This window comes from Crocuta crocuta, unplaced genomic scaffold (assembly GCF_008692635.1).
Source record: "Crocuta crocuta isolate KB4526 unplaced genomic scaffold, BGI_CrCroc_1.0 scaffold247, whole genome shotgun sequence".
Classification (NCBI taxonomy): Eukaryota; Metazoa; Chordata; class Mammalia; order Carnivora; family Hyaenidae; genus Crocuta; species Crocuta crocuta.
This window is the reverse complement of record NW_027531910.1, coordinates 2,996,346-3,140,524: the sequence shown is the minus strand read 5'-3', so window position 1 is coordinate 3,140,524 and position 144,179 is coordinate 2,996,346. Positions and strand designations below refer to the sequence as shown.

Genomic DNA, 144,179 nt, shown 5'->3' with positions numbered 1-144,179 from the left:
TAGTGAGCTTACCAGCTCTACCCAAGTCATTTTACTGAAATTTGATGCAATAGAGATTCTGCATTAAGCAATTCTCTCTGGCACTCTTATGGCCACTGCTTCAGGGAAATTTCTGAAGGGCTTCATCTACAATAAGTAGTCTTTTACAATTTCACTTTGATTATATTGTATAAGAGATATGGGAAAGAAACTTTAAAAACATATTTGAGTACAAATTTACATGAAGCCTTCCTAGATAAATTGCTCGCAAAAAGGAAGGGCAGAGAGAACAAGTAGGTATGCAAGAATCAGAGATAAGATACATTTTTCAACAAGAATAATCACTTGGAATATGATTCAGAACAGTTTGATGAAAACAGTCCAGTGGCTGGAGCTTCAAACCCAAAACAACGTTCACAGGTGTGCCATGCAGCAAAACTGTGGGTGTGCTTTGACAACCTCATGCACGTAGTGTGTATTACTGATTTATAATGGATTGCACGTGATAATGACAATTACCATATATATGAGCTGGCCAAGCCTCAGCTCTTGTCTAGAAGACAATTAATACAAGATTTTGAAAGCATTTAAGTTTATATGACCAAACTAAAGAACAGAGGATGCTACTTTCTAATGTTTGATAATAATTATCTGTCAAAATAGTAAGACTGTTCTCCTGATTTCCTCTCCACCATAAATTCTGAAATCTGTAATAATGAATTTCCTTAAGAGTGGATAATAAATCAATGACCAGATTTTTGTGCTCTTTAGAATTAAGTAATTTTGGATATTCTGAAATATACAAAGATGTATTGGATAAATTTGTATCTAGTTGATCAATTTTTAAAGTTGCCATAAACTTCAGTTTTCTCAGCTGTGAATTGGGCAAAATAATATTGCTTATCTAGTAGGATATCAAACTATCAGGAATCTCATAAAATTTCTGGAAACTGGGTCAAATTCCTGGAGCAAATGTTACTATGTATATGAGGGGGAGGGGTGTTGCTGATAAGCCAAGAACATAAACCTAAGTATCATGAATAGGGAATTTTTAAATTTGTACCCTTATATATGATGGGTGCATCTTTGTTACTTAGATTGCTATGAACATTTTTAAAAGACAAAATTGAGGAGCTATAGTCTGTCATACATTTAGATTTATATTAAGGCAAAATTATTAAGATAGTGTTACATTGGTACTAGAGTAGAGAAAATCACCAATAGGACAGTAAGGAGTTTCCAGATGCAAGCTCATACATATATTGGAACCTGACTTATAACCAAGATGGCCATGTGCATCAAAGATGAGGGGGAAGGCAAATCATAAGTATTAAGAAAAAAATACCTAAGAGAATATCTTTTGAAACATTAAGGTAGCAAAGGAATTTTAAAGAAGACATAGAAATCACAAAATAGAGCTAATGATACCATAAAGATACTCTATTAAAAGTCACAAAGTGTAAGAAGATATTTGCAAAACATATACTTTACAAATGATTAGTGCCTAGAATATATAAAAAGTTTCCATGAATGGATTTTTTAAAAATTTAATAAAATATGGGCAAGTGATATGAAGAGGTATCTCACAGGACAGGAAACAAATGGTTGATGAAAATATGAAAGCATATATATTATAATTAAGAAAATGAAAATTATACATTACTTTCTTTAACAAAAATGTAAAAAAATCTAAGAATCACTATTGTGACTGAAAATGAACAAGAGGAACTCATAAGAACTTATGAAATCTACGAAAGAAAATCAATTAAGTATTATGTAACATTAAGCTATTATGGCATGAGCCAAAGGAAAATTTGTATACGTACAGTAGAAGATGTGTATCTGAATATGAAAGGTATACTGCTTATAATAGACATAAAATAGAAAGAATCTTAATGTCATTAACAACAGAATGGGTTAATATATTAGAGTCAAGTTTAGGAAATTTCAAAACAAAAAGAGATTCTAATGTTTTCTAGAGAGAACAGGTTACCAAGAGAAGAACAAACATTGATGTGACTTCATACATCACCACACAAGAAATTTATGACCGGGGCACGTGGGTGGCTAAGTCCGTTAAGTGTCTGACTTCAGCTCATGTCATGATCTCACTGCTTGTGGGCTCGAGCCCTGCGTTGGTCTCTGTGCTGACGGCTCAGAGCCTGGAGCCTACTATGTGTTCTGTGTCTCCCTCTCTCTCTGACCCTCCCCTGCTCACACTCTGTCTCTTTCTCTCTCAAAAATAAAGATTAAAAATTTTTTAATAAAAAAATATATGACCAAAAAAAGCAATGAAACTGTATTTTCTTTTTTTTAATGTTTATTTATTTTATTTTAGAGAGAGAGAAAGCATGAGTACAGGAGGGGCAAAGAGAGAGAATCCCACACAGGCTCCACACTGTCAACACAGAGCCTAATGTAGGGCTCAAACTCAAGAACCATGAGGTCATGACCTGAACCAAAATCAAGAGTCGGACCCCTCCCAACTAAACCACCAAGGCACCCCTGAAACTGTATTTTCTAATTGTAAACAATATGAAATCAGAGCCTAGAATTTTAACTAAATAGTTATTTATATGTGAGAGTAAATGAAGATATTTTTGGACACATGATTTGTAAAATACAGAGAGACCTATTAAAAACACAATTTTGGAAAAAATTCCTAGCAGGAAGACAAAAATGTAGGACAGAATTATAACATGAGTCAAAGGGGGAGAATCCCAGAGTGAGAGGGAAATGGAAGCTTGTTCATTTACATTATCTTGTTTAGATGGGAGCTACAGTTACTGATGTGCTTATGAAACTGATAGAAAAGTTAAACAGAAGTATTAGTCTTGTTCAGCTAAGGAGTACAACTAGAAAAATAATCATAGAGCCTGTGTATTTCATAACAAGAGGAAAAAGGTAAATTTACTCAGTGAACATATGGTAGGTAATATGGTAAAAATAAAACACTAAATATTGGAAACGAATAAGCAAAATAAATACACCCCCCGAAACAAAAACTAGGGAAGAAATTTGAGGATTAGACAAAAATGTGCGGTAAAGTGGGACAACATATATTTAGTTATAGCAATCAGTTGAAACCATATAACATTCATGAATATTTATACTCTTAAGTTATAGTTGCAAACTGTATAAAGTACCAAATGATAGGACAATGGGGGAAATTAGTTAAATCAACAAGTGTACTTGGAGTTTTTATTTTATTTTTTATTTTTTTTACAAACAGTTTATTGTCAAATTGGTTTCCCTATAACACCCAGTGTGTACTTGGAGATTTTAGTGCATCCTTCTCTGACATGACAGACAAAGCAGAACAAAACAGAGCCAAGATATAGATTTAGAAAACATAATTAATATACTTGATTTAAGTTGTGACTGATGTTTGGCTTTAGCGTTGGTATTCCCCCAAATTTTCTTAGTAAGATCAGACATCCAATGTGGAATTATTAGCACGATTCATGGCATCATTTGTGTGTAATCAGTGTATGATAATAACAGTAGTATGAATAAGTCAATTGTTTCAGATTTATTGTTAATTTCTGAATATTAACATTCAAACATGGTTAAGCATTTTACATGCAGCCTGAAGTGTAAATTTCTTTATGTGCTATGTGTTGAAATTCTATCACTCCTTTTAATTCACGTTAGTGTATGATTACAAAAGTAAAATGCTGTATTAGTTAATTAGACACTTGGAAGTTTCTTATTATATACACAAAAGGATTTATCAAAATCTTTCAAATATTTACAAGAACAAGAAAATAGATTGATGATTAAAAATGAATGTTAAGAGTGTCTTAGCTAGATAACTAGAGAGAGATCTTCTTTTAGCAAAAAAAATGCTAATGCAAATTTAAATGATACAAAGCAGAATGGAGGTTATATTAAATCATAATTCTAATTTTTGTGGAATGTTTGTTGTACTAGTATCCATAATATTCAATAAAATATCATTTAATAACTGTATTTCATTTGCAGTTATTCATCAAGGGTACAAATTTTGCAAGAAAAGCTGTTTGAAAATTTCTCATCGTGTGAGGATGAATTGAAATTGAAGCATAACTTTCTAATTCAAATTGTATAAGGAAGACAAGTTTTAAAAATTATGGCCAATATTATTTGTGACAAATTATCTTTGATGCATACACAGCTAGGTTTATAAAGAATATAAAGAGAGTAAGTCCCAAAGTCAATTTCCCCATCGTTTCTTGCTCACCAAGGACAGCAGTAGACCTAATTTTCCTCCTTTAGCTCATCACTATGTGTTCTCTACTAAATCATTGCCTTAAGTCTAAAAACTGTTGCTATGTCTTCTTGCTCAAAAATTAAACAACAACAATAACATTTTACTTACTATCCAGCTTACTTTGAAGCAAACAAAACAAACAGAAAAGATTTACTTATCACCCGGCTGATGTTTTCCCTTTAATTATTAAAATTCTGCTAGTTGTGCTAATTCTTCAATACTCATTCTCTCTTGGGCCACCTACATTAGAATTTTACCCCCAACTTTCCACTGAAATTGCTTTTTGGAAAGTCATCACCGAACTTTAGGTAGCTAAAGCAGAAGGACATTTCTTACTGCAGTACTTGACCAGCTGATTATTACTCTCTCTCTGTAAGGTGTCTTCATTGGGCTCTGAGACAACTTATTGTACTGGCTTTAATGGTGTCCCCATATAGTTCACATCCATCTGAAACCTATGAATGTGACCTTATTTGGAAATGAGTCTTTTACGAATGTAAGCAAGTTAAGATGAAGTAATACTGGATCCGGGTACATACAAAATCCAATATGACTGAGGTCCGTATAAAAAGAGGGAAATTTGGACACAAAGACAGGGACAGAGGGAAAATGTGAAGACACAGACACACAGGAGAGGAGGCTATGTGAAGCTGGAGGCATAGATTGGACTGATGTATCTACCAGTCAAATAATGCCGAGAATGGCTGGACCCCACGAGAAGGTAGAAGCAGCAAGGAAGGAGTCTTCTCTAAAGCCTTGAGAGACTTTCTGACATCTTGATTTTCAACTTCTAACTTTCAGAAACGTGAGAACAGAAAGTTCTGTTGTGTTAACGAACCCAGTTTATGGTCCTTTGTTGTAACAGCCCTAGGAAGCTAATACGCTTACTCTTTTGGTTTTACCTCTTCCTCACTGGTCACTCTTTTTCAGTCATCTTTATTAGTTCTCTGCTTTCATCTGACGTCTTAACGTTGGATTAATGTTTAGTGTTGGTCTTTGATTATCTCCCTCCATGTACATTTTCTACAGGATTGTCAGTGCTCTGGTGAGATCCTCTTAGCTTCTTTGTTATTATATTAATGTATTTGGAGGCATGTGGTGGGGGGAAGCTTTAGCATAATTTCACTTTCAACAGCCAGCATCTGCAGCTTAAAAAAATTGCCCTTGAGTTTTGGAGCTTGCTTCGGTCTCTACTAATCATTGAAGGGCAGAGAGAGAAGTATATTGACATAAACACATTTTGTATTTTTAAAATGTTTAGTTTTTTATTCTTGAGAGAGAGAGAGAGAGAGAGAGAGAGAGAGAGAGAGGAGGGAGGGCAGAGAGAGAAGGGGACAGAGAATCCAAAGCGGGCTCCTTGCTGACAGCACAGAGCCCTATGCGGGGCTCAGGCTCACAAACTGTGAGATCAGGACCTGAGCCTAAGTCAGGCACTCAACTGACTGAGTCACCCAGGTGCCCCAACATGTTTATATTTTAAATGGATTCTATGGCTGGTTTATTGATAATAAATGGTGGAGGGAAGAGGATAGATTCACAAAGATCTATTAGTAATTTAGGACAATATTCATCCATGCCCAGGGTGCACATACATGTCTGACCTCCCAGACCACAGGAAAAAATGAGTAAAAATATTCTTTTACCTAACCAGTTTTTCTGAGTAGTACTTAGAATCCCTAATAACTACTGGATGTCCCACAAATGCATTTTAAATGTATTTTCACCTCTATTTTTTTTCCTCTGCTTTGAAGTGAACATGTCCCAGAATGCTGAAACTCTTATCTGTTCTTCAACTATGTTTCCAATGTTTTGTTGTTCTCCTCATTGTTTTTGCTTCAAGCATGTTTAGAGCCCACCTACCTCACCCCTTTAATGTTTCCAAAACACATAAGAGAAGGCTATAATAAAATGTTGACTTCAAGAAAAGTTCAGCAAATAGGAGGTGATTAGGAATACCATCATATGTAAATTGATAGGGACCATGTTAAATAAATTGTGGTATATGCATACACATTGTACATCAGATCATGCAGCCAAATAAAAGAAATGCAGAAAGCTCTTTGCATTTTGATGTGAAAAGATCTCTAGAATATAGAGCTGAGTAAAACAAGCAAGGTGTAGAAGAATGTAGGGAATAACCTACCATTGTGTTAATAAGACAAGAAAAATACATTCATTTTTGCTGGTAGATGCACAAATGGAAACAGTAGCCCAGCCCACTTCGTATTTCAGCCAAATTTCAGCCTTTGCTTCAGCACTCAGTGGAATCCTATATATCTATGCAAGTATTTGAAAAGAATGACACACTTGCTTCCCCCAAAGAAATAATTTTCTTGAGTAGTGCATACATATTTAGGAAAACAAATACAAGTCATTCATTTCTTTAATCTGGAAGTGCAGCATTCTACTAAAGATAGACCTAATTTGTGTAAAAATTAAAAACAAACTTTTTTAATGTTTATTTCTTACAGAGAGAGAGAGAATGAGGGAGAGAGCAAACACGACGGGGGAGGAGCAAAGAGAGAGGGAGATGTTTTGCCTGAATCGGGAGTCCCCAGAGACCTCCAAGGAGCCGGCACCGATGCAAGTACAAAAGGGTCTTTATTACAAGCTTGAGCAGGGGCTCACCCGTCTCCCGGCACAGCAGCAGCAAAGTGAAGCCCTGAACAGTGGTGAGCAGGGTTTTTATGGGGGAAGGGCGGGGGTGTTACCGTGCACACGTTGTACGTTTTGCATCATTACATAAGCACCAATCATAATTCTACAATGCCCATAGTAACAGCATAGTAACAGTTTTGACCATTCAGTGTCTGCATGGCGACCCGTTACTTTTGGCGGGACCCAAGCATGACCTTTGAGAGTCTTTTAAAATGACCAATTATGAGGTGGGCTCAAAGAGTCTACGTGGGGCTCAGGCAAGCCGTGATTGATTGGCAAGTTTATCCAAAGTAACTACCTGGAGTTCCCAGCCCTGACTCCTCTCAAAGATTACAGGAATGTTACACATTTCTTTTGATTGGCAGATCCGAGGCTGGTCTGAGGGCAGCTTCAGCAGAAGCTTCTCCTGGAACTGGGACTACGTGCAGCCTGAGGTTGCTTTTAATGAAGGACTTAATTTCAGGCTCCTCAGGAGACACCGAATCTGAAGCAGGCTCCAGGCTCTGAGCTGTCGGCACAGAGCCAGACAAGAGGCTCTAACTCGTGGACTGCAAGATCATGACCTGAGCCTGAGTCACCCAGGTGCCCCTATTTTGGGTAAAAATTTTAAACGCAACTCTGACCAATGCAGTCTAAATCATTGGAATTCAGGTTTATAGTGAGTTTAAAATTAGTATTTTCTAATGAAAATAGGGTGAAGACTAATAATTTTATAAGAACTAATTTTATCATTTACTTTAAAACTAAAATCTAGTTTGGTAGATTTGGTACCAATCTCATCTGTAGGGGGAAATGTATGAGGAAATTTTACTGAACTCTGTATTATAAAAATTTAAAACTTGGAACACCTGGGTGACTCAGTCGGTTAAGCCTCTGACTTAGGTTCAGGTCATGATGTCTGCAGTTCTGTGATTTTGAGCCCCACATCAGGCTCTCTGTTGTCAGCGTGGAGCCCATATCAGATCCCTATCTCCCTCTCTTTGCCCTTCCCCTGCTCTCTGTCTTTCTCAAATATAAATAAACATTAAAAAAACTTTTTTCTAATTTAGAACTCAAAGAAAATTAGAGACTGATACAAGGAACACTCATATAGTCATGATTGAGATTTAACAATTGTGTGATTTTGTCATCTTCGCATTATGTTATTTTTATTAATTCTTTTATTTATTTATTTTTGGTGAATTCTTTTAAACAAATTACAGAAATTATTATATTTTCATCTTAAATACTTCACAATGCAGTTCTAAATAGTAAGGACATTTTCAAATTAAATAGTAAGGACAATGCAGTACTAAATAGTAAGGACAATTTCAAAGTAAAGACACTATTGAAGCTATAAATAGTTAACAATAAATCTGTAATATAATGTAAAAACCATCTTTTACTTCTAATTTGTTCATATTTGTGTGTAATCAAAGACCATGATTTGCGTTTGGGTTTGAGGTTTCTTAAGTTTTACTTAGTATAGAACTCTTCTTCCCTATTCTCTACTTTTTTCTTTTAAATGTGGAGAATTTGGGGACTTGCTGTATGAATTAAGCAATATGCTCTATCTATGTCTTGTAGTGTAGGTGAGCAAATGTTAGGTGGTCATTGTTAATGTTAAAATAATGGTATGCTCAAAAAGTGTACTATATATATATACATATATATACACACATATGTATACACACATATCTTTTAATATAGATATATAGTGTATTTATACATATGTGTGTATATATATATACACATATACTTATATATCTTTTAATCATGATGTTTCTTAACAACTTAAAGCAAGCATTTTATATTTTAATTTTAGAAAAAATAATTTTATTAGTATTTCTTAGGAACAAGCCATCTTTATTCTTTTAACTAGGGTCCTTCTAATTTCTCTTATTATATCTTACAGTGTAACAAATGACTGTGCACATAAATATTCTTTCCCAAATCTATTTTTTTTCTTATAACAGATTCCCCCAAACAGAATTACTCAACAGTAGGATAATGTATGTTGCCAGATAGTTTTTCTATAAATAGGAACTGTTTTAATCAGCACTGGATGTGTGTGCCTGTCATGACACCGTCCCCAACACTGACTACTATGATTCTTACATGTTCATATTTATGCAAAAATTAACACCGCCTCATTAAAGTCTGAATTAACTTCATTATTAAAAGACGTGAATTTTTCCATATCCCTATTATCTATTTTTATTTATCCTTTGAAAAATATGTGTTTCTCTTTTGGCCCATTTTTCTATTGAAAATATAAAGCTATTCGTTTCCATTTTTCCTACTGTTTCTTCTTTCAATGTTGAACACTTTTTTTTAATGTTTTTTTTTTTTCNTGTTGCAAAAAAAAAGTTTTTTTCAGTTTACATTTTCCTTTTAATTTTGCATTTGCTTTTGCCTTGAAAATTCACCTCCTTTTTTGTTCTTCTCTTATTAATTTCCATTAATAACTACAACCCCATTTCCCTCTCTGGCTAATTGATCACTTTAATGTTTCATGTATAGTTTTTATTTGAATGCATTGCAAAGTATGCAATATTTCACATATGCATAAATAGCATTATATTATGTGGGTAAATAGTATTATAGTATAAATCACATTCTGTTTTTTTATTTTAAAAAATGAATCACTATTATATATAAAGAATTTATACAACTCAACACCATAAAAACAAACAAATAATCCAATTACAAAATGGGCAGAGGATCTGAATAGACATTCTAAAGAAAGCATACAAATGACTAACAGATACATGAAAATATATTCAGCATCACCAAACATCAGGGTAATACAAATCAGAACTACAATGAAGTATCACCTTATACCCGTCAGAATGGCTAAAATAGAAAAGACAAGAAATAACAAGTGTTGGTGAAGATGAGGAGAAAAGGAACATTTATGCACTGTTGGTAGGAATACAAATTGGTACAGCCACTGTGAGAACACTACAAAGGTTCCTCAGAAAATTAAAAGTAGAATAGCCATATGATTCAGCAATTTCACTACAGGGTAGGTACCCAAAGAAAATGGAAACACTAATTTAAAAAGATATATGAACCCCTAAATTTATTGTAGCATTATTTACAACAGCAAAGATTTGGAAGCAACCCAAGTGTCCTTCAGTGGATGAATGGATAAAGAAGATGTGACATATATTTATGATGAAATATAACTCAGCCATTAAAAATGATGAGATCCTGCCATTTGCAACACCATGGATGGGCATAGAGGGTATTATGCTAAGTGTAATATGTCAGACAGAGAAACACAAATACCATATGATTTATCTCATATATGGAATTTTATATATGAAACAAAACAAAGAAAAGAGATAAACAAAAAAAGCGTGGGGGTGTGGGTAAAACAGATGAAGAGGTTAAGAATACAGTAGTCTTGATGTGCACTGACTAATGTACAGAATTGTTGAATCATTACATTGTACACTGAAACTAATATAACACTCTATGTTAATCATACTTCAATTTTTAAAAAAATGAAGCCCTGTTAATAAGATCCATCTTTATTGATAAGTATACCTTTTGCACTTAGTTAATGCTGTTAAATGTTGCATAATGCTTCATGGTGGACATTTTCCATGTTTTACCAGACCACTTTTTCAGCAATGAACACAAAAGTTGTTTTCACCCTCTTTCCACCACACACTTGGAGAACCATCTTCATACCTATATATCCCTGTAAGAACCAAAGTGAGGTTTTCCTGGGTATACATATTCATAAGTGGATCTGCTGACTCATAGGGTGTGTATACACATAATTTAACTATGGATTACTTGAAGGCTTCCCAGGATGATGGTATCACTCACCACACTCACCAGCAGGGTATGAAGGTTCCTGTGCCTTGACTTCTCTGCCAAATTTGCATTATAAAACCTTTTATATTTTCCCCACTGCAACTTAAATTTACATTTTTGTTATTTTTTTCANAACATATGGTATCTGTCCTTCTCTGCCTGACTTATTTTGCTCAGCATAAAACCCTCAAGTTCCATCCATGTCGCTACACTGACAAATGGATCAAGATGTGGTTTATCTGTACAATGGAATACTACATGGCAATGAGAAACAATGAAATCTGGCCACGTGTACATTTTTATTGTTAATGACTTTCTGTGTCTCATCAATTACTTATTAACCTGAAGCACACAAAATTGCTGATATCCAAACATTTTTGATTTACAAACTATGGCAGTTCAATATGGTTCAACCTAATAGCTTTTGGGGTTTTTCTTCTGTTGATAACCTGTTTTATTCTATTGCTCATTTTTCTATCAAGTTGCTCTCTTTTTATTTTTTTCCAGAAATTTCTTTTATGCTAAATGTTAATATCTTGGGATTTTTATTTTTAGACACTGGCAAATATTCTCTTGTCTTCTCTCTCTCTTTTCTCTGTTACCTTGTTTATGGTATTTACTCTTTGACCAGAAATTCTTGATCTGGGCACAGTGGTAGGGATAGTAAAAGTAGGCACTTATTTAGCATTTACAGTGTACTAGGTATTGTTTAAAACTTTTTGCATATATTGCTCATTTAGTACCCATTTTATTTATTTATTTATTTATTTATGTATTTATACATTTATTTACTTTGGAGAGATAGAGACAGAGCACAAGTGGGGGAGGGACAGAGGGTGAGGGAGACACAGAATCCAAAGCAGGCTCCAGGCTCTGAGCTGTCAGCACAGCTCCTGAAGCGGGGCTCGAACTCACAAACCATGAGATCATGACCTGAGCCGAAGTTGGACACTTAACTGACTGAGCCACCCAGGTGCCTCTTTTTAGTACCCATTTTAAACATGTGGAAAAGAGGTACATAGAAGTTAGGGATTATCCAAGCTCACTCAGCCAATATGTGTTGAAGCTCTTATCCATCAATCTATAAATTTCTTGTGGTTTGAGCTTTAGAAGTTTCTTTTAATGATACTTTATTTGTGGCTACTACTCTATCCTTTCATCTACACTTCACTTTACGTGTGGACTAGATGAGGATTCTGTCTTATTTTCCATCTATCAGAGAGTCTGTCCTTTCCCATTTGATTGTAGTACTACTTTAATTTTATGTCAAATTCTCTTATATATGGAATAATCGCTACTCTATTTCACTGCCTTATTTGTCCATCCCTATATTTTTACTACCATGGTTGTGAGGTATACCTTGATATATGATAGAGCAAGTCCTCTACTTTCCTCATCTCTTATGACTTTGCTATTCATGTATCTTTACTCATCCATACACATTTTAAAGTAGTTTTATAAATATATTTAGAAAAACAACAGAGAAGGCACACCTATGACATTAATATAATAGTAAAATACAAAGCTGAAAGTGAGAGCACAATTTTGGAAGACAGGTCCTTAGAAATCTGATCAACTTAGAGAAATGTCTAGGTCAAAGATATCCTGAATCAGGGCACCTGGGTGGCGCAGTCAGTTGAGCATCTGATCATCTGACTCTTCATTTCAGTTCAGGTCATGGCTGGTGAGGTCCCAAGTCAGGCTCTGCATTGACAGAACAGAGCCTATGTGGGATTCTCCCTCTCCTCTCCTTGCTCTCTCTCTTTCTCAAAATAAATAAATAAATAAGCATAAAAAAAGAGTCAAAGTTTTCCTGAATCAGACAAATGGCAGTGCAAAGTGGATGTATGAGTGCTTCCTATTATCCAAGTGGAAAGAGTACTTGAGCTCTGACTCTTGGAAATCCATGATGACCTATATCTGTAGCCACACAGGAAACAATTTTCAGAAAGCACTGAAAAGAATTTGATCAAATCTCTCACACACAAATATTGTAATAAAAAGGTAAAAATGAATCAAATGTTATCTGAACAGTAGAGGAAAATGCTATTAAGTTATTGCCACACACAAGATGAACACAGAATCCTAATATTTAAAAATAACTTAGAAGACATCAGACAAATTCTCAAAGTCTGGAAAGGATAACATAAATCAGAACAGCTCAGTGCGAAAGTGGCTTAACAACAGAAATAAAAGAAGAATTGGCAGAATTCAGGAATAAGAGTCAAAAACTAGAAAAAAATAATTCTAAAAATAGACAAATTGAGAAGAAAGATAAGAACACACAGATATCATGAAAAGCAGAGTAAAAGGATTGACAAGAAATGGGCGTAAATCACTAGAGATTAAGCAGAAAAAATGGTATCAGAAAAAGTGGTAAATATAGAAGACACACAAAGAATATGAATGATATGTGTGGTTATATTATGCTGACCAGACAAGGAAAGCCCTGAGGTGAAATAATTATTTTAAATTATAATTCAAGTAAAACTTTCCTGAAATAATTGTGATTATAAATTGAAAAGGTAAAATGTATACCTGGGTGCTTGAACCTGAATGTCAAACTCTGACAAAATGACCTAAATTAAAATATTTAAATAGCATGTTTTGTGTTTCCAGAAAAGTGACTTTGATCAGCCATTAATTAAAAAAGAAATTCATTATTTTTTTTAAAAAATTTAATGTGTATTTATTTTTGAGATAGAGAGAGAGCATGAGTGGGGTAGGAGCAAAGAGAGAGGGAGACACAGAATCCAAAGCAGGCTCCAGGTTCTGAGCTGTCAGTACAGAGCCCAATGTGGGGCTCACGAACCACAAACCGTGAGATTGTAACCTGAGCTGAAGTCAGACGCTCAACTGACTGAGCCACCCAGGTGCCCCCAAAAGTTCATTATATAAGGGAAGGAACATCAAATTGTATCAGATGTTTGGCTGTAACATTTTATGCCAGAAAAACTTGGACCTCTGCAACATTATTTATACCCACTTAGAAAATGTGAGTCAGGTGTTTTAAATGTTTCAATGCTATTCTTAGATCATAGGCAAACATTTATAGGCATGGAAGAACTTTGAGAGTATTGTTCCATGTGGCTGGCCTGAAGAACCAACTAGAAAATAAGATTCAGCTATCTAACATACGGTTGATGAAGCTTTGTCATAGATACTATTGATGTTATATCTAGACTATGAATGTTATATCTAGACTATCTCATGGGTATAACAATGACAGAAGTATATGTTAATGTAGAATTAATGGCACCAGCAAATATAAGAAAATGGGGGAGAGCCCATGGAAATTGGAAAAGCTCACTTTTTATCTCACAGGTATAAACTGTGAGTAAAAGGCAACCAGTTTAGATTTGATACAGGAAGAAAATTACAGTAGCTTATTGTGACTCAGTAGTGTTTAAAAAAAGAGAGAACAGAAGATTCTATAATAGGAAATTAGTATAAAAATACCCAAGAAAACAACATTACACATTTTCCTGAAGATTAGACCACACGTGGTAAAAGGTGTGAGAGGTATGTCTATGTGGGTATGTGTGTGCATGTATATGAAAGTATTGAAGAACCAACAACACTTTACCTTTCTCCCTTAAAGGGATTAGGATTCATGGAAAATTGATTGATTCTAGTTTTAAGACAAGAAATGTACAAGATGGGTCTAGCACATGTTTTTGTGCCTGAAGACAGATATGCTCAAAATCTAATATGGCCAGTTAAAATGACATAGAAGACAACTAGAAACTACCAGTTGCCAAAGTTGAGACAATGTAAGCATCGAAACAAATAATAAGTACAGCTGCATACAACACATTCAACATTTAAGAATTATGAATGGCCAGAATGTACAGAATAATTTTGAATAATAGTAATAGTGATTGCCATACTTCTTTTGCTCCTAATTATAATGAGACTGCTTTCAGTGGTTCACCATTAAAATATTCTTTTTCAACTTCTAATCTGCTATAAGGATTTAATTTTAAAAACTAGGAACAGTTTTTGGGATTTCTTATAAGATTTAACATTTACAAGTTAATTAATATGCATATAATTTTGTTTATTTTGACAAAGATAAAAAATGTATTTCACCAATAAATTTATTAAATTAAATCACCTATTTACTCTCAAAATAAATTCTGTTCTTTACTGATTTTGGCAGTAGGGTACAACTCACATATCTAGAATAAACTGTCTAGTTTAGAAGTTTCTTCAGTATTGTTTTCTTGATTTGGTCTGTCCCTATTATTTCTTCTTGTATATTTTCCCCTTTAAAAACTTGTGTGATTTTTTAATCAATAGTGAGTCAACTCTACTTTTGGTAAAAGTAGGAACTATTTTACTTCTAAATTTATTTTCATTTATTTATTGGCTCTATAGACATTTCACCTTTATTTTACCTGAAGCTATGATTTATTCAATGTTGTTTCACTGTAGTCCTAAGATACCAAAACACTGATAATTAGTATTAACATGATTTGCTTTGCACTCAATTACAGGTTTTACAATAGGAAGGTGAAGAGCTTGAGTTTGAGAAATACTATAAATACATGATTATTAATGATTGGTTTAGGGAGCTATAATTAAATAAGGGCTATTTTAAAGAAAAAAATATACATGAATTCTCTGTAAGATGTGATAGTTGAGTCACATTTTTGAAGTTCTTTTTAAGATTTCTGTTTCTTTCAACAGTTTAAAGGAAAGCAGTTAGATGAAGTGAAAAGGCATCTTTTCCTTATTCCTTTAATAAAGCAAACTACTTGGTGATCTAAGGATGTCAGAATGTACACACACACACACACACACACACACACATATACTCTTGATAAAATAGCTATTTACAAATCATTTTTTTTCACAGGGAACTGAAATTTGAAATAAACTCCCTTCAAAAAAATTTTGTAATGGTCTGAGAATGCTAAATAGAATTGGGGCACCTGGGTAGCTCAGTGGGGTAAATGCCCAATTCTTGATTTCAGCTTAGGTCATGATCTCGAGGTTCATGGAATCGTGCCCAGGGTCAAGCTCTGTGCTGACAATGTGGAACCTGCTTGAGATTCTCTATCTCCGCCTCTCTCTGCCCCTCCTCCACTTACCCACACACACTCTCTGTCAAAATAAATAAATAAACTATAAAAATAAAATAAAAGAATGCAAAATTGAATTGTTATACCCAGTGAATGTTGATGTGATGAGAGTTCATATTTGTAAGAAAGTTTGATACCATAGATCATTGGACATATGTGGATTAGAATGTCTTCATTATTGCTTTTCATATTTACCATAACTCTTTTTAAATTACTACCTATGATTAGCTACTCACCAATAGTTGAAGTGAATCCTCTTAAGTAGAGATAAGTCATATATGTATTAGAGATTCACTGGAATCCACAACCTGTCCTAGGAATATAGTAGACATTCAACTAACATTGCTAACAGACTGATTTTACAATCATCAATTATAAAAGGTTTTTACTAGAATATTTTTGTCTTTTGATCACTCAAAGAGAAATGACTTTTTTCTATTTGTTTGGTCATCCTATATTTGGTAACCTCAGCATAAGATGTATCTCCTTTGGTACATTTCAGGATACCATTAATATGAATACATTCACAATAATGTTTAGTCACCTCCATCTATTACTTTCTGACATTGCCTTTTGATCTCTTCAACCTTGGTAACTATTATCACATTAAGCAACCTTTTACAATTATTAGTATTTAGAAAAGAATAACCCAAGGAGCAATTAAGTGTGTTGCCCTTCTTGTACTCTGTAATTTTCCCTTTTCCTATTAAGTAGTGGACTTACACTCTTCAGTGACATTTTTTTGATTCTCAGGCACTTACAATAAGTGTTTCCTTATTTCTTTTCATAACCTCTACTAATCGGGTTTCATTCTGTGACTCTGTCTCATGACTTTGCCCTAACACAGACCAAGTAATTACTACTCTTACATTTTTACCTTGTAACTACATTTTCCCTGCCTTTTTAATGTAATTTCAGTAGTGCCCTATACTCAAGTTAGGGCATTCTAGGTTTCTGAAGGTGATTTTCTGAGATGAGACATATAATCAAAGACCTAACTACTTCTATTCACAGCACTTATTGAAATACATTGTACACGAATATTTCTGCACTTAAGTATATCAGAAATTTGAAGTATTTATTTTCAACAACAAACAATATTATTATGAATACTTGGCTCATTTTTTCCAGGAGTAAACTTCTATTAAACACTACATTTGAGTCTATAAATGTAAGACCAAAAAAGCATAAAAAAACCCTCTAAATTATGCAATGATAATTGACGTTGTATATTTGTTGTTGATTTTGCACCAGCTGATCAATTCTGTAAAACAAAATTCTAATGTAAAATAAAATATTTCTTATTGTCCACTAAGATAAATGTTTCACATTATTCTAGGGATAGTAAGCTGTTCAAGTTTAGTAAGAAATGTGCACATGAAGAACTCTGCTAATGAAACTGAAGGTCAAGCAGTTCATATATTTCAAAGGGACAACCTGTACCCAAACATGGCCAGACACAGAGCTGGGGCTGGCTAGCTGGCCTTGGCCGTGGGATGGAAACTTCATGAAACAACCTATTATCTATACCTTAAGTAGTTACTTCTAAAATGCCAAGATTATGGATTTTCTTTTCTTTTTTTTTTTAATATTTTTTATTTATTTCTAGGAGAGAGAGAGAGACAGCGTGAGCAGGGGAGGTCAGAGAGAGAGGGAGACACAGATTCTGAAACAGGCTCCAGGCTCTGAGCTGGCAGGCAGCAGAGAGCCTGACGCGGGGCTCGAACCCACGAACTGCGAGATCATGACCTAAGCGAAAGTCGGACGCTTAACCGACTAAGCCACCCAGGCGCCCCCAAGATTATGGATTTTCAAAGGTGATGTCTTGGGTGATAAACATTTGCTAGGTCGTTTTGGTTCATGAAGGGAAAACACACAAACACACACAAGCACACACTTACCCTGCTTTTAGAATTCAATTTTAAGTTCACTTAAAGCCTATCCATTGTAATGCTAATCTAGTGCTTGTTTAGCTTTTCTTCAGCTTTAAGATTCTCTGAAAATTAAATTTGAAATACTGAAAAAACAAACAAACAAACAAAAAAAGAAAACCACACACCTATTTTCTTTTGGAAAGTGGTAAGTGGGACTGATCACTCAGCCTAAAATAGAATGTGCAAAGCAAAGAGATATGTTTGCTTTGATTTATGGCAATGTGTGTATTTCAGCTTAATGAAGATTTTAATCTTAGGAACATTTAGAGAATGGATTGTAGTGTTTTGATGTAGCAGAGCAAAGGAGATCTTGTTTTGTTCTGATTGGGTTTTCCATTTAATCTCAGACAGTCTTAGGAAGTTGTGTAGCAATCGTTGAATATTCTACAAAAATGAGCCCAGTTTTTGACACGCATTATGTAGAAACTAAAACAAGGACACTTGCCTTGATTAAATTGTGGAACATTTGGTGTATTAGACATTTGCAGAGTAACTCACATGGGAAAGAAATGCAATTGTCCAGCAAAAACTTTGTCCCACCAGGCATCTTTTTATATTATGAATTTTTATCATTTTGCAGGAATATAAAAGAATCATGATTGACAACTTAAAACCTAAATATGCTGCCGAGGCAGCACCAGGGCAGCAATGGCACAGAAGAGAAGGAAAGAGATTGAGTGACTGTCAATGATCATAATTGTGTGCGTAGCACCAGTAGCTCCGTGCACAGCACAGAGTCTAAATGAAATGTCTCTCTCCATGGGTCTTAGAGTCTGACGTGATCATACTGACAACCAAAAAGGGGCTGCTTTTTTTTTCTTTGAAAAAGGGAGTTTCTTTTTATTTTCCATTGTCAGTCACTTGATAGTGGCATCTTCCTGACTGAAGAAAATTCATGAGCCATATCTGAATGATTAGCATCCAAAATAGAACTAAGTAAACTTTGACTTTTGATGTAAGCTTTATTGTCTTTTTTGTCACAAAAAATTAACATATATCCATTTTAGAAAATTCAAACTAGCACAAAATGAAATTTAAAATTATGCATACCATAATATCCAAAGGTAATTAGCCTCTGTTAATCCCTTGTTTATACCTTTCCAAAAAATATCAGTTTGACTCTCAGATGTCTAAATTTAACAATTTTGGACACAGTTGCAGCCACAGTCTGTGTTTTCAGTACGTCATTTATAACTCATATATCACTAACAGTTCTCCATTGTTTTAAAACTTCTCTATGTTCATATTCATGGTTTTGGCAACTCAAACTTACGGATGTCCCAGAGTTTATTTGTACATCATATTCATTAAAATTACCTTATTTCTTAAGGCCTAGAATAAAAATGTCTGAAAACGATAAGCATTTTGGTGGTAAGTGGAAACTTATTCCTTTTTTTTTCTGTCTTATTTGCTCAACTCACTCAGATTTCTGCCTTTTGTATTCCATAACATTACACTTTATTGTGTAGTTTGGTAACTCTCATTTCAAAAAGGATCAGATGTATATTATTTTCTTTCAGCCTAAGTTCAATCTGTACTATAGCCTTTTGTAATATCTTGCTGCTAATTTTTTAGGGTATCATTTGAAAAAAAAGAGAAAATTTATTTTTAATAGAGATACTTACAAATTATATGCTTCAGTATTTGATGCCTGGTGACAGCTCAAGAAAACTTTTTACTAGGGCACCTGGGTGGCTCAGTGGGTTAAGCATTGGACTTTTAATTTTGGTTCAAGTCATGATCTCATTGTTTGTCAGATGGAGCCTTATACAGGACTCTGCGCTGAGGGTAGGAAATTGGCTTGGAATTCTCTCTCTCTTCTCTCTGCTCTCTCTGCCCCTCTCCCCCCTCCCCACCATGTGCGCTCTCTCAAAATAAATAAACTTAAAAAAAAGTCCTTAGTGTTCCTGCTAATTATTAAGGGGATACATTATTTATTTCTGTGGAAACACTATCTGGTTCTGTGTGAAAACATTCATTTTATGTCAATATCGAGGAAGCTTCAAATCATTGCAATGCCAATAAAGAGCATGATCTTAGGCAAATTACCTAACATTATTGAGATTGATTGTTTCCTTATCTGAAATAATGAACCTTATTTTATACAGATTTTAGAAAAAGAGATAATAAAATCTATGTTGCAGAAATTTTTAGGAAGTTTAGTGATATACTGTTTATTAATATATCTATATATAAACTTGCTCCAGTAAATGACAGATACTTAAAGTATTATAGATAGCAATATAATTGGCAATTCATTTCTATTCATGCCATCCATGATGAGCATGATCCTTATCTTTCTTATTTTTTTCTTTCCTTCCTGCCTTTTTCTCATCTTCCCTTTCTTTCCTTCCTTCCTTCCTTCCTTCCTTCCTTCCTTCCTTCCTTCCTTCCTCTTCCCTCCCTCTCTCTTTCTTTAATAATACTTACTACAGCCTTATATCCAAGTTTGCTACTGTTAAATGTTAATTGTAAAAATAGTTATACTTCTTCTACCACATACACTTAGTGTATTTTATCTGCAGTTAATGATCATGTAATACCTGAATTGGTATGTTTTTTGAAAACATAATATTCTGCCATTTATCCAAAAAGTTATTTCATGTTATTAATAAACATCCTTCTTTTCTTTTGGTTTTACTCAAATACCATGGCCTGAAATATTTTTTCCTCAGTTAAAAGTCTGTTTTAACCTACGACTGATTAAAGATTCCTATTTTAACAGAAATAGGCAAAGTTTTCTTTAGGTTTCTAGAGGAGAACAGAAAGAAGATGTTAAGGCAAAATATACTACAATTTAGTATGGAAATTGTAGAAGTATATTAAAGGGTAGGGTGGAAACTGTGGTCCATCTCTGCCAGAATGCAAGAGGGGAAAGGCCACTAGCTTGAGATTGGAAAACCTGGGTTCGATTCCCAGAATTGCTACTTACTCATGTTTTGGTTTTAGAGAAACCACTTAACCTTGCTCCGCATTTGTGGCATTATAAAAGTCACTTAGCCTTTTTAACCTTAGTTTCCTCATTTATAGATTAAAGATAAATAAAATGTATTTAGAATAATTCTTAGGAGAATTAACTGAGATATGGCAGGTTTAAGTGGTTTGTATGCTGGCAGTATGTTTTTTTTTTTTTTGGTTTTTATTTATTATATTGTTTTCAGATAAGCATTTCTTTTTTAAATGGTGAAACACAATGGAGTGCTTTAAAAATAGACACAGCATGGAGATGGTTACAGAAACTAGAGGTGGGATAAAATTGAAAATTGGGTCTGCACTTATAATCTCTCTGTAAGGCAAAAAAGTGCTAGAATTAACTCTAAAATGGGGGTGGGGAAAGCAGAAGAAAAAGGGGGATTTACTATTTAATGGGCGTATTAGACGCTTTTAGTCATGTCATGTTATTAAATCCATAGGACAACTTGAAGGTAAGTTTTATTATCCTCATTTCACAGATGATTAAATAGATGCAGAATAAATGTTCTAAGTAACTTGTTCAATATCATATAGCAAATGAAGAGGAGAGGGTGGGAATCAATCAAATCCAGACCATCATGCCAAGAACATGTTCTGCTGTCATATCACAATTCTAGTATGACCGGAAAACAGCAGGCAGACGTATATGAGCAATTTGCTTACTCTTTTATTAGGTCTTCTGTTAGCTAATAATATAAACAAAGGGGCTAGGATAATGGCCTCTGTCTGATCTAGAGTACAATTCCTAAGGAAAATAGATTGTCATTAACAAGAAGCCCAAATATTGACACCTTTGATGTGTTTTCGTGACAACATGTGGGAACCAATAACTAAAGCACTCTACAAACTACAAAAAAAGTATGCATTTTCCAACACTGGCGGACACGGTCTCAAGAAAATTACCAAGAATGTATATATCTGTATGTGATGATAATAAAGTCATTCCTTGAGATGTGAACAAATCAAAATATCTCTTCCCCATACTGTAGCCTGCATCCCCCTGCTTATGATGGGACAATTGAGGGGTAATGAGGACTTAAGGGGACAAAAGAGAAAGAATGTCACGTATTAGGAACTTGAAATTTTGCATTAAAACCACCATAGGAAGGTAAATAACCTTCTTTTCCCCACATTAGATCATATAGAATTTCTTTGACTTACAATAGTTGAAACATTTTTTTAATTATGTAAGAAAAATTAATTTAGGTCTAGATTCCACTTATGAGCAAAATACTCTCTATTTGTCTCAAGCTATGTAAGCCAAGAACTCTAAAGAAAGGATTGAACTCTATGGGTAGACCATTGCTGCTTCATAATTTTCCCAGCTGCCGGAAGCTGAACTATGTGGTGCCCTGTCTGAAATGAACATATGATATGAAAGCATTATGATGTGTGATTACTTTGCATGTGGTGTGTGATAAAGGTTAACAGACTCCTCTCTCCATTTGGTTTCAGCTTTGCCCACACTTTCAGGAAAGGTGCCAAAAAGCTTTCCTCTTCTTTCTCTATTTCTAAATTTATTCCTGCTAGGAGGTGAATCTTTATGTGCTCTCCTCTAATGAAAAGATCATGGGTCTACTACCTTTCCTAGGATTTGCAGGAAACATATGGAGAGCAGATTACTCAGGTTGTAAAAATTACCACTTCAGATTTGGTTCACTTGACTTGTCATCCTTCCTGTCATCCAGTACTCTCTTCTCACCCACCATGTAAACATCACTCTGGCACAAGATTTCACTTCTTAAGTTGATGAGATCTCATGGGCGCTGCACGTGTGTAGGTGCGCACAAACAGGCTGCAAAATGTGAACATCTCTTTTGATGTGAAAGGAAAGGAAGAATTGATTCTCTCGTCTTTATTCTGTAGATATGTGCAAAGTCAACATGCATTTACTTTTAATTGAACCCCGAGTATTTTCAAAGCCAAAGAATTTGATGAGAACTGAGGCAGAGACAAAATTGACATGATGACTGGTATTGATGAGTGTGCTTACCCGCCAAGAAAAGAATACAAGATGAGATAGAAGGTAAAAGTCACGAGAAACACATGAAGTCTTCTGAAAAATTTTTAAATGGGGGAAAGTTCTGGCTGAGGAACCCACAACACTTACTGGAAGAGGAAGACTTTAAAAGGAGTCTTTAAAAATGCATCAAAGAGACCCTAGGGTTGAGATGTTTAACAGGGTGATCTTTGGTATCAAAAATTATGATCATAGATACAGAGGCAGGAAAGCACAGGGAAATTTTACTGAATTGCAACTGTAACCGTAAAGTGAGGATGTGTGGAGTTCAGTCGTAAGGATAATTGGAAGGCTCATTTAGGGTATACTGTAGGATCACTCAGATGTCTTGCTTAGTGGATAATGTATTTCTTGGGCAACGCATATCACTGAGATTTTAAAAACAAAAATCAGATGTGAAGTTGATTTGGGAAATGTATAATGATATAAAATATAGGTCGGAGACAGGAACGTTAAGTATGGGAAGACCAATTAGTAAGCCATGACAATTCAGAAAAGAAGCAGTCAAAATATACATTTGTATGATTGTAGAAGGAACCAACAGAAAGATAACAAATCAAAAATGTTGCAGAGCAAATCTGCCCAGTGATATAATGTGCTAGATTCAAACATGGCTGGAAGGGAAGAAACATAAAAAATCAGACACAAGCTCAATATTTGGGGTGAGGTGGAGAATCTACATAGCTAATAGGTAACTGCTATTTGAGGTTAATTCAGTTGACCTCCTAGGTTGTATTCTCTGTACTTTAGGGTGAGAGAAAATCAAGAAATGTAGTTTTTAAGGTAAGAAAGACCAAGGGACACCTGGGTTGTTCAGTAGGTTGGGCGTTCAACTGCAGCTCAGGTCACGATCTCGTGCTTCATGAGTTGGAGCCCCACATCAGGCTCTGTGCTCACAGCCTGGAGCTTGCTTCAGATGCTGTGTCTCCCTCTCTCTCTGTCTTTCAAAAATGAACAAATTGTTTAAAAAAATTTTTTTTAAATAAGAAAGATAAATATTTTGCTGAGTAGAGAGGAAGGGACAAGTTGAAAGAGAGAGTTTGAAATACAATGAAGAGAGAGGACATTGATCGAAGACAGATCACAGGAGGATGGTTGGCCTCAAAAAACAAGAGAGGTTTTATGTTTCTCTAACTCAGTAAAGAGGAAAGAACAGATGAAACATACAGATATCTTCAGGTGGGATAGGGTGAATTTGAGGGACATAGACTTAAATACCCTAGATCAGAATAAAGTCCAGTGTGAGTTTTTTCATTGTTAGGACTCTGTGATTGAGACTGAAACAGAAGAATGTAAGTAAAGTGGAGAAGACTCACTGGGGAGTGTATAAGACCTCACAACATCACGTACAAGAGCTTACAGCTGCATACCCTTCATGAAGTTCACAACAGCTGTAGGACTTTGGTCTCACTCAATCTATCCTTATCGATCTTTTTTGCTACAGCTCAGGTGACATTCGAATGCCAACTACACTAAATGAGTCATAACAGGTTCTGAAAATAGTACTGTTTCCCTGCTCCTTCGGAGTGATTGTTCTTCCCTTTTCACTTTTAATTGTCCCTTTTTCAAATTGTATTTAGTTGTGTAAAATCCTTCAAATCTTTTCCAGGAATATGTAACATAAGTATATATACTCGTATAGGTTTGATGGTAGATGTTTACCCCTATATTCTTGTTCAACCCTATATTCTCTTGAGAACAATACAAAACTCCCATTTTCTTTCTAAATTAGAGGTAATAATCATCATTGCTTACCTTGATTTATACTGAAGAGTATATAGGTGAAAGCTGATTTGCACTTTACTTTTTTTGGTAAATAATATATGTTTTTATTTGTATAGTGCTTTTCAGTTGACAGAAAACTTTGACAGTCTCACATCAACCCTGTACTAGGTTTACCAACATTTTACTTTCAACAAAACTGAATTGTAGAGAGGTTAGGTAACTTCCCCAGGGTCCAAAGTTTTGCTTCACTTGATAAGTTGGAAGAATCAACCTAAATATCAATCATACTTCCTCTCCTAAGTTATGTCCATTCATTAATTAAGTTGAAGTTTGGGGGTCTGTACGTATTAGATTTTATTAGACTTTATTTTAACTTTAATTAGGTTGGCAGATCAATACGTTATTCTTAGACATAATTTTTTATCATTTCTGTCCAAAACCAACTTAGAAGGATTATCTTGGTGTTCTTAGGGGATTGGTATTCTATTTAGGAAATGACAGCACATGCATGCCGATCTTGGTAAGGAGATAGATGTGGAGGAAGGTATTTATACTACAGAGTCCTCATTCTCTACTATTTTTTATTCTCTCTACATTGTGCATTTTGTGTATCCAGAAAAACAAAACAAAAACAAAAACCCAAAACTTGCTTAGTTGAAGGAGATTGTGGCTTCAGAGTAATTAAATTACAAAAAAAAACCCCATATTCATCAAAAATCAAAATTTTTGAACAAATCACGCACATTTTTGAACCTATAGGAGAAAGACAGCAAATATCTAAGACATGTCTGTCATGTGAAAAACATATTTACAAATCAAAATAATTTTCATATGTGCCTGTACATATACATATTATATGAGTTCAAAATATGGTTTTCTTTCTTTAAACAGCAATGTTGTAACTGTATTGGCAAGGAAGAGATGATATCTAGCACAAAATATTATTTATAAAAGTTATATCTTTGGTACATAAGAGATTTTCTTTTGGATTCTTTTAAAATAAAAACTGTCAGTTTCTCCCATAATAGTTACTTCTCTTTCTCTCTCTCTCTCTCCCTCTCTCTCTCTTCCATATTCTCAGGAAGTCCTATTACTGCTCTATGTCCCTTTAGGAACATCACAAGAATAACTAAGTTACTGTCTTGAAACACGTTGAAGTTAACCACTTAGAAGCCACTGAAATAAGCTTCTGGCGTCTGTAAAATTTCACTACAGTGTGTTCAATTTTTCTCCTTTACCATTGTTTAACTTTCAGTACTCTTAGTTTAGAGTAATGAAGACAAAAAAGGACATCCAAAATGATATTGATTGGTTAGTGTTCCCAAATTTGAAGGGAAAGGCACATTCTCTCTTAAGCCAAAAATTGATTTGCTTTTCAGGGCTTCTCCTTTGAAGGCACTAGACAGGAGGTAAATTTGCATATTTTCTATGTGGCATAAATTCAGCATTCTTTTTATAATTAGGATTGGATTCTATATACCCATGTCAACAATATCCAGATTATACAAAAAAATACAATTTAGAAATAACTTAACTTTAATTTCTAATATTTACATAATCTTTATATCATCTGACATTTAGGCCTTGTTTTATATTTCCTTCAGCATTATTCAAGATGTTCTACATCAATTGATCTTGACCAGAAAATATTTATAGCAAATGGCCCTGGGCCAATAATATGCCTTTTGCTTAATAAAATCGCACTCTGAATAGTTTAAAAGGTGCCTGTATTTAATGGCAAATATAACACTGGCTGCTCCTTTTCGGTGCCAAGTTGCTGTCTAGTTCAAGGTGTTAAATAGCATAATGAGTTTGGTCTCTTCTAATAGTGAAAATAAAGACCCAAGAGAACTTCCACGGAGAGGGAGTTTTACAATAGGAGATGACAAGTCGCTGTGAATATGACTTTCCAAAAGAAAGTCTAACTTTTCAAGGCCACATTCATTCTCCTAATTCATGAGGTGGTCAGAAAGCTCTGCCAGACAGAATTGTCAATAGTCTAAGATATATTTCAAACACTGACATTCAAAGATGTTAATNCTTTGATGGTGGTGCCTGTGTGAACAGTGTCTGCTTAGAGCAAGTGGTTTGGTAAAATACTCTTTTAGTCTCACCAGATAAATTCTGTGTATGAAATATGAATTAAATTCTTCAGAAATCCTAAATTGTAGTTTAGTTGGGATGGAATGGGTGTTTATAGTTGTTTTGGATTTTTTTGGGCCAGGGGTGGGGGCGTAGTGGTGATTACAGGGATTGACTTAAGATTTGAAAATAATTCTGATGGATTCTCATGCATAGTAACAGTAAAATAAATTCTTTTTGAGTTTTGATTTTACAATTTGATTTTTAATTCCTTTAAGGGAATTTATAAACTATAATAAATCTTATAAGGAAAAAACTATTTACTATTTTAAAATAATAATTCTTACACTTTTTAAGATATTTCTTGACATTTACATTTTTACATATTTAATAACCAGGCTTGTTAATTTTTTACATGAAAAGACAAGCTTAAGAGCAGGAAGTGAGAGGTAATGTAGGAAATTTTTAAAAATGAATACTGCCCAGTATATCATAAGAACAATGAGTAATATAAAGACTTCTATTGTTATGTCACACTCTTCATTGTAGAATACATTGATATCATTATAAGGCAGCTGTTTTCAGGGATAATTTAGAAGATTAGCTATAATCCAAACTAATTTTTGATGAAATATATTTAGCCAGAACTGAGTCAGCAAATTTGAACAGATTTTACATTTTTCCCCCGAGGTTACATTTTATCACAGGACTTCTCAGAGCCTTTCCTATGATAAAACTCACTGTGATTATTCAAATGGATGCCTGTACTTAGCATGCATTTCCTAAATTTTAAAATTAAGAAAGTTTCATTGACAGAGAATCTCTGTGGGATATTCTGTCCACAGCAAGGCCCAATCTTGTTTCTTGTTATACCTCCCTCAAAAAACCCACATTATTTCCCTTTGGTCTATAAAATAGATTTAAATTCTAGTAGAGTTTATAATTGCTTCTTGAAATAGGCCCCCATTTATTTTAATTCTTCATTTACAGATACCCTCTTCTATTCTCCTTCCCCTTTCCACTAGAAGAAAATGGAATATCTTTATTTTCAAATAATTCAGGTACTCATGCTTCCTGTTTACTGAATAACTAACTTTTGTTTTCTTTTTGTGAAGAACTTGTTGTACACAGTGAGCGTAGAATACAATTTCCCTCAAGGTACATGGTCTGAGACTATCATCTAAGGCTGTTTGGTTGAAGTTTATAACTTCAACAGATATGCCTGTATAATATTCTTTACTGCAATAAATTTCACAGCAAACCTGTAGTTTTTTTATGTGTGTGTGTATAACTGATATGTTCTACTGATTTATTTATGATACACTGAAATCTAATTTGAAAAACCCTATTGCTTTTTTTGCTTGATAAAGTCCTCAGAATAGGTCCTGAAATAAAATTAACAGTATCATAATGCTAAATTACCATGAAAATAAAATCACATAAATGTATTTAATTTTAAAGTTTATAAACATATGTGTTAACTGTGACTGGAGAAATTCTGTGTCTGCAATTAAGCCTAAAATAGGTAACTAAAACTTTCTATGGGGCCAACGAAACTTCATTAATTAAATCTCTACTAATTTTTGATCATGTGTTCAGAGAGCACTCATTTTCTATTTGTGAATAAGGGATTTGTTATATGAATGATGAATTAGTTGTATCTAGTCACTCAGCAGTAAGTCTCATAAAGTCCTTGAAAATAATTTGCAGCTTCGTTTAAGTGATATAATTTAAGCTAAGCAGAGTTCCTAGATAATTTATATTTGGCTTTATGAAATAAAAATAACTTTATTTTCTTTAAGTTTAGTTTATCAACCATAAATAATATATAGTCTGTCTGGTTATAATATAAAAGGACACATTTAAAAATCTGAAACATAGAAATATCAACATGATAAATATTAACCATAAACAAACCACTCAGAATAGTAGTATTTTACAATTGTTTCTAAGTTTGTATACACATTCATACAGATAATCTTTCATTCTATATAATGATTACATTATGTAAATGAATTGCTTAAATATGTATGAGTAATAGAAATACATTAACATTGAGATTGTAAGCAGCGTTTCTCAATCTTACATGGTATGTGCTTTTCTTTTCTTTTTTTTGTAAATTTGTACAAATCTTTATTTATTTTTGATAGAGAGAGAGAGAGAGAAAGACAGAGTGAGAGCACCTAAGCAAGCAGGGGAGGGATGGAGTGGAAGGGGGACAGAAAGCCTAATACGGTGTTCAAACTCACAAACCATAAGACTGTGACCTGAGCCAGAAGGACACTTTATCAACTGAGCTACCCAGGCACTCCTGTATGTGGTTTTCTTTTTCACTTTTGATATGATCTAAGAAAACATTCATTACGCCTTCATCTATTTTTATTTATTTAGCTGGTCAAAATTTTTAAATATTAACTATTATAAATAATATTTATATGGATATGCTCATTTATGAATTTTAAATGGTGGCACTATACCTTTAAGATGAATTTCTAAAACTAAATTTATTGGGTCAAGCTGCCAGATAAAATTATTCTTTTTTGACCGATAAACATTCACCATTTAACACTTCCTACTGCAAAGTGTAGAAATACATACTGCCCCTACTGTTACATTGGTATTATAATATTTTTAAATATTTTGAAAACTTAATTACTTAAAAAGTACCTTATTTTTGCTTAATTGTATTGATTTATTTGGTGGATAAAATATGAAAGTACGTTTTTGCTTTTTTATTTTATTTTTTAATTTTTTTAAATTTATTTATTTATTTATTTATTTNGACTAAGCCACCCAGGCGCCCCAGTTTTTGCTTTTTTAAATTGCCAGTTTGGGCTCATTTCTTTTGAAAATTGATATATTTATTTTTTTTATTTCAAAGATATTTGTATTTTTAACCCAGAAAATATCCTTTTTGTGTTTCAAATATTTCCAGTATGCTTTTTGCATTTTATTTATAAAACTATCATAATACAGAAATTTACATTTTTTAACCTGAGTAGCAACAGTTTCATTTTCATTTCTCCTATCTCAAGGGCACTTTCCTGAGTTAACTCCATTTTGCATTCCTATTTTTATTTCTTCAGGCATTCCCAGATAGAAGTCCAAATAATTCACTCATAATAAAAAATCTCATCAATTGAATCCTTGATAAATGAGGAGGTTACTAATTCATATCTTCCCCTGCTTCTATCTCTACATCCAATTAGTTTTGTAAGCCCATCTTTAATTCTTCTATTGCTTTTTATTAGATCTTTAAGTCATTTCCTTAAACCTGTGGGCAATAAATACTTCTTGCTTCCACTTTAACGTGTAAATGAACTTACCAAGGACTCTGTCATTGCATGTCGTTCTCTTTCTCTACTTTCTTGTGTATTTTGCACACGTCGTTAAATGTTTCTTGCTTTATCTATAGGTTGGTTCTAAAAATGAAACAAACATTGATGCAATCATGACTAGGTAAATAAAATTCACTAGAAAATCATGCAGTTTTTTATAATTATACCTCGCTTTCTACACTTTCAGTGTTGCACCTCCAGTGCCACTCAAAGTATTCTTCTTTGTTAAAGCCTAGTAGGTGTCTAAAATCATACTATTTTTCTTCTCTTTCATATTTGTATCGGGCTTTTTCTGAATTGTAGTTTTCTCTTGGAGTTGCTAATTGCTTTTCTTTCATTTTGTTGGGAAAAAATGAATCCATGGTTTTTATTCGGTAACTCTCATAATACTCATGTTTGAAATGTAATTCTATTTTTATTTTTCCTATGCCATTTTATTCTATTTTTCTTCCTGAACACTAAAGTCTTCTTGCTTTGTCTTGGACTGGTTTCTTTACAATTGATCTGTGGCTTTCAATTTCAGTTGTTTGTTTTTCCTGAAGTTTCTGATTACTCTTTTTTTCTTCATGGTGTTTTGTGCTGTTTTCATATCTTATTTCTTCTAAAGTCTCCATCATAGTGCTTATTCTGTGGAGCATCTTTCTCTCAAGCTTTACCTTTTGGCCTACTGTAGAGCTAAAGAGTTAGATCAACTTGATCTTGGATCTCTTTACTGCTTCGTCTGTTGTACTCATGCATTTTTTTTTCTAAGTCTATCCTCCGTGGGTATCTTCCTACATAAGACACCTGGGAAGTGAGTTTTCTCATGAATGAGATGCTTTGTTCTGCCTTCACATTTGACTGTGAAAATAAATCAAGAAATTTATGTCTAAAGGTATGTTTTTTCTGCACTCATTGCTTTAATATTTGATTTACTTAGATAAACTATTATTTTCCTCTATGATAATTTCCATTGCTTTCATATTAATAAAAATATTTTTAATATAATTTATTGTCAAGTTAACTAACATACAGTGTATACAGTGTGCTCTTGGTTTCAGAATAGATTCCCATGATTCATCATTAAGTAAATAATTCTTAATTTTCCAAAGAGATCAAAAGTCACTCAATTTCCTATTACTTTATTTTCAGAATTAATTTGTTTTTCCAAAATGTGGTATATACTGTATGATTTTAAAAAAAGGATCAAAGTTCACACATTTCTCTATACCATTTGGTGAATAATCCATCCTTTTCCATATGTCCTTTGGCATAACTATCATATACATAAACATCAGCTATCTATATTTAAATATCGACAATCTTAATTCTACTTGACCTGTCTGTTGATTCTTATACCGGTATTAATTACATAAATTATTGAAAATTTGTACTATGACTTAATATCTTGAAGACAAGTCTTCTTTTCTTACCCATTTTATTACTACACATTTTTTTCTGATTACATACATTTTATATATCTTTCTATATATAAAGATTGTCATTATAAATTATAAGCAGTTATAACAATTGTTAAAAATTCTGTATATAAGAAGTGGAAAATGGAGATCAATGTAATGCTTTAATATGCAAATGTTAATATTTCATGTGTAGTTTCCATTTTTTGTGTATATAGAGGCACCAGAGAAACTATACACATTCATTACTCTGTGTATCATGACTGCATAGAATTCCCTTGCAATTATGTCCAACATCTGTGTCCAATTCTATTAAAAAACAGTGCTATGTATATCCTTACACACATATCTATGCACTTACCAGATTATTTAATTAATACAGAATTCCGTATGTATTATTTCAATGTATGCTTATTTCATAATAGTGATAAACAGGTAGTTTCAAATGACAGTTTATGAATTTATGTCAAATACTCTACAAACAGTCTATTACAAGGCCTGATTTTCTCCATCACCATTATTATTATCATTATGTCATTGTTATTATGGTTGGAAAAAGGAAAAGTTTCTTCTGATTGGCAAAAATGATATCTCATCTTTATTACAATTTGTACCTATTTGATCTCTAATAACGGTTATGAATGATATATTTATTTTAAAATTACATGTTCACACTATTTTTCTTTTTCTATTAGACAGTAACTTTTTCTTAATGATGTGTAGAAGCAGCTTATAGCTGACTGTCAAATCTTGAACATTTTCTCTCAGTTTGTCATTTGTCTGTTAAACTTGTTGTCATGTTTTTACCGCAAGTAGTGTTTATATTTTTAAAATTAATTTTGTGGGGCCTTTTTTCTGGTTTTAGATCAGTATGAGAAAGGGTTTGACATGCATAAGATTTGTTTTATTTCCATTTTCATTTTCTTCTAGAACTTTTAATAATTCCATTTTCATATTTTATTTAGAAATGAATATGGAAGTTTTTCAGGTATAAGGAATAACGTAAGAATTTAACATTTTTCACAAATGACTAGTCATTTATCCTAATGCCATATTTCCCCAACAGATTTGAAATATTATTTTAAAATTTGGTTCTGTTTCTGGATTCAATTCTGTTTTAGCAAGCTTTATTTCTATTTTTGTTCTAGTTTTCAAATTATACCAGGTTCTTAAAAATATTTCAATATTGTTACCAATTATGTTCCCATTAATAATTTATTTTTTAACTTGGAAACTTAAAACTTAAGTCCTCTCTCTCAGAAGGCCTGGATAATTTGCTTGTTTGTTTGTTTTTCTTCCATTTGCATAGAAAGATTCTTAGCCTTGCCTGAGTCTTCTGGACCTTGTACTTTTTCAGAGTTTGAGGACTTCACACTCCTATAAGACAAGCCACATGTTCTAGCCCAACTTCCCTAAAGCCTAAGTAGGGATTTCTAGAGAAAGTAATAATAACTTTTCCCATTGATTCTATTTGTTAATATTTACAGAGTGCAGAGCTATTTCAGGGCCATCAAATTGGAGGGATACCTGAGCCAAATTAGAATTCAGGCTTCCTGCTCAGGAGTAGTGGTCGCCAAGACCATACCAATATCCATAATCTATTAGTATGTTCCAAGGGACTATACCGAAGTACACACAAAACCTCACTTTTCCTTAGTTTTCTGCATCATGATATGCTATTTTATTAAATGCTTCAGTTAGGAATATTTGCTGAGTTTTAGAAAATGCTTACATGTATGTAAGCAATTACATTATAGATTTGCTAATGTTGAACCAACCATCCCTGCTTTTGTAGGATAAATTATAATCAGTTCATCATCTATTATCCTTTTAGTGCACTGCTCTACTTCATGGTAGGTGATATAAAAATATGTTTAATTATGATACTTAAAATATAATTGCTTCATAGTATCTAACTGAAATCTATCAGCTGTTTACATGTCTAATCCTAAGTGAGAATTAACATTTACAAATATCTATTGAGTGTGTACTATCTGGTTAGTAGTGCTCAAAACACTTAGGTTTCAGCTGTGTCTTCATGGAGTTTACCCTCCAGTGGCCAGAGATAAACAATAAGTGTGTTAAAAAAAAGAAAAAGAGGGGGAAAAAGGTAAAATAAATTCACATTGTGATTCAACACATAGAATAAAATTGGTTGAATTGGATAGCGAGTGCCTGGGGCAGCGCAATCTTCAGGGGAGTATTCAGGGAAGGACCGGGAAAAGTTGTCACGGATACCTTGGTAATGGGAGGGTTTCACATCTTAAGGAAGAATGGTTCAAGGAGAAGGCAAGACACAAGAAGTCCCAGGAAAATTTCAGTTTTTTATGAACTTTTTTTATATTTGGTAATGCTGGTATTATAAAATTATTGGAAGAAATTTTAGGGATATGTTCTGGGAAATTTCAGTGAAATGAAGATTATTTACTTGCTGAAGGTATTGTAACATTAGCCAGAAAAATCATAAGAGCCTGCTGCATCTGGTTCAGAGCTTCTTTGATGCCTCTTTATTTGTGCTTCTGGTTACTGGCTAGCTCCTTAGTTTTCTACCGTTTTAATACTTATTTAAAACAAGTAGTTGTTTTCAAATTTATTTCCATTGTGTGTGGAATATTTATCTCATAATTTCTAAGTAACTTCTATGACTACTGTTCTTTTTAATTTCTCTTCTCAAGTAATTTTCTATATTTCCCCTGAAACTGTTTCTAAGGTTTGTTTGTTGTTGTTGTTTGTTGTTGTTGTTATTGTTTCTAGTTGTCATCTTTTTACAAAGTATCAGTCAGACCTTGAGTCATCAGCTACTCTCTCTCTCATTTCTTAACTCCTTAAGTTATGTCTTTGGGTATTATCTTCTTGTCCTTTCTTCAGCATCTTAGATCAAAAATTTTAACTAGTAAATTGTTCTCTCCATCAAAAACACTCTTTGGCAACATCCCATACGTTTGAATACATAACACTGTAGTAATCAAATCTCCTCTTTGACCCAATATTACATAATAAGATAAAATATTTTTTTAAGTTTTCATGCTCTTATTTTTGCATAACACATTGGAGCCACCAATTAACTTATCTTCTACTCATTTCTAGTCAGACTGGCCTTGTTGTTTGTAGAAATTTCTTCTGTGTATTAATAATAAGTAGATTTTTCTTTAGCTAAATTTTTCAAAGTTTAAATAAATCTGTGCACATTTATTTATTTAGTTAGTTAGTTAGTTAATTTTAGAGAGTGAGAGAGCATGGGAGAGGGGCAGAAGGAGAGAGAGAACCCCAAGCAGAGCCCATGCTCAGTGCAGAGCCCAATGTGGGGCTCCATCTCATGATCCTGAGATCATGACCTGAGCCAAAATAAAACATTGGGTGCTCATCTGACTGAGCCACTTAGGAGTGCCTGTGTACTTTTATTTAGATCTATAATTATACCCCATGGGAATTTAAGAGTAAGTCCCTTGTGAGATCATACCCTGATATTACTTTAATTAATCCATTGATTCCTTCCCTTAACAGATATTTATTGAGGCCCTACTTTGCACTAGTTGTTGGCCCAAGAAATGAGGATAAAAATATAGGTAAGAGAAAGAAGATTCTGGCTTTATGTGTCATTATAATCTTATAATGTAAAAGTGGTGGGGAAAAGTACATATTTATAGAAAGATATAAAACCACGTACAATACTGTTTCACAAAGATGACCACTTACCATGTTGGCATACTTATTTTCTGTTTTTCTTAATGAGGTTTAACATGAAAGATTTGGAGAAGAGATTTCGTTTCTTTTTTAAAAATAACAAGCCAAACTCTGAAGACCATCACATTAGATTTTAAGGGTCTTAGGTGGGTCGAGTAAGAAACCTAAACCACGTGAACCAATGTCCCCAGCCTTTTTGAAAACTAAAAATAAGTCAGGCTTTCTTTGTTGCCTGCTTTCCACTAGCTGTTGCTTAACAGCTGAACATTTCAGAAGCTTCTCTTTGCATTGCTGTCTTGATTTTCTTTTTTTCAATTTCAGCAGAGTGGCTCATAAATAAACATGTTCACGGCTCAGGTTGGGAGTGACAGTTTATTCCTACTATTTTGATGGATTGTACAAGATATCTACAGTTCTCTTCTCTAACTAAACATCCATGCATGGACTGTAAAATTAATCATAACATGGCAGGATGCCTAAGAATTTGGAACTGTTTCTCTCTTGGTGACTCTCAGTGTCAAAGTGAAACTTTCATTTCAGTAATGATAATTAACAAAACCTACAAAACTTATTTTGGTGATTTCCCCTCCAAATGTTGTGGATATTGCCCTTTCTCTCATGTACAATACCGCATGTGTTCAATTGTCTATAGATGCTCTTTGATTAGAAAGTAAATCTTTTCCTTTGGTCGTTGCATCCTTACTGATGCTTTTAATAGAAACTTGTTGTGATATTTTTCACATATTTGCTGATGACCTTGATGTCTGTGTACATAGGCAGTGTTGCATCATTAAAGATTGGCATCCAACTGTGGTAATGCCCTCCTGTGAACCCCAGCTGCTGTGCACCTTGAGAACAAGCTTCACCCTAATTGTAGGGGAAATGGGAGGTAAAGGGAAGGCTGTGTATATATCACTTACCCCCGATACAAGGGAATGTCACACTTGTTCAAATGTTTACTCTCCTTTTTATTCTTCTTCCAGCTGAGTTCTTTCAACTCACTGGGAAGAGGCTGGTGCTTGAGATCTGAAGGTCATGAATTCTATTGCACTGGCAGGTTTCATGGATGTGGTTAGCAGATGACTATGATGCCTCTATTCTTTGTATATAGGGTCACAGATCATTAAACATCACTTCCATTAACATCTGCTTCTGTCTTTCAACAATAATGTATGTGAGCCAGTGGAATGTCTTAACAGGAGAAAGGTAACGAGTTTATTGGCCCTGCTTTACAGGCGTCTTTGCACACACGGACGCAGAAAATGTTAACGGCTATACATTATATAATCATCACAAGAAATATTTTCCCTTGTATGCTATGTAAAAACTAACATGACTGAACAAATCATTCAAAACAGTAGAACCCCTTTTCCTGAGAATCTACTCATGCAGCCTTTATGATGTCCCTCTTCCCTTTCACTTCTCTCATGTCCTATTGCATACCCTTTGTTCACAGTGCTTGACTACTGCATCGGTTTTTATCTTATCTCTACATCTCTAATGGTTTCATGTGTCTGTGTCATACTGGTGTGTTAATAGCACTTCTTTGTTCTCATCAACCTCCTGCTCAAAATCCATCAATGGCGCCTTATTGACACAAAGTATTCAAATTCTTTAGCCCCATATTCAAAGTTTTTTATAACATGAACGAAGCCTGCCTTTTAATGATCAGTTCTTCCTGCTATGCTACTATACTCTTCTTTAGCCAAGTAAGTCACACCATGAGGGAGTGTTACATGATCAATGCCTAGGAGATAGAGCTGAATGGGTCTGTAAATTTAACACTAGTCTTACGTCTCATGATGCATTTCTAAAGATTAATAAATTTTGAGTCTCTCCTTCCCTGAGGGCAGCCACCAGTTTTGCTGGATAATGAATTAATGAAGGTGCAGTGCCTGCGTGGAGTTTGAGGCATAGCAGATACTCTATAAAGGAAGCTAGTGGTGATACTAATAGTGGTGGCAGATTCTTCCAGCTAGTACTTTCCAACCATTTTTGTTGCTCAAGTCCAATCTTTCAATTAAGCGACAACAATTTTCCTTCTTGTCTTATGAGGTTTTTTTTATGATTATTATCCAGCTACTAGATTTTTGCCCTCCTTCATTCTAACAATCTAATTATCTGCATCATTAATTTGTGTTTTAAATTCTCTTGTTTTATTTTCCATATCAAGATTGGAAGCTGCTAGAAGGGAAATCCCTTATGTTATATCTGTTGTCAGTTCTTTGCTACAATGGCAATCTCACAATTTTGCAGAGCACTTAATGCAGATTTGTTGGTTAATTTATCTGATGTATTACAGAGTCAATGCCATACATCTCGGGAATATGGCTTTGTGGCTATATTAAATGGAACTTCATATTTTTGTGTGAACTTTCACTAATAGCCTGAGTTCAACTCTGAGAGAAATAAATGCAATTTACTAGTTGGTGACAGCAATTTCAAAATAGCCAAGATTTCACTTCTGTCAATTTCAGTCTACTTTGTTACATCACCCAGATCCTTGCTGAACTGAATAACACTACCAACTTATTTTCATCTGATCTACTTTGTGCCAGGAACATGCTAATCCTTACATATCCCTGAACATGTTATAGTATTATTCCAATTTTATAGATAACACTAGGACTCAGAAACAATAAGGAAAGTGCTCAAATATGAGGAGCTACTTTGATAATAGATAGTAGATTAAAGCTACTTTGATAGCCTTAATACTCAGCAAATATTCATTCATATCCCTGATCCTTTCTTGGGAAGCAATACATTCTATACCTCATTTTGATGTGGCCACATAACTTCGGCAATGCATATTGCCAAATAATTGAATATTACATCAACCGAGAGTCTAAAAGTGTTGTGGAGTTTAGCTTGACTTTTGCCTTTCTGTTATTTACTATGATAAGAATATGCCCTGGATGGCCACTGATCCATGGAACATGTACATAAACCTGACCTGTAGTGCAAAATCAAGCCCACTGCTTGAAGCAAAGCTGTCCACCCAAGCATTGTCTATAGAGCCAAACTGCTTTGACCTATAGACCCATTAGCTAGAAATTCAAATGCTTGTCATTATAGAGTTTGGGGTGGTTTGTTAGGTAGCATGTCAATAACTAGATGACATATCCACTAATAATTGGAAGAGCTAAGATTTGAACTTAGATCTTTCTAAATCCAGGTACTTTCCACTATACCACACTCCATTAGCCAACATGCACACGAAGGACTGCATTTGGAACATTATCCAAAATCTCAGCTTATATGACTTCATATTGATCAAAATAACATTCTGCTTTCCTTACACTGCTACAAGAATACTTCTATGAAAAGCACTCTGATTGTCAAAATGAATGTCATTAAAAATCCTTTCTTAATGTCTGTGAATCCATTTTTGGCATTCTATTTGTACAGTGAGGATATCCAAACCACAAAACTGTTTCAAATGTCTGCTCTCACATATGAGAGAGACAAACAAATCCTGCTTGAGGTGAATTCATTACCACAAGATAGTTGTAAATCAAACATAAAGTTTAGGAACTGATTATATATTCACCAATGGTAAACACTAATTTTTCAGAGGTAGAGGATAAGCTACTTACTTTAGAAAGTCACATCAAATTGGAGAGTGGATGATTAACAAAATGTTAATTGCCAAATGTGGTAGGTAATTGAAAGTGTGATAATTGACATATAATTTTGGCTATTAGCACATCGTTCACTGCTTACAATATTTGTATGTCCTTCTGATGAGAATACTGAGTGCCTAGAATAGATTACTAACACAAATGCACTGGCTTGAATCCATGGTATTGGATTAACTAGTGCTAACTAATAGTTTCTAGCTGGCATCTCACTTTGCCAATATCTCAGCATGTTCACTATTATTTTAAAATTTTATTTTCAAGTCCCAAAATTCTTCATTAGCAGCAACCTTGTCGAAAAATGTTGGTTTTTCATTTGACATCTGAAATGTCACCCACTGAAATTCCTGTTAGCTACCAGTTCTCTTTCCTTAAGTGCTAGCTTGATAGTGATTGTGAAGATGGCTGTAAAGATGGCTGCCAACTATTCATCACATTCACCTACATGCGTATCCTACCCTCCACCAGTGAGTGGAACCCATATCCCTCTCCTTGAATCCTAGTCGACTTTCTGACTTGCTTTGAAAAACTGACTGTGGCAGAAGTGACACTATACCAGTTGAAGATCAGGACCCTAAGAAAGTTAGTTGCTTTAGTTTTTGCTCTCTTGGCATCCAGCTTCCCTGTAAGGAAGCATGGTCAAGACTTCTGAGTGATGAAAGACTATGAGTGCAGGAAAAGTCCCAGCCAGCCCCACAGCTCTTCTACTTTATCTGAGGTGTCAGACATGTGAGCAAACCCATCTCTGATCCTTAAGCCCTAGTCAAACTACTCCAGACAAGGCCCCAGAGAGCAGAGAGGCTCCCAAGTTGCAGAAAGATGAAAAATAAAAAATGGTAATTGTTGTCTTAAGTCACTAAGTTTTGGGTGGTTTGTTCTGCAACACTTATTAATAACTGAAACAGTGACATAAGATAAACACAAGACAGAGACTTTCAAAATATATTTTAACCTTTTTCATGTATGATCTCAGTTCTAATAAAAGAATTTCAGCAATATCTCTTTTTCCATTTTAATTAAACTTCTTAAAAAGTTGTGATTTATCACGTTCTTTTCTCATTTTTATTCAATTTGCACAATTGGATAGCTTAACTATATTTCAATCATCATTTTTTGTAAATGCATGCATATATTTCACAGAAAAAATGAGAGTCCATATATGAAATATATATGACAAAACATTTAGCTTAATGATTTTTAGTTTGGTCTTGTAATAATATACATATTGCAAATGAGTCATTTCATAGAGTTTTCAGTAGAGGGTAATAATTACCCAAACTTTAGAAAATATTTACTTCCATAGAATACTTCAACTCTTTGAATATGTTTTTTACATCCAGATCTGCCATAATATGGAATAATTAACTACTCTTTCATAATAACTATGATTAAAAGTGAATTATAATTAAGTACAATTAATTACCAAGTAGCAACAGAAAGAATAATGGTTTAAACTTTGCTTTAAACTTATGATAATTTCTTTCCTTCAAAGTGTGGGCATATACAGAATTGAGAAAATATTTTTTCAAACTCTGTACAGATAATTATGACAATGGAAATATTAGTATATTCATTTTAAATTCATATACTCCTGACCACTGTGTCTGACAAGTGAATTGAAACTGCCCAAAATAAACAGACTGTGCGTGTATATATTCTTGTATATACCAATTCAACTGAGAATCATTTTACCTACATTTTCAGGATTAAATAAATCCCTATTAAGTAGAAAAGTACAATGACAAAAAGGCAGTAGATCAATATTAAGGCTAATTTATTCACTGTTTGGATTTCATTTTGGATCAAAAGCCAGGATCACTCATATAAAGATAATAGAGGTGAACTGGAAACAAATGATGGCCTAATTCTCCTGATTTGATATGTCTGTTGAGTAGAAATTATGGTGTTGGAATTCTTGACTCAGAATGGCCGGATGAACACTGACTATTTGGAACTACAAGAGGCATAAGCAGACTAAAGGGAGTAATCAACTTCAAGTTCAGAATCTGAAATGTTTAACTTTGACTCTAACAGACACAATCTCAAAAATTAAATGGCTGAGAATGTCTCAAGATTTCGAGTAATCCACCTTTTTTAAAATCATGAGAGAAGGAAAGGGCTTGGGAAATGTACCTTCATATTGCAAGATGAGAAGACAAGAGGTAGAATCAAAATAGGTTTATCATCATTATTTTAGGCATTAAAATTTTCAGAAGAGTTATAAGAGTGCAGGGCTGCTTTTAAGCAATCTGCTCTTTGGTCACAATTTATATAGAGTAGTTTGAGAATTTACGTAAACAGCTGGCTGTAGAATTCTTTTTTTTTTATTTTTTTAATGTTTTATTTATTTCTGAGAGAGAGAGAGAGAGAGCAGGGGAGGGTCAGAGAGAGAAGGAGACGCAGAATCTGAAGCAGGCCCCAGGCTCTGAGCTGTCAGTAGAGAGCCCAATACTGGGCTCAAACCCACAAACCGTGAGATCATGACCTGAGCTGAAGTCAGATGCTTAACCGACTGAACCACCCAGGCACCCCTAGCATTCTTACATTAAGAGGAGAACTGTCTTTGGGAAAAATACTTTTTGAAGAAGTCACTTGGACATAGTAGGTGAGACTCTGTAGAAGCCATAGTGGTAAAAGCAATTGTAATGCTTCCAGACCCTGGATGTAAGTAGAAATGTTCGTTCAGGTGTATCAGAGAGTCAAGAGAATAGGGAGAAAACAAATGGCTGGCTGGCCAGCATGGTAGGAGTATAAAAGATGAACGAAGGAAATGGTTATGAAGCTTTAGGAGCAGTAGTATTTCCAATGTGAAATATATATATATATTTAACTGATTTTACTTTTTAGAGCAGCTTTAGGTCACAGTAAAAGTACAAAGAGTTTGCACCTGCTGGGACTTCCCACCCCAACGGCTATTGCTTTCAACATTCCGTGCCAGACTGGAATGTTTGTTACAACTGAAGAACCTACACTGACACATTGTTGTCACCCAGACTTTACTTCACATTAGAGTTCACTCTTGGTTTTGTACAGTGTATGCATTTTGACAAATGTGTAAAAACATGTAGCTGCCATTATAGTATCAAACAGAGTAGTTTCAGTGCCCTAGGTATCCTTTGTGCTCTGTCTATTGATCCCTCCCTTCCTTCCCCTAACCACCTGCTGTGAGATTTTAAATTGTGGGCCTTGCTACACACTCTATCCCTCTAACCCTTAATAAAGCTTTATAGACGAAGTATGCAGAGTTCCTCTTTAGTGTTAGTATTGGAAAATGGGCTAAGACAATCTAGACACTTAGTCAATCTCTAAATATAAATAAGAGAGCACTTGAAAAGCAAAAAGGGCATCAGAAATCCATAGAAATCTTGAGAAAGTTATTTGCTTCTTCAAAAACTGTAGCAGAAAGCTTTGAAACAATTTTATTAAGATCCAAAGAAGCAGGTTCTGCATTAAATAGTTACATAATATTTTTAATGCCATTAATGATATAAGCAAAAACAATAGCCTTCAGTTTGATAGGAACATCCATTTATAAGATTAAGTAAATTGTTCAGTCTCTTTATAAGCTTCACCAGAAGACATTCGGATCACCATTTCCTTAGGCTCTAGCTGAGTTATACACATACAATAAACTGGCCAATCAAATCTTAAGTGGGTTAGCCTTCAAGTAATACTTTTTCTATTCATAAAGAGCTGACAATTGTTGACATATAGATATATATATTTTTTTTTAGGTAGGAAGGACTCTTTCAAGTAAATGGAAAGGAATTTCAGAGTATGGCTCTCCCTGGGAACATTGTTAAAAAATAAAACAAAACAACATCAAGAACAACAAAAACCTCAAAGGATGTTTTCATTGAAGGAATGGATTTGTCTAAAGGAAAGATACTCAATTAAACCACATCTAATCAAAATAAATCAGGAAATGAGTTGTTTTGGGTGGAGGAAGAAATCTGTGAGCCAACCCCCTTGAGAGCATAGATAGAGTATAAATGCCAGCAGAGAGCCCATAGGAAGTGGTCTTGTGTTAAAGCTGGAAGAGTGGTATGGGAAGGGAGGAAATAGAGACAGCACTGACAGCAATCAGAAAGAAGCAAGAACTCTGTCGAATTTGAATAGATCATTGCAGGGAGTCTGTCCTGTAGAGAACATAAAACAGTTAAAAATAGAAGAGAGAAAAGCAGAGAAACAGTAAAACATATTCATATGTGCAGAAAAGGGAGCAAAGTATTGCAATAATAGTAATATCTGGACTAAGATGGTGTCGAAATTATTAAAGCAAGAGTTTAATTAAATAATTAACCTCCAGAGCCAGCGCATTGGGTTCAAATTCTGACGCTTATCGCACCCCGTTATTTCCACTGTATGATGAGGATACTGGTTGCATTCCTTCCTCCTTGGGCTACAAGGACTCCAGGAGTTAATCTACAAAAAGCATTTAGACTATTATTAACAATACCTAATTCTAATAATGATAATAATGAAACATATTAACTAGTTATATAAGTAAACTACTGCAATATAAAATAACTGGAAAAGAAATAAGGCAACATAACAGTGACTTGAAACAAGTTGATTCATGAGGACAACTTGTGACATATAAGAAATTAGCTTGAGAGAGAGAGAGAGAGAGAGAGAGAGAGAGAAATGAGCTCAAGAGAAAGCTCAGCTCTGGAACTGAGTCTCCTCCTCCACTCCTTAGCAAGGGGCGACACACCAGCAGCCTCAGTTGAACTTGTGTGTGTCTTTCATATAAAGATGTCTGAATGAGTTGCATATAACTAATAAAATAGTTTAATAAGTCAGATTATTGCTTTTTAGCCATATTGTTCTCATTAAATAAGTCTCAGTTCTGTGTTTGTTTTTGTACGGTTTCAAGTTTTAAAACCTAACTAGGGAATTTCATAGAAATGATGCCAGATCAGTCTGAAGTCCATTGACCTTGCACAAGGATGTATCTTCCAGGGTAAAGGAGCTATGTGGGCTTGGTGTATCTCCAAACAGATATCAAAGAGCATCCTGCCAAAGGTGAATTGGCACTGCCTTCCTGGGTTTATCTACTCCTTGCTCGGGAAGGGTTATCCAGTCTCACACGCATTAGCTATTCACTGATGGACTTTCTCTGTGAATGAAATTTTCAGTATTATGATCAGTATGTGATCCTGAATGTGAAGTATGACTAATTGCGTTTTCATAGAATTACAGAAATTTTTAGGTGTGAGAAATCACAAATAACATATAGTTGTCTCACTTTATACAATAGGAAAGTACATGAGTACAAAGAGATTAGATGGATTTTCTATGATCCTACAGCCAAGAAATAAAACCAGGGCAAGAAACCAAATAGCTTTATTCCTATTCCTGCACATATTTAACAAACCTCCCTTGCTCCTTAGTAAAGAAAAGGATCCTTTCTTTACTCACAGAATGATAATGGTTTTCAAACGCCAGAATAAAAATGACAGTACAAAGTCATCAAAAAGAGTAGCAACAAGACAATGGCTGCTTAAGGTATAGAAATCCTTCTATCATGCTTATCGTGAAAATTCACGTTGGGCACTTATAAGCAGTATTCCCCTGAATTGCATAGATTGCTGCCCTGGCTAGAATCCTGTTTATTTAGTAATCATTTTGATATTTTAATCCCCATTTATTTAGAACCATTATATTTTATGTGTCTAGGACATTTCATTTTTTATCTCTAAATTACAGTGAACTCTTTCATAAATTATACTTAAAAGGTTCATTCAAATAAAAGAGTGGTAACCAAAATAAAAACACTCTTTTCTACTCTCACCTTGTTCCTCATATGTTGAGTGTGTGTGTATGTGAGTGTGTATTATGTCTTTACTATATATATATATAATGTATATATATCATGTATGTGCCTGTATATCTCTGTATCTTATTATTTGTTATGTCTGTATATGCATCTTTCTGTATCGCTCAATCCTGATTTCTTTGTGTATGTTAATATATCTGTGCAACTAATTATTTAGGTTTCAGGGAAATCCTTTAATGGCTCTGTAGTCCCGTGAACTAGGACTTAACAAAATGATAACTTTATATGCAAAGCACATTAATTAACAGGGATCTGGGGGTTGGGGGAAAAATTCTTGGGAAGAGTGAGGAAGAGGTCAAGGGCAAAAGGAAAGGTCAGCAATCTGGGAGTGATGCTGGATCCTGAGGGTAAGAGACAATAAGTGTGAAGATTCCATGGCAGAAATGTCAAAGAATATTTATGAAAAGGGACTTCTTACCAATTACTTAAACATTTTCCTGAGCTCTAATTCTGTGAAAATTACCTCCTCCATTGTCCTCTGTCCACACATAATGTTTGTCACACATATTCATGAATTGGCGGTGCCTTCGAGAATGAAGTGTTCAGGGTTATGACCTGGAGGTACAATAATGTAGAAATGAACATCATGCCTGGAAGGCAGTGGGGGTGCACAGGCAGCTGGCCAATGCATGGCTGGGAAGTGGAGACAAGACACTCTTACTTTGTCCAAAATTTATTAGAAGATGTTACCCTTGAAGAAAGATGAGAAACTGACATATGGATCGCATATAGCATGTGACTACCAAGGTCCTCTGCAGAGCAAAAAGCTGTAGCTAAAATTATGTATATCTCTGTTCATCGTTTTATTTTGTAAATGTACACACAGGCTGAAAAGATATATAATCATTCTCTCACTATTCTTCTATGAGGCATAATTTCATAACTCCATTGTGAGAGAAACTTTGTTTATATTTTATGATATTTTATATAATAATTATGTGGTTCCTGTGAAACTGTACCACTAAAAATAGTACCATATCTCTGTAATTGCTAGTACAATTGATAGTCTTTGTACACTAAGCAGGAATGTGTCTCATTCCAGAAATCTTTTACAACTGCTGCACTCATCTAATAGTTCATAATCTTAAGCAAATAAAAATGAACATATGTCTGTTCCCCAGACAACTGCAGGCCTACACTGACCCTCAGTTCTACCCCAGTTTTATTTTTTGGGTTACAACCAGAAAAACAACACTTCAATTTTGGCAATTTTTAGTTTCCTTTTAGTGTTCCTTTAGAAATTTGCCCCTAACAAAGTTTAAGAGAACTCCAAACGTGGGTCATGTGACTGCCCTAAAACATGTTCTAGAAAGGTTCACTCTATTCTATGAACTAATATTCCTGATAAAGCTGGATTTAGAAATGTATAAGATTTAGAAGCTCCTGGGTGGCTCAGTCAGTTAAGCATCCGACTTCTGCTCAGGTCATGATCTCACGGTTCATGAGTTCAAGTCCTGTCAGAGGCTCTGTGCTGACAGCTCAGAGCCTGGAGCCTACTTTGGATTCTGTGTCTCCCTCTTTCTCTGTCTTTCCCCTGCTCTCTCGCTCTCTCTCTCTCTCTCTCTCAAAAATAAATAAACATTAAAAAATAAAAATAAATTTTAAAAAATGTATAAGATTTACCTGAGGACTTTATTCCTGAGTAAAAATAATCACCATAATGTCTGATCATTGTCAGCCCATCCTGGTCTCAGTAGGGTCCTGTGGAAGAAGCTCCAGGCTCTCAAAGACAGAACAACACAAGTCAAGATAGGTGTGACTCTGGTGACAGTGGTGGGGCAGTCGCTGTGCTCTTGCCATTACTCAATGGCAAAGAGGCAAAAGATGGGAAAAGGATTTATGATGCCAATTGTGTAGGATTCTAATTTTTACCTTAAGACATTGCTTCAAAAATATTTTATCTGTATTATAAGCCAGTTATATTAATATAAGTGATTGTTTAAAACCATACATAGTTATAGAAATTTCTATGAAGCAAAATAGTCACTTCAAGTGAGTTGTCCCCCTCTGAACTACGGGTGCACTGTTACCATTTCACCAGCTCTCTTGTGTCTTTCATTCGTGAATTGAAGAAAATTATACAAATTGGTAGTAGCATTGCACCTAAGGTCAATGTCATGCCTGGCACGGTATAGGCATTGAATAAATATTTACTGTAGACAAATATTTATAGTAGACATATGCTAGTTGTAACTGGACCAGCACCCATTCCAACTTCTAGTAACTTTTTTTTTTTTAGTGATTCAGTCCTTCTTCACATTCAGGACATGTTATTTGAGTAAGACCGACCCTACTTCCTAACCTAAAGTATAGACATGCTCTGCAGGCGCTTCACATATGTTACATATATATGCCCTTTCCTGGGAGACTGTAACCTCAACCAGGATGATAGACACTCAATTCTAAGATGTCAGCTGGAATTTCAAGGAAAAAACTTGCCTTCTAAAACAAATTCTGGCTGTAAAAAATGACATGAGTCTGGAAATGTCAGGTTTCTCTGCATCAACAATGTCTGTTTGGGAGAGAGTTCAAAACAAGAAAAATCAGAGAGAGAGAGAGAGAGAGAGCAGGAGAGAGAGACCTGATAAAATTGGCTGAATTCCTGTATTCTGCCATAACTAAAGCCAAATACATTTCTATGTTTCTCAGGCATGCAATCAAATTTTTTATTTATATTATATGAATTGGGTTACAGTTACTTGCAAATGAAAGAATTCTGATTAATATATTTTTAATGGTTTCATATTCCTCCCAAGGTAAAGTGTGTTTCATTCATGAAACAAAAGTGGGCCAAATGAAGTATGTCATATTTCTAGGATGGAATGGGGTCGTTTCATATCAATTTCTTTAGGCTGATCAAATAAAAATACCTTAGAGAATGTCAGAAGGCTCTTATTTCCTCTTAAATGGGATGGTGTAATAGGTGAGTGCCTCCAATGACCCCCAGTGATTCCACTCATGGTATCCATGCTTTTGTATAATCTCGTCCCTGAGTGTGGGCTTGGGTTAGTGTCTCACGTTTAAGCAAAGAAACTTGCAAAAGAGATAAGATGTCATTTCTGCAGTTAGATTTTAATGATATAGTGTCTTTCTCTTGAAGATCTTCTTTTACTCTCTCTTGGATTTCTCATCATGTCACGAAGTTGTCCTGTGTGAGGAGCGGGGTTCCATGGGAATGAGATTAGACTACAGATCATAGGTTAGTTGCAACCTCAGGAGATAATTGGCTGCATAGGCACACAGAGCCACAGGAAATGTGAGAAAGCAAATGAGTATTGTTTTAAGTTGCTAATCTTACAATGGTGCACTTCACAGATCGATAACAACATACAGCAGTAGAAACAAGATCAGTGACAATGCAATGGAATCAAAGTTTCTATCATAAAACTGGAATCATCTCTGTATGCCACCGATTAGCAAAAGGAACCAGCCAAGGAAAGTTTGGCTTCTTTCAGTTTCACCTGAAATCTACCAGCCTCTACCATCACCGTGAAAGACTTGAATAAAGTTCTCTCTTCTGGGCAGACTCTACCTACCATGTCAAGCTTTTTCTCTTATATTTTCAGGCTGCCACTATGTGATTTTATTTAGCATTTTGGGATTTGAGTAGAACTCACTATTGTGCAACCCACAATATTACCTTTAAAGCACAAACAGGTTCTGAAAAATAATTGCAAAGAAAGTTGACTTCTGTGAAAAAGAACAAATGAAATGAAGGCTGAAAAATTTCTGGGCTATAACAGGTAAAGAAATTGCTAAAAGTTCTTGCTCGAGGACTTTGGAGCACAAATATGCTGTTACATACACTCACTTTTGGAGTTGAAATTTTATAAAGGTCTTGTGAATTTTCTTAAAGTCCATCTTTATTCAGCTTCTAAACTTTGATTATGTATCTGAGAATTCAGAGACCTAAGATCTAATCCTGGTAAAATAAACTATTTTGGGTGCAAGGAAGCAAGTAGTAGCAGAAAGAAAATGTCACCATATACTCTGAATAAAATCATGTTTCCTTTTTGACATCTTTGAAACAACTACTTATTTAATAGAATTTCCTCTCCTAAATTGATGAATTTAGATCCTCTAATATAGTTTTAATATGGTTAGATTGATTGTTTTCTATTACATTTCTTATTTGTTTATTTACCTTTTTCTTTAAAGCCCACGTCACAGAGCTGTCATCATGAAAGAGTGATCTATGTGATTGCACAAATCTACTTCTGACCTTTCCAAGGAAGTATATCCCAGGATCTCCTGAAATAGAAACTTGGGATTTCCAGAGAATTTCCAAAATATTCCATCTTCCCACACAACTGCTATGTTGGCTGCTCTGAAATAGTCTTACTGTGGAAAATTCAGCATTATTATAGTAAACATGACACTTTGTGAGTTTCGGTGAAATCTTAGTCACATCAGTCCATAAGTTTGTTTTGTTTAATTAATTAATTTATATGTTTAATGTATTTAAATAGATTTAATCCATTTATTTAATATTATGAGTCCTGGGCAAATCAGAGTACTAGAAAGCACAGAAAAAAAGAGCCCAATGAGAGAGAGAGAGAGAGAGAGAGATTGGAATATCCAGACCAGTGCCTCCACACCTATTTTAAGAGCTACTGAGCTCCACTTCCAGGAGCTACAAGGCTCTTCCATCTATCACCAATGAGAAAAGCTATCCCCTTTCTCAAAAAGAAAACTTGGGAGGATTGAAAAGGATAGGAACTGTTAACCCAATACTTCCCTCTTGCTGAGAAAAGCAGAAATCTCGTTTCTGTCAGAGTATGAAGGAATAAGTAATACCCTTCACAGATAATGCTCCCCACCTTAGGGAAGAATAGCCTTCTGTTGCAGAGAGCTACTGTTTTACTCATTCAACAGTGCTTCTCAAACTTGAATATGCATATGGATTAGATGGAGATCTTGTAAAATGTGGATTGATTCTGTTGGTCTGGGTGGGGGTCTGAGATTCTGCATTTCTAACAAGCTCCCAGGTGATGTCAGTCCATGAACTGCATTTTAGTAGCAAGAATTAGAAAAATCTGATCCGTTGTAAGTCTCTTTCTGCGTTCGTTACTGTGGAAATATATGCAGACACGGCTCTCAAGGAGTATATTCAAAAAGAAAAGTCAATCTGTGTGTAAAAATAGCTCATGCATTAACAAAATTGATAGCAATTAGTGCACTGGGGAGGTACAGACAGGGCTGGCTTCATGGGCGTGTGACCCGTGCAGTCTCACAGGGCCCTGCGCTTAGAAGGGCCCACGCCTGGTTTAATGCTGTGCTGTCACTCTCTAGAAGTTCTTATTAAGTTTTGAACAAGGGGCATTTCATTTTCGTTTTGTACTGGACCCCGCAAGCTATGTAACTGGGTATAGATAAAGTCCTATGGGGCATAAAATTTTCTCCCGCTGAAAGGAATAAGAAGTAGTTTCAAAAGGAAGCGGCAGTTGAGTCCTGCCTTAAAGAACAGGCAAGATGTAAACAGACATCTGTGTGGTGAAATGATGGGGCAGAACAATCTGGGCAGATGGGTTGGTGCCGTCAGAGGAATGGAGACTAGAAAGGGTGACCTGTGGAAGGAATGGCAAGTAGTTTAGTCTGACTGGAACATAAAATGTTGAGCACATAGGAGTCACTCAACAGATTTTGGTTGAATGAAGTTACACTGAATGAGTGTCCCAGAGATCAAGGTACAGTCTGTAGAGCCAAAGTACCAGAGAGAAACAGTGATACCACTGTATTAAACCGTAGCAAGTACTGTGGTCTGTACTTCGGGAGGCTCAAAAGTAGAGACGGTTAGGAGTGAAGATTCAAATAAGATTTGCTAATGGATAAATTTCTGAGCCCCACAGAACAGTGGATTCTTTAATGTGTCATCAAATATGCCCTAATTGGAAATAGGGTGCTGATTTCCTTTGCACTAAAACATTATATTTTAATTTTCATCTATCTGGAGAAATTCTGTTGTATGTTTTGGATGTTTTAAAGAAAGCACACATGGAAGCAAAAAAAAAAAAAAAGATGTTGCCTTGAACAGAATTAGAAACTGAAGGGAAACCATTACTATAAAACATGATTTAAAATAATAAGTGCCAATGATTGCTATATGAACAAATATTTGTATGACACTTGGAGAAACTCATGCATGAATGTATGAAAGGACTGAAATAACCACAAAATGGTATAAGAGTAGTGCATGATTTTGCTAGTTTTTCTCTTTGTTAGATGTAAATAACAAGCATAAGCTTTCATTTGTCCGTTTTTGTGAGCATGAGGCTATCATTCTAAAATAAATTCACTTGGGGAAGGCATACAACTTGTTAAGGCTTCTCTTTCTCCTTTAAAGCCAGCATTTGGTGTCCAAGTTGACAGCTGTGGAAATTGTCATGCCTGACCACAATGCTGCTGTGCCCTTTGCTCTTTCAGTCACCTCTTACTTCCCCGGAAACTCCTCCTCTGTGTCCTCACCGTCTGTCCCTGAGGGGAAAGATTAAGTGGACAGGCACGGCCATTCAGCTAGTTCCCACCGGAGACAGTGAACATGCAGGCCAGAGTATTCAGTACGTTGTCTCACCACAAAATCGTCTCCAGGGCCAACTCTGTGCCAAGGTTCCCTTTGAAACCAAGAACAAAAGCAGCATTGCAACAGGCATAAGCCATGGTGGACCTCACAGCAATGGAATATGCCCTTGAACCCTAAATCCCCTCTGTTGGCTACTCTATAGCTACTACTGCATAGTGTGATTGGTAATGCAGGCATATTTCATGAAAATCTTACATAAACCAGGCCCTGTGCTTTATATATATTAACACAGTTTCTTTTTCCCTTCCATTTTGTAATTGCTGTAATTGTAATTAATTTTCCTATCCCTAAAATAACTTCTCAAAATAAAACCTTGAAAGGAAATGGATGCATCAAAAGCTTTTAAGAAACATGAATGTTTAACCTTATAGTTACTTGCTTTCTTTCTGAGGAAAACAGAAAAAGACAAAATTTCAGTTGAAATGAAGTAAGCTTTCCTTTTACTATTATTCTAGAAACAAATCTCTCTAGCAATTATTTTATAAATGGATATTGATAATTCACAATTAGGAGATGATGTATGCCAGAATTGCAATAAAGATTTTTTTTAAAGGCCACATTTAAAATGTGAATTTCCTTATCATTCAGGTCTTCAATCAAAAAGCAAATATTGTTTTTGTCTTCTGTCTATGAGTCAGTGTATTATCTATCTAGTCTGCCGGATTTTGCTCATCGAGTGTAAATGCAGACATAGTGAGTTACAGAGTAAACTCTAAGCTTGGTCCCTTGGGTCAGCTTTTTCATATATGGTCTATATCGGAGGTCTTCACTGCTCCCATTAATCAGGCATTTTCTAAATACTATGTTCCTTTAGTGTCATAGAGATTAAGTGAAATTTCCCAGTTGAGGAAACAGGTTGGCTTCTTTGTGCTGCGTCTCCTGGCTTTTAAACAGAAATAAAACAGACCTGCTTTGCAAGGCTGTTGTTTGGATTGTGTCACTTAAGTTCTAAGGTACCTGAGATAGTTACTCCTTAGAAATCACTTTTTTTTTTTTTTTTTTTTTTTTTTTTTTTTCTTTTTTTTTCTNATTTTTTTTTTTTTTTTTTTTTTTTTTTTTTTTTGTATGTGGACCTTTGCATGCATAGAGGACGGACTAATGTCACTGAATTGGCAAGTCTCCACAGTCAGACTGAAGTGTGAAGGGCTGTAATTAATTGGGATGTTTCAGACAGAAACCTATTAGCCAAATAGTGAAAGGGATTATGGGATAGGGGTTTCTTGCTTGAGTTATTCAATAATTACTTTCAGTTTCACTTTGGCTATGAAAATGTGCCAGTGGATACCAGCTTTGTGTCATTTGGGTCTAAGTGAACCCACTGGCACTGTTGCCATAGTGAAAGATTTAGGAAATGTGCACTCAACTGCTTGGTAAAAAAAGAAGGGGGATTTTTAATTTATCCTTAAACCTGAACACGTGTTGGCACTCTTCTCTCACAATTAAATCTCTTATATTTTAGGGACCATTACCAGAAGAAATATGTCTAAATGAAATAATTGCTGAGTTCTAAAACTGTATATACAACACATTAGCAAGACAAAGCATAATGACATCATAACATTAAGCATTAGTGGTGGCTGATATATTTATCTAGTTCAACATTAACCTCATAATTTTTAGGAACATGTCTACAGATATACAAAGATTAGCTCATTTGTTAAGTAATGAGATACTACACACGCACCTTAAAAGAGGGACTAGATTCATCACTGGAAGTCTGAGTTTCTCACTCATGAACTATTATACTAACATGGTGGGATTTAAACAAACAAACAAAAAAAGCAAAAACAAACAAAAAGCTTGTGTACACTTTCTATCTAATTACCTCCCATACTTCTCCTCTAAAGTAAGAGTGTTCCCATAACTCTACATGCTTAAATAGCCAAGATGCCTCGTGTTTACCTCACTCTCAACTTCCGGGTAGGACTGGTAAAGGTAGGTGGGAGAAATGGGGGTGGTTCTTTCTCCACAGGGTTCTGATTTTAGCCCAAACAGTTCTATAGACATCAAAGAACACCCTCGGACAACCAGCACAGAACAGCTGCGGACTTCCTTTGAACTCTGCTCGATGACCTCTTCCTCACATTTAGGGTCCTTCTTAGTCTGGGGCATTTTTCGAATCCCTATTTCTTCCAAGAAAACTACCACCTATAAACTAATGCTAGTGACCAAAATATTTTCCGCAGGGGCAAGAACCGTGTTAATAAGAACTTTCCCTGTGGACTGTTGGTTCTCTATGTCTGGTTAGTTCTGAGATCTTTGGTTTTTTACCCTCCTCTTTCTGACACAGCAACATCCCAATCTATTGTAATTGGGCTGCAATTAGCAAGAGAACCTTGATAATTCAGGGCTTGTCACCCCTGGGCTGCCTACGTCCTTTGTTTCTCCAGTATTTAATCATTCCACGGATGTTGTTCTCTTTATAACAGAAATTAGTGAGAGAAAAGAAATTCTCAAACCAGACAATTAGTTACCAACTCTAATAAAAAGATTGGTTGCAGAAAAGCAACTGAAATAAATAATTTAGTGATTTCAATTTTTCACGTCTCCATGTTCTGTAGAAAAATAATTATAATCATGGTTACGATGTTTATACAATTGTGGACCTTCTGTTCAGTATTCAGACATCGTTTCTTTTTGAGATCAGTTACTTCAAAACTATTCATATGACTTATTTTATAGATATTTCACTTACTTCCATTGTGCCGCATTTAACCTACCCCAAATTTGTTAAATATTGACTATAGAACAGACACTATATTAGGGCTCCCGTGGGAAATTTAAAGGGGAAATAAGTAAAAACTCAGTAGACCAGGACTCCTCTAATGGTATAGAGTGATCCACACCCAAGGAAAAACTCTGATACAGAGAATGTGATATATAATAAATTATGAAAATAATTGAAGATTGATTTATTCAAATTGACAGGCAGAGTGTTGTTTTAATGGAAAAGAAGGGACTTGACTAACTCAATACTTTGTTGTAAAATACATTATGTATACAACATCTTGGGCACCTGAATGAGCATGGGGGTGGGGAGAGGGAAGCAAACCTTTTAATTACGGAGAACAAACTGAAGGTTGCTAGAGGGGAGCTAGCACATGGGATGGGCTAAATGGGTCAATGGGGATTAAGGAGGGCATTTGTGATGAGCACTGGGTGTTAGAGGTAAGTGATGAATCACTAAATTCTACTCCCCAAACCAATATTACACTATCTGTTAACTGACTGGAATTTAAATAAAAATTTGGGAAAAAATTATGTATCCACTTATTCTTAAGTATATCTGTATAAAACAAAACAAAACAAAAATATCTGTGAATTTCTCCAGGTGTAATGTCAAATTCTATACCACCTCAGTAGTTTTGGGAACATGTTATAGAAAAAGTTCAATGTTCTTCTGTGCATTCACATTTTGGTTCATTTGTTTTTGTTGTTGTAGCTCTTATGGTAACAGAAGATAATCATTAAGATGTATAGTAATCAATGCAATCAAATATTAAACGTATTTACTTTTTAATAATATAGTGCCTTGTCCTGAAAGAGAATTAAGATGTATATCATGCTGATCACTTTCTCCCCAATGAATTATAAGTAAGCTTATAGAAATGGATTATGGTGGTCAAGAAATTAGCATACTATTATGTGAAGTCACTGACTGATCCTCACTTCCTCCCAGAAAACTGGCTAGCTAAGGGTTACCTACTGTGAGTGCCAATGATCCTAGCCCTCTTCTTTATAGTACACGACACCCTTGTGATTCTTACTCCTAAGGGTGATTCTTATTCATTGCTGAGCTATGATGTCTATGACGATAAGGCCTTCTTTACTACTTCATACCCCGAGCTATACTAAGTAAACAAATATTTCATTAGTCAATGGACAATAAAGAACTATGTTAGAAGACATACAAAACAATTTAAAATTATGGCAAATTATCTTATGTATACATTAAAAAACCTGATAGTGCTTCCTGGTTGGTGGACAAATGGAAATGCAGACAGAGTGGCTTGCATGGAGGCCCATTCCTCTTCCTCCACCCCTCACCCTCTGCCTCTCTTCCATCTGGTTGTTCCTGAGTTGTAGTTTGTAATAATACACTGGTAACCCAGTTTAAAAAACACTGATGTAGTTCTTCTTTTCTCTGTGCCATAAATATACTTTATAGACTTCCATGAAATCATATTCCTCATTGCATGGCTTCCCTGTGTCTCTTGTTTAACCTCCAGATCTTGCTCAAGGATCTGAGGAAAGAGTGCCTGGGAGAAGGACAGTAGCTAGAAGGGGGATCTCAGGGCTGAGAGCTGGCAAACAAAAAGGAACATTTCCTCAGGAAATGAGCTATGAAACAGTAGAGCCAGAATGAGGACTTGAACCATTGGCTGGGAGGATCCATGCTTAGTTTAAAAAAAAAAAAAAGATTTCTTTTCAGACTCAAGCTTAAGATAAATCAAAAGCGAAATGTTAGGATAGGAGGGTATTCAAGTCTAAGGGATATAAAAGAGGGAGGGATAAAGAGTGAAATGCAAGGATGAAAAATAATGCCCCACCAGGGCCTTAATCTGTCCAAGAACACTGGTTCTGCCTTTTTATTAATCCCCAGTAAACTAGAGTGGCTAAAAACGCCACATTTGGCTAGACTACTAACTGCAGGGATTATCTCTAATCTTTGAATTTCTAGCACTTTGTATAGTTGTTGAGTGTATGACTGATATATCTATCTATAAATAAGTATTTATTGAATTAATGGGTAAATCACTGAGTCTTTCAAATCCCAGACAACTTTGTCTTCTGCTCCTCCTGGATTCTTTTATCTTGCAATGAATATGTTTCCAAAACAATTTGACATTGTGAGCATCATAAAGGTTATTGCCAAAGCAATTAACAATTGTGATTCAAATGCCTTGTATGACTAGAAAATAAGGACATAAAATTCTTTTATATATACATATATATGCATATATAAATGTTCAAGAAGGAAGTACTAATGTAAAATTGAATTTATTTCCAAGATTGACATTCTGTACTTAAATTTTATGTCAGCAACATTTTCATTTACTAATTGACATAATCTAATATTAAATGTATTCACTTTCTGATAATTTAGTGTTTTACTGCAAAAAGCAGTTCAAATGTGGATTATGCTACATGGTTCACAGATTCTGAGTAGAAAATATAATTCATTTTGCTTTGCTCTTTCCAGATTTTCTGACTTCCAGTTAATGTATCATTGATAATGACCTTTACCTATCATCAATAAAATCATTTTTTAAACAGTAGAGATTGCATAAATCTTTATTATATGAATATATATCATATTTATATAATTTTAATTCTGCAAGGGGTATTATTCCATGGTAAAATAGAATTGATAATCAATACATTTCTTTTAAAATTAGTTTAAAATTTTCCTTTTAAGAGGCATCTGGGTGGCTCAGTAGATTAAGCACCCAACTTTGGCTCAGATCGTGATCTCATGGTTCATGAGTTCGAGCCCCATTTCGGGGCTGACAGCTCAGAGACTGGAGCCTGCTTTGTATTGTGTCCCCTACTCTCTGCTCCTCCCCAGCTCATGTTCTGTCTCTCTCTCTCTCTCGATCTCTCTGTCAAAAATGAATTAACATTAAGTTTGTTTAATTTTTCTTTTATAATATAAATACTTTAGTCTTTGTAAAAAGGATTAGAATGCTCCAGAAGAAGAGAGATAAAGATGTCAGGAAGTGTACACAGACTGGGCTTTTTCAGAGTAGAGGAGGATTATTGAGAACAACCATTCATGGTATAACCTGACTCCTGCCAGCTCATGGAAAAGTATTGGGCTAGACAATGGCCACAAGAAAGACCTTAGTTGTTTCTATATCAAAGACCTCTCTCTGCCTACCATGTTCTTTCAGAATCATAAATCTTCATATGAAATATTAAAGAATACACTGGAAACCAAAAGCAAATGTAATAATGTGACTTTATCATTGCATGGAAAAAGCAATAGGGAGCCCATTTGGGTGTGTGATTCCTGACTCAGATGAGTTTTCTGGATAGGGGAGGCAAGAAGATGGAATGGAAGAATCCAAATAGATGCAACAATTTGAGCAGGAAGCCAGGCCCTCTGTCAGTGCTGAGTCAGGCTTCACCCACTTTCAACAGTTAACTCATTCATTTTGCTTGGTCTCCATCGAGGATAGAAGCAATAAACGGACAAAATAAGGATAGAATAAACTCATGATAATAATGAATATAATAATAAATGTTAATAATAAAGAATGAAAGAAGTAGAAAAGAGAATTTTTAAAAGATAAAAGAACATTTAATATTTTAAGGCCAATTATTATATTTATTTATTTAATAGTTTATTGTCAAGTTGGTTTCCATATAACACCCAGTGTTCATCCCAACAAGTGCCCTCCTCCATGCCCATCACCCCCCTTGCCTCCACCACTCCATCAGCCCTCAGCTTGTTCTCAGCATTCAAGAGTCTCTCATGGTTTGCCTCCCTCCCTCTCCCCAACTATTTTTCTCCTTCTTCTCCCCCATGATCCTCCGCTAAGTTCCTCCTAATCCTCCCCTACATGCAAACATATGGTATCTGTCCTTCTCTGCCTGACTTATTTCACTCAGCTTAACACCCTCAAGTTCCATCCATGTTGCTACACATGGCCAGAATTCATTCTTTCTCATTGCCATGTAGTATTCCATGGTATAGATAAACCACATCTTCTTGATCCATTCATCCGTTGATGGACACTTGGGCTCTTTCCATGTTTTAGCTATTGTTGAGAGTGCTGCTATGAACATTGGGGTACATGTGCCCCTATGCATCAGCAATCCTAGATCCCTTGGTTAAATTCCTAGCAGGGCCATTGCTGGGTCATAGGGGAGTTCTACTGTTAATTTTTTGAGGAACCTCCACACTGTTTTCCAGAGGGGCTGCACCAGTTTACATTCACACCAAGTGTAGAANGGTCTATGTGTCTTTTTTTGTGCCAATACCATACTGTCTTGATGATGACAGCTTTGTAGCAGTGGCTAAAGTCTGGGATGGTGATGCCTCTCATTTTGATTTTTTTCAATATTACTTTGGCTATTAGGGGTCTTTTGTGGTTCCATACAATTTTTAGGATAGTTTGTTCTAGTTTTGAGAAGAATGCTGGTGCAATTTTGATTGGGATTGCACTGAATGTGTAGATTGCTTTGGGTAGTAATGACGTTTTAACTATATTTATTCTTCCAGTCCATGAGCATGGAATGTTTTTCCATTTCTTTGTGTCTTCAATTTCCTTCATAACTTTTCTATAGTTTTTATCATACTGATCTCTTATGTCTTTGGTTAGGTTTATTCCTAGGTATTTTATGTTTTCTTATGCAATTGTGAATGGGGTCAGTTTCTTGATTTCTCTTTCTGTTGCTTCATTATTGGTGTATCAAAGTGCAACCAATTTCTGTACATTGATTTTGTATCCTGCAACTTTCCTGAGTTCATGGATCTGTTCTAGTAGGCTTCTGGAAGGCCAGTTATAATTTTAATCACAAAATTCTACTTTACGGTTAAAATGTAAACCTCTGCATCTAGGCACAATGTATAGGTTTAACATTGTAAAGTAAATACTAACCTTCCTGAGAGTCTGTTGACAGCAGTGGCTCACTGAACATACTCTAATATTTGGGACATCAAACTTTCCTAAAGACATACTTAACAGATACTAATTTTTTTCTGGAATAGTTATAGGAAAGTAATAGCCACTATTTGCTTTAAAAGGGAAGCATAACTATGAAAATAGAGTTATTAGTCTTGGAAAAGATTTATCTTTTTTATACCAAAAGCAATACTTACATACAATTTCATTACATTTTGACTTTGATCATTAATTGTTAATAATGACTGATCCTTCTAGTAGTAGTTTACACTCTGTTTTGAATAGATGGCACTTTCAAACATCTTGAATATTTTAAATTAAAGTTAAAATGTTTTCAAAGTGCATGCACTGCTCCAGGGCTTTAGGCCAATATCCATCAATTGCTTTGCTCTTTCGGTTGAGTGCGAGTCTCATCCATGACAGCTTTCTGTAAATTAGAGATAAAGCCTTACTCTGCCTTTCTAACATTTTCCATGCAGCTTGATAACTTCTGCATCTTTTCTTTTCCAGGGCTAAAGGAGACGAAAATTTGTGTTAGATTTACTCCTTCTCTCTGTCATCAATTACTTGCCTTATATTTACATCAACTTTTTTCTTATTAGCAATCAGATTAAAGTCACAAATGGTGCTCAGAGGCATACTGCTTTCCATTAAAGGGACATGTGTCTTTTTAGATGACAAATTATTTTTAAAATCACTTTTAAACATAACAAGATTTAGAAACTGAGATATACATTGATTTTGCCATATGGCCTTTGTCCTAGCTTTGTGGAAGCTATCGAAATATCTTATCACCCCCTATCTCTTTCACTAGCATATACTGACTTCCTCTTAGTAAGAAAAATACCCTGCTATTATTCAAGGTTACAATTATTTTGCATTTTAAGTGATTGGTACTGTAACAAAAATGTAATTTCTGTTCACTTAAATTCAGCTTTTGTATCTTTTCCTTTATTAAGTAGACGATATTCTAGTTACTAAGTACAGAATATAATTTTCACGTTAACAGCTTAAAAATATAACAAATAGCTTTTATTCTGTAATGTAACGACTTTTTATTGGATTTTACATGTAAATTGACATTTCTGTGGCTTTTATTTTCATATTTGCTATATTTACTTTTTAGTTATTTCGGTTTATTTTGTTTTTCATACTACAGAAGTAGCAGTTTCCAGTTGCTATTGTTGGCCCTGGCTATTTTTGTCAAGATAGATGAACAAAGATAAGCCTTTATTCAGGATGGATTTTGACACTTTGGGCTAAGTGAATGAGTGTTGAATCCAAAAAGTGAGCCAGGTACTGTTTGGACACTGGAAGTAGGGTGCCTGCGTGACTCAGTGTCTGAGCATCCAACTACTCCAGTTCAGGTCATGATATCAGGGTTCTGAGTTCACTCTTCGCATAGGGCTCTCTGCTAATAGCTCTAAGCCTGGAGCCTGCTTCGTATTCTGTCTCATCATCTGTCCCTCCCCAACTCACGCGCGCGCTCTCTCTCTCCCTTTCAAAAATAAATAAAATATTAAAAAATTTTTTTAAAGAACACAAGCCCTACTTTCCATGACCTTCTGTACTCTGATATATATATACATATATATATATATGATATGCCATCCCATGGTTCCTGAAATCCTATTATAGAATTTATAGGTGTACATATGATGCCTGTGCTCGGCATCATCTAAGAATTACCTGCAACCTCCCTTCAGTCCTCCTTCTAGTCACTGAAGGAGGTGGTGAACCAGGCTGGCCCCCACCACTCCCTGTCAGACCCATTAGAGCAGGCTCAGAGCCCTCCAAGCCACGTCAACCATGCCAGGGTGTGATGCCCTTTCTCTTGTGTGTAGTTCTCATGTATTTCTCATCTGTTTGGGTAGGTATATGTACTAGGAGTATTTTAAAATTCGGGGCGCCTGGGTGGCTTAGTCGGTTAAGCGTCCGACTTTCGCTCAGGTCATGATCTCGCGGTTTGTGGGTTCGAGCCCCGCGTCGGGCTCTGTGCTGGCTGCCAGCTCGGAGCCTGGATTCTGTTTCAGTCTGTGACTCCCTCTCTCTCTGACCCTTCCCTGCTCACGCTGTCTCTCTCTCTCTCTCCTAGAAATAAATAAAAAGAAAAAAAAGAAAAAAAAATAAATAAAATGCAATTTCACCAGTCACTGTATCAAATGCTTTACGAAAGTGCATGTATTCCATCTACTATATTCTTTTATCTCCTATTCTTGTCTATAATAAAACATAGCCTCCTCCCTGCCACCAGATGCTTCCTCTAGATCCCTCTCATTAACCAAAAAGAAGTCTGCAATTCCCCGCAGCTGCGACAGGCTCCAGCCCCAGCCCCACCCCCCATTCCACTCTCAAATCTCTCATTTTTACACTACCTCCCTGTGATGAGGAGCCCACTAATATATTCTCACTCTCAGCTGCACAACTTCCTGGAATAGCTCCCAATAAAGACACTAAAGCTTCCTCCTTCAGCTGCGCAATTTTAAACCTCCCCACCACAGGCAGACGGGGACACCTACCTTGTATCCTAAAGAGGGATTCTTCCATTCACAGCTAAGGGTATGGTGACCTTGGCTAAAAGAAATACCACTATCCTCGTCCTGCCAGAAGCCTACAATGCCTTATAAAAACATCACTTTAACTTAATGTTAATAAAGACTTAAAACTGTTCTGAGTATGGGGGCAGGGCAGGGGAGATACAAATATGGGGAAGTGGTTGTATACAGTAATGCATGCTGAGGAAAATCTCATCCGGAATGCCATTCGTCTAAACAAAGAGGAAAATTGGTTTAATGGACTGACATGGATATTGAGTGTAGAAAGAAGGCTGTATTTGCACAATTCTAAAGCTTTGGGAAGGGCAAAACTTCAGTCAGTTATCCACGTGCTAGCTGGGTATTTGATATTAGCTGGGTATTTGATATTGGGTGTGTACTGGGGACACTTACATTTATAGTTATCCCCCGACTTTCTAAGTATTTACTGAAAATAAACATAATAAAAACAGTGTTTGAAAAGGAAGATGAGAAATAGTGACCAAATTCAATACTACCACATCTCAATACAGATTCCTTCTATCCCTGGAGGGTCTGTGAAATCTGACACTACTCAGCAGGCAAGCTACAGCGGTGTGTCCAGAATACCAGCCAACATTAGAGGACACACGGCTTTAGTTTCCACAACCTTGACAGATGTGCACATCTCCATTATAGAACTAGGGCACACATATGACTAGATGCCCTTGCCCTCGGTTACTCCAGCTTTATACATGCAAATACCAGTTTAATTAAATGATGGACTTGAATAGGCTTCCCAGACAGAAATGAGCCTCCACTGCAAGTATCTGGATTTGAAAACATTGAGAGGAAAACACATCTATTTAGTTTAAGAAGTATTTGGAAGGTCATGTTGTCAGAAAAATCAGTGACCTGCTGTGAGTCTTTTTCTAATTTTAAGCTGTGATGGATTATCCATGCACAGGCAGCCTGCACTTATAAACCCAAGCACAGATAGGTTTGATATGATACAGTGGTTTTAAACTGTGCTTTAATTTGCAGCTATTTGAATCACTTCCATTTTTTACAGATATTGAAAATTGGAAATGAGTCAAGCAGTAGCATGTTCCAACATACTGCTCCAAGTAACAGCATATCGCTTCTCCATGTACAGTGAGAGTCTGAAAATTAATAACCAAGTAAAAGACATTTAGCTAAAACACACACACACACACACACACACACACACACACACAATAAGATACTCAGACAGGCTTTTATTAAAACCTGACTGTCAGGGGGAAATGTGCTAAATAGATAGAATCCAGAAGTCTTGGCAGAGACACTTGCAAATTCTGTGACATTGGTCAAATCCATATTTTCTTTAAGCCTCAGTTGTCACGTCTATTAGATGGGAAAAATACCAGCCACTGCATATAAGCATCATTAATGTGAAAATTGGATAAGACCACAGAATACGAACATGGAAGAGAGCTCTAGGCTATCTGGTTTTATTACCATCTTTATAACCATTGCTATTGGTAAGCACAATCTGATTTCACCAACATAATTATTAACATACTTTTTTTTTGTATATAGTGCTCAAACATATTGTGTGTTATCACTTCATTCATTCATTTTTCATATACTGAATTTGTCATAAATATGTCAACCATGGTTCCTTTCCTCACGGATCCCAGTCTGGTAGGAGACGTTGATACAGATAATTGTAAAAAAATATAAATAGAAACAGAGACATATAATAGATGTTAATGCCACATTGAGAGAATAATCAACTAACTCCTTTGGGAGGAGTGGAGAATTACTTTTTTATGCATCCATTTGGCTGGGCCACAAGATTCCAGTCCATCAAAAATTATTCTGGCTGTTTATGTGAGGGTATTTTTGAATGAGATTGGTATTAAAATCAGTGGATTTGAGTAAAGGAGATTGCCCTCCCTATTGTGGGTGGGTCTCATGTAGTCAAAGATCTGAACAGAACAAAAAGACAACTCTCCTCCAGACAAGAGACATTTCTCCTGCTTACTGCCTTCAGACTACATCTGCAACACTGGCTCTTCCTGCCTGATGGCCTTTGAACTAGAACATCAACTCTCCTTGGGTCTCTGTATGGCTGGCCAACTGCAGATTTTGGACTTACCAGCCTCTGTAACTGCATCAACAAATTCCTTACAATATATCTTATAACTGATTTTGCTTCTCTTGAGGACCTTGTTACAGAGTATGCCATTTACTCTGAGTATTAGAGTTAGTACGAGTTTGAGAAGTAGATGAAGAGGTAAAGGACTTCATAAAAGGAGAAAGCAGACTATGAGAAATTATAATTGGGTTGTGTGGAAATTCCAAGAAGTTCAGTGTGACCATCAGGTTTGGGGGTTAGTATGAGTGGAAGGAGGATGCAAAAGCAAGCGATGAGTTCGGGTGTGAGATCATCGAAGTGCCCTGTGTGCCATAGAGAAGCATTTGGACTTTAACCTATAGGAAATGAGAAGCCATTTGAAGGATTTAAACAGGGAAATAAGATGATTAAATTTGCATTTTAAAAGATTACTCTAGCTGCAGTGTCAGGTATGGATTAGAGAGGGTCAAGGCTGCTGGCAGGGAGATTATTGAACCAGTATAAGCCAGGATAATGAGGTCCCGCATTAAGTCGGGAGTGGTGGAAATGGAAACGAGATGGATATAAAAGATACAAAAGAGATAGAATCAACAGAATTCAATAAGTGTTTTGGCATGGGGATCAGGGGCAGAAGGTTAGATAAACTAAGCAGGATGCCCAGCATTTAGGCCTGGGGAACACGGTGGAACTGATATTGTAATACAGATGGAGGAGATTTGGGAAAAAGGAGAGAGAGTTATATTTTGAGCAAGGAGCACTTAGGACACATTGGTAGCCCCAGAAAAAAAAAAAAAAAGATATCTAACAGGCTTTTAGATAGATGGATCAAGAGACAAATTAGAAGTCAGGGGGCTGCAGTGACAAAGCTTGGGGCATGGGAAGCTGGATATAAATGATCAGTGTTGATGAGAACATTCCATAAATCTATGAAAAGTAGGAAAGGAAGATGACTGAGGCAGAACCATTGAAAGCTCATGAAAAACGAACCTCCAGTTTGTTAGTTAAGGAAGGACATTTGTGGCATTAGGAAGAAAGTAAAGACCCTTTATAAGATGTTCCTTGAAAGATAACAGATATTTAACTCAAACACTGAGATGTGTACTATGTGAACATGTGATTTGATGCTGCTTTGACATACCGGCATCTACCTTTCAACCTTGTTATTAATTACATCTACAGAGTCAGTACTTTAATGAGATGCAAATACTTTACAAATCTTGGAAAGAGAACTGGAATTGATTTAAAGTTTGGTCACTTAAAACCTACCTGGTATCTTAGTAGAGAATTATAGAAGGTAACATACAGTCACTTTTTTCTCTACATTTCCTCATCAGCAAAACAAAACAACTTGGGAAACAAATAGGTGTTAAATGATCTTAAGGTCATTTCTGGTAATAATGGCTGAAGGTCCTGTGTTGGTATTCTTCTAATGTTCTTAAATAAGTGGTTCCTCAGTGCTGCATTACTTAATTGCATGGAAGGAACAGTTTGGGCATGTTAAGAGAAAGGGAGGAGGGGAAAGAAAAAAGGGCAGGGGAGAAGAGAAGAAAAAGGAGAATCAGCAGCCTAAACAGAATCTACACATAGCCCATAAAGATGATAGATAGATAGAGAGATAAATAGATAGAGAGATAATGATAGATGATAGATAATGATAGATATGCCTTTAGAAAAAAAGAGTGCTGACACTCACGTGAAGAATATATGTGTAAACAATATCCAGGTCTGAGAGCAAGGAATTAAATTAATATAATCTCCAAACAAACAAACAAACAAAAACAACCCACCACCATCATAAAAAAAAAAACTCTTTAAGTCAACATAGGTGCTGACTAATTTGTATCTGTTTCTATTTGCCTGCAATGTCTCCTTTGTAAAAGAAATCCTTTGGGAGCATTGATTTGCATCTCCACCTGGAACCCCAAAGGTTCCAGATAGATGCTCTAAGTAACCTCACGTTGAAACAAGCAGTAAATGTCCCCATTAGTCATAAGTGTATTACTGACCTTTGAAACAGCCTCAATTCCTATTTTAGCTCTGTGCTATACAACTGCAAGGCAGATTTACAATGAACCAAATCACTAGTCCCAAATCCCAGGATGTCCAGCATACCAAACCAATCTTTTTTTGTATATGTATATAAAATGTTTTTGTATATATATATATAATTTATATAATTAATATATATATAAANTGAATTATATAAATTATATATAAAAATATATATAATTTATATAATTCATATATATATAAATTATATATAAAATATATATACATACATATTTTTAACTTTTATTCATTTTTGAATATATATTGTACATATATATCTGCATATATGTATATATATATTTTAACTTTTATTCATTTTTGAGAAACAGAGAACAAGTGGGGGAGGGGCAGAGAGAGAGGGAGACACAGAATCTGAAGCAGGCTCCAGGCTGTGAGCTGTCAGCACAGAGCCCAACACAGGGCTTGAACTCACAAACTAGGAGATCATGACCTGAGCCAAAGATGGAGTCTTAGAACCATCCAGGCGCCACCTCAAACAAATCTTTGTAAAAAGATTTTATACTTTAAATTTTGCCAGAAAAAGTGAAAGAAAAATTAATTGCTATGCCTACTGATGGGAAGACATAGCTCTTCTAAATGGTAGCCTAAGGCTTTGGTTTTTTTAATTTTTAAACAGCTGCTTGCTTCTTTGTATTTTTAAAATAGTTTTCCACCAACTTCCACATAGCTCTGTTTTTCTTCATTTATTCCTGTGAAAAACTTCTTACCCATCCCCCTCACCTGCTCTCTTTGTTTTCTCCCTCCTGAGCAAGGAGTGGGAGAAGCAGCAACAAAACACAGACCCGCAGACGGAGCCGCCACACTCCCTCACACACCTTCTTCCTGCTCGAGTCCATTTCTACTCGCTTCTCATCGGATCCAGGAGATCCATTTTTGTATTGTTTATTTTACCTCCTTGCATAAAGATCATATATTATGCTCTTCCGAGAACTGATTGTTGCTATTTTAAAAATATTTCTTAGAGTTTTGAACAGAATAAAGGTGTTAATTAGTATGAAAAAATATTTAAGAATCTGTAACTGAACAGAGAATATGGAAATGTAACAAATGGCTGCATTCATTCAAGGAAAAAAGCAAGTACCCAAAAGGATGCAATATCCCATTGAACTGAGCAAAACTATAATTCAAAAATGTTACTGTCCAGTTATAAGCTAAATAAACCTTGGGGATATAATGTACAGTATGGTGACTGTAGTTAACTATACTGTGCTGTAGATTTGAAAGTTGCTAGGAAAATAGATCTTGAAAGTTCTCATCACAAGTAAATGAATGTGTAACTGTGTGGTGACGGATGTTAACTAGACTTATAACGGTGATCATTTTGCAATATATGCACATATTAAATTTTGTATTATGCACCTAAAACTACTATGATGTTATATACTGATAATACCACTATTAAAAAAAAAAAACTAAAAAAACAAAAGGCATTGCTGGATTCCTAAACTATCATACAGGAATCAAGAGAATGACGTAATGACTATTTCCCCAATTCCTAATTATTTCATACTCAAGGAAAATTGGATTAGCAGTATTCTGCTTACTTAGAACTTTTCTATTAAAGTTCATCTTATCATGTGAAGAATCCAAGACCTAGGGAGACACACTGGTGCTCCAGTAAATAGTACACAGAGAAAGATGAGGAGCGATAATTTTATTTTTCTTAGCCTAATAGGCTACTAACCCAATTTGTTGATGCAATTTTGTAAGGTATACGCAGGCCACTTGAAAAAGGGAAATGAAATTAATCACTGAAACCTCAGTCAGGAGAAATGACCTTCAGCTAATGTCCCTTTAGAAGCAGAAAAATTTCAAACTTCTAGAGAATTGTGAGAAGCTCTGTGGAGCAAGTACTGCTGTGCTTTTTTGAACCCCGAGTGAAGCCTGTGAACGTTACTCAATCCCACTATAGCAAGGTGGATCATCTTACTATTTCCACAGCTGCCAGGGTATTAAGTTCTGACTGCATCCAATGCTGTGATCATTGTAGTGTGTCTAACTACACACCAGTCAAGTGTTGGGCTGAGTGCTGGCAGAGGACTTCTCCTTCCTGGAGGCAGTCAGGGTCTGATAAGTACAAGTCCTCTTGTTCTCCAGTCATCTGTCGCTGAGCCACGGGGGCTCCTCCCTGACTACCACCACCCTCTCCTGACCTTCCACGTGTCCTCCATATGATTTCCTGTCAGAGCAATTTTTTAAAAGAGTTATTAACCCCATTATGTTAAAAATCAAAAGTTCCCTTATTAACAGAAAAAGGAAGCTTTATATTTTAAAATGGGGGATGGCATTTACCACCACCTTAAAATCTTGAATAGGTATAACCAATAAAAGACAGAGACAAGGAACATAAACGGGTTGTACCTATTCTTTACCCCACACTGTCTCTTGACCATAATTTCAGATATTGCCACATTTGAATACTAAATTATGTGAGATGCTTTGGATTCCTACAGAAAGGGCAATATATATACAATCACCTCCAGGAAATAATACCAAAAATAATACCCCATTTTAAAAAATATGCCATTAATTTAGCACCAATCATTTGGTGCTAAGTTGATTCATTGTGGTAAATGGTTATGGAAATTTGGATGTAGTGTTTCTAAAGAGGTCCCACTGTGTGTATGTGAAAGTGGTGCTGTGTTTAAAGACTCTATAAAACATTTTAAAAATAGATTGAGTTTTCTTTCTATTGTTTCTAAATTAATCTCTTTCAAAATAATAATGTTCTAAAAATTAAACACATACATAAATATCTCTATGTAAATATACATGTAAAAGTTTCCATACAGCGCGTCACTTTTTCACAAAACTACATCCTCCCCAATTTTTATTTCCCAAGAAATATAGGAATTAAAGGCTTCAGATATTAGTTTGTGCGAGTTATAAAAATATTCTAGATTTCCTTCTCAGTAGTAACTATTTTTGTAGGCTTTGAAAGTACAAATAAGAAATATATTTGTGGAGAATGCATTTTGAAGCAGAGGAAAAAATAATAATAAGAACAATCACTTGTGAATAACCACCTATTATCATTCTTTTATTGTTCTAAAATCTTTCCAAGAAATAAAACCTACCAGATAAAACCTACAACTTTTTAATAATTAGTTTTATCATTGTTGCAAATTACAGAAAGATAAACTTCACGAACAAAATAACCTAAGGTAATACCAGTGTTAGCATACAAATATTTTAAATACAAATTATGCTGAATTCTCTAGCAAACAATTATTATAACACTTGGAGATAAAAACCAAGATTTAAATTGCCATTAGATGTTATGTTGCATTTAGTGGTGTGTAATTTCATGCCATATTTTTTGGTAGTAATTTCCCTAATTTCTCACAACTGTTCCATGCTGCAAATTAAAATCAACTGTTTCTTTCTACAGAAAATTGAAAGAAGTGAATGCACAACAATGTTTGCTGAAAAACACATATACAATTTCTGATTGGAACAGGAGAAATAATTCATAAGTCTCTCGTTTGTAGCTTTACTCATATTTATGTAGAGCTGAAAGCATCTCATCATAGCAAAGGTACATTCAAAGAACTGAGATGGAATTAGGAAGAAATTATGTATAATTGAGTTTCAAATGTCTGATAAAAGATAGCATACGGTCATTTCCTTAAAGGCAATTTGAAATAATGATAACAAACCAATGAACATTTTTGACTGCTTATGGTGTGCCAGGCAATGTGTTAAGAATATTAAGTGAACTACCTATTTTAATTCTCATAACAGTATGGGAGCAATTTTCCTATCATTTCTATTTCATATTAAAAAAAATAGGTCTTAGACTAAGAAATTTCCCTAAGGACATAGATCTCTTTTGTGACAATCTTTCTGATGACAACATCTGTGCTTCTAACCACTACTTAAAATGAAGGTGAAAAGAACCACTCAGGTGAAAGAAACAGTATTTGCAATCAAAATTTGAAAACAATCCCAGAAGTGGAGCACCTGAGTGGCTCCGTTAGTTAAGCGTCCGCCTTCGGCTCAGGACATGATCTCACAGCTTGTGAGTTCGAGCCCTATGAGCCCTACGTTGGGCTCTGTGCTGACAGTTCAGTACCTGCACCATGTTTCAGGTTCTGTGTCTCCCTCTCTCTCTCTGCCCCTCCCCCACCTATGTTAGTCACTATCTGTCTCTCAAAAATAAATAAATGTTAATAAAAATTATAAAAACAACCCTAAAAGCAAGAGGAATGTTTTCAACATTTTCTCTAGAATCACAATTTTAGCATCATTGCTGATCCTTCTCTTTATTTCATATGCTTTCCTCACCTCATTGAACTTGGCTTTCATAGACACAGGCTCTGCATTTTACCTATGCTATAGATCTTACCAATTGGAACTTTTGGAGGGTATTATTAAATTATTTATGTTCATAGCTTAAATGCATTTATATTACAAATATCACGTGTATAGAGAATGATTATAAAGTGGGAAGCAGCAGAGTGGAAAACCTATTCTAATATTTAAGAGGTTGTCTTATTCTTCTCTGGGCCTTTCTTTCTACCCCAAATCCTAGGTACCTTCAATTTCACATCATCAGGCTTTGTCTTCTGCCTAGATCCTTCTATTTCAGCAACTACAAGTCATTCTATTTATGCTTTATAGATTTATGTCTCCCTCTACAACCTAAATTCCCATAGTTAATAGAAAGATTTGTATTCCCCTCTGTGTCTTCCACTGACATCCTGGTGCTTACCAAAAAGAGTTCTTTTTTAAATGTTTTTTATTTTTATTTTTTAATGAATAAATAAATGAATGATTACAATATTAGGTAGTGGACCTTAATTTGAGGGGAATTTGCAATACATAACTTTGTAAGTCCCATCTGCAATTATGCATCCAATATTACAGGTCAATGGAAAGAAAGTACATATACATATTTAGGAATTTGAGGTCTAATATTAAGGATATTATCTAATCTTTGAATTAATTATAGAAAATGTAAAATATATAAAAAAGAGAAAGAATGCAATACATTTTAATGTACCTACTACTCAGCTTAAGAAATAAAGCATTTTCTATATGATTGAAGATCTCTCTTCCTCTGGCTCCTACTTACCTCTATCCCTGAATTATGGATTTATCACCTCCATACATTTATTTATATTTTTATCATACCTTAATATATCTATGAAAATTTAATATTTGTATTTATATTTATAACATTGTTTTCACTTTTAAAAATTTCTATTAAAAATGATGTTAAGCTATACTCTTCTACATTTTTTCACCCAACATTTTATGACTCATCAATGCTTTGTATGTAGTTCTAATATGTGAGATCTAACTTTGAAAATAAAAAAAAAAAATAACAGACTGAGTACTCACAGAAAACCAATGAAAATCCGGTCAGGAGGAGTCAGGGATCCTCAGCTATGTTTGGAGCTGGGTTTTATAAGTGGGATGGTTATGGACTGGCACACAGAATTAGGAATGAACTCCATGAAGGCATGAGACGTAAGAGGAAAGACATTGGGGATTCAGTGAATTGGAAACAGAAACAGAGGTTGATTTTCTCTGATGTATAATTTATTGGTCCTGTGCTGAAAAGGGGGGGAACATTGGATGGAAATAAAAAACTAATTTAGAGGCAAATAAGAAATAGATGTGCACACCTGAGGTTAGTGAGAAGAGTTTGAGTATATGTTTGGTGATGGGAAGTACGTAATTATGCAGGGATCTGAGGGAGAATATTATAATGATTATAAGTAGAATATTTTGAAGAGGATATAGATTCATGTCAGAGGGGCAGTCATTAAGAGTGTTCATTAAGTTAGGGGTCAGCCAAGGAGAGCATGTGCTAAAGTATAAACCCTAACAAGGTAGAGGGGTATAAAACCAAGATATAATGGTAGGGCAAAATAGGCATAACATACTGATTAATCTTCTTTGCAAGAGGAGTGGAAAAATGATTAGGACTAATACACATATCAATGTTCCAAATCTGAAAATGAGAGTTTTTCAATTTAAACTATAAATTATGTAAATTAGGAAAGCAATCCCAATTGATAGAAAAACTTATTGGCTTATGACTAGCTAAGTGTATAGATGACTAGAAGTTAAAGGATGATGAAAAAGTCAATGGTTTCATCCTCTCTCAATTCTCTTAGGACTCTGTGCTAGTTTTGGTGATCTGTGAACAGAGAAGGACAAAAGTAAACAAACAGGATGGAAAGAGAATGCAAGTGTAGCAGGCTCTGGGGAACGGATTAATTTACTCAAAGGTAAAAATCAAAACTCTGTGGGGGGTAAAAAGAACTCCCACCCTCACCTTACCAATACTGGTTCAAATGTTAGCTAATCTACAACTTTATTTTGCTTTAAAGTGTTTAACTAATTTATCTATGCCCAAGTTAGCCCAATTGCCTCAAGCATGACATTCTTGAGGTCAGAGTCTTGGGTTTGAGGCTTCCACAGAATAATTAACTTGGCGCTAATCTATAGTCACAGCTCATATCCCAAACCCTGACAAGTTGTCTTTCTTTCTAAAAAGAGGAGCAGATGAAAGAATAGTTCTGTGAGAAGAACAACCCCAAAGCACATTCGATGGACAGAGATCAGTTATGCCATGCTTTTTTATAAAATATTTAATTTGGGCCCCTAATTTTTGTTATGCATTCTTAAAAAAGAAAACATAAAACTTGCTGTAAAGCACTATGCCACGTCAAAGGCTTCTAAATTAGCAAACTGAAGGAAGGCACTTAAAGATAAAAATATTATAGCAATTCAAAAATCAAATTTTCTACCATTTAATGTAATTAGAACATCTAAAGTTAAATAATGTCATTTATCATTGCAATACATAAAAAATTTATATTATAAACTTTATCCAGAAGATTAGCATAAGTTTTATATTGAAATTTGAGTTAGGGTTTTACCTCAATTTTCATCTGATTTCACTTATTTTCTCTTCATTTAGATCCACAAAGTCATTAACACTGCTCAAAGAGACTGGAAAATCTGATATTCATTCAAATGTAAATTGGGATTATTTAAAGATTATGTCCATGTTTAAAAGTTAAGTAAAATAAGTTCTTAAAATATAATGTATTTTATTTGTATTGAACAGTATTATAAGTAGATTTCATTGTTGTTGTTGTTTGTTTTGCTTTTGTAGAATCCCTTGCCTTCATGGAATTTTTTTTGCTTTCTAACAACTTTTGAAGTATTTGTCTATATTTGAATGTATTTTAGATATTGGTCTTTATTTAACCAATGATTTTGAAATACAAAAAATTTCATTTTCTTTTTAATCTATTTGGTTGCTTTAAAAATACAGTGAACAGACTAATGTGTAACATCTTTCTGTATTTCCTTTTCTATAATCAACAGATTTAGGAGTACCACATTTGTCCTGCAATTCAATTACAAAATTGTTCTCTAGTCTTCACAAAGAAATACTTGAAGCTATTCTTCCTCATTATAATCTTATCTCTTTATCTTAGCCTCTTCTAGATTGTGTATCAGATTTGAAAGTTAAATATTTTCAAAAAAATTTTTATTCTTTAAAGTTTATTTATTTTTGAGAGAGAGAGAGAATGAAGGGGAAAAGGGCAGGGAGAGGGGAGACAGATTATCCAAAGCGGGCCCGACACTGACAGCAGAGAGTGCAATGCAGAGCTTGAACTCACTAACCATGAGATCTTGACCTGAGCCAATGTCCAATGCTTACCTAATGGAGCCACCCAGGCAACTCCCTCCAAAATGTCTTAATTTCAAGATTATCAAACAAAAGCTTTTCTCATTTGCCTTGTCTCAAATCTCTAGTAAAGGAAGGAAAACAAACAAAGCTTTTATTATGCTTGTGAACCCACTATCTTATCATCAATGCCACTGTAAATTAAACTGATAAAAATAAAAAAACAACAACCATGTTTTAACCATAACTATGGAAGGGATCTGGGTAAAATGAGATTAAGCACTGCACAGTCAGAAAGTATTAGTTCTAGATAAATTAGTATAGGGACAAGCAAATCAATTTTCAATTCTTTTAAATAAATTTTATTTTTAGAATAGACTTAGCTTGGGGTACCTGAGTAGCTCAATCAATTAAGCATCAGACTCTTGATTTTGGCTCAGGTAATGATATCTTGCTTTCTGGGATTGAGCCCTGTGTAGGGCTTGGCTTCAGGCAGAGGGTGTTTGGGATTCTCTCTCTCCCTCTCTTTCTGTCCCTCCCCCTCTTGTGCTTGCACATGCGCTCTCTCTCTCAAAATAAAATAAATAAACATTTTAAAAAAATGAATCTGGTACCTGGGTGGCTCAGTCCTTAAGCATCTGACTTTGGCCTAGGTCATGATCTCATAGTTTGAGTTTGAGTCTCACATTGGATGAGCTCAAGCCCTGCTTTGGGTGAGCCACTTTTCTGTCTCTCTCTCCATTTGTCCCTCCTGGGATTTTCTTTCTCTCTCTGTCCCTCACTCACTCGTGCCCTCTCTCTCTCTCAAAAACAAGAAAAAAAGAATATACAGCTTTACAAAGAAGTTACAAAAAGTATTAAAATTACAAAAAATTAAAATTATAAAGTTATGAGAGATATTATATATTACACAGCTCCCATATATTCTACATCTAATTTCCCCAGTACTTCCTGCTTATTAGTATGGTAGAAGAATTACCGTTAATAAACTGATATTGATACATTATTATTATTAATTCAAATTCATGCTTTATTTAGACTTTTCTTGGTTTTTACCTAATGTTCTTTTTTTCTTCCAGGATTTAATCCGCTTTATCCACACTGCTTTTAATTATCATGTCTTCTTAGATGCCTCTTGGCTGTGACAGTTTTTCACATTTTTCCTTATTTTTGATGACTAACAGTGTGATACATAATAGTCAGGCATTTTATAGAGTGTCCCACAGTTAAGATGTATCTGATATTTTTCTCAAGATTTTACTGGATTACTGGAATTATGGTGCTTGGAAAGAAAACCATGGACATAAATTGTCATTTTCCATTCTTCCATTTTTTTTCTTTTGTTTTTTAGCTTGACTATCCTACATACTTCTATAAATGGACCTTGAGAGTTTGTTTGCAGAGCACAGCTACTCATCTACCCTTAGCCAAAGAATGATTCTCCTCTATCCAGGACGGTCATCTTCTTTCACCCAGTGAGCAGCCTCAGGAGGGTCACACATGGAGTGGCAAAGAGGGAAGGGGACATCTGCCCAGCCAGCTGAATCTATCCTGTTGGTCAATAGGGTGACAGATGTTGCAGCCAAATCACCTTTATATCCATAAATTGCCATTTTCATTACATCATATCAAGAATACATACCATCAGCATGACCTATCACTGTTGATGTTGACCTTGATCAGTTGACTAAGGTAGTGTAGTAACTTGTTAATGCTGCCATAACATTGTGTCATCCATTAAATGCCTTAAATAACAGAAATGTACTGTCTCTTGGTTCTGGGGGCTAAAGTACAAGATCAAGGTGTCAGCCAGTTTATTTCCTTCTAAGAGCTGTGAGGGAGAATCTGTTCCATGTCTCTCCCCTACCTACTGGTAATTTGCTGGCAATCTTTTGTATTTCTCAGTTTATAGATACATCACCCTAATCCCTGCCTTTATCTTCACATGTGATATAGAGAGGAGAGTCTGGACACTAACATCAAATAGTAATGGAACTTATCCCTGAAGTTATAGACAATAAGAACAATGGTATATTATAAAAGAATCTCATAAATTCCCAATATCATACCTTCCTGCCATTCCTCCTATTACTGTATGAACCATCTGGGTTCCAATCTATAGTGCACCTATCTACTTCTCTTTCCTAATTGCTGGTTTTATTTGAGAACGTTGTTCTCTCTGTCCTGCATTACCAGCATTTCCCTCAGCACTGTCATTACTTGCTGCCATACTAACTCAAGTCATAATCATCTCTCCTCTCTGACTGTGATATGACCCCAAATGGCTCCCCTGACTGCACCTTTGTCTTCTTATGGTCTAGTGTCAACAGAGCTGCAAACAAGATCCTTTGAAAACATCCATCAGATCATGCCTACTTAGAATCCTCTAACAACTCCCTTTTAACACAGGTTAAAAGCCATAGACCTACAAGTCCCTGCATGACAGGCTCTTTCGTTTTCTCTCTGACCACATCTCTGTCACCGTTTCCTTCACCTGGTTTGCTGTAGCCAGAGACCTCCATGCCATTCCTTGAAACCCTCAGGCATATCTGTGTTTTCAGGACCTTTGAACCATGTGTTTTACATGGCTCACTCTCTCACTTCCTTTGGGTCTTTACTCAAATTAACTTGCTCAGTTAGGTCTATCCTGTCCACACTGCTTGAAAGTATGACCACCTGCGCATCAGGGAGTTCCTATTTCAATTACTCTGCCTCACTTATATCCATAACATTTATAACTTTTTAACATACAATATACCCATTAATTTTTATATGTATTTTCTATCCTCCATTAGAATATAAGTTACAGGAGGCAGAGATTTGGGTCTGTGAAGCTTTCTTATATATGTCTAAGGACTTATATATGTCTAGTGCCTGACACTTAACAGACTTACAGCAAATTTTTAAGTTCATTTACATAATAATAATAATACTAATAATAACGGCTAACATTTTGAAGATTTTTATGTACTATGTAAATTTACAGATTCATTAGACACATTAACATATTTTTATCCTGAAAACAACTCTGTAATGTAGGAACTACTATTTTTCCAGTTTACAAATTAAGAAATGAAGTAAATTCTCAAAGGTAATAAATGGAGAGTCCAAAATTAGTGGTCATTTTCTTTATCTTATTTTCTAATTTTTCAAAAAATTTTACAAAAGTCCTCCAACTACTCCTGCAGTGTTCCTCAATAGTTATTCATACAATAATTCCTTACAAGATGTGTTAGCTGAAATCTGTGATTCTTTTTCTTATATAGACTATTTAAATGCTTATTTTCTATATATCTTTTATCCCTGCAATTAGCTCCTGTAGTTATAACTACTTTAAGAAATAAACCTCACAAGTTTTAATATAGTGCTCACTTATTCATGTCTTGATGAACCCTGGATGATAAAAATTTGGGTTTATACAACTTTGATAAGAATCTGGAAGTGTGTGTGCATTTCGAAAGTCTTTTTGTTTTTGTAAAGAAGGAGTTACTAATACATTTGCTTCTCTTCTTTTATATTGAACTATAACATATTGAAGGCCTTCAGCAAGCTAAAAGATTCTCTAAGCCGCCCTTAAAACATGTCAATGAAATAATACAGGGTAATTATTTTGTGCTATTTTTAAAGATGGCACATAGAGGTTAGGTAATTTTCTTGAAAGCAGAACATTTACATACTGTATTTTTAATTAAGCATCTTAAGTTACCTGTCCAATTTACTCCTAAAATTTTTATGAATGTACCTGTGGTTCAAAAGCTATCAACCTGATGATTCAGAAGGCAAAGAGCCAACAAGTTTGTGGTAAAAAAAGAAAAACATCAACAACAATCATTACAATCTCTGTCTACTAAAATGGCCTAGTGATATGTAATTGTAGTCATTATTTAGATGAACTGAATAATGGAGGCTAATTATAAATCAGCACAGTATAAAGAAAAGTAAAATTTGGGTTAGCTTAGACAGTCTTTGGGAATCAAAATTCCATAGCAGATTAATCTCTGAAAATCCAAACCACACTAAATAGAAGTTAAATGCTGTATTTTATTTGGTACATGGACACTTACTAGGGGAGTGATAACATTAATCTATGCCTTCCTGATAGGTGTGCTTGTGTGTGGAGGTGTGTAGGCTCACACACAGTGAGGCTCATATATGAGTGGTAGTTTTTATAAAGCAACAAAGATAATATTTAGAAATTGACAAAATAATATAGTGTTTCTTTCTATAATGTGATTACTAAAGGTAAGATAGAAATATAGTGTTTCTTTCTCCAAGGTGATTACTAAAGGTAAGATAGAAATTAACGCAAACAAGGAAGTTAGTAGAGGACTGAGGTGATATGGCTTTTGTGTGTATGTTTCATGTATGGTACACAGATACAGAAAGAAACTTTACTAAAGATCTACTTCTCAAGTCTTTTCATTCTGGACATTATTTCTTCCCTAAATTTGCACATACCTTCTGTGGTAGACAGATATTTAAATGAGGGCCATCATTTCCTTCCCTCCCTGTATGCATATGCTGCTTCTCATTTGTTCCTGGTCTAGCCTTAGTGACTTGTTTATCAAACAGAATGCAGTGCAAGTAACATTATCTGGTTTTACAAGACCAGATGAAAAGAAGTCTTGCAGCTTCTATCTAGGTCTCTTGAATGCCTGCTTTGGGGATGTTTTCACTTGGAAACCAGTCCCTAGGCTGTGAGAAGTCAGTGGAAGCCACATGGAAAGACAACGTGTCGCTCTCTGGTGGGCAATAAAGATGCACTCCTAGGAAATGGTTAGCATCACTGACAATAATATAGATGAGCCATATTAGATATCTAGCCCAGTAGAGCCTTCACATCACTCTGGCCCCAGCTTCCAACTTACTGTCACTTCATGAGGAACCCATAGTGACAAATAGTTGAGACCAACCAACTTACAAAACCAGGGGAAATCACAATAAATTGTTGTTTTAAACCATTAAGTTTGGGAGTATATTTTTCACAGTAATAAATAACTAGAACAAAATTTAGTACCAGCAGTTAGCTGCTGCCATCACAAAAACTTAAAACATTTTGTAACTAAAAGGCAGGCACAAACTGGAGGGATCTCAAGGAGACTATGGTAGTCTTGAAAGCAAGGAGGTAATTTTGTTAGAGGATGACTAAAAGTCACCCATTTTTTGTAGCAGCAAAGTGTTTGCAACAGTATTGCTTCAGATTAGAAAGAAAAGGGAAAATAGATATGATGAATTTTGATTAATATTTCTAACACCATAAAAGTCCAATTGCTTTTTGAAAGCCATATATGACTAAGTACATATAGAGAAGGGATAAAAAGTGAATTGTTCAGTTTCAGGAAGAGTTTTGAAGAAATATAACAGAGCCTAGAAATTCTGGTTCAAAACTAAACTGTTTCTCATTCTCAGACTTTCATGATGACAAAAAAAGCTTTCAAAATAAGGAATGGACTCAGGGAAAAGATCAAATACAAGGGTTGCCAGTAAAAGGAGGGTACAAGGTAACAATGTTCAGACTGAGGGTGTGGTTTTACGACCTTTTGTTAAGACCTCAGAAATATTTAAGGCAGTGCTTTGTGTACCATCTCAGCTAGATAAAAAGACTTCTAAGAATCTTAAGGGTATACTTCCTAGACATTTCCAGCTGGGAAGTCTAATAATGATGTATCTTTTAGATTCTCTCTCTAGGCAAAAAGGTTTCTAAAATCTTAATAACACTATGCCATAGCACCATGACTCTCAGGCCTCAAAGAAATTATTGACTATGCCTTCAGTCAAGTAAATTGAACTTCAATAAGATTTATTAGAAATATCTAACATCTTAGGAATATTGGATTAACAAAAATGTCATGTTGCAGAGTAAAAAAGGCAGAAGTAGTTCAAAATGAAAACCTTTGGGGCCTTCCACTTTCTGTGGGCAGAAAGCAAGAGAAGAGTTCTTTAGCTGCACACATAGTCTCATGGATGACTAAGATTTCAAAACCAAGAGTCCAGAAGATAGAGTCAGAGCCATGAAGAATCATTCCTAGGGAGATTTTAAGCTAATGAGGTAACTGGTAATATGTATAGAAGTGGATTTCAAATTGTTCTACACTGGTGGTGGCTATGTAGTATCTGTCCTTTCTCTCATATCTGAAATAGAATGACTATTGCAAGTATCTATTCTTGTATCACCATTTTATATTGAGTTTGGGAAGTGAGGTGGAAAAGGCAAAGAAGTTATCTTTCTAATTCACAGACTTTCAGACTGAGAGGAGTCATATCTGAAGACTTGGACTCAAACCCAATTTAGATGCTGAAACCTTGGATTTAGAACAGTAATGTAACGAGATGAGTTTTGAGTTCTTGGTTGGACAATAAGTGGCTGCTACAAGTGGAAGGAATGAAAATTGTGGTTTCCACAGTGTAGTCTATGGAGAATAGTCTCAAAGATGCTCCTCATCAGTTCCTTTCCCTGCTATATATGTCTATTCTTCTTCATATCAAGAGGTCAATTATTTCTTCCCCTAAACATGAACTGGATTTAGTGACTTATTTGACTAATGTAATATGGTGAATATGACATTCTGAGGCTAAGTTTTGGACTTGTGGTCCACTTAGCTACCTTGAAAAGCTTATTCTTAAAATTCATCTTCTTAGAAAGCACCCACCACAGTATAAGAAGCATAAGCCACAAGAGTAGCCACTCCCTGAAAAAATCAATCTGAGTTTTAGTTGAGAGCCATAATCAATGATCAGCCATGGGAATGAGCTATTTTGGACATTAAGCCTTCAGATGACTCCATTCGCAGCCTCTTTTTGATGGCAACTATGAGGAAGACCTCGAGTAAGGACTACCAAAGTAAGCCTGTCAACAGAGAGAACTATGAAGGATACTAAAAATTAATCTGAAACCAGTGAGTGTTATTCTGTCTGCAGCAGCAGATAACTAACAAATCATCATTGTAGCAATTTGGGAGCAGGACTGGAGACTAGAGGGAGCTTATCCATAATAACAGCATATAGAAAATAATTGCTAGATGTTGGAGACAGGCACTTTTGTGGACCCTTCTGAATATGAAACCAAACCTTAACTTGCTTGGGGAGAAGCAGCAAACACTCTTATCCACAAAGTAAAAATGGAGTGATTAGCAGTAGCATAAGAAAATAGAGGTAAAGCCTTGCTCTCTTTTCAGAGTTCTCTATGAAGTAATAATAGGCTCTTAGAGAAAGGAAAATGCTCTTTGGCCTTATATGAACACCAAGAAGAGGTTTTTAATGCTAGAGTAGTGGTAGGAAATTGCCTTAATTCCAACTACAGACACAAGGTTGAGTTAGTCTACTATGGGGAAGTGCTAAAAAAAAAAATCCCACACAAGGTCCAGGTGCATATGGTCTCTCTAAAAGTAACATGAGATCAAAATAACGTAGAACCTGCCCACCTCAAAAACAAAGCAAAACAAAACAAACAAATAAAAAAAGCAAAGCAAAAAACAAACAAAACAAAAACAACAAGACAAACACAGCAAATAACACTCAATATCAGTCAACTATTGAAGGAAGAACAAGAATGTGGCAAGAGACCTATTATGTGGTATAAGCATGTGTAGATGGTGAAAGCTAAAGGTGAAACACAAGCACTCTAAAAAAAATTGTCACCCCCAATCTGTCCTCCCATACATGTAACACAATGGCTGTTGACAACTAGAGGAACTAAAGCTTGTGATATACTGACATTAATTATAGAAGAAACAGAACTGAAACTCAGCTCAATTTCTGATTAGACTGATTCAACACCCACTCTAATGGCAAGAAGGAAGAAGATAAATGTTCATAATTAGGTTAAATACTACATACCTCACTCTATAGCACTAAATACAATGTCTAGAATTCAATGAAAAATTACAAGACACAAAGAAAAAGTAAGAAAATAATCCTATTGTCAAGTGACACGTAATCAATAGGATCAGATACAAAAATGACTCAGATGTTAGAATCCAGAGATGACTATTAAGTTGGAAATTTAAAAGAACTATGATTAGATTGTTAAAGGATCTAGTGGAAAAAGTAGACAATATGTATGAGCGATGGGGAATGTCACAGAGAGATGGGAAATATATGGAGCCTAATGGAAGTGCTAGAAAAAAACAAAACAGTGTCTCAGATAAAAATTCCTTCATGATTTGCATCAGTAGACTTGACATAGTTGAAGAAAGAATTAATGAACTTGCAGATAGTTAAGTAGCAATAACCAAAACTAAAGCACACACATAAAAAAAAAGGTAAATAAATAAAGCAGAAAATCCAAAATCTGCAGGACAATATCAGATACCCTAACACATATATAATTTGGTTTTACAGAAAGAGAAGAAGTAGAGAGTGATGCAGATAAAATATGTGAAGCAATATTGACTGAGGATTTTTCAAATATGATAAAATACATCACATCACAAATCCAAAAATATCAGAGAACACTATACGATAAATAGAACAGCAATAACTACTCCAGCACTACAACAAAAAGAGATATCCAGACACATTAGGGTAAAACAGATAAAAAGCAAAGGTTCAGAGAGTATTTTTAAGGAGCCAAAGAAAAATAACATAATGAACAAGAGGTGCGTAGTGGGGATCTTAAGAATTATAGCAGACATCTTCAGAAACTACATAAGCTGAATGACAATGAAGTGACATTTTAGTAGTACTGAAGGAAGAATCAACCCAGTTGAGGATTTTTCAAAATTGAAAATAGATTAAAGATTTTTTTAAGTTTATATATTTATTTTGAAAGAGAGATGACATGAGTCGAGGAGGAGCATAGAGAGAGGGAGAGAAAGAATACCAAGAAGGCTCCATGCTGTCAGTGTAGAGCCTGATGTAGGGCTCAATCTCATGAACTGTGGGATCATTACGTGAGCCAAGCTCAGGAGTCAGACAATTAACCAACTGAGCCTCCCAGGCACCCTAGATTAAAGATTATTTTAAACAGAAGAGGAAGAAGAAGAAGAAGAGAAGGAAGAAGAGGAGGAGGAGGAAGAAGAAAAGAAAGAGGAGAAGAAGACAAAGAAAAAAATCTCTTCTAGCAGGCCAATATGACAAGGAATGCTCTTAATGTAGATTAAATATGGTACCAGAAAGGACTTTTTTCTACACAAAGAAATGAAGTGCTCAAGAAAGAGTAAAAAGGAAGGTACACCTAGGTACCACTATGTGTCACTTTCTATCACCCTAGGTCCTTTGTCTTTACCTTGCTCTTCTCTTTCTACAACACTAATTTACATGGTGGAGGGAGAAGTGCCTAGATAAACTCTTATTTTCTTCCCAGTTCACATGATAATAACCAGTTCTAGAGCTTCTCTGAGTAGTCCTTTATTTGGATTCTTGTAAAAGAGTAGTTCCAGATGGAAAATCAGCCACATTTGGTGCAAGAGGTAACCAGTTTGATATTATACCTTAAAAAGGCTTTCTTCCTTTCTCCCTCTGCTCTCTCTTTCATTATTTATGAAAATGGAAATTGTACTTCTTAAGGATTAATAGTATATGTTTTTACTAATCTTTGCTTTCTGTGGAGCTTGGGACCAACATTGGGCAGCTATTAGATTTGTTAACTAAACTGATTGCAAAGGGATATTCAGCTGTACACAGACCTAGGCCTTTTTCATGCTTCTGTTCCGCCAATATCATGCTAACTTTTCTCTTGGTTGCAAGAATCTGTGGATTTCAATTCTCATGATAACATCTCAGATCATAAAGAGTTTTTATATTAGAGTGGAAAATCTTTCCCAAAGGACATCCAACAGAGTTCTCCTCAAGTAACATTGGCCAGAGCCTTGTTATGTGCCAGCCTGAAAATAATCACTGCAAATGGAATGAGACTGCAATGACCCATTTAGACAAATAATGATTTGTTTCTGGGCCAGAGGACAGTGAACATCTCCCATGAAAGATATGAAAAATATGGGTATAATCTAAAGAAAACTAGAGTTTGGTTATAAAGGAGGAACATGCCTTCTATAGATTTTAATCAAGTAATTGCTTTCCCTTACCCAACACTTTGTCCAAGAGTTACTTCAAACTCTCAAATTGAATGTTGACAAAGAACCAAGCATACAGAAAGCAAGCAGGGCATTTCCGAATTAGAGAGCATGGCTGACTGAATATGCAACACAAAAGCTATCCATCCACTAAGCAAGCATTTGAGCTATTGGAATTTTGCAGTGTGTGTTGGGGAGAGCAAAGCTTCTTTGGTAATAACAACATGTCTTAAATGAACACTTAGTAAAGACTGATGATATGTGTCCTAAAAGGGATCATGACCGAACCAGGACAGAATAGAATGGTACGTGAATAATGTGGAAGGCAAGTAACAGGATTAAGCTAAAACTGCAAAATAAAACAAGAGGAATTGAGACCAAATCAGGACAACTTCATCCAGTTTTTTACCACTTCCTTGGGAGTAGAAATGGATATTAGCACCATGGAGAAACTTTCAAAAAAAAGAAAAAAAAAGCTCCGTGTAGGAACTTAAGAGTTGTTGAATCTTGTTATGTCCAGGTTAGTTCTATATTCAATGTAGATTGAATATAGTAGATTCTCACAATCTCTCTCTCTCTCTCTCTCTCTCTCTATCTCTCTCTTTATCTCCCTCTCTCTCTCTTTGTTCTCTCATTCTCATACACACACACACACACACACACACACACACACACACACTTTATACAATTTGGAGTTATACCTGGTAGATATTAAGAATGAGTGGAAATTATAATGGTATTAAAAATTGTCACAGCCTTACAAAATATTGCATTAACAAGCCATAGATTGTATTTTTGTGTTCATACATTACAGCAGCATGTTCCCTTTCCACAACGACCACTACAATTGCACAGTGTTCTGTATTTGGCTTTGTGGGTATACACACATTGCTACATCTCATAAGCATGCCATTAAGAACTGCTTATGGTCTATTTATTTCTCTGTCAAGACTCTTATTTTTTCTCTTCCATTGACCAAAATTTCTCACTTTTTAATTTCCATTAGGCTTCTATTCATGTGCATTGTTCACTTACTTTTTTCCTTCAGTTGTTTTTAAATTTGACAGGTTAAAAACCCATTACAGAATTGAAGTTAATACCTCAGAAAAGGGCATGACTTCAGAATTCATACTTTTATTATAGTAATATCTTATGCTTTAATGCATCTAAATATACAAGCAGCTTATTGTTAAATGGAAATAACTTTTAAAAGGATACAATAACCAAAGCTTTGAAATTCTCCCAGAATTAAATGACAAAAAGTAATTAACTTAATATTATCATTCTTTCAAAGGCTTTTATGCAATGCCTTGCTGTTATTTATTTTCTCCACAAGCATGTATACTTTGGATATATTATAAAATTTATATAGATTTTACTTAAATAAGAGTCACCTTCCAATTAACTATATCACTGAGATTAAGGGTATATTATGATTCTCAGATAAATCAGTTAAAAAGAGAATTTATATTAATAACCTCAGAATTATTATTAATCACTTTTATGTATTTTTCTTCTGTGTGTTGCATGCTTTTCTTAACAATGGACTTATTCTATACAATCGATAATTCATGTGTCTGCCCCTACCATTAAAATACATACTTAGCAGAGAATCTGATACATGAGGGTCCTGAGCCTCATGTTTAAACAGTACATGGATGGATAAATAAATAAAATAGTTTAGTACATCTACCATCTATGGGGGTGCTATATAGTGTAACTAATATATCTACAGCAAAAGCTTTGCTCTTTTAAGAAAACAAAGCAAGTCCTCCTTCGGCCTGATGCCAGGGACAGTTTGATTAGCTGTGTGGAACTAGGTGGCAAAGTGAAGGCACATCATTCCTTTTGTCTGCTCCCATTGATATTTTGTCTTATAAGGTCTTAAATTGCCAAGATTTTTTCCTCTCTGAAGTATATACATTTTGCTTCTCTTCTGCTTTCTGTTTTTCACGTTTGCATAGTTTGTCCTCTTAACCTCTTCTAACCGTTATACAGTGCGTGATAGGTGCTTCAATGGAAGTAAGTCTATACGTATCAACATGTACAGGGAAATGATGGCCAGGGTGGACAGAATCTGGGCGAATAGACTCAACATCCATGCTAACTCATTCCCTGATATTTTTCAGGTTTTTTTTTTTTCCCAAACCATCATGTTTTGCTTCTTGAAGGCAGAAAAAAATGTATCTTAATAATGAAGGGTCTACATTCTTTATTGAAAAAACGGTCTCTTTGGTAGAATTCTATAGGAATGTTCTGCTGCCCAATAGAAAGTCTCTTTGATTTCACAATTTTCTGGTAGAACATCAGTTGTATAATTATTGCTAATAAATATTTTCCATCTATAGTAAATATCCTCAATTATGATAAAATTTATTAAGTAAATTACCTTCCCTCAATGAGATAGTTTAGCTGAGAATAATATAAAGTAATAAGGCTATGGTACATGTATACATGTAGTTAATTTTTAATTCAGATATAATCTTACAATTTTTGTAAATATTCAATTTTTAAAATGTAGGTACAAGTGAGATTTATTCTGTTTATGACTCTCATCTTGGAAAGGCAGTAATAAATTTATTGAGTTTGTATCAATATTATAGCAAATTAGGAATCTATCTCAGGAGTATATATTCATGTGCATATTTACATACAAACAAAAACATACTGGCACATAATCTGTACACAACAAAGCATCTTCACTGTCAAACTTACCTAAAGTAGGATAAAAGAAAAAATAAGTCTTCTCAGTTCAATAAGTTCAAATCCATCTGGTGGCAAAGAGAAGTGAATTGGCAATCGGTGAATTAAGAGGAAGAGACTACATTCCAGTGCACTGAGCCAAGGCATTATTTTATTATTTCCTTAAATGTAAGGACTGAATAACTTATTTCATTAAAAATGATAGTGCAGTAAGTTTAGATTCTCTATTTGCATATTACTTCTGCATCTATGAATTAACATTTGATGTACTTCCTTTGTCAATTTGTGCATATGCACAGACAGATTTTCATTAGATCTACAGCAAGCTGCTGCCTGAGATCTTAAAGACAAAGAATAGACCTTTCTCAAATGGTCTAGAAGAAATCTTCAAGATTAATAAAATGTTAGCTGAGCCCTCTGGATTTAAGAATTAAAGATGAAAGAAGAGAAAGATAAGAAAAGGAAAAGAAATATATTTCGGTCAGGCTCTTCTGTGATGAGCTTACTTGTAAAGTCACTACATGTGAATCGACTCAAAATATGAAAGCATGCCTCAGGAAGTAACGGTTACTTTCCAAAAGGACTTGTTTGAAAACAAAAAGGGAATAGAAAGGGAGTGTTAATCACTGCCAAAGGTAAACACTTTTTACAAAAATATTGTTTTGGCGGATGATTAGTAATTTCCATAGGCCCTGGTCTAGCCCCTGCTTGAAGAGCCAGCTGTTTCTTAAGGAAAATTCCCCTGCAGAAACTGGGCAAAGTGCCCTGGCTGAGGGCTCACCATGTGCAGCGAAGGTGACCGTAAAGACACCGTTTTCCTACTTATCTGTGAGTAATAGGTCTCTTCGAGCATATTTCTTATAGGGTATGTGCCTACTTAATTGCGTTAAGCACTGGATAGGAAAGATTAAAATAGCTAGCCTTCCAGATTAAAAAATAAAGCATCTACAGTTGCTCCTCTGAGTCCTAGCTTCTCTCAAGGTGGCCTTCCTTTGGAACCTTGCTTTAGCTCTTTCCCAGCAGAGAGCGGAGGTCAGAATTCAGAGTTCCTGCTTAAACACTGCAGTTCCACAAAGTCAGCAGGTTAGCTTTCCTAACAATTTACAGAACACTTGGTTAATCCAGTAAAAGATACTTCCCTAAAGAATGATTTTTAAAAAATGTAGTTTGTTTGTTGAATCTGTTATTAAAGCACGGGAGCACTTCCGCGCGCGCGCGAACACGCACCTGAAATCTACATCTTTTACATTTTAATTTGTTAAACAAAACCCTTCCTAATTTCTATCCTGTGTGCATCTCTGGGAGGAAATGCACCACAGAAGTGTTTTTAAGTCATTTAAACAGATTGAGGCAAGACGACATGAGGGAGAAAAGTAAAAAAGTCACCTTGTGCTGAACCCAAAAGAAGCAGTCACAAAGAAGAAAGCAAGCAGGAAAAATCAAACTCCTCAAAATGACCAGGTCTGCTTTTTAAGAATGGGAGTGCGCATCCAGCAGAAAATAATTCTAGAAGTAGCTAAATTTGGGTTCTTTCTTCGGACTGATATTCATCCAGGAATATTGAGCTAGCTTGCAAATTTAGGAAAGACCAGAATGTGTCCTAATTTAAAAACATTAACATAATGAAATTTGGCATACAATGTGTGTGGGAGTGTAGATGATTAGATTAGGCAGTTTTTACATTTTACATGAAGAGTTGGATTACTGGAAGTAACCAATAACTACATATACAAACATCTTGAAATTGTAACACTGCCTAATTATTTTTTAAAGTTTTAAGTTCTTCGAGTAAGAATTCCCCTTAATACAATTAGGTATTGCAACTATGTGCATTTGTCAAAGCACGTTTCTTATCTTTTTTACTACCTTTTCTTTGGGTGGGGGGGTGGCGGTGGGACAAAGGGATTACGCAGGCTTTGGGGGGGATCTACAAGAAACACAACAGATCTAAAGTTCTTTCATCTTCATCCTTAGTAAATCTCTAGCCTGGACAGCACCAAGAAGTATGGCAGCTTTTCTCGCTTATAAAGAAGGCCTACTCAACTAATCTGCCAAACATGGCATGAAAAGGCAGGAGTAAAACCTGGTTCTCACTTTACCCTCACGCTGTTGGATGCTGTTGAAAGAAATTAATCTGAGCAGATTTAGGACTGAGGGCTTTATGTCCATATGGATTGGCAGTTGGTGAGACCTCACTATTAACGGTGCACAATTAATAAATAATATGTCTCTGTTTGCTTCAGTAGCTGTTCAAGCATTAAAAAGCTTATAAAAAGATTGCCTAGACAAAACCCCCACATATGGGCAAGGTCTTGATCCATGCTGGATGTCTTCCATTCAGGAATCCCATTTGCATTTTGCATGGTACATCGCCCCCCAAACACCAATTTCTTATTCACTTTACCAAGATGGACCAGATGAGTTAGGTACACTTATCAGTGATTCAAATAGGTAAATAAATAAACAAGTGAATGAATAAATAAATAGAGAAATAGCATTAAAAATCAAAAGAACAATAGTATCTATCCCCCAACAGAATATTATTGCTCCAGCATGCAGGCAGAGCTTGGGATCTGAGCAGCTACCTCTTAACAGTGTGACCCTGCAGTTCCTCGGCATTTATATTCTCCCGCATAATAAATGACCCTAATACACTACTTCCATTCTAATTTCAGAAGCAAATTAAAGTTCAAAATTAAAACAAATTTAATTTTCAATGTCTCCTTTATAACACCTGTCTACAGCAGACCTTAGCAAGAAAAACTCTAGGTTCTGTGATCCTAAGAGATCTTCGACTTGATTTAAAACTTGGGACTGAAAAGTATAAAGACCAATGAAGATTTCTGCTAAGATATCTCATCTAGCATATGCTAACCCATATTTGATGGCTGCTCTATGTTTGCAAAAGCTTACAAACAAAAACTTGCAAATGATATCAAACCCAATCCATAAACGGATACATTTTAATTATTTTGATTATTTGTATTTTATATTGATAGCGATGGAATACATGCAATGCTGTTTAAAGAATCATAGGATCCCCACATAGTAACAGTAACTTTATAAATGAATTGAAATAAAAATAAAATGGAAATGAAAACATCTAAACCCTCTGTCTCTAAAAATTGGCTCACAGATCATGGACATATGTTGACATTATAGAATATGGTATCATAAGGATATCTTCATTCTTTCTATAATTCTTCCAGGTGAAAGTATATGCCTGAATTCTCTTCTTCTTTATTTTATTTTTTTAATTTTAAGGAAACTCTTACTCTTTTACAAGTAAAACTTTCCAGGAAAGCCTATATGGCATTACTGTTACATGAGTGACATTTGCAAATATTGAGCATAATTCAGTTTCCTTTGAAATTGGTCACAGCTTTTCTACATGAAATTCAGTTTAATGGATAGGTTGTAGTGAATCTGCAGATAAATCAGGTAATTTTGGATGTACTAAATAAAGTCCCAATTCTCTTTTACTCTTTATTGTATTACTCTAACATACACTGTTAAGGCTAGCCTATGTTTAAAAGTATTACAGTGTACTTCCTTTCAAAATTAAGACAATAATTTCATTATTGTGGTTGATTTATTAAATTTATTCAGTGCCAAAAAATCTGGGCAAATGAACAAACACATTCACTAAAGGGGGAAAAAATCAACCCTACAACTTCTTTTTCTGGAATAACGCTTCCTGGGCCTTCAGCAAAACAATTACTGAAATAGTTGCTGCATTCTCTTAGAAATTATGTGGTTATCTGCAAACAAGACTTGTGCAGGATTTTCAAATGCAGATTTCGAGGAGTAACTTTTATTCAACTGAGAACCAGGAAAAATTACATTTTATATTGTGATGCAGATTTAGTGTCACCATGGTAAAATGGGACAGGTTGGGAGTCTTGTCAGTCATTGCTTTATAGTTTAACTGCAGGAAAACACTTTAAAACAACACCGCCAGGACTGTCCTAAGCTCTTCTTTATTGTCAGTGTGTCAGAATACTACATCAGGTAGCCACTAACCTTAAAAGTGATTTATGACTCAAAAACGCAACTAAAGATTAGTTTGGTTTTATCATTTTGAGAGCTGCAGGAGAAGATCTTTTAAATTGTATCTTTTTTTTTTCCTGCTCTGAGCAATACAATCCACAACAGAGCAGTTAGCTCATAAAAAGAACATACATTACAAGAATGTTCTAAATTTTCACGTTTTGTTTGTATTTTATTGCTTTTACTTAGGTTAACATGTGGTACATTTTTACAAAGCCTGATTGTTCACATATTTAATTTCTATGCCCATAAAGCCATATATTTTTAATACAATTCAACCAGCAGGAAATGATCAGACTCTACTAAATATTTTAATATTAGCCTGAAGTTGTGAAGTGAAATATAAAAGGAAAGTGGTTTTAGAGCCTGTGACATTTCACACTATTCCATCAGTAATAAAGATATATAAATCAACTTTTCTGGAATGTAATTTGGGAATTTTAAAATCCTAATACCAATGCGATGAAATAATTAATGAAATATGATATGTAAAGTCAACAATGAACATAACACAAGAGTATATTTCTTTTTGTTACTAAACCCTTTTCCATTATTAATACAAGGAATTTTCATTTTCAGAGAGAATCCATCCCTTACACAAACAGAAATTCTGGTGGTATGTAAATTGACATCTTATATTGTTCTCATGCCTGAGACATAAAACTGCTGTTCAACTTAGTTCTAAATTTTAGGCATGTTTAAAAATTCACATCTCTGTTAAGAAAACACTTTTTACATTTCTTTTTTTCCCTCATACTTATAAATTATTTGACTTTTAAATTGTAATTCTGTATACATCCCAATCATATGTCAGACAGAAAGGTGCTGGTCATCCCCATTACATTACATGGATGGTTGTTGCAATTTTTGTGTGGTAAGTGGGAAACAGTCAAATAAAAAAATCCCAGAACTAGATATATTAAAGATTTTTTGACTCCAATTTCTGAACCCAGGCTATATTTGAGGGACGGGAAAAAAAGTATAAATACTCTTTATATTTTTAAGTAATGGAGGATCATCTAAGTGGACTATTGAAATGTTCCTTTATCATAGAAGATCAGAAAACAAGTAATTGGTAGACATTTTGTAGGCATTCTCACAGAGAATATTTTGTGAATATACTCACATTAGAGAAGGAGCCCATCTCTTAAGGATATTTTATGGAATCGGTTTGTACCATCAGGAAACAGTAACAGAAAAAATAGCATTTATAATAAAAAGACCAATCACATTTGAGACACAATGTCTCAAAGCTTTAAAGTCAAATATTGAGCAATGTCAGAGAGAGAAGATATTTCAGTGAGACTCAGATCTTCTACATGGGTGCAACCTGTGTGGAATGAATAAGGAAATCAGACATACAGAACCCAGGAAAGGACAGAATAGAAGAATTTGTACTACATTTTGGAGAAAAGAGTATCTGATCATGGCTATTCTGTCTTTAAAAGTCTTTGATGTCTTCCTAATTTCCTAGATCTAACATACTTTCTACATTCTGCTCTTTATTTCTCTAACTGCTCACCATTTCCCAAATACAATCTATATCTTATTGCTTGAAGATCCTTGAGTGTAAGCTGCGTCTATAGCTTTGAACACGCTTGACCCCATGTTTGAAATGCCCTTTACTTCCTAGCCTACTAGGAACTTCAACTCACCTCTGAATCAGCTAACATCACCGACTGGGGGAAATCTTGTCTGATCCACTTTAGATTTTGTGCTTTGTGCCACCATTATAATTTGTATGGATTTTTATTATATTTCTCAAAGTGTATTACAAACATTTATGTGTATCTTTTATACCTCCTAGGCTTTAAACTCCTTACTAGAACAAATATTAGCTTATTTCCTATATCTCTGGTTTTAACAAAATGCGTGATATGTGATAGAGATATAATTCATTCTTGTTGAATAAATGAGTGGATAATGGAAGGATATTTGCTTAATGTACTACCAGTTAACTGAGCTAACCAACTGGGTAGCTCAGTTGGTTGAGCATTTGACTCTGGCTCAGGACATGATCTCACAGTTCATGAGTTCGAGCCCCACGTTGGGCTCACATTGAGATCCTCTGTCTGCCCTCTCTCTGGCCCTCCCCCACCAGTACTTATTCTCTCAAAAATAAATAAACACTTAATAAAGGGATTAAAATCATACTTGTGGTAATCCAATATTTGAGTCCCTTGCATACATTTTTAAAAGTGCACAGAAGTGGGGCGCCTGGGTGGCTCAGTGGTTGAGTGTCCAACTTCAGCTCATGATCTCTGGGTTCATGGGTTCAAGCCCCATTTGGGACTCCATGCTGACAGCGCAGAACCTGTATCCTGCTTCAGATTCAGTGTCTCTTTTTCTCTCTGCCCCTCCCCTGCTTGCACTCTGCCTCTCTCTCTCAAAATTAAAAAAAAACATTAAAAAAAAAATTAAAGTGCACCAAAGTTTTATGTTCTCAAACACTTCAATCAACTGGATTGTATTTTTCTCTGCACATCACTGCTTTTTGACTGGACCACTTGAGTTCCATGATTATAAAAGTTATCTGCTCGTAGCTTCCTATCTATTCATTCAAGCACATTGTGCTAATAATCTCTAAGACAACAGGAAAACTAAATTGCTTTATTACCTAATGCGGCAAAGTCACAAGGCTCCCAAACAATATATACACATACAATTTCTTTATTACAGCTAAACATTAGTGAGCTCTCACTTTGTGCCAGGCACCGTTGTAGATTCTTTACATGTACTCTCTCCTTTATCTCATCAATTTATAAACGCAAGTACCATTTTAAGCCCATTTGTAGGCAAAGAAATGGAAACACAGGAAGTTGCCCAAGGTCACATTGCTAATTAGCACATGAGAAAACTAAGTCATAAGAAATTTACTTGAGAAAGTAAAAAACTTATTTTTCACGTATCAACAACACAATTTCTTCAGTGAATCTTCCATATTTACATATGCCATTAGCTATTTTTGAAAAACTAGTTTTATTTCTGAGTTCAACTTTCATGTCACTAGAATGGTTACTATTTGATACAGAGGAAAAGAATACTCTTTTCTCAGTCACTCTTTCTCGTTTTAACCAGACGTTCATATATGAATCTGTGCTTCTTCACCATAGTCCCTTAAAAAAAAGTCTTCTATATTTTAAGAAAGCAAGAAAAAATGATTATTTAACTTTTAGTTAATATTAATATTACAATAATGTTTTTAACTACACTTCATATTCTATTGAGACTTTTTTGTATAACCAGCGTATAATTTATTATACTTTTGTACATTTTGAAGCTAAACTATTATGAACTTTATAAATGCCAGTAGTTATGTTATTTTGAACTTTGTTACATATTGCAATTATTTATTACATATATTTGCAGCCCTGACTTGGTCTCTGGGCTTTCACCCTAAGTCTTCAACTGCCAGCTGGGACTCTCCAGAGATCTTCAACCATTACCTATTTTTTAGGTATCCAAAAACACATTCATTATCTTTTTCCAAATATAGTTCACACCTCAGATGGCTTTCTTCCTATCACTGACATAATAATTCTCCCAAGGTCCTAGCTGAAACCTTGGAGTCATGCCTGACTTCATTCTCAATCACTCTCTCTACAGACATTAAATCACCATGCCCTTTCTCTATCGACTTCTATATTTTCCTTTTCTTTCCCACTTGACCTACCTTGATCGAGATCCTACCACAGCAGCAGAGAATATCACTGAAAATGCACATTGACCTTCCTGAAAACTGCTTCTACACATCTTTCTTAAACATTTAAAAGGAATATGGCCAATTAAAGGATATCCCATATTTTTGTTTGTCTGATATTTAACATCTTTGGCTGTTAGCATTTGGGGCATTTCTTATTTCTCTAAACGTGACCTCATCTATACTCTCCCAACAACTATTCTTCTGTTAATCTTAGTCACATTTCCAGTTGTTTGCTCCCCTGGCCCCTTATTTTTGTTGTCTAAAGTGTCAGACCTCCTGTCTTTTTCCTTCCATACCTGAGGCATCACTTTGTCCTCAGGGCTTAACTCAAGCCCCACCTCCCCTATAATGCTCTCACAACCATTCTATCACATCTCTTTTCTTTTCCACTTACTTCCTGTGAGAAATAAGCCCACTGACCCAATCCAAGGAGGAACGCGAAGTTTTGGAGCACAGTGAAGCGAGACCTTAATCAACATTCTTGCAAGAACAGGTGTCTGATGGACAGGCCCACTCAGGGCAGTAACAGCAGACAGTTTATCTCCTAGCGTGAATCCCTTCTCTGGTTCCTCATTGGATGAGTACTACAGACTTTACAGCCTTAACTGGCAGTCATCTATGCCCACGCGAGGCAAAAAGTAGTCCGACTAGAACAAATGTACATTCCTTGAGGTGATAAGGTGACTTCAGTTCTTTGGGTCATGCTCATTGCAAAGTCCATGAAAAATAAGTCCACAAAATAGAGAGGGAAAGAAGAACCAGGAGGTGAAGGGTCTAAGGTATTCATTGCGGGGGGTGGAGGGGATGGTTGGTACGTATTTCTAGTAGGTTGTAAACCTACTGTAAACTAGCCAGCGCAGCTTTTACTTGGTACTTCTGAAAATGAATCATCTCACTTAATTCTTACACTTCCCATGTCACTCATTGGGCACTTAGCATATATAGCTCTCTATTTATATTTATGGTTTTTAATGAGCATCTTACCTGCTTAACTGGGCTACAAATACTTAAAAGCAGGATTTTTAAAAATGTAAGTGCTTAGTCTTATACCTTGTATTTGTATGCATAACCACTATGCAACAATCCATTTATTAAAAGTTATCAAATGCACACTGTGTGCTTTTCTTGATATAACGATCAGTTACTTTTTCCTAAAATGCAAAGTTTGGTCAGTTTATATCATGTTGAACCTCAAAAATCTTCGATGACTGTCAATTTTCAATGGGAAATAGTCCTACTTTGGTGTGCATAGCCTTAACTGTGACATTTCCCTTTACAATTTTACACATTTGTAGTGTTCAAGTCCAAACACATTATGTGCTGACTACTGTATGCCAGATGCACTTTCATGAATTTTTCTGTTTTTGCTAATGAGAGTCCTTCATCTTAGAATTCCATACTCCTGTGAAATCCAAGTAAATTTTCTATGCTTCACTCAAAAGTTACCTTGTTGAAAAAGTTTCCTTCCTCTTTGCTGTCAAAGCATTTTGCTTACCTTTCTTTTATAAAATTTCATTCATATTTGTGTTCTAGTCATGCAAGTATAGATATTACTAAATTGTAAGCCTCTTGAGGTCAGCTGCTGTGTGAAATATGTCTCTACGCCCCATCAACATTCCATCATTACAGTGCAGCAAGCGTGCAATGAATTTACAGTAAATAATTTATTCTTTATAAGTTAATACAGGGTTCTATTTTCCTCTTTGGGTTCTGATACTGAATACAGCTTTGTACTTATATAGAAAGGAAATAAGAATCGGTGTTATTTGTAACTGAAGCATGTTTCAACTAACTAATTCATTCTTTTGTCTCTCACAAGTGACTTTTTTTTTTAATGTTTTGTTTATTTCTGAGAGAGAGGAGAGAGAGAGAGAGAGAGAACAGGGGAGGATCAGAAAGAGAGGGAGTACAGAATCTGAAGCAGGTTCCAGGCTCTGAGCTAGCTGTCAGCACAGAGCCCGATGTGGGGCTCGAACCCACAACCATGAGATCATGACCTGTGCTGTAGTCAGACGCTGAACCGACTGATACAATTTGGCAATGTTTAGTTGGCATTCTGGCTTCTATAGCTGGCAGTTGGAGGAGAGTCAGCTTGGGAGTATTTTGAAACTTTGTGCTTGGGGGGTGCCTGGGTGTCTCAGTTGGTTAAGAGTCTGACTTCAGCTCAGGTCAGGATCTCACAGTTGGGGGTTCAAGCCCCGCATCGGGCTCTGTGCTGACAGCTAGCTCAGAGCCTGGAGCCTGTTTCAGAGTCTGTGTCTCCCTCTCTCTCTCTGACCCTCCCCTGTTCATGCTCGCTCGCGCGCGCTCTCTCTCTCTCTCTCTCTCTCTCTCCTCTCTCAGAAATAAATAAAACATAAATTTTTTTTTTTTAAATAAACATTGTTCTTAGGAGACTTTATATGCAATTCTGTGGTACTTTGGGGCCATCAAAGACTATTTCTAAGAACAATAGGATTCTTCAAGTTTTAATGAGTGTCTCTAAGAGGCAGAGGGTTTATATTTATTGCTTGGCATTTGCTGTGCTCATTGTGGGTGACTCAGTCAGTTGTATAGAGTACCCGTGACGAGCATAGCTTTCCTCATGTGCCTCAGCTGAATTGTTATTAAGAACTGCAGGCCATCTGCTTGTGGTGAGATGTGCCATCAGACTCCATCCTGTCGTCTTCAGCGTGCTGTAACACAACACTGTGTCAAGCAACAACAAAGAAACCAAAACTATCTGAAGTAACAAGGGATTAAGAGAGTCATTTACAAAAATAATTTCTGTGTTTTGGATTCAATTTAGAAACACGCTTGGCTCTTGGTATTTTTCCCTTAAACATTTTTATAACCACCAAACCCAGCCCACTGTATGCAGTATAATGTCCAACTAGGATATAGTTTGCCATGAAATTCAAGGTTCACCACTTGAAATTATTGTCAGTAGAAGACAGCTCTATGGATAAATGGAGGGATTTTCAGTAAACTTTATATCAGCATGGTCTTTTTATGTTGGAGCATCAAAATTCATGGACCCAGTATTGATTGTTTTCTTACAAAATCTGATTGAGGACTCTTTGTTAAATTAAAATAAAATTTAAGAAACTCTGAAGATCTATGTGAATATCGTAGTTACCTCTATACTAGCAGAATGATAGGTTCCCATATACATTTATGCCCCATACATTATGATTTCAAATGTACCATGTCAAAGAATTGCTCCTGATTTGAAATATCTGATTTACTCAGAATTAGTGTCAGATTCCACAGGTATAATAACTCACTCCCTACAAGACTGCCTTCATTTCAGAGGCCAGCAACAAGTAACATATCCCCAAAGTACCCACTTGTATTCAACTTGGCTTGCAAAGCCAGGGCTCCCCTCCTCACCGATTCAATAATTTGTTATATTGGCCAATGGAACTCAGGAAAACATTTTACTTACATTAGCAAGTCTATTATAAAGGATATTATAAAGGATAAAGATGAATGACCAGATGAAGAGGTATATAATGTAAAATCTGCAAGGGGGCTGAGAACAGGAGCTTCTTTCCTTTTGGAAGTAGGGTGTACCACCCTCTCAGCACATACATGTGTGTTCTGATTTGTATGCTTTTCAAACCCCTTCTTTAGGGTTTTTATGGAGATTCCATTATGTGAACATGATTGATTATATCATTGGTCATTGNAAACTCCAGCCTTGTAATCACTTGGTTAGTCCCTCTAGTAACCAACCCCCAACTTCTGACTTTATTAGTACAAACTCAGGTATGCTTGAAAGGGGTTTGTCATGCAAAATAAAAGATGCTTCTCTGACTCCTATCACTCAGAAAATTACAAGAGTTTTAAGAGCTTTATACCAAGATCAAAGGAAGAAGACTTTCTCAAGTAGATCAATGATCAAAAAGACCATTAGGCCAATGAAAATAATAAAAGAAAAGCATGAAAATGAGAAGACATGACTATTTTTGTCATGCATAATTTCAAAATCAAGTCTACTAATGAATGTTTACTTGCCACAGTTTTGTGAAGGTCATAGAATTCCCCGATAGACTTTTACAATTTTCTGGTTGGGAGGAAAGTTCCGTTCTTCAGTGCTTTAAATGGTGTGAGGATTGGGCATTACCAATTCTTTTCCTTACTGGTATTGATAGATTTTTACTTCAAGTTTCTTTTGTTTTTTAGCACAAGTGAATATTTTCTAAACATTTTTTCCCTAAACACTTTTTATAGTTTTACAAACATCTATTGTTTTCTATACTTTGGTGATATTTTCACAATGATAATTTTTTTTGTAATGCTAGTTTCCTTGTTTATTCCTACTACCTACTCTATTATTTAAGGAACTTCAAAAGAAATGTAAAAAAAAAAGTCTCATTTTACAGACATATTCTTATGGAGCTTTGAGGTTATATCTTACCAACTTGAACAATACATCGCAGAAATTTTAAAATAAGCCTATCAAAAATAAAAATGGTGATTTTAAACACTTTTTATATTATAAATGAGCTATATAAATATAACAATGAAATTGAAAATATTCTCTGCTATGTTTATTCCTTTCTATACATCTTCTTGATTTTTTAATTAAATTCTAAAGAAAAAAGATAAATATACAATTAGAATTTCTGTTGACTAGAATCATCGAGATCTTGTTATTAAATATTTTTATTATCAAATAAAAAGTACCTCTCTTAAGTAAAATAATTTATTTCTATATTTTAAAAACCAAAGAAAAAATAAAATAGTGAAGAAGAACACATTAAAAAATTTATTCTGCTTCTTCCCATATTCTTTTCTTTCCCTAAGTGGAAACAGAAACACTGTGAATACAAGATGGTGACATTTAAATTTAATGATTGATTATTATTTTTTTCATTTTCTCCTTTTGAATTATTTTATTAATTTTTACATTGTTCTAATTATATACTTTGGATTTAAATACCACTGAGAACAATTATTTCAGTTAAGTAATGTTACCATTTGTTTAATTCACACTTAAAAAAATTATATGCATAAAGTCCCACCATTTAATATAATATAGACTTTCTCAAGAATCCAATTTTTAAAACTCTGTATACCAAGATTTAATAAACATACACCTCAAATTTTAAAAAAAAATATTTTTTTAATTTATTTATTTTTGGAGACAGAGTGTGAGCAGGGGAGGGTCCAAGACAGAGGGAGACACAGAATCTTAAGCAGGTTCCAGGCTCTAAGCTGTCAGCACAGAGCCCGACATGGGGCTCAAACCTACGAACTGTGAGATCATCACCTGAGCCGAAGTCAGATGCTCAACCAACTGAGCCATGCAGGTGCCCCATTAATTTTCAAAAATTCTCAATTTTTATTCTAGAATGTACTCTCATACGTCTAATTTACCTCTGAATTATTAGATAGAGTTAACTTTGGATGTGTAATCTACAATATCTGATAGCTAATAATTACATAACACCTCTCCAGCAAGATTCTAATTAGACTAGGATGGTAAAGAATATTTGAAATTTTTAAAAGTCAGTATCATATTCAGTGACTTGCACGTGGTCAGGTGGCTTTCCACAGCTGAGTAGGTGGGAGATAAGGAAGAGTAGAGAATGATAGGTAGATCTACCTATCATTAATTATGATTAATTAATAAGCAATTAAATAAAAAGTGATGTTTATATCTGATATAAGGAATAACAGAATATTTATGGGGAGGACAACGAGCTATTATTTAATATAGAAACTCTGGTGCTTACGGGACACTCAAATAGAAGTATCTAGTAGGATTTAAAATACATAGATTTGAGCTAGGAAGAAAATCAAGCATGGACTTTATCAGCATGTATATATTATAATTGAAGCCATGAAAAAGGGTGAGATCACCTAGGGATAATGTGAAAAGAATAAGACAAAATGCTGGAGAATATCACAATGAAAAGACATCTCATTATAGGTTTTGAAAACCTCTTGTCAGAGGAGGGGCAGGGATAAGAGACAGTGGTATCACACAGATACAAATGGGAATAATTTGCAGATGACATGACATTATACAAAGAGAATTCTAAAAACTCCATGAAAACACTATTACAAATAATAGATAAATTTAGTAAAGTTGCAGGATATAATATACATTCTGTTCATTTCTGTATACTAATAACAGAATAGTATAAAGAGAAGTTAACAAAACAATTCCATTTACAATTGCACCAAAAAGAATCAAATACCTAAGAATAAATTTAACTAAAGAGGTGAAAGATCAATGCTCTAAATACACTATAAAATGTTGATGAATGGAGTGCCTGGGTGGCTCAGTTGGTTAAGCATCCAACTCAGGTCATGATCTCATGGTTCATGAATTTGAGCCCCGCATCAGGCTCTGTGCAGGCACCTAGCTCAGAGCCTGGAGCCTGTTTCAGATTCTGTGCCTCCCTCTCTCTCTGATCCTCCCCTGTTTTCTCTCTCTCTCTCTCTCACTCTCTCTCTCAGAAATAAATAAAACATTTTAAAAAATGTTGGTGAAAGAAATGTAAGATGATACAAACAAATGGAAAGATAATCTGTGATCGTAGGTTAGAAGAATTAACAATGTTAAAATGTCCATACCACTCAAAGAAGTTTACAGATTCAATGCAGTCCCTATCAAAATTCCAATGGTATTTTTCAAAGAACTAGGACAAGTAATACTAAAACTTATACTACAAAACTGTATTGGTCAAAACAGTATAATACTGACACAAAAATAGACACATCAATCAATAGACCAGAAATATGCCCATGCTTTTATGGTCAATTAATCTATGACCAAAAAAGTAAAAATATACAATAGGGAAAAAACAGTCTCTTCAACAAATGGTGCTGGGAAACCTGGACAGCTACATGCAAAAGAATAAAATTGGACCACTTTCTTATGCCACACACAAAATAAATTCAAATAGATTTAAGACCTAGATGTAAGATTTGAAACCATAAAACTCCTAGAAGAAAACCTAGGCAGTAATTTCTTTGACATTGGCCTTAGCAACATTTTTCTAGATTCATTTCCCCAGGCAAAAGAAACCAAAGCAAAGATAAAAGTATTAAGACTATACCAAAATAAAAAGCTTCTGTACAGTGAAGGAAACCATCCACAAAACAAAAAGGCAACCTATTGAATGGGAGAAGAAATTTACAAATGATATGTCTGATAGGGGGGTTAATACCCGAAAAGGACCTACTCAAGTCAACAGTAAAAGAAACCAATAATCTGATTATAAAATAGGCAGAGAATCTGCCTGAATAGTTATTTTTCCAAAGAAGACATACAAATGGCCATCAGGTACATGAAAAGATGTTCCATATCACTAATCATCAGGGAAATGCAAATCAAAACTGTATGAGATATCAACTTATACCTGTCAGAATGGCTGGGATCAAAAACAAGAAATAATGACTGTTGGTAAGGATGTGGATAAAAAGGAAACTGTGCACCATTAGGGGGAAGGTAAACTGGTGCAGCCCCTGTGGCTAATACTATGGAGGTTCATCAAAACAATAAAAAAATATAATTACCATGATCAAGTAATTCCACTACTGGGTATTTACCCAAAGAAAATGAAAGCACTAATTTGAAAAGATATATGCACCCCTATGTTTATTGCTGCATTATTTACAGTGGCCGAGATGTGGGAGCAACTCAAGTGACCACTGACGAATGGATAAAAAAGTGTGGTGTATACATTTAATGCAATACTACTCAGCAATAAAAAAGGATGAGATCTTGCCATTTGCAACAATATGGATGGGCCTAGAGGGCATTACACTAAGTGAAATACTCAGACAGAAAAAGACAAATAACCTATGACTTCATTTGTATGTGGTATCTAAAACACAAAACAAACAGAAAAGCAGAGACAGCCCCATAAATATAGAGAAAAAACTGTCAGTTACCAAACAGGAGGAGAGTGGGCAAAATTAGTGGACAGAAGTGGGAGATCCAGGCTATCAGTTATGGAATGAATAAGTCACAGGAATGAAAGGTGCACTGCAGGGAATAGAGTCAGCGGTATTATAAAAGCATTGCATGGTAACATACAGAGTTGTGAGATCACTATGCTGTATACCTAAAACAAATGTAACATTGTGTGTCAACTATGTTAATTTTTTTTAAATAAAAAGAAACCTGGCGTTCCACTTGTAAAAGACAAAAAGAAAATTTGTTTTCATCCCACCTCAAAATTACATTCTGCATGATGTTTTATTTTTGTTTTTGTTTGTTTTTGTTTTTTGTCAATTGCTCAAAAAGATTTGTTCCGTCCAAGATGAAAAGGATTTCTCTAGTCTCTTTCAAGTAGTCTCTGCTTCTCACATTTTTTCCATATACATAATTTCTCCTCTCTTGGTTGAGATGTTCTGCTTTTGGTTGGTTATTTCATCCTCAAAACTTTTACATGAATAATTGAATTAACATGCTTAAAGTCAGGAAGACCTTTAAAACCAGGTGCCTCTAAGGCAGAAAATAATTCTTGGGCTTGCAGCTTCCTTTTTTTTGGCCCCTGGGGGATTTAGCTTGATTTCTCAAAAGCTATGCTATACATTTAAAGAGATGCTTGTTATATACTATCCAGAATATCTTGTTGTTTTGCCGGATGATATTAGTGATATCTGCCATATTACTAGAAGTCACAGTCTTGGTCAGTTGCTTCTAATTCTAGCAGTATCTCCTCTTTACTTTCATCCTGTGAATTCTATCTTCAAACTGTCCCTGAATTTTAATTTTAACATGGATACATCCAGGTCAGAATTAAAACCAGTAAGAAATTCTGGAAGAAAGAGGGAATACGACTCTGAACTTCTGAATCTGAGGTCTCCTGTGTGCATCTCTTGCCTTCCGAGGAAGGCCCTTCTGGGGAAGGTGTGGGAGAGACACCAGGGGGTGTGGAGCTCCATTCCTAGTTTGACTATGCCGTGACCTCAGTTGTCCTTGATCTTGGATCCTAGTCTTAGCTGTCCCAAGTATTCCTCCTCCCAAGCTTGCAGTGCTCGCCTTCACTGAAGCAGGGTGCCAATAAATTAAACCCCCTTTCCAGGAAATACAATTTTCCTCTTGGAGTCTCAGCTGAAATTCAATATTCCATTTGAGCAGTACTGTGACATTTTCTGTATAACAGCAGCAATGCCCGGCTTTCCACTCCCCCTTTCTGCCTTATACCCATCTGTAAAATACCCTATCTTCCCATACCAGGCAATAGTGAATCTAACCAATGCCACAATCAACAATAGCATATATAAACATGTATTATTGCCATGTCCTGGGGTCTGCTACAACTCAGCAAGAATCCTAGTTCTCAGATGTGAGAGAAATGTTTTAATGCAAAAAGAGATGCGATGGGCTAAATAATGGCCCCCAAAGATGTCTGTGCCCTAAACCCTGCACCCGTTGCCTTACATGTAAGGTATGTTGCCTTACATATTAAAAGTTAGGACTTTGCAGACATGATTGAATTACTGGTCTAAAGATGAAGAGGGTCTCCTGAGCATCCCATTATAATCATAAGAGTGTTTATGAGCTGGAGGAAGTCGAATTACAATCAGAGAGAAGGCACTGGAACGACAACAATCAGCACAGATTGGAGTGATGAGGGCACAAGGCAGAGAATGCCAACAGCCTCTAGAAGCTAGACGAAGCAGGAACGGATTCTTCCCTAGAGTCTCCAGATGGAACCAGCCCTCATGTTAGCCCACTGAGCTTCATTTTAGACTTATGAACTATAAAGCACTAAGAGAATATGTGTGTATGTGTGTGTGTGTGTTTGAAAGTTTTTTTTCTAATATTTTATATTTCTGAGAGAGAGAGAGAGAGAGAGAGAGAGAGAGACAGCGTGAGCAGGGGACGGTCAGAGAGAGGAGACACAGAATCTGAAACAGGCTCCAGGCTCTGAGCGGTCTGTCAGCACAGAGCCCGACACAGGGCTCAAACCCGCAAACCATGAGATCATGACCTCATGATCTTAGTAGTCAGATGCTTAACCGACTGAGCCACCCAGGTGCCCCCTGTGTGTGTGTGTGTTTTAAGTGTTTATTTATCTTGAGAGAGAGAGAGAGCACACTTGTGAGCTGCAGAGGGACAGAGAGAGAGGGAAAGAATCCCAAGCAGGCTCCACACTGTCAGCACAGAGCCTGATGTGGGGTCCAAACCCACGAACTGGGAAATCATGACGTGAGATGAAATCCAGAGTAGAAGCTTAACCAACTGAGCCACACAGACGCCCCAGATTTGTGTTGTTTGAAGCCACTAAGTCCATGGTAGTTTATTATAACAGGAAAAGGACACTAATATCTGCAATTCAAATATACACAAGAACAAACATGGCCTTGTCTCCAAGATAATAATAGTAAACATAGGCAAAATAGTAGTAACAGTAGCAGTAAGTAGTAATAGCTTCCACTTACTGAGATTCCATTATTGACAAGAAATCTTTCTATGTGGATTACTTTATTTAGCCTATGTAATAGCACTGCAGAAAGTATATTACTATCTCCATTTTGCCAAGATAAAACCAGAGAAACCAATTTACCCACTGAATGAGCAGCAGAGGTAGGATTGGAACACAGGATTGTGATCACACAGTATCAATGTATCAGTTTAAGAATTGGTACATGATATAAGAAAACACAAATTCAAGAAGAGAAGTTAAATGTGGCTGAAAGAAGTGTTAAAACCTGTAATAAGCAATGTTACAGGTTGAAATGTCTCTCTCAACAGAAGTTATATTCGAGTCCTAAAGCCCAGTCCCTCAGAATGTGATCTTATTTGCAGATAGAGTTTTATAGAGGTAATAGTTAAAATGAAGTCATTAGAGTGTTCCCTAATCCACTATGACTGGGGTCCTTATCAAATGGGGAAATTTAGTTAAAGCTGTCAGCACAGAGTGCAATGCAGGCCTTGAATTTACAAACCCTGAGATCAAAACCTGAGGCAAAACTAAGAGTCAGAAGCTTACCTGACTAAGCTACCCAGGTGCCTCTAGTTACAGAGAGAAACTTGAACATAAGGAGAACTCTTAAGTGAAAACAAAGACAGAAATTGGGATAAAGCTTCTATGTAAGCGAAGGAGCACCAAATCCATGGAAGCTCGGGGAGAGGCATGAAACAGAATCTTCCTCACAGAGCTCAGAAGGAGCCAAAGCTTTTGACATCTTGATCTTGGATTTCTGGCCTCCAGAACCTTAAGACAACAAATTTCTTTTGTCTAAGCCGCCCATTTGGCAGGACTTTGTTATGGAGCCCTAGGAGACTAATCCAGGCACCAATGATGATGCTGATGACGATGATGATGACAAATTCTGTGGTTGTTTTTAAAATTTAAAAATGTAGTCCTTAGAAACCCTTTTATTATATATATTAGCTTTAGCACATTTTAACAATCATTTTAAGGGGGGGGTCTTTGAATAAAATTTGATCATATTTCCAATTTAATTAGACACCTGCAGACATTATAAACAGCATTTATAAGAGAATATTTTTATTTCATTTGTAAATATTTCACTGCCCTACTTAAAATCTTCTTGAGCACTTAAATAACTTCTAATAAATTAACATACAAATATGTTGAATCCTAAAGACTGTTAGTGTTCTAACATTGTATATACATGGTAAAATTTCAATTTAAAATTGCAAGCCTAAATCAAGTACTGAGCTAGACGTTTAGATTTATTCTTATGGATTACATTCTTTTAACCTTTTGAGCACATAAAAGACAAAAACTCCTTAATCCAAATATATAAAAGTTATGGGTAATAGATATGCTCAAACATTCCTATGCTGAATTCTAAATCTTTCTCAGGTTGAAAGATCCTTACAAGGGAACAGAAACAATGTATCATCCCACACAATTCTGGGATTACCATCTCACTTTGCTGAAGCTACTTCTAAAGAAGAGGCAGTCATAGCTGAGGTATGACTGGGCTCCTATCTATGCACAGGTAGGAATTCTAAGCCTTATTCATGGCCTGGAAAAGGGACTTAAGGAATAAAATTGTCTCCTGTTTTGCATGCCTGAGGTTTGAGTTAAATTCTTATTTACTTTTTAAGCCAAAATAAATTCTTTACCTTCACCTATGTGGCTACACCAATTGAGGGGTTTTGCTTTTCTCTAGCTCTTAAAAGCAAGAACTAACATGATATTAATAATGTGCCAGGGATGCCTGGGTGGCTCAGTCGGTTAAGGGTCTGACTCTTGGATCTGGGTAAGGTGGTGACCTCACGGTTCGTGAGTTCAAGCCTGATGTTGGGCCCTGCATTGGCAGTGGAGAGCCTATTTGGGATTCTCTCTCTCTTTCTCTCTGTCTCTGTATCTCTCTCTCTTTTGTCCCTCTCATGTTCATGTTCTCTCTCTCTCTCTCTCTTTGTCCCTCTCATGCTCATGTTCTCTCTCTCTCTGTCCATCTTATGCTCATGTTCTCTCTCTCTCAAAATAAATAAATAAAAACTTAAAAAAGATAATGTGCCAAGCATAGGTCTAAGTACATAAAATATAGTAACTCATCTAATCTGTGAATTGAGACTTTATGTTTCCGTGCTGGACCAGCATTTTATCAGCATCAACAAATGAGGAATGTCTACTCTGCATAACCAAAATATCCTGTAGCTAGAGGAGTAGGGGGTAAAAGAGACCAATTTGTTCAATAATCATATCTAGGAACAAGACATTAGAGTTATTTAGTTTGAATACAACTGATTCTAGTAAGGAGGGTAAAGGAATATCCCAGGGTGACAGATCAGTCAGGGAATAGCAGGCTATGCAGACTGTAACTCTGAATTATACCACGTATGACAATTCATAGCTCAAGGGCACTTGCTCCCACAGCTGGGTTGCATTTTTGCTCCTCTACTAACTCTCAAATGTCATAGTCTCTGGCTGGAGCCTTAGGACCTCTCCCTGAAGAGGTCTGGCATAAGATTGACACTGAGTAAGCCAGGAATGGTGAAAATATCCTTAATGACAGGTAACTAATGGGCCATCAAATGCATCCAACCTAAAGGTTGAGGTACTGAGGCCTTGAAGACCAACTCTAATGCATGGTTGTATGTTGTATTTGTTGATTAGAAAGCTTATTCTGAGTAGATTAATTAATTTCATAATGAAAGAATTTTATAGTAAATATTCCAAAAATAATTATAAGTGATTTTGGTCCTTTACTTCTCGTAGTTTCCTCTTAAACATATAAGCCTGTTGGGATGACTCAGTTGGTTAAGCGTCCAACTTCAGCTCAGGTCATGATCTTGCAGTTCATGAGTTTGAGCCCCTCATTGGGCTCTGTGCTGACAGCTCAGAGCCTGGAGCCTGCTTCAGATTCTGAGTCTTCCTCTATCTTTGCCCCTCCGCTGCTCACACTCTGTCTTTCTCTCTCTCTCAAAAATAAATAAAAACGTTAAAAATTTTAAAAAAACCATATAAACCAATGAACTGAACATGATGTGGTTCACCATAGAATTCTAACACCGTTAGTCTGATAATGCCTTTCATATACCCAATAATATACATTTTACAAACCAGTGAGTTACCATTTAAGGAAATGAGTCTGATAGAAGTTAGTAAGAAGGCTGGTCAGTAAGAAGCAAAGCTTGATTCAAACCCAGAGCTGTCTGAATCCCAGACTTGTGCCTTTGAATGTTCCATTGTCCTTCCTGCACAATGATTTCAATGGGCTTTTAGTCTGTTGCGATTGGTTTAGGAAGAAGACCCCCATTAGACCACTAAACTCTGAACTTGTGGACTAACTAAAAGAACATGAGAACTTTGTTAAACCTATTCCTCCTTTCACTTTATGATAAATGACAAATAAAAAAATAAAATGGTAGTCTTTGTGGATTTGGTGATGAATAGGAATTAACATATTGGACAACAAAGAAAAAGAGAGTGATATATCCTCACTATATTTCCTTTGGATTGGGGGAGGTGCATATTTCAGGTGGAAAATAGGTATGGGAGGTGTTTCCAGTTTGGCATTTCCAGCTATCAAACCTAAAAAACGGCAACATTTCCAATCATTATCTCATAATGGCTACAAATCTTGGTGCAAATCTTTCCATTATTTCAGTGATTTAATACATACAGCACCCAGCAACTTACATTTTAATAAGATGGCAATTTATTGTTGGAAGTAATTTTGTTTAAGTTATTTTTACTTCTTTCCCCCTTCTTGTTAACTGTTGGAAATACTCCGATCAGCATATTGAGCCCTTTCCTTGCTATGGAAGTGTTACATGCTGCTATGGTTTGTAGCTTTCCCTTTGTTGAAGGCCAGGGAAAATATTCTGGATAATTCATTTTTATTATTCTCTTTTCTAAGAGTTTGTGTTCATTTTTAAAGCAGTAAGCTTCAGTTTCCTTTCTGCCAGACAATCTACAAATTATAAACATACCACAAAAATGCTTGAACAAAATGAATCCATACCTTTTGCAAACTAAAACCAAAACTTCAGTTTACAACATTTTTTCAAAACAATGATCTCTGTGTTTATTCTTTTTAGCCTGTTTAATTGAAAACATGGTCAGAGTCAACATTTGGCATATTTCAATGCTATCTAGACTTAATTTTCTCCTCCCAGACAGCCTCTGATCTTGCTCCAGTCCTACCTTGAAGCAGGATCAGCATTTTGGTGGATCCTAACTCCACAAGATTAGGCTTTTCACTGAGGACCCCATGGGGAATGAAGACATTGAAAAGAGTCCCCCAATCAGTGTCTCTTTTCCCCCAAAGATCCCCTGCAACTTCTATGAAATGCTTTATCTCCCCATTCTCAGATGTAATGGGACACCCAAATAACACATTAAATAATTTTTTCAATAAACAATTTTGAAAAGATTGTTATAACTTAGCTTTTTAAGTTATTTAGCAAGAAGTGACTTATAGTGAAATTACAATTGGCTCTAATTGTACTGTATTAATCATGATAACTCATGGATCTTGCAAAGTGAGAAAATGTAACCTAAAATTGTTCTCATATATCATGAGATTTATTTTAGAATTCACATTTTAATAGGGCGCCTGGGTGGCTCAGTTGGTTAAACATCCGACTCTTGATTTCAGCTCAAGTCAGGATCCCAGGATCATGGACTGGAGCCCTGCATGGAGGTTTGTGTTGACATGGAGACTGTTTACAAGTCTCTCTCTCTCTCTCTCTCTCTCTCTCTTTCTCTCTTTCTCTCTCTCTTGCTCGCTTGCTCTCCATCCACCCCCTGCTCACTCTCTCTCTCTCAAAAAAAAATCAAATTTTAACAATTAATGAAGTTGACATAAGGTTATGCATTTGTAGACATTTAATTAAAATTTAATTAAATATTTATTTTTCACTATGTAGTTTTTTTCCCCTGTGATTTGAAGCCAATGCTTCCCTGAGGTCTGACATATTTTCAGAGGACCCTGTAGATTCTCAGCATTATGCCTTTGCATGCTAGTGGATAAAACATCCACAGCACTAGGGAAAATTCCTTCAGTGTTCTCATCCTGTTAGCCCTGGCTCTCAACTCAGATAATAATAACGCACTCAGAAAAACAAAGGCTTAATGAATAGTACTCCATAGCCCCTTCGAAAGATTTATATAAAATTTTTTTTTTTTGCCTGTATACCACAACATCATTAGGAAATGTAAATTTGATGAAAGCAAATCTTCCACTTGAGAGGATGCTAACCCTATGAATAATGGTTTTCCTCCTCTTCAATACCTCTTTCTCAACTGGTATATATTTGCTACTTTCTTTTTTTTTTTTTTTAATTTATTTCTAGGAGAGAAAGAGAGAGAGAGAGACAGTGTGATCAGGGGAGGGTCAGAGAGAGAGGGAGTCACAGAACGAAACAGGCTCCAGGCTCCGAGCCGGCAGTCAGCACAGAGCCCGACGTGGGTCTCGAACCCACGAACCGCGAGATCATGACCTAAGCGAAAGTCGGACGCTTAACCGACTAAGCCACCCAGGCGCCCCTATATTTGCTACTTTCAGCAAATCTACATAAGCTGCCTTCCAACCGGATTTGGGTCAGACATTGTTCAAGAAGCTCCCTCTGGCCCAGGAGGAAGTGGAACAAGGACTGGGCTATCATGGCCTTCAGTCCCTGCCTCCAGAACACAGCCAGAATTGGACCGAATCTCACCACCTCACCCACTAACACCCTGTCCCTGATGCCAAGTCTCTGGCTGTGCTCTTTGAGTGGCCTCCTAACCGGTCTCCTGCTTCAGCCCTTGGTGCTCTGCAGCCATTCTCAACATGGCAGCCAGGGTGGTCTTCAAAGTATCACCTCTTTGCCATCATCCCCATCTCACTACACGTACAAGCCAGGGTCCTTACGATGGCCTCACCACATCTTGGCCCCTTTGCTTCCTCACCTCTTCTTTTGTCGTGTTCTATCTAGTGCACTCCATTCCAGTTGCACTGGCCCCTTACTGTTCCTGGGACATACGACTTCTGTTGAGGGCCTTTGAATTTGTTTGCTATGCTTGGGACCCTCTTCTTCCAATTGTTGACCCATTTCCCTCCTTTACTTCTTCCTTAGATCCCTTCTCAGTTTCCTCTCAGCATTTACCCTCATTAGAACATACGACATACCTGACTCACTCATCTTGTTTGTTGTGTGTCTTTCCTCATTGACTACAAGTGCCACGAGGCAGTGTTTTGTCTCTATCATACAGTGTTGGATCCCTTGTACCCAGAATAGTGCTTGGCTTATTTTCTATGAAATTTTAATATTTATTCATTAAGTGGGTACATAGTCTCTTTCTTAAAGGAGTCAATGAGAAAATTGACACGGTATTTACTCATAGTATCTAGGCCTCTATCACTTCAAGACTCAAAGACTCTTCCCCTAATTCAACCCTGAATTTCTTTTCTCAGAAGGGTGGGCCAACTTAACTGGGAGACCATTTTTAGGAGAGGTTTTACCTTGTGCAGGTGATTTCTACCTGGAGAAGGTTCATGTCTCCTGTTTCTTCTAGGCACTCCCCAGTAAGAGCCAGGCTGCAGCTGGTCTTGTCTGCGTCAGTCAACTCTGTTGTGACGAATATCCTAGAAATAGGATTCAACAAGGATAGGAACTGGGAGATGGTGCTTGCTTTCGAGCTGGTTACAGCACTTTAGGACAAGACTAGAGTCTGTTAGGAAGCTCACAAGCAAATGTTGAGAAGGTATCTGCTTATCCTCCTCCACCTGAGTCCCTTGCCCGTAGAGAACTGAATTTCAAGGATGAGCATCACTTCCTACTCCCCACGTACATCACTCAGCAAAGCTGGTTGCTCTTATACTGTGTGGAAAGCACAAGTTACCTCCTTACTTTCCTCCTCATGTTCCCTCAGAATTATGACAGCTCAGGAAGGCCTTGGTGACATTCTTCTAGCAGTAGATCCATAGTCCACATAAATTTCTCAAATGGTTCTGAACCCCTCAGGCCAGATTCTTCAAGGAGATCTTATTAGCACTTCCTACCAGTAGAGTCCCTGTAACACTCACAAATTCCCTTCTCACATCCATTCTTTCTCTCCTGCTCATGTCATCTCTGCTGCTCTTTTATAAGGGTGGCCATCCTTGTGGCTCCTCTGGTGAATTATTCCAGCACAACTCAACTATTTCTTCTGGTCCCTGGTAGTTCACTCCCAACACATACTGTCTTTCCTTCTCCTGTGTGAGAAAATATGAGTTCTTTTAGTTCCTTTGACTGGTTCAGTCATAACCCGGCATACACAATCTGAATCTCTCAAGATCCCTTTTAGACACACACACACATACACACACACACATACACATACACACACACACCAAAAACAAACAAAAAAAAAACCCAAAACCCCAAAATGCTTCAAAATAGTTGTCATGCTGTTATTGTCATGAGTGATTGGATTAGGAAAAGTGTGTGTTTAAAATATTTGCCTGTGGAATCATTGATTTTTTAAATTTTCTTAAACGTTTATTTATTTTTGAGAGACAGAGCATGAGTGGGGGAGGGGGGACGAGAGAGAGACAGGGAGAGAGAGAGAGAGAGAATGAGACAGAATCTGAAGCAGGCCCCAGGCTCCAAGCTGTCAGCACAGAGCCCGATGTGCGGCTCAAACTCAGGAACTGCAAGATCATGACCTGAGCCTAAGTCTGATGCTTCATCAACCGAGCCACCCGGGTGTCCCAAGAATCATTGATTTTAATTAGATTAATTTCTTGTAGTAAATGTATCAAGAGTCCCGACAAAACATGGAATACTTAGGATTATTGGAGATAAGTATATTTACAAAAAGGCATTTTATTTCAAAAGTGTGAGTGTAGAGGAACCACAAAGGATAGCGGAATAACAGAGCAAGTAGCTGCAAAGCTGTTACCACCCTTCAGCCTGAAAAGAGCTGGAAAAGCAGTTCTAGGATCCTGGGAGGAGAAGTTGCCTACCTTGCCAGGAGCAGTGACTTCTGGTCATGTGTAATAAGGGAGCCAAGGGGTCAAATACCCTGAACACATTTTCCTCTTTTTCATTTTCTGCTGAGATTTCCTTTGGCCCTACACAACTGGAGGTCTGAGGGCATAGGATTCCCTTTAAGTTCCTTCCCCCCTCCCCCGCCCCCAATCCCAGAAGAAGGGGGCGTATATTTAGAGGAACTAGTACACTGAGCTTGTCTCTATTCCCTAAACTATTGTAATCCAGTGTCAATTCTTCATTCCTCAGGCATTTCTGTCCCTCAGTGAGGGACGACACCTTAGAAGAGACTTCTTACACCTGTACGTTTTGCCCTTTAATGAGATTTCAAAAATAAATGGTCATTAATAAATGATAGCTATGAAAATATAAGGAAAATTCAAAGAGAGCAATAGAAAACACTCTACTGAACATTCCTCAGATCAAAGAATTAAAAAGATAGAAAACCCTACAGAGAATTTCTGAGGCTGAAATTTTAAAATGCGTTGAAACCATCTGGAGGTTGATTTTGAAGTTTTTATGTCTGAAAAAAAAATTTTCCTTTTAAATCCTCCATTCAGGTTTTCAGATGTTGATGTAGTGCCCACAGGGAATAAACTGCAACCCACAAGGCAGTAGGTTGGGCTATAGAACTCTGCAGCCTCAGGTTATATTAGCAGATATCTAGACTTTGGGTTCGTTAAGAGGATCCATGTGGAAATTCTTGCTGAATTACAGTGTTCTCTTTGCATATTGATAATGAGTACATAGGTAATAGAAATAGACTTTTAAAGGTGTGTGCATTTTCTAGGTGAAACAATATGTATTAAATAAGTTAAACTGATTTTAAACACAGGAGAATATTATTTTCCTAGAACCATTTAGTAGAAATAAAAAAGAATCACAACCCAGTTAGTACAATGACAGTTTTAACAAAAACCTTAAGATGAAGGAGTTGTCGGAAATGATACAATGGGCATTTGGGAGGCTATTTTTAAAAGTCACTTCTAATTACTTTTTAATGGGAAGATTTCATATATAGAGTGTGTGTGTGTGTGCGCGCGCGCACGTGTGTGTGTTTTAGATTAGCTCAGATGAACACCAACTACAAAAAAGCTGACTGCTTTGTTTTACAGATGCATTTTTAATTTGTCTCTATACAAATAAACAGATCTCTATCTTTAATTTCACAGCATTTCCATTTCATGTTTTGATGAAAAGACTCAATCCTTTGTCTTTCTTATTATCTGAAGTGCTTTTGTATTAACCTACTTGGAAAGAAAAAGAAGAAAAGAAAACACTCATATTCTAGGAAGGAACTTGTCCAGGCCAAACTTGAGAGTGGTATTTTCAGCTTGTAGTGGACAATTTTTATAGTAATGTTGCCATTTTAAGGCATTCAAGATTTTACAAATAAATAGTAGCACTTTTCTTTTAACTTTGGGTGTAAATTTGCCAAGATACCTCAGTCATATTCCTTTTTTGCTCAATCTGAAATTGCCTTTGGTATCTCTGCCTATGTCCTATCGGAAAGGATTGCTGTCGTAATGCATTATTTATATTTTTGGAGAATGCAGTAAATATAGAAAATAATGATTTGTTTTAATTCCTCCTAATTTTATGTTTGCTTTTGATATTAAATTTTAGAATTGAAAGGAGTTATTGTGACACATTTATAATAATTTTCATTGATTTAGCAACCAATTGTTAACTCTATACTTTGGTGTTATTTTTTTCTGAAGAAAAAATAATGGCATTGGTTTGGGGCTTGAACAGGATTTTTTAAATGACACAAAGGGAAAGTCAGATAAATTTTAATGCATTCAAATTAAAACTTCTATACAATAAAATACATGATTAACTAGATTAAAGGTATGGATCAGACTGGGGAGAAACATTTTCATCATATGCAATATACCATGAATCACTATGTAGATTACATAAACTACTCCTAGGAAGTAAAATGAAAACTATGAACAATAGGAAAATAATCAATGAATATTGATTCAAAAGAGAGGAAGCAGATTATCTAAAAACATAAAAATTACTAAATTTTAATGACAAGAAAATGCAATTTCAAATAACGATCATGCTTTTCAGTTACTGAATTGGCAAAAATAGATATCTGATAATAGCAAGTTTCAATGAAATTGTGGAGAGGCAGGAACCCTCATATACTCCTGGTAGGAATGTATTGTGCTACAGAATTAAGCAGTAAAATTATAAACGCTATCATAGGCAGAATTGCAAGAAGGCCTCCATAATCACCCCTTCTCCCTACTCTGGTGTTATGCTCTGTATAATCCCTACTCCTTGAGTGTGAGCAGACCTATTACTTGTGTTTAACCAACAGAATATGGTAAAGATGATAGAATGTCACGGTTGTGGTCAGGTGTCAATATACAGTTAGTCCTTGCTTTGCACAGTTCCGATAGGCACACATTTCATTTACTATGGTAAATGATCTACACAATCCACTATATATTAATTGTAAGCCACTGCAAAAATACAAAATTTGCTGCTACTTCTTCAGTGTACATATCACTATGTAAGTAGCTGGTGCCTATTGTAAGGACACAAGTCTAAACCAGACTGACTCCATAATAGGCTTTAAGTTTCCCCTCTAAACTAGAAGGCCTAAGTTTCAGTTTCCCTGAAACTATCAGGCAGCTACACACTGCCCAAGGCCGAAGAAACTGCCCACCACTTCACTCCACCACACTACCTTGGCAACGCCCAATCAAGAAAGGCCAGCAACTATAGATAAATCTTAGCTGCCTAATGTTAAAGTTAACCCGTTAGGCGCCGAACAAGACCCTAGGCTCGCTCTGTAATTGGTTGAATTTAAAAGTACTCTAAATGTTGTAATTGGATCTCACCAAAAGTAACAAATACTCCAGACAATGTGTATGGTTAAACCCGCTGTCAATGATATTGTATAATTATGATTGGATCACTGTTTCCATGCCACAACTTCTGTAACTCCCCTGTCACAAACCCCATAAAAACCCTACTCTGCCTTTGTTCGAGGCTCTCAGCACGGATCCACTGCGTTGGTGAGGTCTGGGAGCCCAAGCTCGAGCCCGTAATAAAGCCCTTTGCCTTTGCATGCGTGACTCGGTCTCCCCGGTGGTCTCTGGTCGTTGAGGATACTGTGATCTGGGTATAACAATATCACGATCAGTGATCAATCACTGACTTTCTTTCAAAATCTGTTGGTGACTGGTCAGTCAATTCATACACAGAGAGGAGAGCCTGTAGCTGTATGGTCTCCTGGTCTCCCTGCAATAAATCAAGTAGCATTTTACAGAAATGGAAAACGAATGGAGGGAGTTGACTAACAAAGATGAAAGTATAGCAAAGAAATGAAAAGTGAAAACGCTGGGAGTAAGATTGGATTTGATTAAAATATTTGAAAATAGAGATAGTAAAGTAAAAACAGGACAAGACTTACCCCTGCATGAAAGGACTTTTTCAAAGACATTTCAATGACATCAAAAAAACACAATGAAATTATTTTTTTAAAGGCAAAATTATTTCAATATCTTCAGTTAAAACTACACTAGAAATGGAGTGCTTACTTCTACTTTGGATTAAAGAATGTAATAATAATAGCAATCCCATTCAGTTTGTCTAACATTTTAGGCCAAAGCACTGAATTTGGCCGCCTCACTGGAAAAAAGAAATAGAAGATAATTACTGAGGCTGAAGGAGTAAATTTTACTGCCATTAGAGGCTGGTTTCATTGTTTTAGAAGTTGAGTGAAATCATTAACATTAACATTGGTGAGGTTACTAGAACTGACAAGCATGCAACTGTAGAATTTGCAACCCGATTCCAAGTACTGGGTAAGGTAGTTACAATGATTATCAAATATTGAATGTTGATGAGACAGGTCATTGTTGGAACACAACCCTATTAAGGACTTGTGGAAGGAAGACACTGAATTGCAAAATGACCGTAAAGGAGAGGCTCTCATTATGCACAATGAAGAACCTAGTAAATGTGAACTGATTGATGCAGATGATGGAAGGGGCCTTGCTGAAAGGCACGAAGGCATCCAGAAAAAGAGACAGACAGAACACCTTGCATTCAAGGAACTCTTAGAGACCGCTTATGATATTGAAGGTATAAAGGTTCACATTTTGGAAGCTGACTCAAACTTAGAAGGGACTATGGAATTTCACCAAGGCACAGAGAAGATCCTTGTTCCATATAAAAAAATTATATGTTCAGAAGAAGGCAAGCACTGTTCAAAGTACTTTTGATAAGTTGTTTTTTATTCTTTTACACAGAAATCAAACACAAATTCTGCATGTTTCTACTGTGAAATTACAGTTCTAAATATATTTTAGTTTTACTATTTTAAAATATTTTTATATATTTTTAACTTACAGTAAGAGAGTTGTCAATGTTTTGACAAAAGTTTTGACAAATTTTTTAAGAAGTACAGAAAAATAATGAGAGTTATAACTTATTGCTGCTAGTTAAGATCACTCTGCCTGGTTTCCATTTGTGCTATCATTTTTATGTTTTATGTATAATATCTTATATTCCCAAAGTATAAAAGAGAGGACTGCCTGTGTATTTGGCATTCGGTCTTACCTGCCACACACCGGAAGACAGACACTCTGACCTTGAAGAATTAAGTTGTCCTGTTGTGAACGGCCAGTGCAGATGGTCATATGAAAGCGAGCTGCTGTCCTCAAGTCTACAACTGAAGGGTCTCAATTCTGCCAACAACTACATCAGCATAGAAGAGCACCTCAAGCTCTAGATGAGCCTAAACCTCTCACTGTCACCTTGATTATGGCCGGTGGACTCTTAAGTAGAGCACCAGGTAAGCCATGGCTAGACTCTGGATTTCTTGTGGAAATTGTGAGATCATAAATATACATTGTTCTAAACCAGATTTATCTTAGTTGTCACTTTAAGCTACATTTATTTTAAATGTCTGTTGATTGAACTAAAGTTATCTTTATCAACATGAAGAGTTTAAAAATATTTTGACTGACAAAATCAAATATCAAAATGTAACACATAATATGATGTCATTTATGTAAATAAGAAACATACTTAAAATGCTATATGTTGTCTTTGAGAATATATTTATATTTTCTACATGTATACATATAAATATATATATACATATATACAGTTGTACATGTGAAGAAAATGAACTAGAAGTCTTTACACTGAATTGCAAATGATGGTTGTCTCTTGGGGATGAGAATGGGGTATAGGAATGAGACCTGGAGGGTCAAACAATAAGAATTTCAACTTCAACTGAAACAATTTTTTTAATGTTTATTTATTTTTGATAGACAGAGGTACAGAGTGGGAGCAGCAGGGTAGAGAGAGGGAGACAGAATCTGAAGAGGGCTCCAGGGTTTGAGCAGTCAGCAGAGCCCAATGAGGGGCTTGAACCCACAACAGTGAGGTCATGAGCTGAGCTAAGTTGGATGCTTAACTAACTGAGCCACGCAGGTGCCCCAGAAATATTTTTTTTATAAGAAAGAAAACAATCACAAAAATATCAATAACTTGAAGTTAAATGGCAGGTTCACAGGCATTTTATTTGTAATTATCCAATATTTTTAATTGCTAAAAAGGGAATGACTATAAATTCTAGTCTCTAACACACAATTTAAACCCTGATTTATATCTAGCCATGGAAAGAAGATGAGGAGGAAGTAGTAAGGAAAATGTTCAACATGTTTTGTTAAAGGCAGAAGAAATTAATTGTTGGGTCCTAGAGAACCAAATCAAAATTGAGTAGATTCTACTTCTCTGCTCCAGAATGGTTGTTCTCTGGGTTTCAGGAAAAATCTTTCTTCTGTCTTCTGCTCACTGCTTGCACTTACTCCTGTGCAAAAGCGAGACTGAGACTCTGCTGGCTTCTACCTGGAGGGAGCTCACAAGCACCTTAGCATTTCTCTCCAGGTAGTTTGTCATGATCTCTTTCAGAATCGCCTGGAGTGAGTGTTTATTAACAACACAGATGCTTGTGCCCACAGCACATTTACGGAGTCAAGATTTCTGGGGAATATGGCTAGGAATGTTCATTCTTACAAACTCCCTGGGAAATTCTGAGGCATTCTCAATTTTAGAGTAATTATTACTATTTTAATAGTAAAATAGAGTTCATGAAAATGACAAAATGTTGAAAATTTTAATAACTACATACACAAGTAACATTTTGTTGGAAATACCTCTTTTAGGGAGATGGGCAAGAGGTATTCATGGTGCCATGATTAAAAATGTATAGTTTTCCCTTCATTTGACAGACTTCACTCCCAGTCTTGGGTAAGGTACCAAAGTAAATTCAGGATGAATTAAAAGTAACTCATTCCTTTGTTCTTTATTCCTTTGAATTTTTAATTTTAAAAAATTATAAGTGAATTAAAAGGTTGCAAGAACACTTTAATGATCTTTCTTATTTTCTTTGCCCACATTCACCAGTTGTTAGCTTTTGTCCCATTTTCTGTGTGTGTGTGTGTGTGTGTGTGTGTACATACTTCTGCTTGACAATTTGAGAGCAAATTAAAGATATCACACATGTTTACCTCTAGATATTTCAGTTTGCATGTGTTCTTTAAAAAGGACATTCTTTTAAGAGCATGTGGGCAGCTCAGTTGGGTAAGTGTCCGACTTTGACTCAGGTCATGATCTCACCCCTCCCAAGTTCGAGGCCTGGATCAGGCTCTGTGCTGACAGCTCAGAGCCTGGAACCTGTTTCAGATTCTGTGTCTCCCTCTCTTTCTGCCCTTCCCCTGCTCATGCTCTCTCTTGCTCTGTCTCTCAAAAATAAATACACATAAAAAAATTAAAAAGGACATTCTTTTATATATAGTGCTATTATAAAATATTTGATATTGTTAAAATACTATTATTTAACTTACTATTCATACACCAACCTTGCCGATTGTTTCAATGTTATCCCTTCTAACCAAGACTTCATGTCTCTTAGCTCTCATTTATTCTGAAATTGTTAATCACCTTTTGGCATTTATGACATTGGCATTTCTTAAGAGCACTAGCCAACCGTTTTATTGAATATTCCTTAATTTGTGTTGTTGTTGTTATTGTTGTTGCCTCATGGATAGATGCAAGTTATATGTTTTTGTCAGGAATACAAATGATCTCTTGTCCATTTCAGTGCACCACAGCAGAAGACATGTAATGCCAGTTTGCAATTATTTGGTAATGCTAACTTTGGTGACTTTTGGTAAGGTGTTGCTTGCCAGGCTTCGCTGAAAAGTTACCATCTTCCTTACAATTGATAATAATCAGTTATGACATACACTGAAGCTATAGTCTATTCCCCATCAAGCTTTTTTAGTTTTAGCATACACTGATAATGATTTATTTTCCTGAATTGATTATTTTTATGGTTATAAAAATTTTTATGAGTATAATTTTTCTGCTTTGTTGTTAGGAAGATCTTTCTCTTCTCTTATTTATTTATTTAGTATTAACAAGGACAATATAGATTTTTTAATGCAAAATGTATTACCAGCACTATTTATTTTGATGCTCAAAGTGTTTAGCTATTGAAAGCCCTTTGTGTGTTTGACATGGTTCTATGATCTTTTGAGCACTTTAAAACTTTGTGGCATCATAAGGTATTCCAGATTATTTTGCACTTTTCCTCTATAGCCCTACAACCAACCATTTCTCCTTAGTACTTTGTTTCTCCTTAGAACGAAATGGTATGCTAGAAATGAAAATGTACTCAATATGTTCACAGCTATGGGTGCCTTTATTTCTCAGCTTTTCGGCTGGCAGTACTTATACCTCTCATTTTGTCCTTCAGAATTTTCCATTTCTTTTCCCATTCCACATTTGTGTCCTCCTTATTTCATGGTGAGGTTCCCCGATCCAAAATTCATAGATAATTTTGAGAACCATTGCAACAGTGACTCTGAAGGCACTGTGGGTGACTGCCTGAAGCCAAACATAACCCAATATATGAACCTTGGGAACCTAATGGAGGTATGTGGTTTCCCCTTGGTTCTGTACTCAGTCACATGGGACAATGCTCTCCAATAAGTGGAGAATATTAATAAGACATTTTTCATCTATACTGGGAAGGGAAATAAGGTACCACTGCCCTGTGAATGAAGTATTCTGAACAATCAGGCTGATTTACCTTAGGCTTCTTCTTCTTCTTCTTCTTCTTTTTTTTTTTTTTAACTCAGGGACTACGGTAAAGATGGAGGTTGATATGTATACTATATTCTATACATGATTACAACTTTGTAGACTTTTATTTGGACTTTAAACAACACTATATGAGAGTAAGCTAAATATTCTTATCCACTGTCTGGTAAGATTTTAATAAAAATCAGAAAACAGATTAGAAGTGAAAATAAGTTTTATTCCGTTATTGGAAATTTCCATATATAACTGATAAATGCAAAATTAACATCAAAAGGGGGAAGGCATTAATTTTTTCAAAAAGTATTTCCTCAGGTGCCTAAATGGCTCATTTGATTAAACGCACAACTTCGGCTCAAGTCATGATCTCACATTTTGTGGGTTTGAGCCCTGCTTTGGGCTCTGTGCTAACAGCTCAGAGTCTGGAGCCTGCTTCAGATTCTGTGTCTCCCTCTCTTTCTGCCCCTCCACTGCTTGTGTTCCCGATCTCTCTCTCTCTCTCTCTCTCAAAAATAAACATTAAAAATTTTAAAAGAAATATTTCCCTATTTCAGTTGCATATCAGCAAAAATAATTTCATTTATAGCTTTTATTTTTCTGTTTCTTTTTTAACACAATAATAATTACTAATATTTATATACTGAGTGGGATAATAAGCATATCACATGCATTATATTTATGTCTTGAAACAATTATGGATGGAAGAAATTGCTCTCCCACTTTACAGACACAGAATTTGGAGTGTGGAGATGTTGAATGATTTTTCCATATCCACAAAACTGGTTATTGATCAAATCAATATTTCTAAAAGTTCTGTCCAGTTGAAGCCAATATATGTTGATATAATGCACCAACTAAAACATGAAAATCAGTAATTTTAACTTTTAAGAAGTAAGGAGAATCTTTTATGTAGTTTATTTTTGCTCCTTATAACTTAGGAAGTGCTCATTTTAATTCATTACTTTAAGACAACTTTATTCTTTTGAGTTCAATAGCAAAAAAGAGTAAAATATGATTTCCTATCTTTCATTGTCATTCATCACCACCTAAACATAGAAACGTTATATTGCCCGGATTCAAAGTACTCATCACCATTATAAAACATTTAACAGGATTCAAAAATTATTTGAATGTATAGTGTGCATTCTGGAAGTTCAGCATCAGTTCAATCTAAAAATAGTTATTACTTAGATCAAATTAAGATATAATTTTCTCCTTTATTGAATTATTATTAAAGTATTTCTGGTACTTGTGCTTTTGAGCTTAGTTCTTATATAAATGCATCATTCTCTCTTCTTTTAATTTATTTTAGAGAGAGAGAGAGAGCAAACATGAGAGAGGGGCAGAGAGAGAGAAGGAATCTTGACCAGGCTCTAACCTGCACCTGGGGTCCCATGCAGGGCCTCATTCCTATGACTCTGGGATCAGGGACTGAGGTAAAATCAAGAGTCAGAGACTCAACTGACAGAGCTACCCAGGTGACTCACAAATCCAGGTAATTGAATAATTACTTTTTTTTTTTTTTTGAGAGAGAGAGAGAGAGAGAGAAGGGGCAGAGGTAGAGGGAGAGAGAATCTTAAGCAGGTTTCACACTCATCACTGAGCTCAATGTGGGGCTCTATCTCATGACCATGGGATCATGACCTGAGCCAAAATCAGGAGTCTGATGCTTAAACCACTAAGCCACCCAGGCACCCCAAATAATTGCCTTTTTAAAGGGCCTATTCTAAGTGGAGTGAACTCTAGCTCTTCTTGGTCTTATAGGCCACTTGATGAGTCACCTGACCAAGAGAAAGGCAGTCCTGTTTATCAGTCTGGGCTGGGAAACAACCTTAGAACTGCTTGGATAGGTGGTAAAATAATATTTTGCAATACTCCCCAGGTCTGGGGAGTCTTTTCCTGTGTACTTCCCAAGAAAAAAAGTCCTTATGTTCCATTCTAGTTTAAATGTAAAATATCACCTTTAGAAAAACTTTCTAAGGCAAATTGAAAGTCTTTGATGTAAATTCTCAAAAAGAAAATGAGTAAGGATCAGTTCTTTGACTTTATGCTGTCCATTCTATAAAGAAATTATTACAAATGTGATAATACTTTTATATATTAAATTATATGTGTAGAAACATTTTCCTTTTAGTGAAAAAATATTGAGAACTAGCTCTTTTCTGTAAGAGTATAATCGTGGTATAAATAGGCTTTATCTTTATATTTTTAATTAAAGAAGATGTAAATTCTTACCTACAACAATATAAGTTAGGAAATAAGGAACACAAATGCTGTGGAGTCAATTCAATATAATTATATACCACAGATGATGATGGTGATGATAATCATGATGCATACATTATATAGCACTTACCATTTACCATGCACAATTTGAAGCATTTACATACACACATGCACACAAACAGACAGACATACATACTCTATGTGTATGTGTACACATACATGTTTTATATAACTGTTCTATGAATTAGTACCATGCTTATCTTCATTTTACAGATGGGGAAAATGAGGCACACAGAGGTCTAGTAATGTACCCAAGATCACTCATTAGTGAATACCAACTCTGTTAAAGATCTGGGTATTTCTATGAGGATTTAATGACAGCTGGAATCTCCCACATTACTTTAGAACTAGGATACAGTAGATGTGAGGAACATGGAATGTCTCTTTAAAGAACTGATATGAAAATAAGATTAGAAAAGAGTAGGACATATCACATGTCAACCATATTTCAATTCAAAGAGTAGGACAAAAGACAATATGTGGAGAATGCAATTTCAAACTCAATGTAAAAACTTTCTTACACAGCTGGGGATACTCTTCTGTTTGAAAATTGTTCTACTGTTCCCAAGGCAGGAAGAAAGGACAATTGATAGGACATCGCTTTAAAGGTAGATGGATGTGGATTTGAATCTCAGGTTTACAATAATTTTTCCTCCCTGAATAACCAAGGACAAGTTACTATCTCTTTTAAAATTCTGTTTACTCAATTAATGGGCTGTACACACTTCTTTGAGGGCTGTGAAAGGATTTCATTAGCATCCTGTACAACAGAACCTAGCACGGATGGTTGGTTCAGCAAGGTTATTTAATGCACTTTTCCTTCTTGCATCGTTGACCTCTCTTATGCCGTATCCATTTCCTAAATTTTACTCTCCCAGCCCTTTACTCCCTTCCTTCTCACTCTCAGTAAAGCATCTAGCCTTCTACACCACGGAGAGGTATATCCGGTGTGAACTTTATCAGTTTAGCTTCCTCTAGTTGGGAGGACAGGCACTGAAGTAGGACTCCAATGTTCTGGAAGAATAGTCACATATTGTCAAGCAGAAGGATGTGTAATCTGTTGCTGTTTTGAAGATACAACATACCAGTTGGGTAAGTCTTCATCTGTGACTCTTAGACTGCCTTAATCAGAGTGGACGAGACTGTCTCTTCATAGGAAGAATGTTATTGTTGTTGCTCCCTCTCCAAAACCTCTGAATCAGTATCTGTGGGGATGGGATCCTGTAATACATATTCTTAGTAATTTTCCCAGGTGCTTTCAATGACCTGAGATTTGAGTGTAACTGAGTCAGTGAGTCAGGATTACATAATTTTCACTCACCTGGAGACTACTGCCTTGTGCACGGATAATGCAAAAATATTTGAAAGAAAAACTGGGTGAGACAAATGGAAATATCTATCATGTCTGGAAGAAAGCTATTTTTGTTAAACTCACCACACATTTCATAAATAGCTTTTGGTGTTTACTCTTTTAACTTATCTGTGGGATTTAGACAGTGGCAGAGTAGAGGAGCTTTGCAGGGAGGCTCCCTGTCTGGTATACATGGCTCTACGTGATCCAGCTTCCTTTCACTACAGTCACCTCCTCCTTCTGCTCTGTCCCAGCTCCATGGGCCTCACTGCCTCAAACACAAGGCACATTCCTCTCAGGGCTTTTTCACTTGCTGCTATACCTTCTGGGAATTCTCTTCCTTTTGATGCTCCCAGGCGTGCTCTCTGACTTCCTTCAATCTCTGCCAAGTGGCACTTCCTAATGAGACTTGCCTGTGTAAAATTGCAATGAAAGGGGCACATGAGGGCTTAGTGAGTTAAGCATCTGACTTTGGCTCATGTCATGATGTCATGGTTCATGGGCCAAGCCCTGCATATTGGGCTCTTCCCTGACAGTTCCCAGCCTGGAGCTTGCTTTGAATTCTTCTCTCTCACTCTCTCCCTTCCCATCCCCCACTTGTTCTCTCTCTGTCCCTCTGTCTCTCTCTCAAAAATAAATTAATAAGGTTAAAAAAATTGCAGCTACATACTTGTCCAGGGTTCTCAACCCACCTTCCCTGGTTTATTACTTCCCAAATCACTTATTAGTTTTGAATATGAAAAATTATTTACTTTATTACATGTCTCCCCAAATTGGATTATAAACTCCATGGTGGCAAGGCTTTAGTGGTGGGTTTTTTTTTTCATTACTGTAACTGGAGCATCTAGAATAGTACCATCAGTGCTCAACAAACACTTTTTGACTAACCTGATATGTAAGTTTTTAACCTTCCATTATTCATGTTTGACATCCTATAGAATCCACCTGAATGTATATATAATATGTAGTTTATTCCTCTTAGAATCTACATTATTAGGTGATAGATAACATGTTTAATTATTCAAAAATTCAGATAAAGTTTACATGGAAATCAGAAAGTATAATTTTGATTCTATGGCTTACATAAACAGCAATGAGGAAACATGATTACAAATAAAACAGTATCAACATAAAACTATGGGAACTTAATAGTAATTCAGTCACAAAAGTTGACAGTTTCTTTTATTATTATCAGCCATGGAAGAGCATATGTTTTAAAGATTTTAGGTTTAAAAAAATTAAATCAGAGGAATAGCAGAAGACGGTCCTCCCAAAGTCCTTAAGAAATATAAGGAAATTTCCTTAAATGTTTTAATGATAAGAAGATGTTAGTACTTCCTGATATGGTGGATTGTAATTCAAATATTTTCTAAACATTTAATACATATATGAATTTTGGAGAATGGGGGTGCATTAATTTTTTTAGTTTATGCTTATGGCAAAATGTTAGATATTTCCTTCCCTTACCTATCACTGTGTCTCACTGTCCTTTCTCTTCTATCTCACTCATCTTCTGCTGCCATTTTAGGGTAAATCCCCTTCATCTCTGTTCTAGACAATATCCACAGTTTATACAAACTGCATGCAGTACTTCAAAAATTGTTAAAGAGCTTTTCTCTTCTGCCTTTCTGATTACGTGATTTTTGCCCCAGTGTTCTGGAAGCACTTGTCTGTCTCAGATTTAAGGAGTGGGCTGTGGAAATGGAATTAGTTGGAGAATGAAGAGTGAGAAATATGGAAAATGTATTCCTCGTCATGAGGGGAGTTTGTAAGGAGACTATCTCTTGGAAGTGAATTTTGTTGAGAAAGAATAATCTGATTTCTTCCACCTCCACCTTTATTTTTACAAGAGGCATGGGATTAGAGTGCATTTTACAGTGTTTCCTATTATTGAAAAAAAAAGTTTTTCCACATAATGGCACTGAGCACTGCTTTCCGGTGTTAAGAATACTTGACAGAAGGGAAGTAACATGAAAACCTGGCTTTTTCTGATTTGGGGACTGGAGAATATAGTGTAGAAGAGAGGGAGGAAGGAGAAGGCTGCGGAAGGAAGAGAATTTGAAAGTCACCACACTTCCTTCTCCATGTCCTACCCTCATGAAATCATCTAGCTGGTCAGTACCTTGGAAATGTCCAGATGACGTCTTTAGGGAGAGCATAATCAAGGAGTAGAGTGGGAAGACTGATGACAGTGTTTTCATCCCAGAGAGATTAAACATCAAAGGAACGATACGTATCAGGTTTGATTAATTGTTGTGCAGAATGAAAACTTTAGTTAGGCTCCTTTGTGCTGACCAATAAGTAAGAGATAGGAGGAAGTTAAAGACAAATATGAAAACTTATATACAAACAACATAATCCGTATATTGTTATGCACATTTGTAATGTTGTTTTAATTAAATCCTGTGAGTAATTACATTCTGTGATTCAAATCAAATTATCTCAATCTTATGTTTAAAAACTTTAATGTCTTTCTCTTAGTATAATATACAAATCCTTAATAAGCTAGGGCTAAAATTTATGGAATCTGGCCTTTGATTATTTAAATAACATCACCTTGCTCCAGCTTCTGCTTGGGTCACAGGATCCGACAGATAGTTCAATTCCTTGAATGTGCCAAACACATTATCACATAGGGTCTGCCTAGGCCACTCCACTTTCCATTCTTCACCTGTCTATTCTAACTTATCCTCTACTGCTTACCTGCAATGCTATTTTCTATTAATTTTTCTATAATTTCTCAATCTCTAATGGCTCTCACATTATTAATTTTATTATTATTATTATTATTGGCATTCTCTCCTTATCTTCCTTGCACTATAATATTCTATAATTATATACTTACTTGTGGATGTCTGTTTCATGTCTGTAACCTCTGTGTTTGGGGATTATACATATTTTATTTATTCACCTCTACCTGTTCAAGGCCTGGCACATAGTAGACATTTCATATTTTTAGAGAATTAAAACTAGTTTTCCCATGAAAATTGGGCATATATTGCTCCCAAGACAAAAACTTTGAAATTCCTATAACTATAGGAAAATATATGAAGTTTCTGTACTTACAACATCAACACTTTGCAGTTATTTATATTCTTTAGTGCCACGAACATTGTTGGGTCTAGTTTTGGCCCAAGTGATTTTAACCTCTAATAAATTGTCAAAAGTGAATTGGATTTTTAAATGTCTTTGGAATGGGAATAAAAGAAAGATAAGAAATTAGGAACTGCAACTACCTGGGAGTCATTCCTACTCATCAGTAACTCACTCTCATCATTAAGATTTTAAACACCAATAAGTTACTGTTTCAGAGATGCTCTTAGATCTTAGCAGGGAGAAAGATGTGTATAGAGAAAATGGAGGGCAGTTAGCAATTTTCCTGTTACATTAACATGATGATTTGTGTCTGAAGAAATGAAAAAGAGTATATTTCAATGCGTTGAAACATACTTGAACAACTCCAAGTGTGGATAGGTTTATTGAATGGGTGGTGAAATTACAATGTAGGGATTCACGCAAGACTCTGAAGGTGTCTTTTTGTTATTAACATCACGATGCCTCTGAGGGTGACTCCCTAGAATTTAGCAGAAATAACATCAAGTGCAGGGTTAGAGAGATTCCCTGTTTGCCCCACTCCCTCATCAGCTGTGTGAGCTCAGGTAATTTGGTTAATTCTCTGAACTTTGGAGTCATTTGCTATACAATAGGAATACGTATAAATGGCCTCTATCATTGCTAATAAACATGAAGCATAAACATGGCTTCTTCACATAGTAGGTACTCAATTAATGGCAGCTATTTTAAATCATAGAACCACTCTCAGCATACAGTCAGTGCATAAGTACTGTATGGAACACATTCCAACCTCTGAGACCTTCTGTGGGCTGTAAAGACAAGCATTAGAAGGTTGCTTTCTTTTAATTTTTCATTACCTGGAGCATCAAGTGAAAAGTGATTTTATTTTTATCTCTTCTCCATCACACAGAATATCAAGCAAATTGTTTATGTATTTATAAATGACTATCTTTGGGACATGTCTACACAAAATTGTAAAGAACTTATGACTGAACTGAAGTCAAGCAGAGTGTTCTGCACACACCAGGTGCTCAATAAATATCTGTTTGTTAGCTGTTGCCTTCTTAAAAACATTTACTTTTCAGATTTTAGCCTTTTAGCTTTTCTCTTAGGTTTCTTTTTCTTATACACTTTAATCATGTTTGTGTTCACTTTTTTCTCATTAAAAACTTTGATTGTTTCTGATTCAATACTATTTCAGGATCATGTTTCTAAGACGTATTGGAGTGCCTGAGTGGCTCAGTGGGTTTAGCATTAAATTCTTGATTTCCGCTCAGGTTGTGAGATCGAGCCCTGTGTCAGGCTCCACACTGAGGGTGAGACTCTCTCTCTTTCTCCTTCTGCCACTCTTTTCTGCTTGTGCTCTCACTCTCTCTCTCCCTAAAATAAAAAATAAAATTAAAATATACTGTATTAATGATAGTTCACTGCCCTCTCATTCAAGTATGCCAAAAATACAAATCATAATGACTCAGTACACAAATACATATTAAACAACTAATTTATAGCTGAATAACTGAAGACATATATAACAAGTTAGTAACTGATATTAACTGTCCACCAGCTGGGAACTTGTATAGACTCATCAGTATGACCTGGTCAGTAACGTCAGAGATAAAATATTGTGGACGTTAAGTATATGAATGTAATAATATTGCTGACGCTGGTACTTTGGAGTTGAAAAGTATAGTCAAGGGGTGCCTGGGTGGCTCAGTCGGTTAAGCATCTGACTTCTGCTCAGGTCGTGATCTCACCACTCGTGGGTTTGAGCCCCACGTCAGGCTCTGTGCTGACAGCTCAGAGCCTGGAGCCTCCTTCGGATTCTGTGTCTCCCTCTCTCTTTGCCCCTCCCTCACTCATTCTTTCTCTCTCTCAAAAGTGAATAAATGTTTAAAAAATAAAATTAAAAAAATAAAAATATAGTCAAAATTTTAATCAAAAACTATTAACAGTAATGGAAAATTTGTATGTACAGTAAAGAAGTATTAAAGCCCTTTTTCAAGGCAACATTGAAATCTTTACGTCTGCTTTCTACTTTGTCAAGAAGAGCCATGTGTAAAGTTCTATACACTTACTTTATTCTTTTTTAGTTTTCATCCAGACATTAGAGACTGTTTGATCTCTAATAAACACACAAAGTCTCTAGGAAGAAGGATTGTTAAATGTGAAATCTGTATTAAAGAACCTGCTTCGAAAATGTGCTCTCTGAATATGAGAGGTACTGAAGGAGGATGCATAGAAGTATTTGGCAAGTGTAAACAGCAAGTAATCAGCAGCCAGAGAATCACTAGATGTCCTTATTCAACTTACTAAAACTATTTACAGGATATTCTTACTTTCTTTACTGTTCTCTTCAATTATGAATAATAGATTGTTGACATTTAACATTTACATTTTCGAATCTACTGTGACCCTGGTTACTGGTAATGAAATTACACAAAATTTTAAAAAGTAAATTTAAAAAATTACCTTCTCATGTGTTTCTTATGTCATAGTTGACAAAGCATCAAGATAAGAAAGTAAACTCTTCATTTTGCATACTTTCTTGGCTAATGTAAACTGGAGCTACAAAAATAAGGCCCTGTAGGGTAAATACATAGGCTGATTGCATGCAAAGAGCAGATAAGAAAACTATATTGGGATATTAGTGACATGAATTTATCACAATGAGAGACAGTGGTCATATTTTCTGAAAACAAACCCTAAGAAATAATTGACTAGAAGTAGATTTAAGGATGAATTCCTGGAAGTGCAGATTTCTCCAAGAAATCAAAAGACTCTTCAAAGTAGAGACCATATGAAAGTCTACCTGAAAGTGAACATTAAACATTTCCCTCAAATCACCTTGGGAAGGTCTAAGATTACCCTTTATCTTAAGAGAATTTCTCAATTGGGAGTGGGTAGGCTTATATACAGAGGAGACCCTTTGGAAAAAGATTGAGTTATCTATAATCTCTTGGAGGTCTCTATTATGGGACCTCATGAGGTCTCACTATTTTCCCTAGAATTTCAGATCATCAGTTCCAAGGTCTAGAGTCTATCTACAATGATAGTTAGGCACAGGACACTTTTGATATGTCAGTTTCAGCAATGAGACCTGGTTATCAGGCATTTTCAAGGTAATTTATATGAAGAACCTCTAGCAGTGCCAGTTATCAAAGCTGAGTGGAACAAATATGCAATCAAACTTTATTTATTTCACTTGAATATATGAATTAGTTCCTGCTGTTTTAACAAGTATCCAACTGGCATTCGTTAGAATTAAATGATGATCTCCAAGTGAGAAATATAGTATGTTGGTAATCATTAGCATTTTATTGACCAATTTGGAGTCACTGAATAAAACCGAATCAAACAAATGACTGTCTTGTAAGTAAGAATAAGAAAAAAGAAAAGATCTTTCCCCTGTCACACTGTTAATTCTTTTCAAATGATTAAGGAGGAAATAAATTTTAACAGAAAGTTAAAAAAGTAACCCACTTATCAGATTTAGCATTAGCTCTCAAAGGACGTGGACCATAATGTCAGCTATTGAAATTCTTAGAGATTTCTAATTCCTATTTATATTTTGGAAACAGTGTCCTTAAAATTAACAGTATTAAAATCTGCAGTATTTATGATCTCTAATAAAACTTGTTTTCACTCTGTTTACATAACTAATGTTGAAAATTTTTGCATAAATATTTGAGTTATTGTTTTCCCAAGATGTTCACAATGCCTTATTAATACTTTCTCTAATAATGTTTTCACTGTTTGGTGATACCAGAAGGGCATACAATGGTGTCTCCAACATTTTTATATTTTTTTAATAGGACACAGAATTTAGAAAGTTTTGCATTCTTGAGGTAGATCGGGGACTATAGCAGCAGTGTTTTGTAAAGTTACACAGAAGCAGGTAAAAGGAGAAAAAAGAAAACAAAGGGAAGGATGGAAAGGGGGAGAGTTCAGAAATTCATAGGGCACTACTTTGAGGAGAAACATTACATGGGTCCTCTAGTTTACTCCTTACACATACCATGGATAAAAAAACAGTGCTTGAATTTTAACAATAAAACCAATGCGGCCCAGATATTAAGTAACTAGTTAGACAACTAGCCATTCTAATAGAAGAAGCATTTGAACTCAAATCTCTCATAATCCACAGCACATTCATTTTCACTACATCCTGGATGGCCAGTATGTTTCAAAACCCTAATCAATATTTAGACACTGTGTGAACAAAAATAAAGCCTGATGGTGAAAGCTACAGACTTGCAAAAATCCAGTGCACACTCCCACCAGGACTTTTATGGTAAGTTAAAAGGGGTGATTAGGAAAAAACAGGTCCCACAGATGTGCCTTGGGGTTGAACAGGCACAGATCAGACTGAGAATTTGAACCCTCGAATCTGTCCAAACATACTTGAAGTGCAGGGCTTGAACTCATGACCCTGAGACCAAGACCTAAGGTGAGATCAAGAGTTGGACACTTAATTAGCTGAGCCACCAAGGTACCACCTGTCTGAACATGCCTTTCTAATGGAGGAAACCCTCCTACCATTCTGCCTCTTCAACTACTTAGTCCTGTCTAAGAGAACCAGTTTTCTCCCACATTAAGAAGTAAAGCCACAATAAAACAAAACAAAACAAAGTAAAACTTTAAATGATGTTACCTGGGGCAGATACTTCATAAGGAGGTTCTGATTCTCTTTGGTATCCTCTCCCAAAGTCCCTCATTGACTCCATGTGCCGAGTGAGAATTAAGTCCAAACATAGCACAGAGATGAATTGGGGCCTCCTCGAGGAGAAGATTGCTACTATACCAAGACAGTTGTCATCTTGTAGGAAATTCTCTTCACCAAGGCATTAAGAAATACATCGCTGAAGGAATCACTGGAATTCATGAAAAGGGGTTGTACTCTGTAGGCTATAGAAGACAGTGAGTTCTGCTGCAATGGAATTAGGTTCCCTGGTGGAAACGATGGGACCCCAGGGTGGTAGAGGTCAGTTGTTCGCAAGTAACCTTTAGAGATAGAGTGGGTACAATTACAATAATTAGCCACAGAGGTCTAGAGCAGTGGCTAATTATTCCCAGGGCTCTGGGAATGAAGTAGCTGAGCGGCCTCCTAATTGCTGTTTGACTTAGGTAAGCAAAAATTCCAGGTCTGCTGAGCAAAAACAAGACTTGAAGTACTGTAGTGGGGTTCATGGCCTCTTACTCAATCCTAAACTTAAATTATCTCACAGACCAGAATGACTTAATTGGCAGGAAGGCCAGACCCTTTTGAGGAAAGGCCCTTGAAAAGGCCCTCAACTTTTTACTGTGAATCTCCCTTCAAGTCCTCTCTGGAGGCTTAATCCCTTAATAATGTGACTGGAAAAAAAAAGTGCAAATAACTAGACCGTAGGTGATTATTAGATACTGGCTCTGAATGGAACCATGTGGCCCACTGGTCCAATCAAGAACTAGCGGAAATTAGTTGAAAGATGAAGTCTTGGCAAAGTCAATCTTACCCTAAATTCTTTGGGATTGTTTCTCCTGTTCTCTCTCTAGTCCTGAAATATTTGAAGCAAACATATACTGAGTAACTGGTTCTCCTTACTATAGAATGAGGCTACAGCAGACAGTGAGGTCTGCTGCAGTGGAATTAAGGATCCAAAAATGCCAGAGGTCAAGCGTCTTCATATATAGAGTGGGCACAATTACTCTAATTAGCCATGGAATTCTATAGCAGTGACTAATTATTATAGAAGTGTTCCATACAATTTCTTCTTATGGTATCCTCCCCCAAGATGCTAAATCAAAAGCAATACCACATTCTTGGTGGGTATTGCAGACACCATTAAGAACTTGAGAGATAACAGAGTAAATATTTCTATTTTATACCCATTTGACTTTCCTGTTTGACTACTGCAAAAATTCTAAGAATTGTGGAGAATGACTGTTCATTTTGATTAAGGATCAGATGTTCTGGACATGATATGTTCACTGGAGCAAATGAATAGATACCCTTGACCCTGGTATGCTATGCTATTACCCTAAAAACACTGTCTTATCTGCCAGCTACTTTACATAATCAGAGACAGTGTATCTTCATGTGTCAGGGACAGCAGCACTATTTACCTTTTTCTTTTTTAGTTCTATGACAAATCTCTTGTTTTCTGTCTTAATCTAGCATGCAGGAATATTTGTTGTTTATTTGTGGCATACATAGAGTACACTCTGATTCATTGCCTTATGCTAACTGAAGCCGGTAAGAAGGAAGTTACAAGCACCAAAGTTGCTTTAGTGAGATGCATGCAGGCCTGCAAAGTCCATGAAGTTTCTTGGGGTTTGTCAGGGGGCACGTCTGGGCACACTCTCCAAAAGTAAGAGACAAGGTGCTGCACTTGGTACTACCCTCTGAAAGGAAAAAGGCAGAAATGCTTAATTAACTTCTGTAATATTTGGTGCAAATATACAAAATATTTGGGCATGTTTTTCTTTTTAATGTTTATTTATTTTTGAAAGGGAGAGAGAGGCAGAGCACGATGAAGGGAAGTGGCAGACAGAGAGGGAGACACAGAATACGAAGCTGTCAGCACAGAGCACAATGTAGGGCTGGAACTTATGGACAGGGAGAACATGACCTGTGCTGAAATCGGATGCTTAACTGACTGAGCCACCCACGTGACCCAGGCATGTTATTTTAATATATTTACCAGGTAGCGTATAAGGCTGCAGTTTTTAATAAGCCCAAAACAGGAGAAGGCTACACAGCAGGTCTAGGCTATAGTTCAAGTATCCTGACCTATGGGCCTTATAATCCAGCAGGCACAATGGCGAAGGCGACTGTGGTACATAGAGATACTTTGTGAGATCTCTGCTGTATCTAAACATGAGAATAACAATGGAGACCACTTGGGTTTTATATTAGATCCATGCCGTTTTCTGCCAATGGTTATTCTCTATTTGAAAAGTAGCCCCTGGTGTATATGTGGGTTTGGGTAAATAATAAACTCCGATTGCCCAATCATCGGACACAATGTAATTTTATGATTAAGTTGCCCAAAATGGAAAAGCAGACAATAACAAATTCTAAGGATTATAATGCTAAGGGATGAATTGTGCTGATTATTCTGTTTGTTCTTCCATTTCAGTTCTTTACTCTTTTTACTCTGTTGTGTGCACTGAGAAGTATATCCTGGCCCCCCTTGCACCTGTAGCTTCCAGTTGTGTTTAGCCAGTGAGAAGCAATGAAGTGGAGGGCAATGGAAAATTGGTTATTACTTCATTTCCTTTGCCTCCTCTCTGCTGAGCTGAGGTTTAGCAGTAGTTGTGTTTCCTCTCTAAGGCCACATCTCCTTTCCCTAATGGCCACAATTCCAACTCCTTGAAACAGTCTGAGAATAGTGCTGTTCCCCACCTCCCCCAACCCAAACCCCTTGCTAGTCCTTGGGACCTTCAACATTCTCTTTTGTTGCTCTTAATATATTTCATACCTTTGTAAATAGTTCTTTTATTTAACTCTCAACCATTATTCCTTTGAGCATACAATCATTTATCTTCCCCCCAGAATCAATGACAGAATATAAGGAGGATCCTGGGAGAATATCAGGTCATACTGTACTATGGATTTATGGGCTTTTTAGTAAGAGATAAATAAAACCTATCTTTTTAAAAGATACTGTTATTTTGGGGTTTTCTATTATAGGCAGCCGAACATAATTCTCAATGATATAATTCCTCACTTTGGTAACTCTTTCTCTCACTTGCCTGGAAAGCACTGCTTTTTTGGCCTCATCCCAGTATCCACTGTATCCCATAGATGTCTCTCCTTCCTCTGAGTGTCAACAGACTTAGTGCCTTTACTGCTTATTTTAGGCTGAGAATGTCTAAATGTATCATTATCTACCATTCCCATATCATTCACTGTCCCTTAACCAAAATGCAGCAAACATGCCCTGAACTCAGTAGGTAATCAATGTAAGTTGTTGATAAGATGATCTTTTCCCCCATTTATTTAGGAGGAGTCAAATTTCATAGCCTTTTAAGTGCAGAAGACTGATAATTTAAGTATTTTCTTTCTGGATTCTTGCCATAAGTCTGTCTTATGATAGGCTTTTTTTTTTTTTCTCTGACTCTGCGGGAAAAGCAATGTGGAAGACTATCACCAGAAGATGCTTCAGTAAAGAGGGAAAAAGGGCTATGGCAGAGACTCCAGCCCTGTGTCATCTGGCTCCATGGTCACGTGGTGGGACAGCCTTTGGAGTGCATGGCTCTCAAAGACATTTCAGCAGTTTGTGGTCCTGTCAACATCTGCTCACTTTAGTCCAGTGAAAACTCCTCTTTCTGGCTCACACTTATTCCTCCAAAAGCTGTAGCTAAGACTTCCAGCCTCTCACTGAAGGGTGAATTTTGTCTTTATGTGTCTGACTGGCACATATCTCATGAGATTAGAGGCACTAGAAGGGCAAAGGCTTCTTCTGCCTTGGGTACTGTTATATCCTTAGTAACACATGTCTGCTTTATAGCAGAAAGTCAAAGAAGTAATTTTAAACAAAATAGTAAACACATCTTCAAGATCTCAGTCAAAATCCAGCATAGTATGCTTCCATAAAATCTTCCTTCCTACTATTTTTCATTAACTTCAAAACGCATGATAGATTTTACTCCCTCTATAATTCCATAGTAATTTGTATATGTTTCTCTTATACATATATGCCATTTGCCATGCTACCTCACAATTAGTGTCTTCTCTACTAGCCTATGTAATTATCAAGCACAGTAGCTACACAACTTAGTGTTTAAACCCCTGGGAGCTAAATTCCAGCTCTACTACTTCATACCCATGTCTTCTTAAGTTAATGTAGCTGCTAAGATTCAGTTTCCTTATTTGTAAAGTGGAGATAATTCATTTATTTATCATTGATGTATTTGTCATGTGCCAGGTGCCAATGTAGTTATTGGGATAAAGTTAGAGAAAAGAAAAATAAAATGGAAAGGAAAGAAGAGGAAAAGAAAGGAAAGTGAAGAATGTCCTTGCCCTTATAGATAGCACCTTCCAGCTAATATCCATATGTAGCTGTGTCCAGATCTTCAAAACAAGCAAACAATATAATTTCATACATTTACAAGTCATCCAAAAAAAAAATTAAAGGAAGGTAAGGGAATAGAGCTTGGCAGAGCTGGCAGGCAGTCACGGTACTCATTAGAGAAGCTGATTTGTGAATTGAAGAAGACCATCAAGTCCTTATGTTCTGTTTCTTCTCCTTGATGCACTGGTGTGGTTACACTTTGTACTGTCTTTGGAGTTCAGCAGTTGTGACTTGTGACTTGCTTTGACTCATGAAAGGTGGACAGAAAGGAGTCTCATGCAGAAGCTTTAAGAAGAGCCGATTAAAATTTGATGTAACTTCTCCCCCCTCCTGGAATTATTATGGAAATATTTATTGAGAAGTGGCTTTCTTTAGCTCAGGGGATCCACACTGAACATCAGCCCATGATTTGAGAATTGTTTTACTAGAGCATAACCTTTCCTATCCTTGCTGATACATGCCTCATCACAATGTCTGGCACCCAGGAAGTGCTTGGTACCTTCTTCTTCTTCTTCTGAAGTTTATTTATGTAACATTTGTATTGTCAATGTTGAAACATAGTAAGGAGTCCATATCTTTCTCTTAATAAGCATGAGTTTTAAGGCATTAAAGTGCAAGTCTTTTGAGTCTACCTTCACAGAGAGAAGAAGTAAAGTCCAAGTAATTCAAATTACCTGTCAGAGGGCGCAGAGTGTCAGGCTTTAGATCCAAAGAGGACCCCCTGAGGGGAAAATTAAACTTTAGGTTTCTAATGCTATTTTTCTATCGATTAGCAATATAAAACTAGATACACACACTTTTGAAGTTATTTTATTCGACGACATAATAAATCTAATTATAAATTCAGAAAACCTTTAAAAATCAAGTACATAAATAAAAAATGTTAACTCAAGTAAAATACTATTAGGAATAGTAAAGTTTGACTCCAAATGCCAATATAAACTAACAATGGTTATTTATTTTGAGTCACAAAATTAAATTTTAAAAGAAATAACTAAGTAACTTAACTGGATAGAAATGTCAGTTTGAACTGAAATATAGCTCAGTTTCTCTTAAACCTTTGCAAGGGAGTCACAGGAAGAAAAACCATAACTTTTTCTTGTGGCAGAAATTGCTAACAGCACCAGAGTAAATCTGCTGGTTGTGAAACATGTAAGGACAGATCTGGAGAAGGGGAGAGAAATGCAAAACACATCAGAGGCAATTTTTCAGTGGATAAAATTAAATCAAAGGAAAAAGCAAGTTTACTGGAACATAAATATAAATGATAAAATGAGAACTACATTTTCTAAAATAAGAATGTGTCCCTTAAGTATTTCAGTAGTATCTATAAAATCAACTCCATGATTTAAAATTCTATAAATGAAATTTTAAATATTCTAAAACTAGTGACTTGATTATATTGTTTCGTTTTAGAGCTCACTAACTACCACAACAACGACTGCAGCAAAAGAATAAAATTGAATTTGTATTATATGTAGATAACAAATATAGTACAATCACAATAGTAGTTTTAATAGACTTGACTTGAGATAATGTGCTTTAATAAGCTTGATTTGAAAATATGCAGGTAATGCTTTTTCTAAGTCATTGAAGTGGCCAATATAATTTCCTGCACTCTGTGAACTGAACAAGAAAAAAATTAGTCAGTAGACTAGGGCATAGACTTTACTGTACTTTTAATTTTCTTGTTGTTTGACAAGACATGTTAACCTAAATAGAACAGATTTGTAAAATGTGTTCTAGAAAGAATGAGAAATTGCCTTTTGCTTTTAGATTTATTTCTTTTTATTCCAAGCTCGCAGTGCTGATTATGTGACTATCAAAAGAAACCTTAACCAATCAACCAAGTTTCCACCAAACAGTTTCTAGGAACTGCATGGTTCAATTTGTGTAGGTATAAAAAACAAACAAACAAACCCATATGCCAGTTACTATAACAATAAAGATAATGTACTTTTTAAGTTTGTATCAATAAGTTTATTTTAATTGATCTATATATCTATTTCAGTTGACAAGTAGCTTTTAGATTTGGCAAATAGAACATAAAAATCTTTTCAAATAATAAACCATAAAGAAAAATAATTACTTTTCAAGGAAAAGGTATTCATATATATCCTATATTAAGTCCTATATATACTATTCATTACTATGTACACACACATACACACACACAGAGGCATACATATGTATATGTGTGGCTTAAAGTCTGTGATTGTGTACAATATTGGGAACAAAATGAACAAAGTTTGAACCTATTTATCTATTTATTCATTTATTTGAGAGAGAGCATGGAAGCCGGGGAGAGAGAGAGAGAGAGAGACAGAATTGTAAGCAGACTCCTCACTGACGTGGGGCTTGATTCCACAACCATGAGATCATGACCTGAGCCGAAATCAAGAGTTGTATGCTCAACCAACTGAGCCACCCATATGCCCCAGTTTGAACTCATTTAAATAAAAAAATCATGTTTTCTTTGGTGCTAAAGTGAAAAGACAGTTCCTGTCCTTTTCTTGTGTTCAATGAGGTTGCTCTAAATGGCTCAACACTACCCTATTAGCAGGGGTAGTCATACTCCCCTGAATTTCTAAAATGTATTAAAATAAAAGACTCTTCCACTACCAAATTCTACTAGAATTATCAATTCTTCACCACTGAAGTTTAGTCATTAGGCAGATGGATGGGTTTTTACTCCTCCTATCATTTTTAATTGTCATGGAATTACATTTATCCTCCCTAAACCAGAACAACGTATGCTGTTCTTGCTTCAGTTGAAAGGGATGCACCCTGGAGGAGATAAATTATTCCATTATCACCAAAACATTTATTAAATGTCCATATTTTTAGGAGGCAGGGATGAATGTTATAGATGGGAATTAATTAGGTTCAATTCCTGCCTCATTGGAGGTTAGAGTGTGAGATGTCCAGACAGCAATGATGCAGGCATTTTAAGGCCATGCATCAATCCAAGGAAAGAGATGAGTTAAGTAAGTTTCTATCAAGAACATTTGCACCCTTGAGCAAAGTATATCAGTGGACTGGGTGAAAAAGGAGACCCTCAGGAGATGAATGTCATGGTGATTCACAACCACTCCACCAATCATGTAGGAAAGACCCCTGCCGAAATCCCAGGATTTAACTGAGTGCTGTTCAAATGAGAGTAGGATACGAAGGGGGTAGGCACAGTGGGATTTTCCCTAAATCTTCCATATCTCATCTCAGAAATTACTGAAGGGAAGGGATTGCCAGCTACATCTGCTCTACATATTTTTCAAATGCCTTATGTGCTGGGGGGAAGAGGGGTCAAATAGGAAATAAGCCCGTTATTGGCAAATATCTTGGAGAACTACACTACAGCAGTGGACACCTTTTATACTGGTAGAGTTTTAAGTACATGCTTAGAGATTTACACCCATTTTATATATCAGATATCCCTAATACACCAATATATCTCTACTCCTTTACTACCCACCACTGAGTGGTTCCTGGATCTTATTAATTCTACCACATTTCTGTTGTTCAACTTATCTCTCCTTGATCTTTGCAAAACAAACCAAATTAACATAGATTGTTAATCTTCTCTCTTTTATTTCCCTTTGTTAAGTGATTTTATTTTCGAGAGAGAGAGTGCATGTGAGAGCAGGGGAGAAGGGCAGAAGGAGAGGGGGAGAGAGAGAGAGAGAGAGAGAGAGAGAGAGAGAGGAGAATCTCAACCAGGCTCCATGCTCAGAGCAGAGCCTGACACGGGGCTCAATCCCACTACCCTGGGATCATGACCTAAGCCATAATTAAGAAGCAGTTGCTCAATCGACTGAGCCACCCATGCATCCTTGTTTATCTTTTCTTTCTGAATAACTGTAATAACTGTCTAGCCATTTTATTTTTATCTCTAGTTTGTCTACCAATTCTTTCCATAATAGGGCCACATGGTCTATTAATTGAGATTTTTTTTTTCAAAAATATACATCATATTATACATTTCTCACTTAAAGAATCCTAGGGCTTTCCATCAGTTAGCCAATGAACTCTTGATTCATGAAATTAACACGTAAATAACTGTGATGTATCAGTTTTTTTCTTCAAGAACCTCTTCACTCACAACCTTCCTGTTCCCCCAACTCAGCCATGATTTGACGAGCTCATTATGAGTTTTCACACCTATCTGTATGTGTATATATTGTTCCCTCTGCTGGAAATATTGTTTTCTTCTTTCTCCACTTGAAGGGCCCTTTCTTTACCTCTAATATCAAGTCTAAATGTTGTCTCCTCTACATAGTTTTCTGGTGTGTTCGAAGCCAGCTAAGCACTCTCTACTGTTTTACCCACTACATTTTATGGGTCTGATTCTTCCAATGCATGACAGCTCTTAGAAGGCAGATACAGGGTCTTGTTCACGTATCCTCACTTGCCAACACTATCAGTGAATTAATATCATCTTCTCCTTACGTGTCGATTTTGACTTTTATAGTTATTTCAAGCACATTGTTTCATTTTATACTTTCCATAAGTTTGTAAAGTATTACACAGCAGATGTTGTTCCGGTATAACAGATAAGGAAATTGAGTATTAAAACCAATACATAACTGAGAGCTTTAGCTTTGTTTTAAGTATTTGCTTTGTTTTGTTTTACTTATAGCTTAATATCTTTCCAGTATATTATAGCATTTGTTTTATAAACACAACATTTAATCACATGTGAGTTTGTATGTGTTTCCCTCTGCTATGGGGTAAGAAGAAAAATCACCCCTTTTTATGCAGTTGACTTTCTTTGAACATTCATTAAAGATCAGCATATTATAAACAAAAAAAAATATTTTTTATCCCTTCTTTCGTATTGACTCTAACCGCATCATGACATAAACTACAGCTTGACAGATGACCCAACGAAGGTATTATAAAACATTCTTGATAGGTGCTTTAGGCTAATGATTTATGAAATAATTGTTGAGGTCAACTACTATGAAGAGAGCATTCCAAAAGTCTTAGTACAAAAGTTCTAATAGATCATATCCTTTGTGCACTATAGGGGAGGTAACCATAAATTTATTCTGATAATGTCTATGTCAGCTGGTATGTTTTATTTTTCTTTTATGCAAAAGAATGAGTATTAATATAAGGGAAAACCTGTGATTAATAGAGGCAAATACAAAAGGAACGAGGTAATGTTGTTCCTACATTTCTATGTTGAAAATAAACCAGATTAAGTTTTCAGCACACATGAAAGGAAAGAGGGGAAATAATTACTAGCCAATATAACCAAATCATTTTTCTTTCCAGAAAACAGCATGATTTAGGAACATAGACAGGGAAATAATGAGAGAAAGAACATTCAGGCATTTTTAGAACTCTTAAAAGGAAAAGCAAATCACTAGATGATGGGTTTTGTGGGATAATCTGCATTTTCCTATATAGGACAAAGTCACTCAGGCAGCTGTCAGTGGGGCACATTGCTTCAATTGCTTCTATAGTGGCTGTGATGGTTTTGTCCTGGCTCATTCACATTCGGGAGCCCTATCCCTATTTGTGTGCACAGCCCTGCATTTATAAGCCTGGGATCGGCTAGTGACTTTCTTCTGACCAACCATGTGTGTACAAACAGCTCCTCTTAGCTGAACATTTAGAGGAAAGTTTGGTAAATAGTGCAGGATTCGGGAGGGAAGACATAAATCAAAAGTAAAATCATGATTTCAACGCCTTGAACTCTTGCTGTGTATTTTGTCACTCTTGGGCCTTACTCAAATGGTTAATGAGACCCAAACTATTTGAAATGCATGTCTCTTAACATTTAAGTGGGATGCAACCACATTTGAGTAAAGAGCTCTTAAAATGATGAAATCATTATATTGGATCCAAGGATAAAAGACATTGTAAATATTTAGTCTTTCACAGTCACAAACCACTTAAATGGATGAATATAGTCTAGTCATTGGTTTATGGTTCTAATAACCTCCAGGAAATGTCAAATTCACATGCTGTCCCAGAACACAAGATTTAGCTTTTGGATTTTTAATTTAACTAAAAGATGTGTAAAAGCACATAGCCATCCAGCTCCCTATTGGCTCCACATCTGTGTAGGATTATATGCAAACAATATTTGAGTTAGCATTGGCAGTCACATAGACTTGCTAGCTGAAATGTAATTAATTGTATTTTTTAAAGATAGACAAAATGAGTAAAGGAGGACAATTTGGAGAAGCACTGTTTTCAGCAATAATCTTACATATGAGGTAAGGCTCAAAGTTGCCAAAATGGAATCTGGAAATAGAGATCCATCAGCCTTATGTCTACAGTAAATCATAATTGTTCTGAAAATGATTAACGCTGGGTGACAGCCAATGTTCCTTTGATAAAATAGTGCTTAGTCTGATTCTACAATTGAGCAGACAGGAAATGGCTCACCTTTTGGTAATGAATTAACTCTCTCATAGAGGGCTATAGTAATTTCTAAACATAAGCCGTCAAAATGTCTAGGGTACCAGGAAATTAAACAGAGTTTCCAAGGGTAGCAAACAGTTGTTCTTTTTCTATCTTTATCTTACATTCCTTAGTTTTACTCTTATCTGTAGATTATGGTGGGCAATGTGCCTATTGGTCAAGGAACTTAAAAATTCTGTTGATTTGGCTGCATCAGAGTAGAAGTTCATAAACAATGGCATGGCAGTACTCCTTGGTGATATTTCCAGCCTGCAGAAGCTACACAAAATATTTTTCAATACTTTATAATAAGGTGAGATGCAAGCAGAGCAAATTCCTACCATTTGTCAAATGTAGACCATAAAATTGTAATAAGATTTGAAATTTCCTGATTCCTGGAATGCAAAAACAAAGAGCAAAAACCAAAACAAAACTAAACCAAAAAAACTTGAAACACCACCCTCCACCTAAAACAACAAACTATGAAGCTGGGTCTCTGTCATCATAGAATGTATTTAACTGCCTCTGTTAGACACGTGTCTCTCCATTCCACACTGGGCTCCCTATATGCAACGTTGCCAAGCCCAGGCTCTTCCTTCCCATGGGGATAACTTAAATCCATCTAGCAAATGATTCGATCTGCAGAATGCAGATCATTTTAAACTGGAATGAAGAATAAAGCCTTGGAGACAGCACAGAATGTGGTTATAGTAGTCCACGTAAAAAATGACCAGAGCATCAACAAGGGATTTGGCTGCTAGACTAGTGTGGTTATTAATGGACAAATGCTCTTTCCTCAGCCGGGGAACTGCTTCTACTCCTTGTGGTTATGGGAATAGGAAATGGAAAGAGACAACACTTTACTGGCAGACACATTACTGACCCTGCAGAGGCAGCAAGAATAATGAGCGGAGAAGGCTTTAGAGAAGAGTGTCCTGCCAAGCAGAATAATTGTTGCAGGAAGCACAGGATACATTGGACATGATGGTGATTGGGTTGGATCATCTTCTTTCAGAGTAGGGTAGATCAACCAAATGGGTTGGTGAATCAAATTATTCTAGAATGTTGAAATCACTGGGAAAAGCAAGGGCATCCTAATTCCTGTCCATTTGTGAATCATGGATATTTGAAGGAACAAACTTTTATCTCAGTTATGACACATGTAGACAGCCAATTGCTACCCATATTATCTAGAATGGTCCTGAGTTGAGATATCCATTATGCAATCCGAATATATCCTGATTTTTTTTTGATAAATATTGCTATCAAAATTATGTAGAAATGCAGTTTTAGACTAGCACAACTCTCCAAGATAATGTTTAAAACAAACAAACAAACAAAAGGGTCAGGATATGTTTTGTAATTACAGATTTTAGCAGATATGTTTGGTTAGAAATGAACAAATATTAAATGTATGATTTTTGGTTTGATATTTTGCTTATTTTGTGTCTCAAAATTGTTTACTCATGACACAATCAAATCCTTATAAAAAACATATTTGGAACAGAATCAAAACAATATAATGCATAAAACAGATGAAGGGGAAATAAATAATGAAAAAGCATAAATAAATAAAATTAAGTGAGAAAGCAAGCCATGTTACTGTAGGCTAAATGATATCCAGACGAGCCCCTCCTTAGAAGCAGATATTCTGTTTAGTGTTTTTTCTCCTCTCTCTATCACTTTGACTTAAGGAGCCCAAAGAATAGCTTCTCCTGAGAACAAAAGCACAATTAAAGGAGTCAGGCAGAGGGACAAACCAGTCTTCACCTCTGCTACTTAGAACTTGACGCCTAAGTGGATAATTTCTGAAGCAAGACGGCTTTTGCAGAACTATATTTTTGAGACACTTAAAATTCTTCCACTAACCATGTACTCTTCCACTTGTGATTTATTATTGAATTCAGAGCAGGAACTTATCAAGGCTTTTTGGGGCCTCTGAAGAAACAATTTGTATAAATGAAACTGCCCCTGGTAAGGGTCAGAAGATTATGAGCAGACAC

General features: G+C 35.7%; 1 long non-coding RNA gene across 1 annotated transcript; it reads right to left on the bottom strand.

Annotated features, from left to right (window-relative positions):
* Positions 1-29,862: 29,862 nt before the first annotated feature.
* LOC144240372 (uncharacterized) lies at positions 29,863-116,597 on the bottom strand. Its single transcript, XR_013337696.1, has 3 exons — positions 116,440-116,597; positions 110,346-110,468; positions 29,863-29,942 (listed from the first exon to the last, which is right to left on the bottom strand). It is a non-coding gene; the product is annotated as an uncharacterized LOC144240372 (long non-coding RNA).
* Positions 116,598-144,179: the final 27,582 nt, after the last annotated feature.